The sequence below is a fragment of the Culex quinquefasciatus genome, chromosome 3, assembly GCF_015732765.1.
Source record: "Culex quinquefasciatus strain JHB chromosome 3, VPISU_Cqui_1.0_pri_paternal, whole genome shotgun sequence".
NCBI lineage: Eukaryota > Metazoa > Arthropoda > Insecta > Diptera > Culicidae > Culex > Culex quinquefasciatus.
Genome location: NC_051863.1, coordinates 167,822,624 through 167,955,809, shown reverse-complemented (window position 1 = coordinate 167,955,809; position 133,186 = coordinate 167,822,624). Strand labels below are relative to the sequence as shown.

General features: G+C 35.0%; 4 protein-coding genes across 8 annotated transcripts; 1 reads left to right on the top strand and 3 right to left on the bottom strand.

The window, feature by feature from the left end:
- Nucleotides 1-3,658: 3,658 nt before the first annotated feature.
- On the bottom strand, nt 3,659-5,879 carry LOC6042007 (von Willebrand factor D and EGF domain-containing protein). Its single transcript, XM_038261337.1, has 5 exons — nt 5,875-5,879; nt 4,682-5,616; nt 4,027-4,128; nt 3,747-3,970; nt 3,659-3,685 (listed from the first exon to the last, which is right to left on the bottom strand). The coding sequence occupies exons 1-5, from the start codon at nt 5,877-5,879 to the stop codon at nt 3,659-3,661; spliced, it is 1,293 nt and encodes a 430-aa protein (XP_038117265.1).
- A 13,100-nt stretch (nt 5,880-18,979) lies between these two features.
- LOC6042006 (angiogenic factor with G patch and FHA domains 1) lies at nt 18,980-26,039 on the bottom strand. Of its 2 annotated transcripts, none has more exons than XM_038263897.1 (5): nt 25,501-26,039; nt 25,305-25,439; nt 25,126-25,246; nt 19,767-20,291; nt 18,980-19,704 (listed from the first exon to the last, which is right to left on the bottom strand). In XM_038263897.1, the coding sequence occupies exons 1-5, from the start codon at nt 25,924-25,926 to the stop codon at nt 18,998-19,000; spliced, it is 1,914 nt and encodes a 637-aa protein (XP_038119825.1). In that variant the 5' UTR covers nt 25,927-26,039; the 3' UTR covers nt 18,980-18,997. The 2 variants fall into 2 exon arrangements, with proteins under 2 accessions (XP_038119825.1, XP_038119824.1); XM_038263896.1 differs by lacking the exon at nt 25,126-25,246 and adding an exon at nt 24,636-25,047.
- Nucleotides 26,040-28,098: 2,059 nt separating this feature from the next.
- On the top strand, nt 28,099-54,507 carry LOC6042005 (nuclear pore membrane glycoprotein 210). Its single transcript, XM_038259889.1, has 5 exons — nt 28,099-28,361; nt 30,237-31,344; nt 34,515-38,727; nt 38,795-38,920; nt 53,928-54,507. Exons 1-5 carry the CDS (start codon nt 28,210-28,212, stop codon nt 54,065-54,067), a joined length of 5,739 nt encoding a protein of 1,912 aa, XP_038115817.1. The 5' UTR covers nt 28,099-28,209; the 3' UTR covers nt 54,068-54,507.
- Nucleotides 54,508-58,109: 3,602 nt separating this feature from the next.
- LOC6042004 (ras-like GTP-binding protein RhoL) lies at nt 58,110-76,223 on the bottom strand. Of its 4 annotated transcripts, none has more exons than XM_038264137.1 (3): nt 76,069-76,223; nt 64,281-64,635; nt 58,110-58,813 (listed from the first exon to the last, which is right to left on the bottom strand). In XM_038264137.1, the coding sequence occupies exons 2-3, from the start codon at nt 64,403-64,405 to the stop codon at nt 58,366-58,368; spliced, it is 573 nt and encodes a 190-aa protein (XP_038120065.1). In that variant the 5' UTR covers nt 64,406-64,635; nt 76,069-76,223; the 3' UTR covers nt 58,110-58,365. The 4 variants fall into 4 exon arrangements, with proteins under 4 accessions (XP_038120065.1, XP_038120067.1, XP_038120068.1 ...); XM_038264139.1 differs by lacking the exon at nt 76,069-76,223 and adding an exon at nt 75,470-75,750; XM_038264140.1 differs by lacking the exon at nt 76,069-76,223 and adding an exon at nt 70,300-70,507.
- Nucleotides 76,224-133,186: the final 56,963 nt, after the last annotated feature.

Sequence of the window (133,186 nt, the reverse complement as noted above, 5' to 3'; positions counted from 1 at the left end):
TGGGAATCAAACCCAGAACCATTTAGCGCCTGAAATAAGGGGCAGCACTTCTAAACCCACAACCAGTCAAAGATGGCAAAAAACGTATGTCTCAGGAAAAGTTAACTTGAGAATAAAATGATAACATACTCGTGAGAGCTGGAAAATACGACGTAATTGAACTTGAACTCTGTGAGTTTCGAGGTCTCTCGTCAAGCCAAGTCTGACTTTTCGTCTCAGGCCCGAAGGACTTTTATGATGGTTGCACAGTGGGCGAGTTACGCGGACAAAATTCATATTTTAAATACAGTCCACGCTTGATTACCGCAAAGCCTCGAATATCCGAAGTTAAATTTTGCCAAGACCTTCGAATTATACTTTGAAATTCTTGAAAGTTGACCGTAAGTTGTTTTTTTTTTATTTGTTTCAATTTATGAGTTATTTTTGTTAGATTATTTCTTCTGTTCGTTTTCGTTTTCCGCTACATGATTCTCATTCCCAACTGTACCTTCTGCTTCCCACATTGTGCCGCAGGATTCGTCAAAACAATGCTAAACAAGCCGCATGTATGATGATACTTTCCACACAACTCGACAATGTTGTGTCTGCGTTCTTGTGGGGGGAAGTCAGCTCAGATACACTCTAAAATAAAACTGCGCTTGGGGGTATTTTTGGCTGCCTCCTCGTCGGCCGGATTCAGCGAACGCCGAGGCGATTGACTTTTGCCCTTAGTTTGGCGGTGGCCTTTTCGGTGTGTGAGGAGGTGGAGAGGGATCTCCTGGACACGTGGCAGCAACGGATAATGCGTGCTGGCAAGAGAGGCATTGTTTTATGAAGAGATGCGTCGTGTTTGGTTTCGGTTTCGAGAACGAGAGCTTGCGGGTTGTTTTGAGAAGAAACATGCGTGAGCAAATGTGAAGAGTTTCAAGTATAATTTTACCAACGGTTTTGTTGAATTAGGAATGAGCACTTGGATAAGCTGTTGTCGTCAATGCATATGTGTAAACATTAAAGTGCTTTTTATTATTATCTTTTGTGAAAATGGATTCTATCTTCTGCAAAGTTTAATATCGACGAAGAAATTTTCAGAAATGAATTTGTAGTTTGTTGTTTTATTTGTTACGATAGCCTGTTTATATAAACTGTGTACCAGGTCAAGGATAGTTATTTTGGATCTAAAGTAATCATCACAACTAGGGCGTCCAATTTTCCCGGGTTTTGAATTTCCCGGGAAACGGGAAAAATATTTTTGGAATCCCGGGAATTCCCGGGATCCCGGGAAATTTTTGAATCAGTAATAAAATCTATGTTTCATTATATTTGTTATGTTTTCAAGCTTAAAATCATTGAATTAGCTTAATAATATCAAATGGTTATAATCCTCACTTCAATCTAAACAAAGACGACAGTTTTAAAATAGCCTAAAAGAATTTTTTTGTCTTTGTGGTGTTTAGAATTTTATATCAACTACTATTTTTAATTCCAGTATGATTAATCATTTTTTTATTTGCGAATCAAATTACATAATTCTTGAGTTTTTTTTTTTTTTTGAGAAGGTCCAATAAGCTTTTGTTTTCCATATGTTTATAGGACCTATTCAAAAAAAAACTTTGGAATTCTTTCATATTTTTTTTTTCTTTTATATATATTTTATATGACATGACTAAAACAGCTAGAAAACAAACAACGACAATAAATAAAATGATACCAGTAAATGTAAAATTTTAGTTTTGAATTCATTGTTTTATATAAAACATATTTTACAAATTATGTTCAAGTTACTACCGCCAACCGAGGGAAAATCAGAATTACAGTCTAAATAGGTACAGGAGATTTTAGAGCAATACATTTGGAAGTACAAATTGTTTTGTTCTGTTACTGTTTCAACCGAAGTAGTCCAAAACGTCATGCAAATATTTTTTGCTTTAATAGCTGTATTTATTCGTTACATTTGTACGTATTTGCCCTAGATGCCGGTGTTTGATTATAAATAATTTGATATGAGATTTAATTTTTTTATTTAAAATCGAAAATATACGTAAATATATCCAGTTTTTCAAAAAAATAAAATAATAGAGAAAAAATGTAAAGCACTAGGCATTTTGCGGACCTGGTAATTCAAATTATAATATTTTTTCCTTAAATGCCAATTTAATGCTGAGATTTGCTGAATACAAATTTTAATTCATTTTATTGTTCTACTATTTTCACAACCAAATCTGAATTTCCAGACCAAAATATGATTTTTTTTTTCAATTTCGGGAATTCCCGGGACAAATTATAGAAAATCCCGGGATTCGGGAATTCCCGGTTTAGGAAAAATCCCGGGATTTTTGTCCCGGGAATTCCCGGGATGGACGCACTAATCACAACGTCCTTCATTTACATGAAGACTTCCATCATTGCCATGATTTTTCGTTCAAAGATATAAATTTTGCGTCGCTTGCAATATTTTGACGAAATTCCTTCTACAAGTTGTTTTTTTCTCTGAGTTTTTTTATCGATATATTATGATTAAGGGGTTACATACATGTAGAAAATCACAATATTTTAAATTACAAAATATTTGTTAAATCCACTCAAAGGATGATTATTAATCACTCCTGAAAGTTTCATGAAGATATTTCATGATTTAACTGAGTAAGAGACGATTTAAGCTCAAAATATTGCCATGCGCAAAGCGGGCTGTCAAACTTTGTTGACGTTTTTCTCTAAACCCCGAGTTGATTTACGGGTGCCACGATATCTCGAGATGGGAAGGACCAAATTGGCTGAAATTTGAAGTGAAGACTCTCAAGATGTATCCCGTGTGCATGACGAAGCCCAATTTTTAAAATTTGCTTTTAAGAAAAATACAAAAATCTAAAACTTTTGGTTTTTTCATGAAAAACACAAAAATATTTTTATCTTTTTTTAAAATAAACTTTTTGAAAATTGGGCTTTGTCATGCACACGGAATCGGTTTAACGAGTCTTGACCAAAATTTTTAGCCAATTTGGTCAAGACAGTGTTGAGATATCGTGGCACCCGTTTTTTGACATTGCTAACTTGAAATTGCTGTAACTCGGCAATGGTGCAACCAAAAGTCTTCAAATTTGATTTGTTAGTAGGTGAAAATGTATATTTTAATGCTCTGAAAAAAGAATTAAAAAAAGTTGAAGTGTGTGCTCATACTAACCTCCGACTTTTTTGCCGATATACATGTATGTAACCCCATTATGATAATTTCAGATATCATGATCGGGCTTCAATTGTATAGGACCCAAGTGAATAATAACCTTATCATTATATACTTTGAAGATCAATCAAAACGTTCTAACTTAATGTTTTATGAATAGTTAAATAACCATTTTAATTGTTTGTTTGTTTATTTATATTGACCATTGGAAATCTATCAAATGAACACTTCTGCCTTTCGATTTTTCTGTAATTTTATTCATTCTGCCATTTCATTTTTTCTGCCATTTGAAACATTCGGTTTTTCAAATTTCTGGCAAGTTTGCCGACAAATGACATTTTCTGGCTTTTTGACCTTTTCTGCCATTTGACTCATTCTGCCGTTTGTTTTTCTGCTTTCGTTTTCTGGCAAACAACATTCTGGCGAATGATTTGTGGCACTTGGCCCAACCCCTACACATGCAACAGCTTATATTACAGTTCAGTTTGATCGAAAGGGAAATCAGAGCTGCAATACATGTTCCACAAACTGCAAAGATGCACAAAGTGGTTCGCGGATGGCGGAAGTAGCTACTCTGCACAGTACAAACGGTGGAGTTCAACGGTACGAATCCTTCCAGGCAACTGCATACATTTGGAGCCGAACAGATTGCATTCTCGCAAGATTCTTCGCACATAGGAGTGCACCCTTCATCGAATTCAGTTTGATTGTACCCGTCATGACATTCACATACATTTGGTGCAGTGCAAATCCCATTCTTGCACGGTTGTGAGCACGTCGGACTACAGTATCTGGAATTGTTCTCGGAAGTAGCTAGAACGTAACCGGTGGAACAAAGACAAACATTAACACCGATGCAACTTCCAAACGTGCAATCCATCTCAGCTGCGTCACAAATTGGATGGCAGTAGGCGTTGTCGTCCACGCGTTGGTGTCCTTCCCAGCATTCGCACTGATTCGGTCGAACACAGCTGGAATTGACACAGGAAGGATCGCAGGCAGGTTCACACACGTTTCTCGCTTCAGAAGATTGGATAAATCCCTCGAAGCACTGGCACAACCCATTCGAAAGACAGCGAGCGTTGGTGCACGACGGATTACAACTTGGCGCGCAGCGTATCGATCCGGAATCGTACTCCAGTGCGAATCCTTCATCGCAAAGCAGAACGTTAGGTGCAATACAGCGACCGTTTTGTGATTCGATATACTTGGGATCACAAGTAGGACTACACCTCTTCGATATCATCTCGAATCCTCTGTGGCACTTGCAGGTATTCGGGGCTACGCAGTCACCGTTTTCACAACGAGGAGTGCACGATGGGATGCAAACATTTGATTCTTCTGCATTCTTCGTGAAACCATCCAAGCAAGAGCACTCGTTAGGACTCGAACACTCTCCGTTAATGCAAGCTGGGTCACAGTTCGGAATGCAGCGGCCATTTTGGAATATGTATCCATCGTTACATTTACAGTAATTTGGAGCTACGCAAGTCCCGTTGTCACAATTAGCGTAGCTTGAATCACATGTTGCTTCACACCGGTTCGCAACTTCCAGTGAACCCGCAAATCCATGGAAGCATTCACAGGTATTCGGACTAACGCATTTTCCATTGTTACAGGGTGGATCACAAGTTGGGATGCATTCGAAGTCAGATTCTTGAATCTTGTGATACCCGCTCAAGCAAGAACACTGTCCCGGACTCACGCAATTGCCATTGATGCACTCCGGGTCACAAACGGGAACACACTTGCCCGAAATCAATGTGTAGCCAGTTTTGCAAATGCAGGTATTTGGTGCCACACAGACTCCTCCAGTGCAATCGACATAGCTCGGATCAAACACGGGAGTACAGGCAAAAGGATCAACTTTAGATGGTTGATATCCGTTGAGACATTGACAGCGATTTCTTCCCACGCAGTATCCATTCTGACAAGGCTTGTCGCACCTTCCTGTGCAAACTGTTCCATTGCGGACACCAAATTCCAACAGTTTCGGATTGAAGAACTGTTCCTTTGAGCAGGCACAGTGTCCATCCCTGTCGCACAGTCCCCCGATGCAAGCATCTTTACAGCTTGGAACACAAGCCGCGTTGGAGTCTTTCCGGAATCCCTCGTCGCAGACACACTCATTCGGTGCAACACAGCGTCCGTTCTCGCAGCTTGAACACTTTGGTTTACACTCGTTCAACACGTTGACGTATCCCTCGTTGCAAGTACACTGATCCGGTCCGGTACAGCGCCCATTCGGGCATCCACTCTTACACACTGGGTAGCAGTCTCCACCGTAATCGAAGTATCCTTCACAGCAAACCAACCTGGATTCCGTTAGGTAGGCCAGCTCACAGCTTTTGGTGTAGTAGCCAAAGTGGACCTGCTTGTTATGCGAAATGAAGAAGCATTCATACGAGCAGGTACTGTACCTGGAAACGTACTCATCCCAAGAATTGATGTAAGGAGTCCTGTTTGAGGATAAGATGTATCAAGTGTTTGACAGTGTAAATTCTAAAAGTAATACTTCACGTTCATCCAACACTTGCGACCAGTAACCAGTGGATGCAGTAAACAAAGTAAAACAACTAGCGTTAGGATATACATTTCGCACTGGACTGTTTTGTTCGAAATCGTAAAGCCATATTATATAGTGGGCTGTGCTAATTATTTAGGTCACTTATCACATGCATCGAACTATTTAAGGGTTGCTCGAAGAACAAGGTTACGTCATGCTCAGGATAAGCCGTCTTAACTTCCGCATTGAGATGCTATGCGTCACCGGTCTATATGGGTCCCCGAGCAAAAATTTACAACCAAACAATTCACTAAAATTAAAATTGTCTATTAAGTATGCTAAACTGCCTTACCCAAAGCGTTCTCAGTCTCAGATGGTAGTTCCAGATGTCCCCTACAAGCTGCTGGTCGTTATGCTATTTTTTCACTGAAATGTCAATAACTCCCTTTACATTCAACCAATTGGGATGCTTCACCCTGCATTTTGTTGCATCTTGAATTTTGAAATTAAATTGAATTTAGCCTTTTTAAGATGTTTAACGTTTTTGAACCTTCAAACTTTGTGTCCCGATTTGCCCCACTTTTCGTTGACCTAGAGTGCTCATATTTTGGCCAGATAATAATCCCTGGCAGATTGCTGAGGTCGTGGACTCGTTCTTAACACCCTAACGCTCATGGTTACTCCAGAACACCACTTTAACTTCAAAACTGATTCAATCTGCACTGCTTTATATAGAGTGCCATTAGAATTTCATCCATTTTGTTCAATTCAGTGTCTAGTAATAATGTAAAACGTAAAAATCTTGATTTTGCTCAGGGCTGGAAGGGGTTATCTGAAGATCGGAGAAAGTGCATAAAAACACTCGTGCTCATTCTCATAACTTTTGATAGGGTTGTCAAATTTCCAATCTTTTCGGCTCATTCTTTTGAATACCTTTCTACCTTTTAACGCTTAAATACTAAATTTACACAAAAAAAAAATGATGGTAATATTCATCAGGAAATGGTGACAGATTTTGTGGCAAAATAAATGATAAATTTTACTCCAGAAAATGATGAATTTTCATCAGTTTTTGATGAATATTCATCAGGTTCACATTTTTACACATTTTTTATGTAATATTACACAAATAAAGAGGTAATAATCAACCTACCAAATTTTCAACAATCCAAAATTCAACTTTTTTTTCTGTGTAGCTAAAACCGTTTTTGCTACTTTAAAGTACTTAACTAAACATAATAATTGTCGATATCGACCAAGACGGATCGAAAGAGACCAATACGGACAAAATCGGTTCAGTCAGTGAAGAGAATCTGATACACTCATGGTTTGACACCAACTGTTGTCAAACGAACGGGGTCACTTTTTAGTTTGACACCTCTTTTACACGGAGTTCACACACACTACCGAACGATTGTTTTGATAGTGTGCGTGAGCGCCATGTAAAAAGTGACAGTTCGTCACTTTTTAGTTTGACTTTGACCAACCAACGCACAGTGGGCGAAATGGAACCCAAAATCGGACTTAATTGAACGCGGCTGGTTCCCTGGTATGAATAATAGTGTTTCTTATGTAAAAAAATTCGGGGAATCGATTGGTGATGGTTTCATCCACCGCACGAAACGGCAAAGGGTCCATTTTGCCCCAATTCCCCATTTTTTCACATTTTTTTCTTGAAAATCGGTCTGTATTTAGAGCGGAGGCTTTATGCGGCCTTCCAAAATGCACTTAACTTATGTGAAAACGTCCCAGGAATCCAGTAAAAATAAACACTTGCACCGCAAAAATATCTAGTGTCCATTTAACCCCAATTCCGCTATAAAAGCATTTTTAGCCGTTTTCAAATGTTAGGTCAGATTTTAAAAATCTGAAAATATTTTTATCGTAAAGATCAGATAATTTTACATAAGAATGACGATTTGCACTTGATAGTTTGACACATTTATGTTGATAAAAATAAAATGTATATGAAAGGCAGTTTATTCTGCGTTTGGGAAAATTGGCCCAAAAGTGATTTCAATCTTTTTATTTAGTTTAATTTCTATATCAACATAAATGTGTCAAACTTTCAAGTGCAAATCGTGATTCTTATGTAAAATTGTCTGATCTTTACGATCAAAATATTTTCAGATTTTTAAAATCTGACCTAACATTTGAAAACGGCCAAAAATGCTTTTATAGTGGAATTGGGGTTAAATGGACCCTAGATGATTTTTGCGGTGTAAGTGGTTATTTTTACTGGATTCCTGGAACGTTTTCACATAAGTTAAGTGCATTTTGGAAGGCCGCATAAAGCCTCCGCTCTAAATACAGACCGATTTTCAAGAAAAAATGTTAAAAAATGGGGAATTGGGGCAAAATGGGGAATTGGGGCAAAATGCCGTTTCGTGCGGTGGATGAAACCATCACCAATCGATTCCCCGGATTTTTTTACATAAGAAACACTATTATTCATACCAGGGAACCAGCCGCGTTCAATTAAGTCCGATTTTGGGTTCCATTTCGCCCACTGTGCAACGGGGTACAAACTAAAAAAGTGTCAAACGAAAAAGTGACCAACGACCGGGGGTTGAGTGTAATCGAATTATTATTTTTTGTTCACGCTCCTACACGCACCCACTCAGACATTTGCTCAGAACTAGATTCTGAGTCGATATGCCTAGGAGGTTATATCAAGAAGTTCATTTTAGACTGATTTTAAAGCCTTTCCTCAGTATCGTGAGGAAGGCAAAAATCACAAGGCATCGATTGGTAATACTCTCATTTGCGCAAATGACGGCAAGTGATCCTGTCAAACTTTGTGCGAACTGTCGAACTTTGTGAACGTTTTTCTCTAAACACCGAGTTGATTTACGGGTGCCACGATATCTCGAGATGGGCAGGACCAAATTGGCTGCAATTTGGGGTGAAGACTCTCAAGACATATTCCGTGTGCCTAATTTTGAAATTTTGATATTTTTTTTTTAAATACAAAAATCAAAAACTGACGATTTCTTTTACGGAAAACATAAACATATTTTTATCCTTTTTTAAACGGCCTTCGTCATGCACACAGGACTGGTTTAACGAGTCTTCACTCAAATTTTGAGCCGATTTGGTCAAAGCAGTGTTGAGATATCGTGGCACCCGTTTTTTGAAATTGCTTACTTAAAATAGTTATATCTCGGCAAAGGTTCCAAATGTCTTCATGTTTATTTTGTTAATAGATGAAAATGTATATTTTAATGCCCTGCAAAAAGATATAAAAAAAAAGTTCAAATGTGTGCTCTGACATTTTTGACGATTTACGTGTATGTAACCCCTTAAATGAAAATTTCTTGAAATGAGCAACAAGCCTTTTTCTTTTTAAAACTGCATAAATAACATAAATGATTTTTTTTGCCTCTTGGTTTTCAAGGGAAATTTTAATGCGGATAGGACAAAAACTTGAAATAACATTTGAATTATTCTTAGCCTAGTAAAAGTTCTCTTGATTTTTGACATTTTTGTCGCGATTTTCAATCTATATTTATAAAAAATTTCGACGGTTTGGTTCGAACGCGAATCAGTTCAATACGGAGCGTTGGATCGAGGTGCTTTTTGTTGCGTTAGGTTCGTATATGCCCAAGGAAGGTTCTTACGCAAACTAATTGACACTTTGACCACTCTGGAACCGATTCCGGATCATCGGCAAATTGTGTAGAGAAAGTTACGTAAAATCATATTTTGATCACAGGAGGCTTAAAAAGCAAAAAATATAAAAACGTCAACAAACGAAAAAAAGGTTTTTGTTTTATATATACTTTTTATGAGGCTATTTCTATCAATTCCTAACGTACAAATAAGCCATTTTACATAATAACATTTTCCAATCAAGTGTCCATACAATTGGAGGACTTTATTTTTTTTTATTGTTTTTTTTTTCACAAAATTTTATGCATCTTGCATTTTTTTTTTTGAATTTTTAAGAAAATATTTATTTTGAATACAGTCCAAATTTTATTATCCGAAGACCTCAAAAAAAAATCACTTCGGATGATCGAATCAGGATTTTTTTAAGTAAGGTCATCAGGGGTGACATTGGGTCTGGGGCTGAAATTTGTATGAACCCATCTCACCCCCCAGACCCAATGTCACCCCTCATGACGGTATCTTATTTCTGATTGTAGAGCTTATGTTTGACCGCAAAACTATTCTAAAGTAATTTATATAAGTCCAAGATGGCGGCCAAAATGTTAGCGATGAAATATTGAAAAAATGCATTGGGTAATATGGGGTCGAAGAATTCGAATTTGATGTAAGAAAAAAAGAAAGAAAAAAAAATAAAAACACAAAGCTTTTTTTTGTCTCTGATTCGTAATCCGGGACTTCGGATAATCGAATCAAACCTTCCAATAATCGAAACTTCGGATAATCGAGGTTTCGCTAGTTAGAATAGTCGACTTACCAAAAATCCCAGCGGGAATACAAGCAAAACTGGGCATAAGGCTGGGTAAAAAGAATAAGCATTACAGGAAGCAATAGATTTGTTTTAAATAGTCTTTATTTATTTATTTATTCAATTAAGTAAAGTAAGACTTCATGGCTTTCAAAATGTTACAGTGTTTAAAACTGAGTGAGGTCTGAGGTGGCATTCGTTCAAGCTTGAATTTTTCAAAAATTATTTAGAGTTTTTCCTCAAAGTTTGTATGGAAAATTAGTGCTGTTCGCTACTCCCACATATTGCATGCAATTGTTGCTTGCATGCAACAGACGACGAGCAGCCCTAATTCTCCATACAAACTTTGGAGAAAAGCCATTCGGCCCTGTCTAAATATTTTTGAAAAATTCAAAGTGCACGTATTTCTGGAGACTCCAAACTTCAAGCTTCCTCTCTAGTTGAGTCTGCGCAGTCAATTTTGTAAATTTTTGTTGGCAGTGTAATAAATGATAATTTTGAATATTGGCTTCGATGTAAAAAAAAATCCCCCTTTTTCGACTAATTATAAAGATTGCAAAGGGTGGAACTTTGAAAAATATTTGCAACGGTGTAACCGAATTCAAGCAATAAATTTAGATTCTTCTAAAAATACAAAAAAAACACCCAATATCGCTAAACCAAAAATGCAACTCCATCAAATCATCCATCAACACGCAATTCAACCCCGCCGGAAAAGCCACCCTTGCCGAAAATTTTCCCACGCTATCTGTGCGCCCAGGCTGCCACGACACACCATCTGCTGCTCCCCAGAAAACAAACAATTTTACGCACCCTCCCACACGGTGCACCCGGCGGTGGCCGTGTTTGGCCCGTCTGTTGGCCACAAAAACGAGCATCCTCCTCTTCCTTTTTGCCAGCCAGTCATCCTAGCAGTCCGTTACTTTTCAAGTTCAAGTTCAAACACATCATCCTCGTCAGCGTCATTTTCCTGGAAAAGTGTCTGTGAACTGCGAGCCAAAGCAGGCGGCGACGATGAAGTCTTGTTGTGTGTCTTTGGGAGAATTTTCCTGGGAGGAAAAACGAAAATGGGAGGGAGGGAAGCATAAAATAATGAAATCATTGCAAAGTTGTTTGCCAACTTTACGAGCAAAGTTTTCTCCGTGCCGCTGCTGGAATGAACTGTGCACGACGTTGTAAAACGGATCGTTTAACACGTGGTGTGTGTGAATGGAAACCTGTGGTGGACATATTGGCATGGAGGCAGTCTGATTCGAACTGTAATTGACCATTGTCCGGGGAAGTGCGCGTAACTCAAATTGAAAGAAAATGTAATTTGAAAATCCCCTACGTTACCATCAACCGGGGTAACATTGTGCCTTAAGAAACTGCTTTGAACCAAATTTGATGATTGAGATTTCCAAGTGTCCACGTGGTTTATGGATGGTCCCATGAGATTTCACACTCTCGTATATTTAACAGGTTAAGCATTTGCTCCTAACTCCAACCAATTTGCTGATTTTTGCTTTTCAAACAACCTATTTTGTAAAACTGTTGACAGAAATTTGCTTTCTCCCTTCCTACTGAGCTATTTAATGCTCGATATCAGTTGAAAACGCTTTTTATTAGCTGTAATTGAATGTCAATGTGCTGATATGGTAACAAAAGAGGCACGATGAGCAATTCTCTACCAAAACCGGAAATGGATTTTATTTGTATTTTTTTATTTGGCTCAAACTTTGTGGGGGCCTTCCCTATGACCAAAAATGCTATTTTGCGTCATTGGTTCACCCATACAAGTCTCCATACAATTTTGGCTGCTGTCCATACAAAAATGGTATGTAAATATTCAAACAGCTGTAACTATTGAGTGAATTTTTTGATCAATTTGGTGTCTTCGGCAAAGTTGTAGGTATTGTTGAGGACTTTTGAGAAAAAATAGGTACACGGAAAAAAAAATTTGCAGATTTTTTTATCAACTTTTTTTTTACTTAAACTCAATTTCCCAAAATACGTATTTTTTTTATTTTCGAGATTTTTTGATATGTTTTAGGGGACAAAAATCCGCAACTTTTGAGCCATAGAGAAACATGGTCAAAAAATCTGCCGCCGAGTTATGAATTTTTGAAAAAATAGTGATTTTTGGAAAAAATCGAAGTTTTATGCAAAAACAAGTTTGACATTACTTTTTAATGCAAAATTGAATTTGCAATCGAAAAGTACTTTACAGATTTTTTTGATAAAGGGCTCCGTTTTCAAGAAATAGCCACCGAAAGTTTGATTTTAGCGAAATATTTTCAGTTTTTCAATTTTTAAAAATAGTGACCATGAGTGACCATTTCTAAAAATATTTTTTTTAAAAGTTCAAAAAATTTGCTATAAAATTGTCTAAGAGACATTGAAGATTGGACCTCTGGTTGCTGAAATACAGCGGCTTAAAGAAAAAGAAACACGAAAATTGAAGTTTTCTAAGTCTCACCCAATCAGCCCACCATTTTCTAATGACGATATCTCAGCAATTAATGATCCGATTTTCAATGTTAATACATGAAACATTCGTGAAATTTTCCGATCTTTTCGAAAAAAATATTTTGAAATTTTTTTAATCAAGACTAGTATTTTAAATGGGCGTAATATTCAATATTTGGCCCTTTTAAAATGTTAGTCTTGATTTAAAAATTTTCAAAATATTTTTTTCGAAAAGATCGGGAAATTTCAAGCAGCAGCAGCAGGGAGAGAGAGAGCCCTAGCAACGCAAATTCTCTCTTCGGAGAAGGATTTCTTCTGCAAAATCTCCTTTATTTTCTAGAGAGAGAGAGAGAGAGAGAGAGAGAGAGAGAGAGAGAGAGAGAGAGAGAGAGAGAGAGAGAGAGAGAGAGAGAGAGAGAGAGAGAGAGAGAGAGAGAGAGAGAGAGAGAGAGAGAGAGAGAGAGAGAGAGAGAGAGAGAGAGAGAGAGAGAGAGAGAGAGAGAGAGAGAGAGAGAATCGGAGAGCAGCACCGAAGAGGGCAAATTGTGTGCGAATGCCGTAGAATGACACACCAAATGTCGTAGGATGGTAGATTCAAGAAAATTGCCAAATGCGCGTTCACACACACATACACACACACTCCCGTTTCATGGTACACGCTGATTGGGTTCGATGCGTCAAGTTTCCCTGCCACGGATGTTCGATTGATGTATCTAAATTCGTCACCTGAAAATGCCATCAAAGACTGCGACCAACTACAGATACATCCGGGGACGAGCAAAACCGCCAGCGGAGGCAAGGGGTACAACGAATCTACTACGAGCTCGTAAGGGAAGATTAACTTTGCCGCATAGGGTTATTTTTTTCACTGTTTGATTTTTTATAATTTTTGTATTTAAGATATCGTAAAACCCTTTCAATCAATTGTTGTACACATCATGGAGAATGTTTGGTGAAAATATGAACATTTTTGGGGGTCATCCATAGAAACTGGGTGGTCGATAAACGACGTACTTTTGGTATTTTGATATTAACTCGTATCCAATCCGTTCAAATATAGGCAATATGGGTATCAAACTTCATGATTTTGAATGGCCCATTCAGACAATATAATTTGATGTCAATTTTTGGACCATGGCCACTTCGGAACCGTTTCTGGGTACCCCCGGGGATCCTATGAAGTGGCCAATATCATATCAAAGCAAAACACATCAATATGGGTATCAAAATTCTTAATTTTGTCAATACATCTCAAAAATGGTCTTCCAAAATATTTTTCTGGTCACTGGCCACTCCGGCACTGGTTCCGGATTTCCCCCCGGGGAAATCTTCGGAGTGGCCAATATCATATCAGAGCAAAGCCCATCTATAAAGGTATCAAAATTCTTCATTTGGTCAATACATCTCAAAAATGGTCTTCCAAAATATTTTTCTGGCCATTGGCCACTCCGGAACCGGTTCCAGATTTCCCCCCGGATAAATCTTCGGAGTGGCCAATATCATATCAGAGCAAAGCCCATCAATAAAGGTATCAAAATTCTTCATTTGGTCAATACATCTCAAAAATGGTCTTCCAAAATATTTTTCTGGCCACTGGCCACTCCGGAACCGGTTCCGGATTTCCCCCCGGGGAAATCTTCGCAGTGGCCAATATCATATCAGAGCAAAGCCCATAAATATGGGTAACGGCCCCGGGATGCACAGCCGAGTCAGTCAGGAAGCTTCCCCCAATTCGTTCGAAGATTTCGTTTATGCAGCCTTCGAGGAAATGCCCGTGTCCGGATGAACTTGTTTGGTTTTTGATACTGAACATGAAAATTGACATTTCGACAGTGGTGGCCAAGACCTGGAGTGGCCGTTGATCTCATAGCAGGTTCCCCCAGGGCCCGGAGGGCCTTTTAAAGAACCATAGGAGTTGTGGCAATATGGGTATCAAAATTCATGGTTTTTGATATTGAACATGATAATGGCCATTTCGACAGTAGTGGCCACAACCTGGAGTGGCCGGTGCCCTCAAAGCAGGTTCCATTTGGGCCCGGGGTAACATACGAGTTGTGGCAATATGGTTATCAAAATTCATAGTTTTGATATTAAACCTGCAAATGACCATTTCGACAGTAGTGGCGGTGCCCTCATGGAATATTCACCTTGGGGGAACATTTATGACAATTTTGCCGACAAATCTATAAAACAAAATAAAATAATCTTATTCCAGAGTTCACTAGCAATCCAAAAACTCATTCAAATTGTTTGGTCCTATGTCTTTCGGTTATGTCTCTGACATACCATCTTGAACTTTTTTTCTCAATTATTTCTTCTCGTTACTCTCCACAGCGACAGCAACGAGCAGCAACATGCCTCCGGCAGCTTCCGGAGCAGGACGCGGCCGGCCGGGCACGACCACGCCGCGAGGAATTTCGCTTGTACCGGACCCGCCCCTTGCGGACCCTCCGGGTAAGAGAAGATTATTTTTTAGAATGTTTTTTAGGACGGATTTTTAAAAACGGAGTCTTAATTATTTATTGATTTTATGTTTCATTATTCAAACAAGTTACAATATCAGCGCTGTATACGAATAATAGTAATATTAATTTTTTTTTCAGCATCTGCCTTGCAATGTGGCAATTGCGGCAAAGTGTTAGCCACGATGTCCAGCTTCACAAAACACGTGAGAACGCAACACTAACAGCCGCCGTCTCTGGAAATCTGCACCATCTGCTCTGCAACATTTGCAGATAAAAAGAAGTTGCGGGACCATGTCAAGGTGGACCATCCGACAGTTAACAAATGCCGATACTGCAGCTATGTGTACCGATACTCTGGCAATCTGGCCAGGTACGAAGCTAGCTTGGGAGAGGAGCTGAGCTCCTCTCGCTTCGGTGGTAGACCACCGACTGAAGCCAGCCTTCAAATTTCCCGTGGTTTTGTAGGGAAGAGGGAAGGCTAGTTTCTGAAGACGCCACCTGGTGGCGCTTGCGAGAGGAGTTGAGCTCCTCTCGCTTCGGTGGTAGACCACCGACTGAAGCCAGCCTTCAAATTTCCCGTGGGTTTGTAGGGAAGAGGGAAGGCTAGTTTCTGAAGACGCCACCTGGTGGCGCTTGCGAGAAGAGCTGAGCTTCTCTCGCTTCGGTGGTAGACCACCGACTAAACTAATGCTGTGGAGCGAGTGGCGTTTATATTTATATAAAAACCGTCGGCCGCGCTGCTTCTGTGATTTTCCCCTCTGCTTGGGGAAGGCGTTTCATTTTTCGGTTTCATTTTGCTTCGCGAAATTTTGAATTGCTACTCTGTATAGAGCCCTAAGACGAAGTTCTTCGTCAAAAACTAACTTAATCCACCTGTGTGGTTGGTGCCTTCCTCACACCTTACTAAAAGATTCTCATAGATCTTTACAATTTAAGACTCGTAGGAAAGGGCTTTCGATTTCCTTATCAACGATGGGTCGGATGATGAATCCGGACATAGTTTACATACAAATAAGGGAGATCCGGATTCAAAAAAGTATATAAAAACCACATAAGTGGTCATAACTTGAGACAGGGTTGCCAGATCATCAATGTTTGGGACTCATTGGAAAGGTTTTCAATTATCTATCCAATGATAATTAACATGGTAATATTTGGTACGATTTCAGGTCATTTGTCTAACATCTGGTTATATGCGAAAACACATTTTATTACTTAACTTTTGAATTACTTATCGAAACTTAAATTATTTTGAAATCAACCAGTGCTGAGAAAATTGAGTGACAATTTCGATAACACACAGACACACAGAGAGACATTTGTTCAGATTTCGTTTCTGAGTCGATATGTATACATGAAGGTGGGTCTACAAGTATTATGTAAAAATGATATGTTCATTTTTAGAGCAGGATTATAGCCTTACTGCAGTGACGAAGACAAAACGGTCCTGTTAAAATATTATATTTTGTTATTAGAAAATTCATAGACTCAGCCCGTGGATATGGGACCATCCATAAACCACGTGGACACTTTAGGGGGTATGGCGATTGTCCACGCTCCATACAAAAAAGGGGGTTCGAGATTATCAAAAAAGTGTCCACGTGGTTTATGAATGGTCCCTATACCCCGCAAGGAATTAAGGAAATCAATCATTAAATTTTGTTCAGACCAAACCAAATTTATTAGTAATTATTATTTCGGTAAATATGGCCAAAACTAAGGGAAAATTTGACCAATTTCGTCTGAGACATAAGCCTGTTGAAAATATACTTTGAAGTTTTTTTTTCCAAAATATGGTCTTTCAATTTTTCCAAACTCATACAATTTGAAAGTTAATTTTAAGAACTTATAATATGTTGAAAAAAATATCGTTGTGAATAATAATATGAGCAAATTAAGAAGCTTGATTAGGACCCAGTTGTTATTTTTTTATTACATTTACATTTAGACATTTTAAAACATTTTTAAAATACAGGCCAGACTCGATTATCCGAAGACCTTGAAAAAATTTCACTTCGAATAATCGAATCACGAAAAAAAAAATTTTTGGTTCATGAGCTTTAGTATGACCCCTAAACTACTTTGAAGTTATTTAGAATTTTTGAATCCTAGATGGCGGCCAAAATGGCGGTGATGAAATATGAAAAAAATGCATTTTTTGATTTAATGGGCAATCAACCATTCAAATTTGACTAAAATGGGGTCACAGAACTCGAAATTGATGTTAAAAGTTAAAAAATAATAAAAAGCGAATCCTTCGGATGATCGAAACTTCGGATAATCGAGTCTCGACTGTATAAAAACGGTCGTTGGAAACGATCGTGGATAGTCCTAGGGATGCCCAATTGGTGCGAAAAATTATGGCTTTAAGCTTTGCTTTTCACCTGCCAATTTTTTAATCTGTTGAAAAAGTACTATATTTCGGTGAGACAAAGTGAGGGGAAGACTAGGGGTTAATCACTTCGAGTATACTGCATACGCGTATCATACGCACATAATATTCTCATTGTCTGCATACCGTATTGACGATATAGACCTCATATTCGTCGCATATGAGGTTATATCAGCCCAAATATCAGCGTGGATATCATACGCGCATAATACTCGCGCAGTATTCCTAGGTTGCATACCGTATCGACTCCAATATCGGCTTCATATTGGTGCAGTATCAGAAGTGAATTGCCCTTTGGGGGAAGAGGTGTTGACATTTTTAAGCCCGCATCTGACCAGCCGCCTATTTCGACGGCAGTTGAGCCGACGGTTTTTCCCAACGACCGAGTCCAATAAGGAACTGATCGTACAATATTTAAAACGAAAATAAATTTGACGTGAAGACTTCCATCATTGTCATGATTTTTCGTTCAAAGATATAAATTTTGCGTCGCTTTCAATGGCTTCACCTTAACGGCAAGATTGTCGGGCCGGGTTATGATTGCTCACGAGGGGAGAGGGTGGTCTGAGATTGTTGAAACCTCGGTCGAAACAGTGGTCCGTGTTTCGACAATGAGTATTTTCTATAAATAATTTAAAGCCGTCGCAAATCCGTAGTCAATTTTCCACAGCGAATCGGAATACGCTAATTGGAACGACTGAAAGCTGTCAAAAGCACGAAAGCACGAGCTCGGAAATCGTCGAACAAAGGGGTCAAAATGTAAAAATTACTTTGACTTATCAGTGCTTTTTACTTCGAATACGTTCGAATGAGCGGACATTCAAAGCAGCGAAGTTCGATTTAACGAATCCGCTCTGTAAATTTATCCATGGTTTATTTTTTTAATTTTAGCTAAAAAATGACGAACTGCTCGTCACAGTGTCCTAACGCAAACAATGATCGAGCTCGAGCTGTCACAGCCCCTACGAAATATGTTGGCTGACATAAAAAAAAACTTTTGCTAGAAAGTGACAAAACAGCGTTTGCTTGAAAGAGAAAGCAGATCTGATGCAAACAAACCCACAGCTGCCATGTAAACATACTTGGAATGTGTTGGGCAATATCTGACAAGAAAGTCTGATGAAAAATCATCACTTCTGCATCTTCTCGTGCTGGACATCTTGTAGAACCTTGGCCTTCACGGAATCCAAATCAAACACTCAGTTCGGGCAAGTCATTTTGTAACAGCGCCTTCGCATCTGATTAGGGAGCATGCATCGCATCGTCATGTCACTTAAGCAGAAAAAATCTCAAATTATCGTTTGAGTTCTGGACCAAAGGACAGCCACGGATAGCTACACTCCATTTCGTGGATACCTCAAAAAAAAATCAACGGGAAAATTACAGTAAAATTAGGGATCACGCTTCACTTAATCGAAGTCGATAGAATCACATGGATAACAGCTGCAACTCAATGGCGAAAATCATCGTCGTACTGAAGAAGAGATTGGCGAATTTTGTAAATGTCAAGACTGTTAAAGTCGGTACTAGGGATGCAATCCAGAGAATGATGTTATTTTTCGTTTTTTTTTCGGCAAAATAAAATCAAGAACAATAATGTTTTTCCGTTTATTCATTCCGAGTCACTCGCCTCAAACAGGTTCACAGTTTGCACCACAGGTTTACGTTTTTCCTGCTTTTTCTTCCAGATGGTCTTCTCTCGACCACCCCGAACCGGCTGCTCCCCTCCTCCCGGTTTCTTCAACGGCTTACTGCCCAACCCGCTGGTTCCAACGTTCGTCAACAGTCCGATCGGTTCCTTCAACCCGTCCTCGTTCTTCCCCAGCGTCTCTCCCTCGTTCCAGCCCAGCTTGGCCAACAGTTGAAAGCCCTTGTTCCCGCTGTCAATCTGCTGACTCAGCGAAGCCTTTTCCGTTTTGTTCTGCTCCTGCTCCTTCTCTTTCTGCTTCTCCTCCGGAACATCCGCACAGGCCTGGTACCGCTCCTGGGTGCGCAACCAGATGGCCTTCTTCCGTTCGTCAACCGTACTCGCCGGTGTCACTCCACCGCCCTGACTCCCCAGCCCACTGGTGCCCACGTTGGCCACCATCGGAATCGGTTCGCGCAGGCCGTCCTCGTTTCGACCCAACGTTTGACCCTCGGACCAGCCCAGTTTGGCTAGCATCCGGAAGCCCTTGTTCTCCGCCGGGATGTGCTGGTCGACGGAGGCCACCTGCGCCTTGGCGTGCTCGTTGGTGCTGCCCTTGGTTTTGCGCCGATGGGCGGCCCGGTCGGTGTAATCGGAGGTGGACCCGGGTTGAGCCGGTGGGTCAACGTACTCTGTGAAAAAGGAGAAGATTTGTGTTTATCTAGAGGAAAAAGGTTGTCTAGAAAGCACTTACTCTCATCCTCCAGGCCGTACCGCTTCTGCAGCAGCTTCAGCCCTTCCCGGTGGCTAACCGGGTTGACTATCTTGTCGCCGTCTTCCGCTCCTCCTCCTCCCGACGCAGCCGCCCCTCCAATCTCGTCACCCCGCATCAACAGCCCCGGTTCACACTTGGCACAGGTGCTGGCTCCGTCGTGCACGTGGCAGAGAAGGCGCGTCCCGTTCAGCTCCAGCACGTCCCCGTGGGCGAGGGGAACCGGATCACTTTCCTGCATGGTCGGTGCCATCCGGGCTCCGTTCAGGAGCGTTCCGTTGCGGGAACCGAGGTCGAGCACGCGGTAGGTGGCCTTCTTCTGGTCGTAGCTGAACTTGAGGTGGAACTTGGACACGTTAATGTCCGGAATGATGACGTCGTGGTCGCCTTCGCGGCCCAGGCTGCCACCCTTGCAGGTTACGATGAAGAGGGAGCCCCGGCGGAGGGCGGCCACGTTGGTTTCCTGGACGATTATCCGGAGCGAGGGCGGGTACTTGCGGGAAATGTCTGCAAAGAGGAAGGGAGAAGATTGTTCGGTGAAGAGCAATTCCCGACGAAATCGTGGCTCAAACTTTGTGGCGACCTTCCCTGTGACCAAAAAAGCCATTTTGTGACATTAGTTCACCCATACAAATCTCCATACAATTTTGACAGCTGTTCATACAAAAATGGTACGAACAATGTCAAAATCAGTAACTTTTGAAGGAGTTTTCTGATCGATTTGGTGCCTTCGGCAAAGTTGTAGGTGTTGATGAGTAAAACAGGACGGAAACACGGAAAAATAGGCGTTTTTCAATTAAACTTTTTTCACAAAAAAATCAAGTTCCCAAAATCTTTATATTATAATTTTTATTTTTTTTATATTTTTCAGGGGACAACAACTTGCAACTGCAACTGGTCTATTTTCAATGTTAAAAAAAGAAACATTTGTGAAATTTTACAAAAATGTTATGAAAACATTGGAATCAAAACTAACATTTGAAATTGGCGTATCCTAAAACATTTGACCCTGTTCTAATAATAGTCTTGATTCCAAAAAAAAAATGAAATATTTCTTTCGAAGAGATCGTCAAATTTTACAAAGTTTTCCCCAGAAAATGTTGCACATAATTTAAATTTCAAATTTTCTCAAAAATTTATCTTAGCTAAAATATAAAAATGTATCCTTTTAAGAATTTTAGAATTAAAAAAAAATAAGAGTTTGAGAATTTAAGGGGTTACATACATGTAAATCAAAAATGTGTAAAAATGTCAGGGGTTGATATGAGCACACATTTAAACTTTTTGAAAATCTTTTTGCAGGGCATTAACATATACATTTTCATCTATTAACAAAATAAATATGGAGACATTTGGACGTATCATTTGCCGAGGTATAGCTCTTAAAATAGCAGTTTCAAAAAACGGGTGCCACGATATCTCAACACTGCTTTGACCAAATTGGCTCAAATATGGTGAAGACTCGTTAAACCGGTCCTGTGGGCAAGACGAAGGCCGATTTTCAAAAACTTAATTTAAAAAATGAAAAAAAAAATGTTTTTTATATAAAGAATCGTCAGTTTTTTATTTTTGCATTTTTTAAAAAAGTCAGTCATGAAATATCTTCATATAACTTTCAGGAGTGATTGAACATAATCTTTTTAGTGAATGTAAAGAATTTTCTGAAATATAAAATTTTGAGATTTTTTTTTATAAATTATGTAAATTTTGTATTTTTTTTTAACTTTGCGAATTTAATGAATATTGTGAATTTTGTATATTTTGAGAATTTTTGTAAATATTGTAAATTTTGTGAATATTGTGAACTTAGTGAATTTTGTAAATTTTGTATGTTTTATATATTTTCTAAATTTTGTAAATTTTGGTAATTTTGTAAATTTTGTAAATTTTGTAAATTTTGTAAATTTTGTAAATTTTGTAAATTTTGTAAATTTTGTAAATTTTGTAAATTTTGTAAATTTTGTAAATTTTGTAAATTTTGTAAATTTTGTAAATTTTGTAAATTTTGTAAATTTTGTAAATTTTGTAAATTTTGTAAATTTTGTAAATTTTGTAAATTTTGTAAATTTTGTAAATTTTGTAAATTTTGTAAATTTTGTAAATTTTGTAAATTTTGTAAATTTTGTAAATTTTGTAAATTTTGTAAATTTTGTAAATTTTGTAAATTTTGTAAATTTTGTAAATTTTGTAAATTTTGTAAATTTTGTAAATTTTGTAAATTTTGTAAATTTTGTAAATTTTGTAAATTTTGTAAATTTTGTAAATTTTGTAAATTTTGTAAATTTTGTAAATTTTGTAAATTTTGTAAATTTTGTAAATTTTGTAAATTTTGTAAATTTTGTAAATTTTGTAAATTTTGTAAATTTTGTAAATTTTGTAAATTTTGTAAATTTTGTAAATTTTGTAAATTTTGTAAATTTTGTAAATTTTGTAAATTTTGTAAATTTTGTAAATTTTGTAAATTTTGTAAATTTTGTAAATTTTGTAAATTTTGTAAATTTTGTAAATTTTGTAAATTTTGTAAATTTTGTAAATTTTGTAAATTTTGTAAATTTTGTAAATTTTGTAAATTTTGTAAATTTTGTAAATTTTGTAAATTTTGTAAATTTTGTAAATTTTGTAAATTTTGTAAATTTTGTAAATTTTGTAAATTTTGTAAATTTTGTAAATTTTGTAAATTTTGTAAATTTTGTAAATTTTGTAAATTTTGTAAATTTTGTAAATTTTGTAAATTTTGTAAATTTTGTAAATTTTGTAAATTTTGTAAATTTTGTAAATTTTGTAAATTTTGTAAATTTTGTAAATTTTGTAAATTTTGTAAATTTTGTAAATTTTGTAAATTTTGTAAATTTTGTAAATTTTGTAAATTTTGTAAATTTTGTAAATTTTGTAAATTTTGTAAATTTTGTAAATTTTGTAAATTTTGTAAATTTTGTAAATTTTGTAAATTTTGTAAATTTTGTAAATTTTGTAAATTTTGTAAATTTTATAAATTTTGTAAATTTTGTAAATTTTGTAAATTTTATGAATTTTATGAATTTTATGAATTTTATGAATTTTATGAATTTTATGAATTTTATGAATTTTATGAATTTTATGAATTTTATGAATTTTATGAATTTTATGAATTTTATGAATTTTATGAATTTTATAAATTTTATGAATTTTATGAATTTTATGAACTTTAAGAATTTAATGAATTTTATGAATTTTGTGAATTTTATGAATTTTATGAATTTTATTAATTTTATGAATTTAAATAAGTTTATGAAGTTTATGAATTTCATAAGTTTTATGAATTTCATTTAAATAATTTGATTTTTTTTTATCTAATCTAATCTAATCTAACACAAACGCAGCCAGTCCGATGAAAGCATGCTGGAAAGTCTTGTGATTAGATTACGCCCCAAGCACTTTTCTTGTCATTATTAATAATTGTAGTACATCCGAGAACACCCGAAAATGTATTACAAAAATTAAAGCGGCCAGCCCTACTACGTTGTGTTTACCGCAGAGAGGATTCTGAGAACGTGACAGAATCTACAGGGAAGGAAGGATGCGTGGACATACCGTACCAAACGCTCCGGTTTTATGAATTTAATGAATTTGATGAATTTCATTAATTTTATGAATTTCATAAATTTTATGAATTTTAAGAATTTTATATATTCTAGGAATCATATGAATTCTAAGAATTTAAAAACAATCATGAATTTTATGAATTAAATTTCATGATATTTCTGATTTTAATTTTATGAATTTTATTAATTTAATTTCGTGAATTTTATGAATTACATTTCATGAGTTTGAGAAGATTTATAAATTTGATGTTTTTTTTTTTTTTTATTTTATTACAGTCGACTCTCTGGCTGTCGATCTTCTCGATGTCAATATTGCTCCATGTACAGATGAATTCTTCAGTCCCTTCAAACTGCATACTTCGATTGTCTTTATTCCTCGATATTTTCTCTTGCTTGAAGGATCTCTTCCTCGACGGTCCCTTGGATTCAATTTGCTTTAAACATCTATTTCGATTGTCAATAATTTAACTTTCTCATTGCTTGCGTAGAAATTTTTCTTGGAAAAACGAAGGCGTTTGACATTAGTTTGTTTTTGTTTGATGGACGTTGCCATGATTCTCTCCCATAGCTGGTTAGCAAGAAAAAACTAATTTCAATCGAGTCTTCATTTTGCTTCTCTTCCTCGACGGTCCCTTGGATATTGACAACCAGAGTGTCGACTGTAATATTATTATATGAATTTTATAAAATTTAAGAATCTTGTAAAGTTTAAAAACATTTTAAAATTTTATGAGGACTTTGTAAATAATTTAAACAAGTCCAAACATGCAAAATATGATTATCAATGCAGAAAAATGCATTTTAGATTTTTTTCATTCGATTCAACTTATATTTTCATAAAAATTTTGAAGTTTTTTGAAAAAAAAAAAAATGATTAGCTCCCTGATTCTTCAGACCAATTTTGAAGCGAAGGGGCGACATAAACTTCGAAAAATATTTGCAACGGCCTAAATTTTAAAAAAATAAGAATTTAATGAATTTAACTACATGAATTATACTGAATTTAATTTTTGAATTTTATCTGCTTTAAAATTTTTATGAATTTTAATTTCTTGAAAATTAATGAATATAATTTTATAAATTTAATGAATTTTACTAATTTTATAATTTAATTTGTAACTAAAAATCAAAAATCTCCCAAATTATTAATTGTTTCAGTACGGCAACTTCTAAAAAGTTTTTGCACTCGCGAAATAAAAGAAAATCTGGTATCTGGATCTGGAAGTTGGAAGAAACGTTCTTCTAGTATTATGTTCCTCCCCAAAGCTACCTGGATAGTTTGCCCCAAACATGGCCACATCTTCTTCCCCGTCGGAACCGCCTGCGCCGCTAGAGGAATCCAGCACGATCACTCGATCCCGACCGGCGGAACTTTCCTCACTGCTGCTGCTGCTACTCTCCTCCAGCTCGCCTTCCTCCGCCTCGGACACTTCCTTCTGCTTCTTCTTCTTCTTCCTCCCGCGATCTTTTCTGTCCTTCTTCCGCTTTCGGTCCTTCTTGCGATGCTTCCGACGACGCTGTTCCTCCTCCTCCGAAGACCCGCTCGACGACGTCGACCGACTAGAGCGACGTCCTCTCCTCTTCCTCCTCCGCCTGGGACTCCGGCTTCGTCGGCGCCTCCGACGATCCGGTTCCTCGTCCCGGGACTTGAAGGCGACGGCGTCTTTGCTCTGCTTGTTGCTCTGGAAGTATCGCATGGGGGACAAGAGAAGAAAGAAAAGGGCCCTCTTAGCGGTCGCCGGTCCCGGAGGTTCACCTACCTAGAGCGTTCGAACGCATTCGTCCGAGGTCCAGGCCGGTGAAGGCTGATACGAGGGAGTTTAGGGAGGTTTGGTCAGTGCTGTCGTAGTAGACGGCCGGGGACGCAATTTGATGGGAAACCTGTGAAGACAACGCAGACGTTACGAACTGAGGTGGGAAATCATCCGGCAGAACCCACCTTTTGTCGCACTTTCGGCTTCTTCTCTTCGAGCTGCTCCTCCGGCATGACCTGGGAGTAAAAGTCGTACTCTCCGGTCTGTTGGTTGTACTTGAGGTAGCATCCACGCTGGCCGTCGTAGTGAAGTCCGTAAATCTGGAACCAAAAAAACACCATTAAATCCGTCCTCCGTCAAATTTCCCTGCAAAACACCCACCGCATTGTAGTAATAACCAGTTTCCGGATCGTAATACATCCCGGAAGTGGGCTCGTAAATGTACCGATTCTGGTAGTCAAAATCCTCCGCCGTTTTCTTGATGTCGTCCACGAAGGCCTTCACGTCCAGCGGCTCCGCCGATCTAGCCTCCTGCTCGGCCTTCTCCAGTGCCTTCATCACGTCGTCATCGTCTTCCCCGTCCGGAACCTGCTCCGTAGGAGCCGCTTTCAACTTGCGTAACCTTACCAAACCGGCCACCTTCCGACGGAGCCGCCGGATGGTTTTGGCCTGCTGCCGGATGCGGCAGTGAAGTCCCCGCACGTAAGCGTGAATCTGCCCGGCGGTGATGTCGTACAGACTGGTGACTCGGAGCAGCTTGGTGCCGAGCCGGGACCGCGGCGCCGCTGGCGGCGGTTTGGATGGCATTCTTGGGCCGGGTGAGACCGTGGACGAAGACGTTTTTTTTTCAGGTGCACGTTTGTTTACGTTTTTGGGGGAATTTTCGGTTGCTAATCGAATTTGTTGTGACGTTTGGGAAGGAAGTGTTGCCAAAAGGATAGAACTTAGTTTCATCGTTTCATCGAGTTGCCTCATCGACATAACTAGTTGGAAATTATGATTAAAATTTAAATTTTTTTTTCTAAATTGAAATTGGGTCCTAAATCTGGAGCAACGTTTGAAAGGGGCGCATTTGCTCTTACGGCCTTTTCCATTTCATTCATAAGCTGTACATGCACTTCGGAAGGAACCGGTCAAGAAAAAAAATCAAATGGGCAGCAGCGGTGGCGAGAGCAAGCCAGAGAGGGTGAAGAAATGCCCCAAAATCGGTCCATCTCCTTTGTTCTGCTGTTCTTATATCGATTTACGGATCCGTTTCTTGACCCCTCTGCTTCCGAACTCCATACTAGCCAATAACACTGACTAACAAAAAATGACAGAAATGACTTCGCAGGCGCAACTTCAGGGGGAAACATGAAGTTTTGGGTCCCCAGAAACACCATGCACTTTGAATTTTTCAAAAATATTTACACGCAGAAAAATACATATTATGTACGATCAGCCTTACGAGGTTTGATTCGACAAATTTTTCGTTGAATATAATCAACGCCGATTATGGGTTGACACAAACCTTAATTTTCTCAACTCCACAAAAATCTTTTGATGTTTTGAAAAAGTTGCTTTGACGTTTACCGTTGATTCAACAAAAATCCTGATTTGCAATCTACAAAATACATGCAATGTGGGAGTAGTGAACAGCACAAATTCTCAACACAAACTTTGGAAAAAACCATTCTACCCTATTTAAATATTTTTGAAAAAATTCAAAGTGCACGTGGAGATCCCAAACTTTATGCTTCCCCTCGAGTTTAGTCAACAATTAAACAACCTTAAAAAAATAAAAAAATAAATGACAAGCCTGAATTTCAACATTTTAATGCAAAAAAGCATGGAAAATTCATTTTACAGCAATCATTATTTAAAAAAAATAAAAAAAGTTTTTTTTGCGGAACAAAAATTTCCAATACATTTTCAAATGAATTTAAACATGTTAAAAATGATTACACAGCGAAACAAAATAAAAAAAAATATTGAGAACCGGTTCCGGGCCAATCCGGATTTGGAAACTAGAAAAAAAACAATTTTTTCACAATTACAATGCGTCAGACATATTAGAAAAACGTGCTGTTGAAGCATTCTTTCAAAAAAAAAAAAAAAATTATTCGCTCTACAGCATTGCCTTGGCGTTCTCGATTGCGAGATTCCTACTCGAAACTAGGTGTTCGAAGGCTCGATTGTTGAGGCAATTGCAAACCTCTTTTTACACCTTTGCTTCCATCCACCCCGGGATTCGAACTGACGACCTTTGGATTGTTAGTCCAACTGCCTACCAGCGACTCCACCGAGACAGGATCCAGGGAGACGACTCCTACACCTGGACTGAGCTAACGACCCAACCTTTAGGTTAGTCCGGGGCCAACATTTACTTCCCTTCCGACGGAAGGCGTCTCGTCTCAAAAAATGCCACCGGGACCGTCTGGGATCGAACCGAGGATCGAACCCAGGCCGACTGGATGAGAAGCAACCACACTTACCCCAACACCATGGTCCCGAAGCATTCTTTGCTGCTTCATATTTTCTGACCATCAAAACATGACCAAGTAGAGGAACCTGTTCTGAATATTCCGGATCAGGAAACCAGTGTTTTTAGCCATATGATCACCCCTAATTCTGGCTCGATGCCGCCATCACGCGACCGCGTACTCCGTTTGTTTGCCAACAAAGCTGCAGCTGGTTGGTAAGACGAAGTAAGAGGGGGAGAGGTTTTGACATTTTTATGCCCGCATCTGGCCCGCCACCTATTTCGTCGGTCGTTGAGCCGACGGTCGTTTCCAACGACCGAGTCCAGCAAGGTACTGATCGTACAATACCTTAAAAAATTCTTAAGTTCTGAATTTCTTATTTTTTAATTCCACAATTTGAATTTGGTCGCTGAGGCACGCCACCCTTCTCTCTCTCCTTTTTCATCGATTTTCCAACCGTCACTTTTTGACGTCGGGCTTCTTTCGCGGCGTTTGCTTGTTTACATCGCGTCGTTCGCTCTCGCACTTTCATTCGTCGCTCGAGACTGTTGGCACGCGCTTCAACGCATTTTTTTTCCGGCGTTAAAATTTTATAAACCCAACTTCCTCCGCGAAATACCCGCGGGAGATGCGATTCTCCACGCTAGTCCTGGCGCTGCTAGCGCTAGGATCATCGGCCGCCGCCACCAAGCTGAATTATCCGCGTGTTTTGCTGCCAATTTTTGACCACATTTCCGTGAATTTCACCCTCGAGGTGGTGGAGAAGGGCTGCTACAAATGGTAAGCCGGTTTGCGTTTTAGATTTTTTTTGTTCCTAACCTAAATTGTTTGTTTTTGAAATATTTTTGAAGCGGTTTTCTGAAATTAAAAAAAACTTTCAATATCAAAGGGTTGAAAGACCTTTTGTTGGCCAGCTGTGATGTCATTGTTTACATCTTGTGACGAAATCGTTCTGTCAAGGTCTTCCAGTTTCCATAAGCATCGAGTCAAGGCCTGCTTTGGTCGAGTTCGTTGCAGTGATGTCACGGTTTTATTTTTGGACCCCCTGCGATGATGACGACGGGAACAGTCGTGAATTCACGTGATTTTTCGAGAAAATGAAATGTTCGCGGCCTTTTTCTTTATTTGATTAATAATTTGTTTTTGAACTTCCTGAGAAGTTAATTTGATTCAAATTTTTATTTGAAATTATTTAAAATTAAAGAAATTTTTGAAATTTTACCATTTTTTAAAGAAATATAACAATATTTAGTGCAAATACTCAAAAACTAAAAACTTTAAAAAATCAACAATTCGAAAATATTAAAAATAAATTTTTCAAAGTTTAAAATTTAAATAAACTCAAAATGCTAACAAATCTAATAATTTCAGTGTTCAAAACATTCATGAAATCTTATAATTTTAAATTTTTCAATTATTATTTTTTAATTCCTAGATTCTTTAATTACAAAATTCTGAAATTCTGAAGAACTTAAATTTTCTAAATCATAAATTCTGAAAAAAAATTCTCAAATTTATTAATTCTTAAATTTTTAAGTTCCGTAAACTGGGGTGACTTTGATAACCCGGGGTGACATTGATAGAAATTTGATTTGGCCACTAATTTTGATACATCCAATGTAACAGTCACATTTTTGCATATATGTTCGATAATAAGCTATACCTTAATGCTTACATACTTAAAATTCTCAAAAATGTTTAGATACTAATTTGACGGGCATTTGAAAAGCCTATCAAAGTCACCCCGGGCTATCAAAATCACCCCAGTTTACAGTTCTTAAATTCTTAAATTCTTAAATTCTTAAATTCTTAAATTCTTAAATTCTTAAATTCTTAAATTCTTAAATTCTTAAATTCTTAAATTCTTAAATTCTTAAATTCTTAAATTCTTAAATTCTTAAATTCCTAAAATTCTTAAATTCTTAAATACTTAAATTCTAAAATTCTAAAATTTTTAAATTTTTTAATTCTTAAATTCTTAAATTCTCAAATTCTTAAATTCTAAAATTCTAAAATTCTAAAATTCTAAAATTCTAAAATTCTAAAATTCTAAAATTCTAAAATTCTAAAATTCTAAAATTCTAAAATTCTAAAATTCTAAAATTCTAAAATTCTAAAATTCTAAAATTCTAAAATTCTAAAATTCTAAAATTCTAAAATTCTAAATTTCTAAAATTCTTAAATTCTAAAATTCTAAAATTCTAAAATTCTAAAATTCTAAAATTCTTAAATTCTTAAATTCTCAAATTCTCAAATTCTCAAATTCTTAAATCTTTAAATTCTTAAATTCCTAAATTCTTAAATTCTCAAATTCTTAAATTCTTAAATTCCTCAATTCTTAAATTCTTAAATTCTTAAATTCTTAAATTCTTAAATTCTTAAATTCTTAAATTCTTAAATTCTTAAATTCTTAAATTCTTAAATTCTTAAATTCCTAAATTGTTAAATTCTTAAATTCTTAAATTCTAAAATTCTAAAATTCTAAAATTCTAAAATTCTAAAATTCTTAAATTCTTAAATTCTTAAATTCTTAAATTCTTAAATTCTTAAATTCTTAAATTCTTTAATTCTTGAATAAAAAAAAATCTGAATTCATTTATTTTTATTTTTAAAATTAAAATTCAAAAAATTATTTTCCCATTTCAATTCGCCCAGGACCTCCTCCCGGCTCGACCTGATCCAGATCACCCCGGCGTACGACGACACCCAGGACGACTGCTCGTACCGGGTGGCGGTCACCGTCATCAACAAGGAAAAACGCCGCAGCACCGCCATCGTCCTGGCGGAAGACCTCGTCACGCGGGAGGTGCTCCGCTGTGACGTGATCCTGGACGTGATTGACCAGCTCGGTGTGCTGACGACGACCCGCGAGCTGTACCTGGAGGAGGCACCGGAAACGTTCGAACTGTGGGCGCTGGACGCGCAAGGAAATGCGTTCACCACGCTGGAGGGGATCGAGTTCAACTGGCAGGTGGCTTCGCACAGGGCCGTTGAGACGCGCCACGTCGGCGACGACTGGAGCCAGGTGCTGCGGTTTCTGACCTTTTCCGAGAGCAAGTTCCACGTGGTTCCGAGGGCGGTGGAGAGGTTGGAGCAGGCTGGGGCTAAAGCGTACATGATACTACTGGAGGGAATCAATACCGGGTCGGCCAAGGTCACGGCCAAGTTGCCGTACGTGGAGTACGCCCACGTGGCACCGGTTGAGGTCAACATCATGGTACTAGCAAATTTGATTCTGGTCCCCAGCGACGTTTACATCCTAACCGGCGACACCGTAAACTTCCAAGTCCTCCAACTGAAGCAGGGAAAGCTTCACGAAATAGCCCTGAACAACCAGTACTACCTGGAGATCGAGGACAACTCGCTGGCCACGATCAAAGGGAACGAAGCCAAAGGCTTGAAACTCGGCAAAACCAGCGTTTTGCTGCGCGATCGCAACGTCCCGCACGATCTCGCCTCCGACGATCAGTCGTTCAAAGCGCTGCTCCCGAAGGCGTTCATCACGATCGCGGACCCGAAGAAGCTCACGATCAACCTGCTGCCGCACTACAACTGGGTCACCGTCGAGGGTGAGTCGCACCAGATCGCGCTGGATCTGTTTACGGCGGACGACCATCAGATTACGCTGGGGCCGCGGTACCGCATTGAGTCCGGCTGGGACGAGAAGCTGTTTTATCCGATGGGAAGGACGGACAATGGAAGCAGGATCGACGGAGAGGCGGTTCAGGTTGGCAGCAGTCCCGTCAGCGGGCAGTTTGATAAGGTAAGAGGGTTCTCACCACTAGATGATCACGGCAATTGAGGTTTGGTTGGTGATAACTGCACTCGATTTAAAGATTTCAAAATTTGTCGGGCCACGATCGAGATTTTAAAAGACTAAATTTATATAAAAAAAAATCTAATATTTCAAAAATTTTAATTTCTCGTATTCAAAAACTCCAATGTTTCAAAATTTTAAAATGTCTGGCTTCCAAAATTCCAAAACTCTAATATTCCAAAATGTAGAAACATCCAAAATTTACAGACACAACTCAAATAATTTTAAATTCTGAAATTTTCGAGCTCCAAAACTACAAAATTTAAAATTCTAAAAACCAGGATTCAAAAAATCTCAAGTTCTTAAACTTTGCTAAAATTTAAAAAATTCTGAAATTCAAAAATATTATTTACTTAAATTTGTATTATTTGTATTATTTGTATTTGTATCTCGCAATAAGCAATAGATTCCAAAACTCTTATCTCTTGAATTCTGAAATTCTTAAATTTAAATGGTATTTAAATGACCGTAAATTATAGTATTGCCCGAATAAAAATTTGTTGTTGTTTGGGTTGTGATGAAAAATTATGTTACGTTACGCGAAATTTTCATATAAGCACTCATAAAAATTTGCTAAAAGACCGCATCTTCTCGTTTTTTTTTTTTAAATAATTTCTACAAGTCCAATAAAAATTATTTAAAATCACACCATTCTTGAAAAAAGCCTTTTAATCATAATTTTGAAAAAGAGCGAAAGAGTTTTACAAAAGAGCCGCTCTTTTAAATGAGCGAAAAAAAATGAGTGGCTCCAAAAAAAGAGCAGTTTTGCCCACCTCTTCTCTGAAATAAAACTCAAAGATTTGAAATTTTGAAGCATTCTGAATGCCAACAAACAAAAATTTAAAACTCTAAATGTCTACACTTCTTCAATTTTAAAATTCCCTCATCCAAAAGTTTAAAACTCTTAAATTTGTATCATAAAATTCTATAATTCTAAAACCAATAATTTAAAAAAATATCGATGGTAGACCGCAATAATCAAAATTGTATAATTCCAAAAATTTTATATCTAGAATTAGAAAAAAAAAAAACAAAATTCATTTCATTAAAAAATATAAAAAAAAAATTTATTCTGATATTTCAAAATTATAAAATCTATAAATTGAAATATTATAAATTCTAATGAAATTCTGAAATTCTGGGGTTATTTTTAAAAGGTTAAATAATAATTTTTTTCCTGAAATTTAATGTTTAAACATACTAAAATTCAAAACATAAAGAAGAATATTTCGTTTTGGTGTCATATTCTAAAATAAAAATCTTTGATTCTTTGAATCTAATTTAAAAAAATTCTTAGTGTAAAAAATCTGAAATCATTTTAAAATTCTAAACCGAATTTCTGAATTTTTGCACTTTTCAAACATCCAAAATTTAAGCATAACTGCCCACAATTCTAAAATTTTAAAATTCTGAAATCTTAAAAATAAAATGCTTCAAATTTTAAATTTCGGATATTCTACAATCTAAACAAGCGTAAAATTAAATAATTCTAGAATTGTAAAACTCTTAAATGCTACAATTTTTAAATACCAAAGTTCAGAAAATTCTGAAATCCTTCAATTTTTAGATTGTAAAAGAATAAAGTCCTAATTTTAATTCTAAAATTTTAGAATTCCAAAATCTTCTAAGATTTTTAAATTCTTTAATTGTTGGAGTCTAAAATTATGAATTTTAACAAACTAAAAATTCTAACTTTCCTTTTATTTTAAAATTCAGAGCTCTTTAATTCTAAAATTTTTAAATTAAAGAAAAAGAGAGTTGTCGATTGTACACTTTGTAGTTCAAAAAAAAAATCCAGATCCTAGATAAAAAAACTGAATCTTAATAATTAAAAAAAAACATTAGGAAATTCTAAAATATAAAAAAAAACATTTTATTTTTAAAATTTCCAAATGTTAGGTTCCGAAATTACCGAATTTCCAAATGTTATTTTTTATTATATAAAATCTGTTTTTTTTTTTTTTATTTAGGATTTGGAAATCATATTTTTTTGAATCAGAAAGTCGATAAATCTATTTTTCTTATATTTATAAATTTTAGAATTATAGAGCTTTGAATTTTAAAACAAAGAAAAAATAGAATTTGATTTTTTTAATTGAATAATTTTAGACTTTAACAATTTCGGAATTTCTGAATTTAAGAATCTTAGAATTTATTATTTCAGGATCCAAATCCTACATAAAAAACTGAATCCAAATAATTTAAAAAAAAACAACTTTAGGAAATTCTAAAATAAAGAAATGGCATTTTATTTTAGAATTTGCAAATGTTTGTTTCCGAAATTACCGAATTCGAATTTTTTTTATTATATAAAATTAGTTTTTTTTTATTTAGGATTTGGAAATCATATTTTTTTTAATTACAAAGTCGACAAATCTATTTTTCTTATATTTATAAATTTTAGAATTATAGAGCTTTGAATTTTAAAATGAGAGAAAATTAGAAGTTTGTTTAATTTCATAATTTTAGGCTTAAACAATTTAGGAATTTAAGAATTTATTATTTCAGGATTTTGGAATTCTAAAATTTTAGTTTTTAGGACTTTATACTTTTAAAATAAAAAAAAATGAAGGATTTCAGAGTTTTCTGGCAATTTAAAATGAAAATTTTAAAATTCTGAAACTTTTTAAGTTTACACTTCTAAAATTCTTAAATCAAAAAAATAAATAAAATGGTTGATGGTAGACCGTAATCTAGATATCAACAGTCTGGACCCGATGCCTGATTTTTTTTGGTTACATTCTTATTGGAATTCCATTTTTTTCATAAAATTATTTTTATTAGGTCCTTTTTGGTGCTGGGACCTGGTTAGGACCAAGTCGGCTTTTGTAATTACATTTTACTTAAAGCTAAGAGTAATTACAGAGGATCTTGTGTGTACATGTTAGTGGGAGGGGAGCCGATTACCCGCGGCCTACTCGGGGTGGAATTCCATATAAACTGTAACGGGAATCGCAGGCACCGGATCCTGACTATTAAGAAAACTCAATCGTGGGTCAAGAAATTAGAAGATCGAAATATCTGTCCATCGAGTGCATTGTAGCATATACCACGTTAGTTACCTTCCAGCGGCAAACCACCGCAACCATAACATTCCCATTTTTCACTCGTTCCAGCTTACCACCAAAGCCGAACTCATCGTCTACAGCCGCCTGTCGATCAACCCACCGGAAGTAATCGTCCCGTACGATCCCGCCCTGCGCCGTCAAAAGCTGCAATTCACCGCCGCCGGCGGAGACGGCTCTTACCTGTGGTCGTCCCAAGACGCCACCCTGATCCATGTAACCCAAACCGGTCTCGCCGAAACCCGCCTGGACAACGTCCCCAAGGCAACGGACGCAACCAAATCGACCCAAGTCCGCGTGGCTCTCGCCCGCAACAACAAGATCTCCGTGGCCGCTCAGGTGCTGTTCCTGCCCCCGATCAAGCTGGAGATTGTGCAGTACAACTTCGAGACCGTACTCAAAGATTACGTGCAGGTGCACGTGGCTTTGTGGGCCCAGCACAACGGAACGCTGCGTCCGTTCACGTTCTGCGAGAGTCTGAACTTTGAGCTGGAGTTTAGCAACCAGATCTTTGTGCTGGATTCGGGCAAGGTTGTGGAGGGGAATGTGCTGGCGGATCGGGCTTGTCGGTTGATGTATTTGAAGGCGAACGCCGTCGGGCAGACCACGCTGAAGGTTTCGTACCGGTACTTTGACAGGGTGTTGGCCGACCAGGTTAGTTTGAACGTGTTTGAAAAGCTGGCGATCGTGAATCCGGTTGAGAACGAGGTCGTGCTGCCGATTGGGGCGTCGCGGAACATGATTTACGAGAATGGGCCGGAGCGGATCTACAACTCGGAGGCGGAGCTGCAGAAGCGGTTCGTCGTGGACGGGAAGGGGGTTGAAGTCGGGGAGATCGGGAGTGGGTTTTCCAAGGACAAGCATATTTTGAGCGTGCTGTGCAAGAAGTTGGGCGAGTACGAGCTGAAGCTGCAGGTGTTTAACACGTTGAACGCTGGGAATGCGATTCCGTACGTGGCGGAGTTTGTGACGAAGGTTTACTGCGTGAAGCCGAGATTTGTGAATTTGTACACGACGGACAAGGTCAAGACCAGTTGTCCGCTGGAGCGACGGCACTCGCAGATGCACGTCAAGTCGGACAGCGATCAGATGGTGGTGGATATTGAAGTGTTGGACGTGCAGAATCGACGACTTGCGAACATTTCTTCGCTGCTGCTCGAGTGGCAGTTTACGTTGGCTGATCGAGAGCAAGAACTTGATCAGGTTTCGTACGAGCAGAAGGTCGAGGTTGACCTGCTCGAGGGCGTCGAGATTCCGAAGCGGGACTTCCTCCAAACTACGCTACCAGCGCTGGAAGCCAACTTCAAGATCAAATCCACCGTCAGTCAGTACCGCGCAGAAGTGCTTAAAAAGTACTCGATCAAGCCGGAATCGCCGCAGTTCGGCATTCAGAAAACCTCCGAAGGTCCGCTGGTCAAGCCAACGATCGAGAACGAGCTAAACTTTCTCTCGGTCAACAAAACCCTGCTTCCGTACGAACACCTGACGATGTTCCTGTCGCGATCGAACGTGCAGCGGATCAAGATCGCGCAAGGCAGCGGCTTCTATGACATCCGCAGCTCGGACGCGGGCGTCGTGGCCGTGGAGTACGACGAGGCGACGCGACAGCTGGTGATCACGCCGAAGCGCGTTGGCGAGGTGAAGCTGGAGATCGCCGATCAGTGTCTGAGTACGGAGTCGAGCTTTCTGTACGTTTCGGTCGTGACGGTGGGGAGGATCACGCTGCACGCGCCCGATTGGGTGGAGAAGACGAGGACGATCGAGGCGATCGCGAGGGTTTACGACAGCAATGAGCGGCTGCTGGAGTTGGGCAGTTTGGACGTGTACGAACTCAGCCAGGAGGTGTTCAATCCGAGTATTTTGAGCGTGGCTGTTGGAAGTCAGAGCGGACTTGGCCAAGGAGAGATTCGTTACGTCGTAACGGGTATGGAATTGGGTGAGACGAAGATCGTAGTCAACTCTGGAACCGGAGAACGTCAGATCTCCAGCGCACCTGCTTCAATCCAAGTCTTCCCGCCGCTGACTCTGTTCCCTCGTAACGCGACCATCTTGGTCGGAAGCACGCTTCAAATCTACTCCAAGGGCGGTCCCACCCCGGACACCAACATCGTCTACTCCGTCCAGAACCAGGACATCATCTCGATCGAGTCGGGCTTGGTGTCCGGGCTGAAGATCGGCCACTCCAAAGTAACTGGGCGTTGCGTCGCCATCAATCCAACAACCGGAGCCCAAATAATCCTCTCTGAAGACAGCGTCAACGTTCACGTGATTCCGCTGAACGCGATCGATATCAAGGCACCGCTGGGACGCATCCGGACGGGAGCGGTCATGCCGGCGCACGTCTGGGGAGTCCCCAACATCAGCCCACTGATTTTGGGAACGCTGGAATCGGTCCGGATCTACTGGAGCACCGACCACGAGGACATCCTGGACGTCAAAGGAGTCTTCCACGACGCAGGCGTTGAATACCGGGAACGCGACTCGATCGGCGTCCGCGTGCGAGCGCTAGCTCCAGGAAAGGCAACTCTCTACGTAACAGTCGTAACCGCCACCGGAACAAAACTGACCGCGAAGACTGAAGTGACCGTGTTCCGCGTGTTGGAGCTGGAATCCCCGAAGGTCATGCGCTACGACTCGATCCTCATTCCACCCAGGACGACCCTTCAACTCAAAGCAAACCTGGACGACGCCGTGTTCCAGCTGGAGGAAGGTTCCACCACGCTCGTGAAGGTCTCCAAAGAAGGTCTCGTCAAAAGCGCCGACGCAGTCGGCAGAGCTCAAATCGTCGCTACCTCCCACGATCAATCGCTCACGATCCCCGTTGAGGTCAAGAACGTCCATTACGTGCTAACCTCTCTCGAACCATCCAACATAAAGCTCAAACACCCCGAAAGTGTAATCCCGCAGGGATTGAACCTCAAGCTCAAAGTTTCCCTCCACGACAACCTCGGCAACGAGTTCTCGCACGGCATCGAGGACGTCAGCCTGCTCAAGTACAAACTGTCCAAGCGTGGTAACGTGCTCATCACGACCGGCACCAACTTCTCCGTCGGCCTGGAGCTCATCCGGGAGACTTCGGACATGCTGCTGATTTCGCTGCGCGACAAAACCGGCGTCAAGTTCGCCGAGGACTACGTGAAACTTGTGGTCGCTGAAACGAGCGCGATCTTCCCCGATCGCACCGTGTTCTCCGTCGGGGACATTGTCTGCTTCGAGTCGCCGCTGCTGGGCTCGATCGCGGACTGGACCAGCTCGGACGAGGGACTCGTTCGGATCGAGCCGCCCAGTGGGATCGCGCGGGTGTTGGCTTCGCGGAAGGGAACTTCCGGTGGGGACGAGAAGGTCTACATTAGTCACGGGGGACGACGGTCGGCGGCGGGCGGTTTGCGGATTGGGATTGACGTTCTGGACGCGGACAGCGTCGAGTTCTTCAAGTCGTACGACATTTTCAACGGACAGCAGTATCGAGGACATTTGGTGATCAAGAACCACCAGCAAGTGGACAAGTTTGTGAACGTGATCGCGGAGAACGTCTCGACATGTGCCGAGAAGATCGAACGATCGTTCGGTGGACTGTTCAGCTGCAAGCTGACCGCGAAGCAGAATCCTTCCTCAGGAATTCTGAAGCACTTCAAGACCGTCCCAAGCTTCGACGCCTCGATCGGAGCGTACACCTGCGACATCAACCTGGTGACGAGTCTGGAAGAAGTGACCGCCCTGGTCAAGTCCAGCGAACTCAACGTAGAACTGGAAGTGCGCCTAGCAGGTAGCGGGCTGTCCGACACAACCACCCTCAAAATAGTCCCAGCTGTGCTCGTCGATCCGGAAGCAATCGCGATCGATCAAATCGCCTCCCAAACGATCACGATCACCGGAACCGACAAGGTCCTGCAGCAGACGGAGATCGCCTCCTCAAACCCCTCCCTCCTAGAAATCACAATCGTCCAAAAGACCCCCAACTCGCTCCAGTACAAGCCGCGCCTGCTCGGATCGTACTCGATCGACTCGCCCGAACAACTCTTCGTCAGTGTCAACTCGCCGTTGACGCTGCAGAAGCTGCGCATCCCGATCCAGTCGCCGCACGCGATGCGCAAGTGTGCCGCCCAGCCGCTCTACAACGTGCCCAACCTGTTCCTCAGCTACGTCAGCAACTTTGGGCTGGTCATTTCGGCGCTGATCGTGCTGGCGGCGAGCGTGTGGGTGTTTGTGTTTTGCTTCCCGCAGCGAAACGCCGGCCAGAAGGCGGTGGATCCGAACGCCACGTGTGAGTTGCGCTTTGAACATCTATGGAAGAAAACATCATCTAATGACTGCTTTTTGTTTGGTTTCAGTGATCTTCTCGCCGTTCCAGAGTGATAACCAGAACCGGACGGCGCCGGCGTACCACCAAAGTGCCGGCGGTCGCAGTCCGTTCGCAGCTAGTCCAGTGTCGCCGTCGGCGTCCTATTACAGTGGGGGTAAGTCAATGTGATGTCCATTTTAAAATCGTTGGTTTCTCCATAACGTTGGAACTGAACATAAAAACGTGCTATGGAAAGGGATTTTCCGATCGAGTTGGTATGTTCGACAAAGTAGTCGTATCTTAACCAAACGCAAGGGACAAGGATAAAGGATTTGGAAAACGGGAATTGTTGATACTTAACTTTTATAAGAGGATGAGGGATATTCTCCTAGGTGTCCTCAAGTAAGTGAAGAAGTAATATATTTTTTCCCGAAATTAATTCTTTTGAAGGATTTTTTTTGATCGATTTGGTGTTTTCGGCAAAGTTGTAGGTATGGATAAGGACAACACTAAAAAAAATTATACACGGTTAATTTTTTGTTTGATTTTGAACTTGATGTGCAAAAAAATATATCTTTATTTATTTTTATTTTTGGATATGTTTTAAGGGACATCTAATGCCCAATTTTCAGAAATTTCCAGAATGTGCAAAAAATCTTTGACCGAGTTATGAATTATCGAATCAGTACTGTTAAAAAAATCGGAATATTGGATGCAAAAATTTTTCAACTTTTATTTTTCGATGTAAAATTGAATTTGCAAACAAAAATTACTTTAGTGAAATTTTGCTAAAGTTCACAGTTTTCAAGTTATATCGATTTTTAAGTAAGTTGTTGTTTTAATAGTCGCAGTTATTTTTTTTTATGTTCAAAAAGCCAAAAAAAAAAATCTCCACATTTTGCTTTTTATAACTTGGTTGATACGGCCCTTAGTTGCTAAGATTTTGCCATGCAAAGGTTTAAAAACAGGAAAATTGATGTTTTCTAAGTCTCATCCAAACAAACCACAATTTTCTAATGTCGATTTCTCAGCAACTAATGGTCTGGTTTTCAATATGTAAATATGAAACATTCGTGCAATTCGTAGAATATTTTCAATATTTTTTAAATCAAGACTAACTTTTCAAATGGTCCAGATTTAAAAAAATAAAAATATTGTTTTCGAAAAGATCGGAAAATTTAACGAATGTTGGCATTTAATGTAAAAAAACGTTACTTAACCCACCTTAAGGTGGTTGGTGCCTTCCTCGCATTTATGTTGTATTTTAGGTGGTATTTACAAATTAATTTAAGAGATTTTTTTATTTATTTTATTTTTTTTCATTTGTTTTTTTAATTATTGATTTTACTTGAACAGAAATTTTTAATTCTTTTTTTTTACCAACTCTTCAAAATAAAGGTGAAAAGTCTCATGAGTTATATATTTCAGTAAAAAGTTCGTGTAAATCTTTGTTGAGACAAAATGATGCAGCAACATAATTAATACAGATTTTTCCAAAAGAGACGCAGACACTGCTTAAGCAATGTGGCATCCGGGCGATACGCATGCAAGGGGGTGTGGCTGCCAATCCCCCGCGTGCAAAAATCACCCTTTTTTGTAGCTACAAAAAAAATTTTTCTTGGCATAACTTTAAAAGTACTTCACTAAACAGAATAAAATTTAATAGAGTCTTAGGGGACTCCAAAACGAACAGAATAAGGCGGATCCGGCCAAAATCGGTTCAGCCAGTTCTGAGATAATCGTGTGGAAAAAAAATCATGTCTACACACATCCCCACAGACATTTTTTCAGAATTTGATTCTGAGTCGATAGGTATACGTGAAGGTATATCTAGGAGTCGTATTTAAGAAGTTCATTTTTCGAGTGATTTTATAGCCTTGCCTCAGTGAGGTGAGAAAGGCAAAAAATCCTTAAAACAAAATCAAAACATACAAAAAAAATAAAAATAGTTTTAATTTGCAAATTAAGTTTTAATGACAAACAGTGAAATTAAAAAAATCACCAAAATGTTTTTACCTTGTATCATTTTTTTTCAGTGTCCTTTTCCATACCTACAACTTTGTCGAGGACACCAAATCGATCGAAAAAATCCTTCAAAAGATACAGGTTTTTGGATTTTCATGTATAATTTTTGTATGGATAGCTGCCAACCGTCAAATTAAACAGAAATATTTACAAAAAGCTGTTGGTTGGTGTACTTGGTTTTAATAAATTTCAATGTACACTTAAGATTATCCGGTATAATTTTTTTTTTCGCTAATTTATTTTTATTAGGTCCTTTTCGGTACCAAGACCTGGTTAGGACCGGGGATCAAATAAAAAAAAATATACACTACGGTAGGAGTCAATTCGCACCGAACTTGCGGGACATGGTACCGATCACCCTTTCCTGGTCCGAGCGGGTCTTGCAACTCCTCAGCCGCGCGGTAAACTCGTAGAACATCTTCCACAGCTCCTCCGTGCTGTAAAGCACCTCGTCTTCTTTCACCTTGGGTTGGCCACCGGCACCAGGGCCAGTGTTTCCTTGACTGCTTCCTGCATCAGCTGCGGATTGTGGGTCTGTTTTCTTCAGCTTATCCGGGATCATTGCACTGAGCTTCTTGAGGTTCGTGGGGTCTTTCTGGGAGCCCTCGCAGAACGACCCGGTGGGATCGTTCGCTTCTTCGATCGTGCGTGTAGAATTGCACTTTGTACTGAAGCAGCAGCAGCTCTCGAACGGTGCTAAATTCCTCCACGGAAAAACACGTCATCTTTATTCCGCTCCGGGTCAGCTTGTATTCCGGTTTCACTATGCCACAGGGCCATTAAATCCAGAAATCTGTTAAAGCCCAAGTTCGTTACCACCAGAGTTGGTTGCTTTTGTTTTCCGGCAGATTTTCTGGGTTCTGGAACCGCCGGGACGTCTCCTCCTCCTGCTGCACCGGCATTGTTGTTTTTGTCGCCCGCTAGCGCGCTGAATTTATTGCTGTTGAGCAGGGTCTTCTCAACTTTTTCTCCTTCGATGACGATTCCAGTGACTTCGCTCTTCCGCTTCTTATTCCCGCGGACGGGCCTAAAATCTTTCTCCTCGGAGGATTCCTCCACCTCCATCCGTCAACAACTTCCAAGCACGCGAGATGACAGCACGAGCAAAACACGTCTTAACTTGTCGCTGGCTGGCGACTGAGTGTGATCCAGTATCATTCAGGCCCTACCGCTTAGTGCATCTCCAGCGCGGGTAGCCAACATCGAAGCAAATCAAATTTGCACCCGACGTCAACCCCACCGCGGTACCTGTCACGGTAGCAAATTTGCTCTCAGTTCTTCGGTATTTCACTTTGCTACCCGTTATTCTGCTGGTTTGCTACTACGGCAAATAGAATGATGCATGGAAAACTGCATCATGTCCGGAAAAAAAATTAAATTGTTTTTTTATGTATAAAAAAAAAAAACAAAAAAATTACAAAATAAAAAAAAAATAAAAAAATAAAAATTAAAACAAAAATAAAAATTTAACAAAAGTTACAAAAATAAAAAAATTAAAAAAAATTTAAAAAATTAAAAAAAATTAAAAAAATTAAAAAAATTGAAAAAATTAAAAAAAAAGTTCAAAAAAAATTAAAAAAAATATAAAGTAAAAAAAATCTTAAAAAAATTAAAAAGAAATTTTTTTTAAATTAAAAAATAAATAAAAAAAATAGAAAAAAATTAAAAATTTAAAAAATATTAAAATTTAAAAAAAATTAAAAACATTAAAAAAAAAATAAAAAAATAAAAAAAAGTAAAAAATTTTAAAAATTACAAAATAAAAAAAATTAAAATAAAAAAAAACAAAAATATTTAAAGAAAATTAAAAAAAATCAAAATTAAAAACATTTTTAAAAAATTAAAAATAAATAAAAAACGTTACTTAATCCGTGCCTTCCTCACATTTAGAGGGTAATGCTATCCAAAACAGATACAAAAGGGCGGACCTTTCAATGTTCTATCAAGTTGGTTCATTATTCATACCATCAGATTTGGTAGTCAGATCTTCATAATTCAGGGCACTTATGTGCTTATAACTTTTGGGGGGTTGTCAGATCTTCATTCCTTTGAACTCGTTGGAAAGGTCTTTCAAATACCTTTCTAACAATGTATATTATGACGGGGTTTCTTACAAAAACCACCCTCTTTACTATCTTCCGGACTTTAGTTAGAATCGTTTTTTTAGCATAACTTTTGAAGTACTTTACTAAACTTTATAATTTTTAATAGCGACTTATGGGACTCCTAGACGGATCGAATGAGACCAATACGGTCCAAATCGGTTCAGCCAGTGCCGAGATATTCCAGTGCATTTTTTTTTGATCAACATCCCACCACACACACAGACATTTGCTCAGAATGTGATTCTGAGTCGATAAGTATACATGAAGGTGGGTCTTGGAGGTCCAATTAAGAATTTCGTTTTTTGAGTGATTTTATAGCCTTTCCTCAGTAAGGCGAGGGAGGCAAAAATGAAAAAAATATTAAAAATTTAAAATTAAAAAAAAAACATAATTAAAAAAAATCTAAAAATAATTAAAAAATTAAAAAAAAAAAAAAATAAAACATTTAAAAATTAAAAAAGTAACTTATTAAAAGCCAACAAAAATTTAAAAAAAAATCTAAATAGGGTATATGGCCCTATTTTGGACCTACTATGCAAAGCGTCAAAATATTTCGCATTGTTCTCAGGAACGGTCTAACTAATTTGGCTGGTTTCAGGATTGTTTTGTGCCTTAATTTATGCTTAACAAAGTGTACTATTGAAATTTGGAAATAATTTAACCATTTCATTGTAATTAGCATTTCAAGTAAAACATTTTTTGGATGCTTTTTGGACTTATTGAATGTATTTTGGAGACATCGCTGAACCTATTTTGGACCTACACTCTGATTGGTTGAAATTTTGACAACCTCGAATTGCGGCGTGCGGCGCCAACACGCACACTTACAGAAACTCGGTTTGATAAACCAAAGGGCCTATCCACGATTATAATTTGGAAAATATTTATTTCAGAAATTAAATAATTATGATAAAACATTGGATTTGAATTTGAAAACGTGTTTTAATTATATTGAATGGAAACTCGCGCATCTTTAGCAGGTCTCTGTCCTATTTACAATTTGCGTATTCTTACGACCTAATTGTTCAAGCATTAGAACATAAAAGACAACCCGTTATTAGTCGCAATAAAAACACCTTAACTTAAAATTAAATGAATGACAGAGATACATTCACAATACATAACAAGTTACAATGAAAAAAGGTTCTTAATTTTACGCAGAGCTTAAGTTCAAATATTATTAAACAATCAAGAAATTTTAAAGGGAGATAATAGCTTGTAACTTGGTGTGAAACTTTCTCATCTGTCATGTTAAACTTTACAGTTGCTTGACGAAAAGATTAACTACATGTTGCACCTTTAAAAACAATGTAATATTTGAAAAAAAATCTTTGTTTGAATACACGCAGAAAAAAGTTTTGTAGAATCAGCCTGTACGAGGTTTGAATCAACAAAATTTTTGTTGAATATAATCAACGCCGATTTTGCGTTAAATCAAACCTTGATTTTCTCGATTCCACAAAAGTCTTTTGTTGTTTTGAAAAAGCTGCTTTGACGTTTAGCGTTGATTCAACAAAAAATATGATTTTCAAATCAACAAAACGTTTTGTTGATTCAAATATGCCTTATTTTTCTACGTGTACCAGGGTGCCTTTGATAGTCATAGTTTGTTTTGTTAAAAGCAGATTTGAGGTGTTCAAACATTATATTTACTTCGAACTTACCATCACTTAGATTGTTGATATAATTTTTAAGAAAATCGTTTATGTCAATTTTTAGTTAACTAAGTTTATAAGCTTTTTAACCTTATACATATAAGTTTTAGGTGAAATTGTTGAAAATTCAGAACTTTGCCTGAAATTCGTTGAAACTAGTTTTGTTTATTAAATTATAGTTTTATATTACATGTTTAACTGATTTCAAAGAACGAATCAAAAGTCTTCACATTTTATATGAAATTTGTTTTACTGAAAATGCCTTTAAATTAGGAGATTTTTTTAAATTATGTTTCAAAACATATAATATTTAATAAGACTTATTATTCACAAACTTATTTTACCTTTTCCTAGTACAAGATTGTCTGAAGAATCCGAAAATGCATTCCGTTTTATGATTCAAAATTATGTTCATTGAGAAAATCATGACACTTTGAGAAGATTAAAATAATGTTATTTATCAACATTTTATTAATTATAGTTAACTAACTTTTTAAACCATTAAAAATCTCATGAAAAGTTCTTCATGCGGTATTTTGAGCACTTCTCTACCACGGTCAGTATGATTCCATACCATTCCGTACGTATTTAATTTGTACTCTTCATTTTGCGGAAAAATCTCAAACCTATCAAAGTCATTCAGATTTACGGTAATCAGATATATCTCAAATCATAAAATTCATAAAGTTAACATCGCACCTCTTTTGCAATTTTTTTTTCGATGATTTTTATTTTTCGATTGTGTTTTTAACATGATTGATACGGTAATTTTTTTTCCATATGAATATTTTTCTGATTAGTTTGCAATACGTCGTAACAGCCATCACGATCTCCGACACTTATTTGATTTTTTTCTCTGAATCAAACCAAATTTTGTTTGTTTTCCAGTAAAGAGCATTTAAAAGACGTGCAGATGACAATTCAAAGCATTTTTTAAAAAAATTGATTTGTTTATAACTAGCGCTTAGGATCTTTTCAAAACTAACTCAAGATTTTTTAAATTTAATTCATACGACTTTTTCAAAAACCACTCGTAAGCAATGTTGACAGCACCTGTCACGGTGACAGCTGACGATTAAATGAACTAGACCCTTTAGGTTTTTCAATCGTTTCCCCTTCAATTCCAACAGGGTAGCCAGTTTGCATTTTTTGAAGCAACAATTAAAAATATATGCAGCTAAATTTGTGATAATGATGTTACGACAAAAATAAGTCAACATCAGTATAAATTTTGGGATACTTTGCAATCGGTCTTTACAATCATCTAAATCTCTAGCATCAATTTGCATTTTTATCGTTTAAAAAACATATTTTCATTGTTTCTGTTAATCATTTGCTTTTTAAAGCTTAGATTTCATTCAAATAATTACAGTAAAGAACTTCAATTCAAAATATTAAATTAAAAAATTTCAATCAATTTCAATGAAATATCGAAATCAATTGATAAACAAAACTGGCAACACCTTGTTATGCACGTGTTGGTGATAGCCTTGAACCGACGGCAAAGTAGGTCCAAAAACTGATCCAACGCGACTGATTTGAAAAAATATTTTGAATTGAGTTTTTTTCGATAATAGAATAGTTATTTCAATGGTTTAGTGATGAAAAACATAAAAGAATTGAATAAACAACAGTTACATGGCTCGGAAACCGGACGAAATTGCTTGGTGTCAGTGCAAAACAGAAAAAATCATCAAGGTGTCGCGAGCCAAATCTGATAAGCAACGAGGCTGGAATTTTTGGACCTAATCTATGTGTTAGGAAAATGGTAGGAAATACGAATGGCATTGTAAAAAGTGGCTGAAAAAGCGGAAATAATCAAAAATGTTAACATTTTTGGAAGAGGTAAGCTACAAAACGATCCTGCTTACACTTTCTGTTGGTTGGATTCAGTGTTTTCGTACTTTAAAAGCCTGATCTACCTCGATTAATAAAAATAGGTCCAAAATAGGTACTAGGTCCAAAATAGGGTCATATACCCTATTAAAAAAAAATTGAGAAATTAAAAAAAATTACGTTTTGATTAAAATGTCTGAGATCCGGCTTTTTTGTATTTTTGAATTTTTGTTTTTTTGTATTTTAGAATTTTAGAATATTTAAATTTTCGAATTTTTGACTTTTTAATTTTTTCAATTTTTGAATTTTTGAATTTTTGAATCATACACAAGAGAAGACATACACAAATCTCTGTATTGTTGATTTTTTGTATTTTTGTAGTTGTGTATTTTTGAATTTTTAAATTTTGGAATGTTGAAATTTTTGAGTTTTTGAATTTTTGAATTTTTGAATTTTGGAATTCTGGAATTTTGAAATTTTGAAATTTTGGAATTTTGGATTTTTTTAATTTTTGAATTTTTGAATTTTTTGAATCTTTGAATTTTTGAATTTTTAAATTTTTGAATTTTTGAATTTTTGAATTTTTGAATTTTTGAATTTTTGAATTTTTGAATTCTTGAATTTTTGATTTTTTGAATTTTTGAATTTTTGAATTTTTGAATTTTTGAATTTTTGATTTTTTGAATTTTTGAATTTTTGAATTTTTGAATTTTTGAATTTTTGAATTTTTAAATTTTTGAATTTTTGATTTTTTTATTTTTTTTAATTTTTGAATTTTTAAATTTTTGAATTTTTCAATTTTTAAAATTTTGAATTTTTGAATTTTTGAATTTTTAAATTTTTATATTTTTGAATTTTTCTGGAGTTTTTTTTAAAAGGTCCAATAAACCAAATTTCCAGTTTTTGCTTTTTGGGTGTTTTTGAAACCGCCTTGAGTCAGGGGTATTAAAAAACACCCAAAAAGCAAAATCTGAAAAATTGGTTCATTGAACCTTTTTTTTAAAACTCCAGTTTTAAATTTTTGAAATCATGAAATTTTTAAATTTGGAATTTTTAAATTTTTGACTTTTTGAATTTTCGAATTTTTGAATTTTAAATTTTTAACTTTTTAAATTTTTGAATTTTCAAATTTCTTGATTTTTAATTTTTTGAATTTTTTGAATTTTTGAATCATAGGTACACAAGTGCAGATATACAAAAATCTCCGAAACACGCATTCAAAACTTTGCCCCCGGCTTGCCGGTACTTGTCGGGTATCAGAAAATGAGTACCCGACAGGTACCGACACATATTTTTCTTCTACAAATGAACTTAAGATCAAATTTGATACCTGCTTTGCTAAACGCGGGGGAAAACTCGAAAGCAAATTTGGTGGGAATCAAATCGGGTAGCAAATGGTTGAAATTTCGACATTTTCTAAAAATGGGAAATTAAAAATCTTGAAATTTTCAAGATTTGGCTGTAATTTACAAATTCAATTTTTTGAAGAAGTTTTAGGCTTTGCAAAATCAACATTTTCTCACCCCTAGAGCCGTAACCAGTTCACCAAAAATCCGTTACCTTCAGAACATTGTCCATCACTTGTCGGACAAAGCCAAAGACATTATCCCCACCGTGAAAGGGCCCTTAATCCCCAGCAGGTCCTTGACGTATGGCACCCAGCCGCGGGGCTTCGACTATCAATTTCCACTGGCATTTTTTTTTTTCATACTTTTCCTGAAGCTTTTGGACGATCATTGACGAGTGTGCCAGAAAGCTAGTTTGGCGGAACGTGACTTTCATGTTTGGCGCGTGAGTCAGTAAGAAAAAGTTCCCGATCCATAGGGGAGAGTGGGGAGACTTGATCCCCGGGGAGACTTGATCCCAAGCCTGTATCTCGTCAGCATGTGGGTAAAATAATTAGCTTTGTTCTAGAAAATTGTGCGAAATTGACTAAAACTCATTAAAGAAAACAAAGAAAAAAATTAAAAAATGTCTAGATTGAGTTACACACATTTTTCTAAGAAGTGCTGCAAAAAACTTCCAAGAGATCTTTTTTCTTTGTTTTAATAAGTATAGAAAACACTAAAAAATTATTCAAAAAAATATTTTTTATGCATGAATTTTTTGATAAACATATCAACTCCAAAACCCTTACGCATTTGACGTTAAATTTATCGTCATACTATTTTAACAATCAGTTGCTTAAAAAAGTGCGTTTAGGGAGACTTGATCCCTGCATTTTTACAGTCACTGGAATCAGCCTCAAGATTAATTAATTGAGCTGGGTTTTCATACATAGTTTCCTTTAGTATAGTTGTACATAACTTACTGCAGTTTGAACCATTTTTCAAAAGTTTTGTAAACAAAATTACCAGCTTTTGTAAACATGCTCAATTTTGGTCTAAAAGAAAATTTTAAGTTTTTAATTATTTTGCATGCATAACTTGTTATATTTTGAACAAAAACGTACAGGTTTAATGTGAAATTGCTGTAACTTATAGAAAATTAAAAGTTTGGATGAATAAGAAACATTTTGCTTAAGATTTCTTAAAAATGTTGAAAGGGGGATCAAATTACCCCCAACATTTTGAAAATGCCGGTTTAAAATATTTTTTTAAAACGCTTGGCATGATTCGAAGAGTTTATCTGGTGAAATACCCTTATCAGCCAAACATAGTTGAATGTTTAAGCTTTCAATTCATGCAAAAAGTTTATAGTTTTGTGAGAAATTGACAGAGTTATGTGCGATACAAAAAAAGGGGATCAAGTCTCCCCACTCTCCCCTATTCAATGCGCATTTTTTTTTTTGACGAACCAGCGCTGGGTGCTCTGGATTGGACCGTGTGTGAATTTTGGGTTTGGTCGGCCGGATTGATGGAAAAGCTCTGTTATCGACTCTGCTGCCGACAATGAAGCTGTTTGCTTCATCGACTTCACTCTAGCCTGCGCTGCTGCTTGCCGGTTCCAAACGAGTAACTCTCACGAAAAATAGTGAACTCTCATTCGGACGAACACAACAGCGCACAAACCACACCAGGGTGATTGATTGAAATTTGATGAGTGGTATAGTTAGCGAAAGCTCAGCAATTAGGTTCGAATTAATAGATCGGAGTTAGTTTGCAGATTCATTAGTTTTCCTGGAATAGCTTGAATTCGCTTCGATTTTGTTCCATACATTTGCCTATTTAAAACAAAAAAAAAGAACTTCCTCGTTTTCCCATTATTTCGATGACCCGAGCCGGAACCATTAACCGTTTCAATCTCAACCTCACTCAATTCGTGCCGCCACGTTGTTTTCACCCCTCCCAAAGGAAACGGTCGATTTGGCACTAATCACAGCCTGCCATGCTTTTTCAACCGTGCCCCGCCTGCCTATCGACGAGCTCTGTCAGTCAATTTTCCATCTAACAAAAAAAAAAAAAAATCCACAACAAAAACATCCGAGAATCAAAAATCGCCCCAACCCCAGAGGCTGTACGGGGTGTTGTTTGCAATGGCAGGTCCTTCGGGAGGTTGTGAAGGTTGCGTCCTGAAATCGGGGGAGGGATGTAAATTTGCCACCCATCTGTCAATCATCAATCACGTGCGATGAATGTCGAATGAGTGCTTGCAGGAGAGAGGTTGTTCGGCGAAGAGGAGGGGTGACGGGGTTGACAGTTATTTCACAGTTGGGTGTTTTTCTGCGTTTATTTTTTTATTTTTAAAGGATCGAAAACATGAACAATACTACGATGGAAATGATTGTTTAAAATAATAAAAGTTTAACAAATCTGGAGAAACATTTGAAAAGGGCGCATTAGCATTTCGACAGCCAGAACTGTTTTGTAAATTCCGAGCCAGCAGGAAACTATTTAACAAAACTTGCAGCTTTAAAAGGTTGCTGGGAAAGCCAGCTATCGTTTCACAATCTGAGTTTTGTGAACAAGTTACATGTTGTCTCGGAATCTTCAAAGAAGTTCCAGCTGTCAAAATGGTTTTGCGCCCTTTTCTCGTGTTGCTACATTTTATTTCGTGTTTAATTTTTTGATATGAAACACGAAAAACCATAAAACATAAAACATAAAACATAAAACATAAAACATAAAACATAAAACATAAAACATAAAACATAAAACATAAAACATAAAACATAAAACATAAAACATAAAACATAAAACATAAAACATAAAACATAAAACATAAAACATAAAACATAAAACATAAAACATAAAACATAAAACATAAAACATAAAACATAAAACATAAAACATAAAACATAAAACATAAAACATAAAACATAAAACATAAAACATAAAACATAAAACATAAAACATAAAACATAAAACATAAAACATAAAACATAAAACATAAAACATAAAACATAAAACATAAAACATAAAACATAAAACATAAAACATAAAACATAAAACATAAAACATAAAACATAAAACATAAAACATAAAACATAAAACATAAAACATAAAACATAAAACATAAAACATAAAACATAAAACATAAAACATAAAACATAAAACATAAAACATAAAACATAAAACATAAAACATAAAACATAAAACATAAAACATAAAACATAAAACATAAAACATAAAACATAAAACATAAAACATAAAACATAAAACATAAAACATAAAACATAAAACATAAAACATAAAACATAAAACATAAAACATAAAACATAAAACATAAAACATAAAACATAAAACATAAAACATAAAACATAAAACATAAAACATAAAACATAAAACATAAAACATAAAACATAAAACATAAAACATAAAACATAAAACATAAAACATAAAACATAAAACATAAAACATAAAACATAAAACATAAAACATAAAACATAAAACATAAAACATAAAACATAAAACATAAAACATAAAACATAAAACATAAAACATAAAACATAAAACATAAAACATAAAACATAAAACATAAAACATAAAACATAAAACATAAAACATAAAACATAAAACATAAAACATAAGACATAAAATCTAATAAAATGACGATTTAGAGTCAAAATAGTCAACGTAAATTGACTCAAAACATAAATTGTGAATGAAAAAACGAAAAATTTAGTTTTGAGTTTATTTATATTAGGCTGGTACAAATATTTTTAAAAGTTTTGTCACCCCCCTTCAAAATTGGCCCGAAAATCAGGGGCAAAAAAATATTTTACAATAAACTTCAAAATTTCAATGAAAATTCAAGTGCAACCAGCTTAAAACAAATTAAAATACATTCTTCTGCGTTTAAAATCATTTTTAGCATGTTTGGGTTTATTAAAAAATCATATTTTTTTTTTGAAAATTGTCGATGCAAAATCTTTTTTTTCGATACAATTTTTATTTTTGTCAGATCTAGGATTTTTTGAAAACTAGAGATTGCAAAACAACTGAACTAGTGTAAAATGCATTTTAAAACACTTTTTTCATTTAAATTTGAAGACTATGGCTTGTTATTTAAATTTTTTTTTTGCCCCCTTGACCTCGGCCAGGGCCGAGGGACAAAAACTTTTTTAAATATTTGCATCGGCCTTAGTTGTCGACGGATGTGCGACAAAAGGTCAAAAGCCAAAAGGTCGAAAGACTTATGGTCGAATGGACAAAAGGTCGAAAGTGGACAAAAGGCCGAATGTGAAAAAATTGAAGGAAAAATAGTAGTTTATGCAACAAGTTGCAAAAAGAGGATTTTTTCAGCACGAGTCGTACATTTATCCAACGAGGTTCACCGAGTTGGATAAATACGAAGAGTGCTGAAAAAATCAAGTTTTGCAACGAGTTCCATACAACATTTTTTGCAATTCCAAAAAACACACATGAGTGAAATTTTAAGTAAAATTGTCATGTATTTTGTCAATAAATCGTTTAAATAAAAAAAAAATATTGAAAAGTGTTACTTTTCGAAACAAGTGCTGAAAAGTTCAACATTTCAGCACCAATTTGAGTGCTGAAAAGCAGAACTTTTCAGCATTTATTTTGAAAAGTGTTGCTATTCGATTCTGTTATTTTTGGTACAGAAAAGTATGCTATTTCGTCGTTCAAGAATGACAGGAAAAGTAAGTAGTTTCACGACGGAATTGCAAAAAATATATTTATAAAATTCTAATAAATTCTTAAAAAAAAATTGTTACAAACAAATCTGATTTTTTTCTGCGAGTTTATCCTTAGTTTACCAAACCATTTTTTTAAGGAGATATCCAATCTTTCAAACATAAACAGTTCATCGAAAATAAATTTGACTTTTAACATATCTTTCAAGTTTTATTTTATTAAAAAAAAATCTTTTCTTCTTTGTCGTAATATTTTTGTGAGATTTTCCCTTCTTTCAAACATGAGCAGTTCTTTAATAAAAGTTCGACTTCTTAAATATGTTGAAAGTTTTTTTTTTTTAATTTTTAAAAACATTCAATTCTTGATTGTCAAAATATTTTTGTGAGTTTTTCCATTCTTTCAAATTTGAGCAGTTCTTCCAAAATAAAGGTCGTCTTCTAAAATATTTTTTAAGTTTTTATTTTAAAAATAACATTTTCTTATCTGTCGTAATATTTTTGTGGGTTTTTCCATTTTTTTTATTTGAAGAGCAGTGCTGTGACAAAAATTTCGACTTCTAAAATATTTTGGAAGCTTGTTTTTTATTTAAAATAAACAACCTATTCTTGATTGTCAAAATATTTTTGTGAGTTTTTCCATTGTCTTAAACATGAGCAATTCTTTTAAAAAAAGGTCGACTTCTATAATATTTTTGATTTTTTTTTAAATTAATTTTTTTTAAGTTTTTATTTTATTAAAAAAAACATATTCTTGACTGTCGTAATGATTTTGTGATTTTTTTCATTCTTTCAAATATAAGCGGTTCTTTTAAAAAATACGACTTCTAAAATATTATGTAAGTTTTTGTTTTACTATTAAAAATCGTTGCAATATTTTATAGACTTTTACATTCTTTCAAATTTTAACAGTTTCGAAAAATGAAAAAAAAAATTCTTCTCAAATATTGTTACAAGTTTTCCATCATTTTTCAATCTATCTTTCATGAACACAATAGATCCTAAGGAAATTCTTCCCCCCTTTCAGAAAGTCTCCAACAATCCGGGGGCAAGTTTTTATTCAGAAGACCTAAAACGAAAAAACGAAACTATTGGCACTACGCCCCCCGGGGCATGGCCTTCCTCTAACGTGGGATTTCTGCTCCAGCGCCTCTGACGAGACAGGAGAAACCGGGACCGACGTTTTACTTCACCATCCGATAGAAGCTCAGTGGATAAGGCGGGAATCGAACCCGCGTCTCAGAAGACCTCTAAATATTTAAATTAAACAAAATTGTTCAAATCACCTTTCCAAAGCTGCTTTTCAATATTTGTGTATTTAGGCTAACATCAAAAGTTTTATTTTATATATTTTTTCAAATTCGACCTTTTGTCCTTTCCATGTTTTGTCCATTCGACCTGTTGGCATTCGACCTTTTGTCACACATTCGTTGTTGACTCTTTCGACTCTAAATCGTCTGTTAGGACTTCCAAACCTCTACAAGATATCTAACAAAACAATTGTTTTTATTTTTCATTTCCTTGCAGGCCCACTCAGCCCCAACGCATCGTCCGACTTCAACAGCAGTGGCGGCAGTGCCGCCGGTTCCTCCTCACCCGGGTCGCCCATCTACGGCGACACGACGCTGCTGTCGCCCCAGAAGCGCATCCACCGGCGCCAGCTGTAAGAAAAAAAAACTAGGTAGTCACTAGGACGAGATGAGTAGACGTGTGAGTGTGTGAAAGTGCGTGAACGCGAGATTGCAATTTTCTTACTTGGTTGGAACGATATTAATTATTCTTATGGTTACGTGACGACGTCGCGGGAGAAAAGTTTTCAGCTTTTTAAGAGATAGGATGCCCAAACAGGAAGGGCTAATACTTTATTTTTCTTACTTCATTTACTCAGCGAGAGGATAAGACAAGAGAAAGGACTTAACACAAGCAGAACAAGTTCACTTTTCTTGCTACAATTCCTTTTCAGTTTCTTTTTTGTTCGTTCAAAGCAAAGTGACTCAAGAATACAACGTTGATTTGCTGGCCAGCATAATAACTCGTGCAAGGCTGAGATTTCCCCAAAAATAAATAAGAAAGAAACAAAAATCCGACAGTGGCGGCTCATTTCGCATTCAAATTATTTTCATTTCATTATACGCCTTAGCTCTGTGCCGTCTCTTGGGAAAAGCAAAACAAAAGAAAAAGTGCTGGGGTCCTTCCCTTTTTCTTTCCTCCGTGTGTATGTAAATTACACTCTTTACTTAATTCATATTTCGGATTTCGGCGTGGCACTTTTTTCCTACTTTTATGACCGATCTCCTCCGGAGATGCTTTCTCTTGTTTTGCGACCAAGTGGTGACGAAAGATGCAAGTTTTTTCGGCATCGAGCGTTTTACGACCGGTTTTTCGCAGAAATCCAATTCCGCCGCCCAGATTCATCAATCTTTGTTTTATGTTGGGTTCGCTTTCTTCTTTTTTTCTCGTTGTTGGGCGCTAGTTTTCATCGCCGCGTGCAATTTGCTTCCACGCGATGTAGATTTCGGGTTTGCGATAAGTTTTTTGTTTTCTTTTTTCTGGGTGCAAAATGTCCGCGTTGCGATTCGGTTGTGTGTGTGTGATGATTTGTGAAGAGTAAGTTAAAACGGAAGCGCAGTGCTCGAGAGGAATTCCATGTTAAACATTTTTGTTGAAAATTTTTATGGGAAAGATAAAATTATTCGCCATTCAAATTGTGTGCCTCTAACTTTTCGAAATTAATTAAAAAGATTTGCAGAAGCAAACAATTCCTAAAATTCCTCAAAATTCCTAAAATTTCTCAAAATTCCTTAGTATTGCTCAAAATTCCTTACATGCCTAAAATTAAAAAAAAAAAAATTTCTGAAATTTCTAAATAAAAATTAAAACATCTGAAATCAAAAAAACTAAAATAAAAAAAAAATAACCTATAATTCTTTTAAAAAAAACAAAATTCCTCACATTCCTAAAATTTTCTAAATTTCTAAAATATTTAAAATACCTAAAATTTATAAAATTCCAAAAAATTCTAGAATATTTAAAATTCTTATTTTTTTTAAATCTCTAAAAAGTCATACAATTTTTAAATTACCGAAAATTACTCAAACGTCTTTAAATTTGTAAAATTCCTAAAAAAATCTTAATTCCTAAAATTACTAACGTTCCTAAAATTCCTAAAAATTCTAAGTACCTACAATACCTCAAAATTCCTAAACAATCTTAAATTCCGAGCATTCCTAAAATTCCTCCAAATTCTTAAATTAATCAAAATTCCTAAAATTCCTGTAACTCCTCAAAATTTACTAAATTTCTAAATAATCTGAAATTGCAAAAATAAACCCTAAAATGTCTATGAAAATTAATAATTAAATAACTTAAAATTCCTAACATTCCTAAAATTCCTCCATTCATAGAATTCCTCAAAGGTTCTTAAATTCCAAAAAATCCTAAAAGTTCTAAAATTCCTCAAATTCCTAAAAAAGTTAAAATTTATACAACTCCTAATATTCCTAAGATTATCAAAAATTTATAAAAATTCCTAAATTTCATAAAATTTCTAAAATACCTAAAATTTTCAAAGTTTATATAATTTCTAAATTTGCTAAAAGTTCTAAAATTTCTAAAATTTCTAAAATTCCTCAAAATCCCTAAAAAAATAACAAAAAATTCTTAAAATTACTAAAATTTCTAAAATTCTTCAAAATTCATCAGATTTCTAAAAAAAATCAATAACCAATCTTAAATTCTGAACATTCCTAAAATTCACCCAAATTATTAAAATAATCAAAATTCCTAAAATTCCTGTAACTCCTCAAAATTTACAAAATTTCTAAATAATCTGTAATTGCTAAAATAAACCCTAAAATGTCTATGAAAATTAATAATTAAATAACTTATAATTCCTAACATTTCTCCATTCATAGAATTCCTCCAAAGTTCTTAAATTCCAAAAATTCCTAAAATTTCTAAAATTTCTCAAATTTCTAAAAGAGTTAAAATTTATACAACTCCTAATATTCCTAAAATTATCCAAAATTTCTAAAAATTCCTAAATTTCATAAAAATTCTAAAACACCTAAAATCTTCAATGTTGATACATTTTCTAAATTTCCTAAAATTTCAAAAGTGTCTACAATTTTTAAAATTTCACAAAACCCAAAAAAAAAATTCCTAAAATTTCTGAAATTTTTTAAATATTCTCAGATTTCTGAAATTTTTCAACATTTTTTTTAAATTCCTTAAATTCTCAAAATGTCTTCCTAAATTTATCCAAAATTTCTATAAATTTCTATATTTCATAAAATTTCTAAAATACCCAAAATATTCAAAGTTTATGAAATTTCTAAATTTCGTAAAATTTAAAAAAAATCTAAAATTTTTATTATTTCTGAAAATTTTATTAATTTCGAAAAAAATAAAATTGCAAAAAAAAATTAAAATTCCTAAAATTCTTCGAAATTTGTCAGATTTTTTTATAATTCCTTGAATTCTCATAATTTCTAAAATACCTAAAATTCCAAAAATAAAAAAATAAAATAACCTAAAATTAATAAAATTCCTCAAATTTTTAATATACTTAAAAATTCAACAAATCCTATCATTCCCAAAAATATCCAAAATTCTTATAATTCATAAAATTTCTAAAATACTTAAAATCTGCAAAGTTCCTAAAATTAAAAAAAATCCTAAAATTCAAAAAATATCCTTAAATTCCTAAAATTCCTCAAAATTTTTAAATTCCTGAAAAATTCCTAAAATTACTAACATTTCTAAAATACCTCCAAATTTATTCAATTTTAAAATTCCTCTAATTTTTAAAATAACTTAAATTTTAAAAAAAATCCTTAAATTTCTTTAAGGACAAATCAATAAATAACTTAAAATTTCGATACTTTCTCAAAATTCCTTAAATTTCAAAAAATTAATGACATTCCTAGAATTACTAACATACCTAGAATTCCTCAAAATTTCTTATAAAAATATAACACCTAAAATTTATAAAATTCCCAAAAATTCCTCAAAATTTCAAAAAATCCTAAAATTGCTAAAATAATTTAAATAACTCAAATTCTTAAAATTCCTAAAAAAAATATAATTCCAAAAAAAAAACTCCCAACAATCTTGGAATTCTCAAAATTCCTAAAATTACTAAAAATTTCAAAAAATTTTCAATTTTCTAAAATACCAGCAATTTCTCAAATTTCCAAAAATCCTAAAATTTCTAAAATACCCAAAAATTCACAAAATTCCTAAAAATTCAAAAATATCTAAAATTCACCAAATTCCTCTGTATTCCAAAAAAAAGCCTGAAAAAAACCAGAAATTACTAAAAGATAGATTATTTTTTTTTGTGGTCATATTTCAGCTCAACAGTCTAACATAAGACAAAAATGAAATTCGTTATTTTTTCTTGGTTCTGATTTGTTTTAATGAAAACTTCGGACAATCGAGTTTAAGAGGGTGACAAGAAAAATGGAAAGTCTAGGAAAAAAGCAAATTCGGTTGAGGTTCAGGTTTGAACTATCTCAGCTTAATGGTTGCGGCTTTTGATTCATAAGCAAAAGGTTAAAGGATCAAATCCGGGTCGGTTACCTAGAAATTTTGAATTTTGAAATAAAAAAAATCACAACACAAGACCAGGTAAAATAGACATTTACAACAATTTTTGTTAAAATGTGTCAATTAAATGCTAGCATGGAATTTCTCACAATTTGCGGCTTGAATCGGGTGGAAAAGACGACAGCTTTATTTAAGATTTTTCCTCGCGATTTTGATCGATTAACAAGTGTGTTCGTTTGTACTTCCTAAGAAAAAAAAAAAAAAGAAAAGTAGCTTCGGCTAAACTAGTAGTTTAAAAAAAGCAGTCGGGTGAGGTAGCGTTAAACAAGTATTGTTTGTAAATAAATTTACTAAGTCAAACTAAAAGTCTCTGCATTAAATTGCCAGAAAGAAAGCCCTTCCCACCACCCCTTCCTCACATCAGCGGGCAAAACGTACAGCACTCGTCCTCCTGCTGTTCCGGAATGCCCTGGAAGCAGGCCCGGACCGCTTCCTCGATGGCCAGCTGAACGTTGACGTTATTTTTCGCCGAACTCTCCACGAACGAGTTGGCGTTAATCTTCCGCGCCAACCGTTGACCCTCCTCGGTGGTCACTTCGTTGTCCGCCTCCCGTCGCAGGTCGATTTTCGTCGCGATCAACACGATCGGAACCGGCTGTCCGGCCGTGATCTCCGGCACCCACTTGGTGGTGACGTTTTCGAACGAAATCCGGTTGTTGATGCTGTAGCAGAGCAGGAAGCAGTGAGCGCGCTTGTAAAACTGCTGCCGGATGCGGTCGTAGTCCTCCTGGCCGGCCGTGTCGTGCAGCTGGATCGTGTGCTTGCGCCCGTCCAGGACCATCTCGATGGATTCCTTGTCGTAGCTGGAATGGCGAGAGGGGATTTTTAGAGGTTTTATAACTGTGTTATAACCAAGATGTGAAAATTAATAACTTGAATATTTCGAAAAAAAAAACAAGTTTTTGACATATAAAAATTGCCAACAACTACCAAAAAACTAACTTAATTTACCTATGTGGTTGATGCTTTCTCATTTTTTACCAACAATGGATAATATTAGTGGTTTGGACACATATTTCAGCTATTTTTTTAGATCCAGAAAAATAAGTACACAGATTTAACTTAAGTTGTCATAACTCGAGACAGGGTTGCCAGATTTTCAATGTTGTGGACTCGTTGGAAAGGGGTTTCGATTACCTAACCAACGATGGGTCGGATGATGGATCCGGACATCGTTTAGGGTAGGGTAGTCATCAATGAGACACTTTTGGTTTTCAACCTTCAAAAATTTTTCTCATTTTTTCATCAGCATGTTTTAATGAGCTTTTTGTTGCATTTTCTTTCTTTTAATGTTTTCAAACATTGACCAAAATATGAGATTGATCCGACATCTACAGCCAGAGTTATTCAACTGTCTCATTGTAGACGCACTTGGCAGGAACAATGAGACAGCTGGGGAACAATGAGACACACTACGAAAATCAAGATTTTTCTTGTAAAACATCATGTTTTTGTATTGTTCCATTGCAGGTAACTTGCCTTGAACATTTTAGAGCAATTTTGCCAACAGAGCAATTCTCTGAGATTTCGGTCATTCGATTTTTTTTTTGTATTTTTTAATCCGGCTGAAACTTTATTGGTGCCTTCGGTATGCCCAAAGAAGCCATTTTGCATCATTAGTTTGTCCATATAATTTTCCATACAAATTTGGGCGTAATATTGAATGTTTGGCCCGTTTGAAATGTTAGTCTTGATTTTAAATTTTTGAAAATATTTTTTTCGAAAAGATCGGAAAATTTCACGAATGTTTTATGTTTTAACATTGTAAATCGGACCTATTGTTGCTCACGGGTCCCCCACAGACCGTTATTATAAATAAAAAATTTCCACCCAAACCAATGACTGGACATGGTTCCTGGGACCATTCTGCACCTCTGGGCCGAGTTTCAAAATATTTGCCGGCAGAAATTTCGAATACGGTCAGTTTTAGTGTTTCGAGTAGAAATTAAGGGGAAATCACATGTAAAATGCGTCGGAAAAGATCAAAGTTTCAATGTTTTAATTCCAAAACATTACTGGTCATGGTTTTAAATTGTATTAACATGTAGCAGAATGATATAAAAACGATTTACAGCACTGACTTAGCCGGATTAAGCCGAAGTTAAGTGACTTAAGTATATTATTTACAAGTTTACACCTTAATATTAAAAAAAAACTCCTACATCAAGGAATTTAAAGGATAAGGATAACTAGATAGCACAAAAATAACTTAAAATGGGGTGACTTTAAGCCAAGGGGTGACATTGTACCAATAAATGCATTAGGATTGCTTTGATAAGCTTGAATTTTTATGTTAATTTATTTATTTGTAGACGGATTAATTTGGTCTATTTATGTTCCCACAAAGCAATTTGATGATATTGCTACGCAAATCTGCTTATTCTGTTTGAATAAAGCCTGTTGATTTAAAATTTAATTAATTAAAATAAATTTAAAATCTCCTGGAATCCTCCAAATTTGAAAATTATGCTCACATTTTTCAGTTCTGAATCAATTTCTTCTGAAATCAAATAAAACAATCAAAATATTAGGAAACAAACTTTTGACGTGGCAAGCTTGTGACATAGCAATTAGAATAAACTTGTTCTTTTTTGTTTTAAATCGTTTACAAATTTCAAACTTACGAATGAAATCCGGAGACAACTCCAGCTACCATTTAGCTCTTAGCAAAAGTTGAATGGCACAACTTCCCACAGGATTAATATTTCAAACCAACCAATTATTTTTCAACATTGCAGTTATCGTCATAAAATAAAAAATAAATAAAATAAAATAACTTTTCGTAATTGGATAAAATAATGTTGATACACTCATAGTTAGGATTCAATAAAACATATTATTGATCATCAAGAACGTTCACTAATAATGTATTCATCAAAACATATCCCGCCCGGGTCCCGCCCGTGTGGATCAATCGGACCGCGCACTGGACTCACAATCCAGAGGTCGCCGGTTCGAATCCGCGGCGGGCGCTCTAAAATTCTTTGTGTAAATATGGGTATTCGGCGCCGTCGCTCCGTGCCATACTTTCATACACTTAAGAGCCCAGGGCGGCGAAGTCCTTGTAGATAAAAGGAAGACACTAGTGGTTGGTACTAGCAATGGTGGCCGACAGCTATAAAGTCAACTTCGTTTTTTCAAAACATATCCTACTTCTGGCCAATGTGAAAACACAATCAATCTTTTAACAAGCTTGGCATATCTTATGAAAACATGAAAATAGTACAGTTAAATATCAAATCAAATCAAATTGTTCGCTCTACAACAGCGATTCTCAACCTTCTTCTAGGCCGGTACCCCCTGCCATGTTAATCAAGTAGGCCCGGTATCCCCGTTGAGAATCGCTGCTCTACAACATTACCAGCCAAACTGGGGTGAGAGGCAACCACGTTTAACACTCTAACACCGAACCCGATATAGTCAAGTATGTACATGTAATGTAAGTTTTCAATGTGACTTGTGTCCTAAAACTCTTGTCGGAGTCAAACGGTAAGGCTTATGAAACTAAAGCTTTATCTATTTTATCTATTTTTTTAGTGTTTCGTACTTATTGAACTTTTTATGGCAGAGGACAACATAATCTAAGAACAAAATATTTGCAACGATTATACTTTGCAATTCAAGCTTATCGAGCTTGGTGTTAAGCTATCTGGCTATTATAAAATCGTATAATTTGGTACAATGTCACCCCTTGGCTCAAAGTCACCCCATTTTAAGTTATTTTGTGCTATCTAGTTATCCTTATCCTTTAAATTCCTTGATGTAGGAGTTTTTTTTAATATTAAGGTGTAAACTTGTAAATAATATACTTAAGTCACTTAACTTCGGCTTAATCCGGCTAAGTCAGTGCTGTAAATCGTTTTTATATCATTCTGCTACATGTTAATACAATTTAAAACCATGACCAGTAATGTTTTGGAATTAAAACATTGAAACTTTGATCTTTTCCGACGCATTTTACATGTGATTTCCCCTTAATTTCTACTCGAAACACTAAAACTGACCGTATTCGAAATTTCTGCCGGCAAATATTTTGAAACTCGGCCCAGAGGTGCAGAATGGTCCCAGGAACCATGTCCAGTCATTGGTTTGGGTGGAAATTTTTTATTTATAATAACGGTCTGTGGGGGACCCGTGTTGCTGAGATATCGACATTAGAAAATGGTGGGTTATTTGGGTGAGATTTAGAAAACATCAATTTTCCTGTTTTTTGACCTTTGCATGGCAATATCTCAGCAACTAAGGGTCGTATCAACAAAGTCCGAAAAAGCAAAATATAGAGAATTTTCTTAGCTTTTCAAAAAATTTTTTTTCAATAGTGGGCAAACTTGGGCACTATTTTTAAAAAATGAAAAACTGCGACTATTTTCAAAAAAGTCACCTAAATATGGATTTAACTTGAAAACGGTGCCCTTTATCAAAATTTTACTGAAGTACTTTTTGATTGCAAATTTGATTTTACATCGAAAAATGAAGTTGAAAAAATTTTGCGACCAATATTTCGATTTTTTGAAAAAATCAGTATTGATTAAAAAATTCATAACTCGGTCAATGATTTCTTGTACAACCTGGAAATTTCTGAAAAGTTGGCATTTTATGTCCTCTAAAACATATCAAACAATAAAAAAAATTAAAAATTGTGTTTTTTTTTGCAAATAAAATTTTAGTGACAAAAAGTTAAATAAAAAAAATCACCAATTTTTTTTTACCGTGTATCATTTTTTTCCAGTGTAGTTCGTATCCATACCTACAACTTTGCCCAAGACACCAAATCGATCAAAAAAATCCTTCAAAAGATACAGATTTTTGAATTTTCATACATCATTTTTGTATGGACAGCTGCGAAATTTGTTAGAAAAATTATATGTACAAACTAATGATGCAAAATGGCTTCTTTGGGCATACCGAGGGCACCAAAAAAGTTTCAGTCGGATTAAAAAAGTACAAAAAGTAAAATTGAAGAAAAAAGACCGATTTCGTAGAGAATTGCTCAGTTGTTATTAGATTTTTGTAAAAAGATAACTAAAATATAATTTCCCGGTATTGGGAATTTCGCAATATGATTTACAGTTATCAGGAAAATCCATATGTATGTTCACAAAAAAACTAGATTATGAGGATTGCTATGCTCGAGAGAGATATGGGAATTGAACTCAACTCTTAGAAATAATAAAAAAATATTTGAAAATAAAACATTTTATTTCATTTCTGGGGTGTTACTAAATATTTTTTAAGGTAAATTTTGGGGTCCAAAATTTTTTTGGCTTCTCTCAATAATAGTTTTTGTAATTTTTGACAAGTCAAAATTTACAGTTTGTGAATGAGAAGATTAGAGAAGCATTGGTTTATTCCAACTTGAATATCGAACATTAAACATTCATTGTTCAAAACAATTTTGAATTTTTCAAATGTTTTTTTTTTCTGATTAGTTTATATAATTTTGCTTCGATATTTAAAAGTTGAAAATTTCCCGGGAGTCTCGACCAAATTTCGCGGGAATCGAGAGGTCCAAAAATGGTCGATTACCCGGGAATTCCCGCTCGTCACCCTCTAGCTGGAATTAAATAATCAGTCAAAAAATGATTGGATAGGTAATTCAATCATAAAATATAAATGCAGTTTCAATCAGTGAATGATGCTGAATATGCCAAATAAAAGATTTGTAGACAACAACACGCTTGAAATTGTGATTTTATTGATTTTTCATCAAAAACCCTTCAGAGGGTTCACTATAGGAAAGGGGTCCACTAATGGATAACCTACCTTAAACAGTTTTGAGTTGAATAATCGATTTTTGGAAAATTAAAACTAACAACTGTTGCACACAACATTATTAAAAAACTAGGCTTTCTTCTAACAAATCAATTGACATCGAATCAGGATACCAAATGAGTAGGTACACATCGGTGTTAGTAGTAGAAAGTAGAAAACCACAATCTTTCCCATCAATATCTATGTGATGAAGCTGATGTACGTTGGTTATCACCCTGCCCTTATGTGAAATGTCCTGGCCGAGTGATCTATCGACCTCATTCCTTGCGACGTTTGGTCTTCTTATTTCAAATGAATTGAATGCAATCAAATTTCAACACACACATTCTCATCGTCCGGGTTATTGAATGTCCCTTTTGAATTGGGGTATTTCGGCAATTGCTGTACATTTTTACCGAATAAGAATTTTGTATTTTGTTGAAGCTGTACGCTTTTTCCTAAATTGAGCTTAATTTGTAACTCCCAAAACTTCCCGAAAGCAAAGTGCATCCTACTCACATCGTCGGCTGGTACACAATGCTGAACGTTTCGTCCGTGTAGGCATGCAGGAGACACGTTTTCCCCACGGTTCCGTCCCCGACCACGACGATGTTTAAAATGTCGTTCGACATCGACATGGACATGGTTTCTGGGTCCGTTTTTTTTATTCCTTGCTTTCTTTCTATCTGAATTTCTCCGCAATCACCCAGTGAGAGATCGGGTCGATGACGTTCCCTTCGGAGCGCAAGATTGGATCTTTGTGAGTTTGCTGATGTGGGTTGTGTCTCCAAGGGGAAAATAGGCGAAGAAAGCGAGAGGTTTGTTCCGATGTGGTTTTCCGGGGTCCGGGAGTCCTTTGGCTTTGGTTGTAATGCTAGAAGAATAATGGGAAACGGTGGTTTTAGAAGGTGTTGTTTGCGGTGAAGAGGGCAAAGAGAACGGGAAATTTAACTATTTTCCTTTTGCAATGGTTTAAAATTATTGAAAAGTTGGCAAACGTTAAGTTTCTTAGCTGGATAAATAGTACTTTTTTTCTTGGTTGACCAAATGTTTTTTCTTCATTTTTTGCGAAATCATTTCTCCTTGTGCGTTCAATTGATTTAGTTCAGCATGTATGATTTTATTTAATTATTGACCTAGTTTTAGACCAAATAGTAAAAAAAATCATTAAACCTCTGACAAAAGGATTTACAATGAACAACCATTTTACAATCACATTGTTCCATCATTGACCCTGATGATTCAAATATTTAAGGGGAAGAAAAGAACAAATTTGCCAGATGAATCTGTTATTGAGGCACACCAAACAAAACTAAAGCACCATGCGTCTCCTTGAGAGCTTTGTTTTATGTTCAGTTTCATGGAGGCTAAAAGCGCTATAGGCTCCGATCAAACTGTTTTTTTTTAAAGATGTGCAGCAAAATATGGTAATATTTCTAGCGAATTTTAAATAAACTGGTATGAATTTGGTAAAAATTTTCAAGATGTATTTAATGCAACAAGGGAGCAAAAGATTAGTTACGGCAATTTTCAACGTTTTCGCAAATCGACTTTTGCATTGTGTTTTTTCATTTGATGAAACATTGTTTTCGATTCCTTGGTCATTGAAAAAAAAAAATGATTTCTCGGCACAATTCTCCATACAAGGTTAGGGGCTGTTTATTGAAAAGTGCGTTGCAAATATTCAAAGTTCTGAATCTTGAGAAGAAATACTCTAATCGATTTTTCGGAAAAATAAGTACACGGAAAAAAAGCATTTTTTTGAATAATCTTTTTATCACAAAACAAAAAACGATTTGGATTAGCTTTACCCCTTTGCGTTGTTTTTTTTATTTATTGATATGTTTTATTGGAAGAAAGTTCAAACCTCGAAGCTAAAGGGTATGACGGGCGTTTTGTTTTACACCAAGTTTATAATTAAAAAAGTGATTTTACAAAAATGTGAAAAATTACACTTAGGCTGGTACAAATATTTTTAAAAGTTTTTGTCACCCCCTCAAAATTGGCCCGAAAAATCAGGAGGCAAAAAAAAAAAATTTACAATAAACTTCAAAATTTCAATGAAAATTCAAGGGCAACTAGCTGAAATCAAATTAAAATACATTCTCCTGCGTTTAAAATCATTTTTAGCATGTTTGGGTTTATTAAAAAATCTTAAGATTTTTTGAAAATTTTCGATGCAAAATCTTTTTTTTTCTATAAAATTTTTGTTTTTGTCAGATCTTAGATTTTTTGAAAACTAATGATTGCAAAACAACTGAACTAGTGTAAAATGCATTTTAAAACACTTTTTTCATTTAAATGTGAAGATTATGGCTTGTTATTTAAATTTTTATATTTTTTTATTTTTTTGCCCCCCCCTTGACCTCGGTTAGGGCCGAGGGACAAAAACTTTTTTAAATATTTGCATCGGCCTTATTTACACATTTTTGCCCATCTCTGAAAAAATAAAGTTGAACTTGTTTGAAATTTTCTCAACTTTTAGATATCTTTTTCGGTTTATGCCATACATTTGAAAAATGCATAAATCTATTATTTGGCCTTTCTGAAATGTGTGTCGTGATTTTAAAATATTTTTTTTCGAAAGGTTTTTTTTCAATAAGGTTAATGTTATTTAAAGTTTTAAAGCTGCTCATTACCTACAACTTTACCGAAGGCCCCAAATCGATCAGTTTTTTTTTCAAAACTTATTGATTTATTTCACATAAAATTTTGTTCTTGTTCATGTTTTTTTTTATGAAATACAATTAGTTATTCATCAACTTCTTATACAATTTTCAAATAACAAAAATGACAAATGTATTAAATTTTTTGAATTTTAATTTATATTTTCATATAAAATTGACAACAAAGATAAACAATATAATGTTTTTATAAATATTTTTTATTGCATCATAATGTATAAGTAAAAAAGTAAATCTTTCCCAGTTCCTGAAGGGAACACCCTTGAAGAGTATCGGGGCCGGCATTTACAAAGCGGATTCAGTGGCAGTTTCATTCTAAACTTAATGTTAACATGTTAAGGTTAATGTTAACATTCCATAGGTTGCCTCCCTAAGGTGTCGTGATAATTTTTCAACTATTTTTCAACAGTTAATAACTTGGACGAGTTCATAAACTAGGGTCAAACAGATTTCAAATTAAAAAGACAATGAAAGATAGAATTTTATCAACCCCAAGTTTCGATACCACTGGGTTTTTTAAATACATTTTTCCAAGGCTTTGTTTAATGAATTAAACAGATTTTCATGGGTTTGAAGTTAAATTAGGGTATTTGTCCCTATTTTGGGCCTAGTACCTATTTTGGGTCTTCCAAACTTAATTCAACGAAATTGAGCATTTCACCAAATCTGGCAGGAATTTGCCACTTGAGAATGATACATGCAGTCATTATCTTCATTTTGGTGGGCAAGAATAATTTACCTCCTTGATTAGAAATAAAGCAATAAAAATAGCACTCTTCACATTTTTCTTGGCAAGTCGCTAGTTGCCCATTAGGTTGAAATTTTTTACCACTTTTGCTTACCGCTTGTTGACACTCAGCGTCACGGCTTTCATCGCTCAGTACACGAATAAGAGCCGTGCCCCGAATCTCCAACCACCGGCAATGTGTTTTTTTGTGGGTTGCACAATCCCGTTGCAAAAACAATCATTAAACTGCCACCAAATCAATAAAATAACTGGTTAAAGTAACTTCGTCCATTTCGGAGAGAATGGCTCTATATTAAGCCCATTTGACACTTCTACAAATTGCGACAGTGTGTGTGTACACTTTTCACAAGTACAGTCTTTCTTGCAGAATACGGGCTTGTTGTTTGGCTACGCAACAAATGTTTAATTATGTTTAAAACTAATGTTGATTTGTGTCTTAAAACATCACTATGATTGAGCATGTTTGTCGACCGAATTTGTGCGACTGTACTGTACGAGCTGGGGCTGAACCGTACGTCAAAAAAAGTTCGCCACGTGCTTTGAGATTTCAATCAATCAGAAGGTTTATGCCATACATTTGAAAAATGCATAAATCTATTATTTGGCCTTTCTGAAATGTGTGTCGTGATTTTAAAATATTTTTTTTCGAAAGGTTTTTTTTCAATAAGGTTAATGTTATTTAAAGTTTTAAAGCTGCTCATTACCTACAACTTTACCGAAGGCCCCAAATCGATCAGTTTTTTTTTCAAAACTTATTGATTTATTTCACATAAAATTTTGTTCTTGTTCATGTTTTTTTTTATGAAATACAATTAGTTATTCATCAACTTCTTATACAATTTTCAAATAACAAAAATGACAAATGTATTAAATTTTTTGAATTTTAATTTATATTTTCATATAAAATTGACAACAAAGATAAACAATATAATGTTTTTATAAATATTTTTTTTATTGCATCATAATGTATAAGTAAAAAAAAGTAAATCTTTCCCAGTTCCTGAAGGGAACACCCTTGAAGAGTATCGGGGCCGGCATTTACAAAGCGGATTCAGTGGCAGTTTCATTCTAAACTTAATGTTAACATGTTAAGGTTAATGTTAACATTCCATAGGTTGCCTCCCTAAGGTGTCGTGATAATTTTTCAACTATTTTTCAACAGTTAATAACTTGGACGAGTTCATAAACTAGGGTCAAACAGATTTCAAATTAAAAAGACAATGAAAGATAGAATTTTATCAACCCCAAGTTTCGATACCACTGGGTTTTTTAAATACATTTTTCCAAGGCTTTGTTTAATGAATTAAACAGATTTTCATGGGTTTGAAGTTAAATTAGGGTATTTGTCCCTATTTTGGGCCTAGTACCTATTTTGGGTCTTCCAAACTTAATTCAACGAAATTGAGCATTTCACCAAATCTGGCAGGAATTTGCCACTTGAGAATGATACATGCAGTCATTATCTTCATTTTGGTGGGCAAGAATAATTTACCTCCTTGATTAGAAATAAAGCAATAAAAATAGCACTCTTCACATTTTTCTTGGCAAGTCGCTAGTTGCCCATTAGGTTGAAATTTTTTACCACTTTTGCTTACCGCTTGTTGACACTCAGCGTCACGGCTTTCATCGCTCAGTACACGAATAAGAGCCGTGCCCCGAATCTCCAACCACCGGCAATGTGTTTTTTTGTGGGTTGCACAATCCCGTTGCAAAAACAATCACTAAACTGCCATCAAATCAATAATATAACTGATTAAAGTAACTTCGTCCATTTCGGAGAGAATGGCTCTATATTAAGCCCATTTGACACTTCTACAAATTGCGACAGTGTGTGTGTACACTTTTCACAAGTCAGTCACAAGTACAGTCTTTCTTGCAGAATACGGGCTTGTTGTTTGGCTACGCAACAAATGTTTAATTATGTTTAAAACTAATGTTGATTTGTGTCTTAAAACATCACTATGATTGAGCATGTTTGTCGACCGAATTTGTGCGACTGTACTGTACGAGCTGGGGCTGAACCGTACGTCAAAAAAAGTTCGCCACGTGCTTTGAGATTTCAATCAATCAGAAGGTTTATGCCATACATTTGAAAAATGCATAAATCTATTATTTGGCCTTTCTGAAATGTGTGTCGTGATTTTAAAATATTTTTTTTCGAAAGGTTTTTTTTCAATAAGGTTAATGTTATTTAAAGTTTTAAAGCTGCTCATTACCTACAACTTTACCGAAGGCCCCAAATCGATCAGTTTTTTTTCAAAACTTATTGATTTGTTTCACATAAAATTTTGTTCTTGTTCATGTTTTTTTTTATGAAATACAATTAGTTATTCATCAACTTCTTATACAATTTTCAAATAACAAAAATGACAAATGTATTAAATTTTTTGAATTTTAATTTATATTTTCATATAAAATTGACAACAAAGATAAACAATATAATGTTTTTATAAATATTTTTTTATTGCATCATAATGTATAAGTAAAAAAAAGTAAATCTTTCCCAGTTCCTGAAGGGAACACCCTTGAAGAGTATCGGGGCCGGCATTTACAAAGCGGATTCAGTGGCAGTTTCATTCTAAACTTAATGTTAACATGTTAAGGTTAATGTTAACATTCCATAGGTTGCCTCCCTAAGGTGTCGTGATAATTTTTCAACTATTTTTCAACAGTTAATAACTTGGACGAGTTCATAAACTAGGGTCAAACAGATTTCAAATTAAAAAGACAATGAAAGATAGAATTTTATCAACCCCAAGTTTCGATACCACTGGGTTTTTTAAATACATTTTTCCAAGGCTTTGTTTAATGAATTAAACAGATTTTCATGGGTTTGAAGTTAAATTAGGGTATTTGTCCCTATTTTGGGCCTAGTACCTATTTTGGGTCTTCCAAACTTAATTCAACGAAATTGAGCATTTCACCAAATCTGGCAGGAATTTGCCACTTGAGAATGATACATGCAGTCATTATCTTCATTTTGGTGGGCAAGAATAATTTACCTCCTTGATTAGAAATAAAGCAATAAAAATAGCACTCTTCACATTTTTCTTGGCAAGTCGCTAGTTGCCCATTAGGTCGAAGATTTTTTACCACTTTTGCTTACCGCTTGTTGACACTCAGCGTCACGGCTTTCATCGCTCAGCACACGAATGAGAGCCGTCCCCCGAATCTCCAACCACCGGCAATGTGTTTTTTTTGTGGGTTGCACAATCCCGTTGCAAAAACAATCATTAAACTGCCACCAAATCAATAAAATAACTGGTTAAAGTAACTTCGTCCATTTCGGAGAGAATGGCTCTATATTCAGCCCATTTGACACTTCTACAAATTGCGACAGTGTGTGTGTACACTTTTCACAAGTCAGTCACAAGTACAGTCTTTCTTGCAGAATACGGGCTTGTTGTTTGGCTATGCAACAAATGTTTAATTATGTTTAAAACTAATGTTGATTTGTGTCTTAAACCATCACTATGATTGAGCATGTTTGTCGACCGAATTTGTGCGGCTGTACTGTACGAGCTGGGGCTGAACCGTACGTCAAAAAAAGTTCGCCACGTGCTTCGAGATTTCAACCAATCAGAAGGTAGGCCGAAAATATACACAAAGAAGGTCGTATGCTAGAAGCAATATCCCCAAAATAGGGACAAAAAATGTTTTAGCTTCTCTCGGGCTTATACAGAAATATAAGGTATTTTCGGCAAAAATGTGTTGAAGTAAGAGCATTAGCATTAAAAAACCAACCTGTTCATGGAATACAAGCAAGGCTGCCTATAGCAGCCTCTGAGAATACATCAAATTAAAAGTGCGCTCGGCTTAGTAGGCCCAAAATAGGGACAAATACCCTATTTGTGTTTTAGCTGATATTTTCAAACTTTGAAAATTATTGGTAACACTTTTTTTCTAGCAATATTCTAATTTTTTTCAGCTTTATTGTTGGCAATTCTGCATCCTCATTTCTTTAGATTATTTGTATTATTTTATTTTTTTCTTCAAAAAATAACCGGATTAATAAAAATTCGGTTTAAGTTTTTTTTTGTTATTTTTTAGCCCACAATTATCGTTTTAGCCCTCCTCGCCTGACTGAGGAAAAGCTATAAAAAATAAACTTCCTAGGAAGTTAATCCTAATGCCACCTTTACGTATACATATCGACTCAGATTCAAATTCTGAGCAAATGTCTGTGTTGATATGGGTAGGTATGTGGACAAAAAATTGTCACTCGATTTTCTTAGAGAGCCTATATGGAGAGGCGAAATGTGACTCTCAGGGTTCCAATCGAACTGCCAAATCGGGGTTCCAATCGAACAGCAAGACCACGCAAGAACAAGATCAGAATCAATTTAAAACAGTTTTAGGCAGATAAATTAGTTTAATAACATTCACAAACATTGTAAAACTGTTGTTTTTTATTAAAATGATAGTTTTGGTTAAGTTTGTGCTAGTTCGGTACAAGAAACGTGCCAGCACCAAAAAACACAACAAGTTTTTCAATCTTAAATTTGAATGACTTTGATTGTTTAAAATTTCTCCCAGAACATTTTATTTCCCTATGTAGGTCCCTAGATTTCTTCCGGTCTGGATGAACGGATTTTTATCGTTTTTGTCTAGAGCGTCCAATTTTCCGTCCCGGGAAAAAATTTCCCGGGAATTCCCGGGATTTCCCGGAAAAAAATATTTCCCGTTTCCCGGGAAATTTGTAAATTTCCCGGGAATTCCCGAAATACAAGCAGAAGTATACATTTTCCTACATTGTTGGCAGCAATGTTTTGAAATTATACAAAAAATAAAAATTGGAGAACCTGATTTGATTTTATTTATTTCCATCTACTGTTCATATTGAACTAATCAGCTTGTCTGTATATTTCATGTCAAGGTTTAATTTAGATTATATTTATTTCTGAAGCATTCACCACTAGGAATATTAATTTGCTTATATGTTGGACAACAAAACTCATGCTGTTGTGGAATGAATATAAACTATTTTATTTATGACAACCTTTTTTAATGTTTTTTTTTGTAATATCATTTGAAAATAAGATATTTACATCTTCCAGCCAAGATCAACATTGAGATTTTTTTGACTTTTTTTTACCTTGAACATGTTGGATGGAAATTGAACTGATATAATCAAATTTTTGAAAAGGTTTGTGTGAGAAGAATTTGTCTCTAAGTATTCGAGAAATTACATAATGAAGTTATAAATGTATGAAGCACGTGATCTACCAAAATAAATACTCAAAGTTATTTTAATCTTATTGATTTATAAGGCTGAAAACCATATAACTAAAATCATGTCAAAAAACCATGAAAAACCATTAAAAACAGCTTCGTATCAAATTTGCAAGTTAAGAAATAGTGTTTCAAGTTAAAAAGCGCTAGAAATTAGATTTTTAAGGTAAATTCAATGGTTATTTATTTATCACAAGTTGCATTTTTTTGGTTTTTCTATTTTAACTTTATGGTCACTGAGACAAATTTAAAAGCAATTTTATAGTTGTGGAGCATAGATTTTCACTATCAAAACACTTTGTTTTTCAAAAATTCTTCTTAACAAAAATAATAACAATATTTTCTTCCATTTGAGACGATTTGAAAGATTCAAAAATAAGAAATTTCTTATATTTTCTCAAAGTTGTATGATTTTTTACAAGCAGTCAAGCCATTAATTGATCATCACACTCATTTTGACCATTAAAGTTGCTGTTCTATACAATTTCGTTGCAAAAGATTAATCAGAAACAGGATAAGAATAATTTTCGTTAAATTTCAAATTTCCCTGGAATTCCCGGGATTTCCCGGGAAATTTGTTGAAAATTTCCCGTTTCCCGGGAATTTTGTAATCCTGGGAAATTGGACGCTCTATTTTTGTCTCATTCTCATTCTCATAAATCTTTATTTAAAGTCTACAAGTTAAATAGTTCAAAAGGCATTCTGAAAAAAAATCTACAAACTGACATGGCGGGCGCCGTTGGTGGCCAATGACTGTTACCTATTCGCAACTGATCTAGTTTTGGCAATCATGGTGTTTTATCTTTTCAGCGCATTCATACATGTTGTTGATAAGGGAAACACCACTAGATCGTCGGAGCCTATGATTAGTAGTGCTGAAAGGATATTACGGTTCTGTTCAGCAACGGAGAAGGACAACCATGGGTGGTCTCTCATGCTCATGCTCATTCTCATTCTCATAAATCTTTATTTAAAGTCTACGAGTTAAGTTGTTCAAAAGGTATTCTGAAAAAAATAAAACGATTTAGGCTATATATTTTCAGAAAGATATTGAAAATTCCTTTAAAACGAGTACAGAAAATTGAAGATCTGACAATCCTATCCAAAGTTATAAGCTCTTATGTGTTATTAATGCACTTTTTGAATGTTGGTAAACTATCTGAGAACAGTTCTCCGTTATAAAAATTTCGATGTTTTGCCTTCCTCACTGAGGTAAGGCTATAATCCTGCTCTAAAAATGAACTTCGTATAAAAACGTCGTAGACCCACCTTCATGTATACATATCGACTCAGAATCTAAAACTGAACAAATGTCTGTGTGTATGTGTGTGTGTATGTGTGTGTGTATGTATGTATGTGACCAACAAACTAGCTCATGTTTCTCGGCACTAGCTGAACCGATTTGACCCGAACTTGTTGCATTCGACTTGGTTTAGGGTCCCATAGATCGAGTTTTATACAGATTGAAGTTCCGATAAGTAGTTCATAAGTTATGTATAAAAATGTGTTTTCACATATATTTGGATCTCACTTAAATGTATGTAAACTATGTCCGGGTCCATTATCCGACCCATCGTTGGTTAGGTTATCAAAATACCTTTCCAACGAGTCCAAAACATTGAAGATCTGGCAACCCTGTCTCGAGATATGGCCACTTAAGTGATATTGATATACTTTTCTGAAGCCGGATCTCACTTAAATGTATGTAAACTATGTCCGGGTCCATCATCCGACCCATCGTTGGTTAGATTGTCAAAAGACCTTTCCAACGAGTCTAAAACATTGAAGATCTGGCAACCCTGTCTCGAGATATGGCCCCTTAAGTGATATTGATGTACTTTTTTTGTAGCCGGATCTCACTTAAATGTATGTAAACTATGTCCGGCTCCACTATCCGACCCAACGTTGGTTAGGTTATCAAAAGACCTTTCCAACAAGTGCAAAACATTGAAGATCTGGCAACCCTGTCTCGAGATATGGCATCTTAAGTGATATCGATGTACTTTTTTGAAGCCGGATCTCACTTAAATGTATGTAAACTATGTCCGGATCCATCATTCGACCCGACGTTGGTTAGGTTATCAAAAAACCTTTCCAACGAGCCCAAAACATTGAAGATCTGACAACCCTGTCTCGAGATATGGCCACTTAAGTGATATCGATGTACTTTTTGGAAGCCGGATCTAAAAAATAGATGAAACTTGTGTACAGCCATTGTTGTGAGGAAGGCTCCAACCACATAGGTGGGTTAAGTTAGTTTTTAAAATTGTTTTTGCGGCAGGTGTATCATTTTTTGACTCATAGTCTTCCCACTGACAGTACTGTATTGCTGTCTAACAAATAAGCAAGATCTATTTCCAGGTGTGAAAGCTTCAATGTTATCTGAAATAAATCTTAACATGAAATTTTCAGACGGTAATAACAAAATTCATGCCATTTCAATAACAAATACTGTTAAAATAACAGAAAGTATTATTGAATCTTCTTGAAAAATCCATTTTTGTATAAGAGTTTGATAACAAAAATGTCGTTGTTCAATATGAACAGTAAATTGAATTAAATTTCGGGAATTTCCGGAAAGTTTACAAATTTCCCGAGCAACAGGAAATATTTTTTTCGAGAAAACCCGAGAATTCCCGGAAAAAATCGAAAAATTGGACGCTCTAGTTGGGCACCCCTGCTTTAGACAGTTTTTTTTTATTCCAAGGAGCTTCGCGTCCACCATCCAATTCTAAACCTCTTTGTGAATCACTGATCTACAATACAACCACTTTTGTCATTTTCTCGCAATATGGTAAAAATTGCTGTTCCCATCGATTTCCACTAAACATAAACTGGTCGTTACACTTTCAAAGCATCGTCTTACTGAAGCAAATCCAGATTGTCAAACTTCAAAGCTCCGTTCAGTAATGGCACACATTCATGTCCGGAAATTGCACCGAATTCGGCTATGCTTTCTCACAGGGTCTAGGACCTAGACTCTAGGTCCACGAAACGCCTCTGTGCTAGAACTCTGCATAGCGCTGCTTAACCATATTACTCACTTTAGTCCCAGTCAGTTTTGCTTTCTGTTTGCACTAAACCACACACATCGTACACCACTTGGACACATCCATCGCCGCTGCGAAGCGTTCCGCAGACTTCCAGACTCTGACGGTGTGTGTCCTTTTGTTGTATCAACTGAAGGAAAAGCCGCTTTTCTCGGTTCGTTAGCTACACCCGACACAGAGCGCTCTGCCTTCACAGAACGTCCTGAACTCGACTCGAGAACTATAGGAAGACGACGGACGTTTAACAAGCTTCTCCTGCAGTTCCTGGATTGTGGTATAACTAATATTAGCACACACAGACCCAGATCTAGACCCAGTTTACTGAGGAGAAAACGCACACAAAACGCTTCACTTCATTCATCGAACGGCGTAACGGCATCTGTGTTTGTTGGGATGTACGTGTGTGTGCCACAGGCCACACAATCAACTGTAATCGAACGGTCTGATAAGCTCCGATAGCAGCAGCAGCAGCAGCAGAGTTTGTTGTGTGCCTTTTATCCACATGTAGAGCGTTGTGTAGTCTTAATCACCACTCTCTCTCTCTCTTCATTCTAACTAAGAGCATCACACAAAACCAACCAAGGTAAACTCACCTGAGCCAAGTACAGCCAGGCACAGCAGCCGACCTTAACCAAACTCTAATGAGTTGAATGATTTGTTGGTACAACTTTGCTCAATACCGCAGGTTGAAGAGTGGAAGAACACTGAATGACTGACGGAGTGGAGTCGTCGTTGCACATACCGCCAAGGAATTTTCACTCATTTATCAGCAGAATTTCTGTGTGATGTAAATGTGTGTGTGTGTTTGTGGTTACACAGTTTATCTTATCGTAACAGACGCATCGCAATCCATTATCAGCCCGGTACTTGAAAGAAGATGGTTGTGTACCTCGGCTGTTGTTGATTCACAATTGGATGCTTTTGTGTAATCAATTGAATGGTGAGTTGATTTGAATTGGCAGTAAATCATGTGCTGGAATTCTTGGAAATTGTCAAAGACGAAGTTTTGAATCAATTTGGTAATGAAGTCACTTCCTAAAATTAACATTTGAATGTTTCAACTAGCTTAGCATTGCATAGCATTCCGGGTTCTTGAATCATTTTAATCTCCTAATTTTGCATTTTTGTTTGGTATGCCAAAAGGAGCCATTTTTCATCATCTTTTCGTCCATACAACTCTTCATACAAATTTGAGGGGTACACTGTCGGATTTTTCGATAATCGTCTTATCCAGATCTTGACTAAAACTTTGATAAAGCAAGTTTCTTAAAACAGTGGTTCTCAACCTTAATTGATCCATTCCCCTCTTGGTTAAATTTCAGGGACATCATCCAAGAATTAAAAAAATGGTGGTATTATTCAGAACAATTTCACGGATTTTTCTATTATTTTCGATAAACTTTTTTGAGTTTTCGTTTTTGTCAGCTATATTTTTGACACACCTGCAAAGAAGAAATGTAAAGAAATAAAAAATGCTGTTGTATCTTATCACAGACATTTAACATTGAAAATCAGACCATTAGTTGCTGAGATATAGGCATTAGAAAATAGTGGGTTGTTTGGGTGAGAAAAGGTCAATTGTCCTGTTTTTAAACCATTGCATGGCAAAATCTCAGCAACTAAGGGTCGTATTTACAAAGTTATAAAAAGAAAGAAATAGAAATTTTTCTCAGCTGTAACAATATTTTTTTCAGAATTGGGCAAACATGGGCTATAACTTGAAAACGGTGCACGTTATCAAAATTTCACCAAAGTACTTTTTGATTGCAAATTCGATTTTACATCGAAAATTGTTGCCATCAATATTTTGTAAAAACGGAAATTTTGAGTATTTTTTCGAAAATACGTAGCTTGTGAAAATTTGGAATATTTTCAAAAAAAAGTTGTTATTACATTCGAAATGTATGAAAAAATCCTGATCCTGATACCCATATTGTAAAAACTGAAATTTTGAGTTTTTTAAATACACGTTGTTTTCTGAAAATTTTGAAAATTTTCAAAATATGTTGTTATTACATTCGAAATTTATCAAAAAATCCAGATCATTTGATACCCCTATTGTAAAAACTGAAATTCTGAGTATTTTTTTTTCGAAAATACGTTGTTTTGTGAAAATTTCGAGTGCTTTAAAAAATATTATTTTACATTCGAAATGTATGAAAAAATTCCAATCATTTGATACCCATATTGCAATAACAATAATTTTGAGTTTTTTTTTTCAAAAAACATTGCATTTACAAAATTCAGGAAAAATACGTATTTTGTGAAAATTATACTTTTAATGGATAGCTGACATCATTCCGATTCCAAAACACTATATTTTTTTTGAATTTTGCATGATTTTTCATACGATTAAGTGTGAGCAAATATCTACGAAATCGGCCGATTTCGACCATTTTTATTTTTTGTATTTTTTTATTTGACTTAAACTTTGTTGGGCCTTCCTTATGACCAAATAAGCTATTTTGCGTCATTGGTTCACCCATACAAGTCTCCATACAATTTTGGCTGCTGTCCATACAAAAATGGTATGTAAATATTCAAACAGCTGTAACTTTTGAGTGAATTTTCTGATCAATTTGGTGTCTTCGGCAAAGTTGTAGGTGTTGTTGAGGACTTTTGAGAAACAATAGGTACACGGAAAAAAAAAATGCAGATTTTTTTTATCAACTTTTTTTCACTAAAACTCAAGTACGTATTTTTTTTATTTTCGAGATTTTTTGATATGTTTTAGGGGACAAAAATCCGTAAGTTTTGAGCCATAGAGAATCATGGTTAAAAAATTTGCCACCGAGTTATGAATTTTTGAAAAAAACAGTGGTTTTTGGAAAAAAACGAAGTTTTATGCAAAAACAAGTTTGACATTTTTAATGCAAAATTGAATTAGCAATCGAAAAGTACTTTACAGATTTTTTGATATAGGGCTCCGTTTTCAAGTTATAGCCACCAAAAGTTTGATTTTAGCGAAATATTTGCAGTTTTTCAATTTTTAAAAATAGTGACCATAAGTGACCGTTCCAATTTTTTTTTGAGAGGTGCAGAAAATTTGCTATAAAATTGTCTAAGAGACATTGAAGATTGGACCTCGGGTTGCTGAGATAGAGCCGCTTTAAGAAAAAGAAACACGAAAATTTAAGTTTTCTTAATCTCACCAAAATAACCCACCATTTTCTAATGACGATATCTCAGCAACTAATGGTCCGATTATCAATGTAAAAACAAGGGCCAAGCATTGAATATTACTCCCATTTAAAATGCTAGTCTTGATTTAAAAAAAATCAAAATATTTTTTTCGAAAAGATCGGAAAATTTCACGAATGTTTCATGTTTTAACATTGAAAATCGGACCATTATTTGCTGAGATATGGTCATTAGAAAATGGTGGGTTATTTTGGTGAGATTAAAGGTAAGAACAAGATTGTCCGTCAGGCCTTGACGCAAACGCAAAATTCTGCGCCTGTCATCATAGCCTGTCAGTCATCGACCATTCAACAAAGCAACCCATGTAGATTGTTCGACTGACAGTTGATGGAAATATCGAACTGGCACAGCGTTCTGCGTTCACCACTGCGTCGAACGGACAATCTTGTTCTTAGCTTAAGAAAACTTCAATTTTCGTGTTTCTTTTTTCTCTTTTTTAGAAATGGTCACTCGCTAAAATCAAACTTTCGGTGGCTATATCTTGAAAACGGACCTATTTTTTTCTCAAAAGTCCTCAACAATACCTACAACTTTGCCGAAGACACCAAATTGATCAGAAAATTCACTCAAAAGTTACAGCTGTTTGAATATTTACATACCATTTCTGTATGGACAGCAGCCAAAATTGTATGGGGACTTGTATGGATGAACCAATCACACAAAATAGTTTATTTGGTCATAGGGAAGGCTCCCACAAAGTTTGAGCCAAATCAAAAAATACAAATAAAATCCATTTCCGGTTTTGGTAGAGAATTGCTCCTGTGCTTCAGTTAAGCACTGGACCGAGGCATGAACGAATCAAAACCGAGACGTGCAAAACCGAGGCATGTCTGTACTTCGTTGTTTCCTACATATTCAATTTATTTGGACTCATTTAAAAATTATACAATATTCAAATCAAACCATATATTATAAAATATCTTTATACACCGTATTTTAAACCATTCCTTTAATTTTGAAAAAAAAAAATATCGTTCAAGTCCTCAGTTAGAATCGATTTATATTCAGAAGCTGAAATTATTATCAGCGTAGAAATCGCAATTTTTCCACATGTTTGTTTGTTTTATCTGTTTAATTTCAGTTGTAGATTTATTTATTTTTTATTCGGATGAAACACTGTCTATACGTTCCTTATGTAAGGTACATGGAAAAAATACGAATTTTTATTTGGGCATTTCATCACAAATAGTTAAAACTAATGATTTTTGTAAAAAACGAAAATGTTTTCAAACAAACTTTAAAAAATAATTTGTAGATGCGTAACCAAATTTGAAACCGAAAAAGAACTTTTTTTTATATCATCGTTATCAAGCAAGGTCGTTGCGAATGTTTTTTTAATATACATTCAGGCTGGTACAAATTTTATTCAAAGTTTTTTTTCCTTCAAAAATTACTCGAAAAATCAGAGGTGATTTTTTTAAACTTAAAAAAAATCAACGGAAATTTTTAGTGCAATCAGTTGAAATTTAGCATTTTTGGGTTGATTTAAAAATCTTTTGAATTTTTGAAAATTTTCGATGTCTTTTATTTCAAAAAGGTTTTTTCTGCAAAAAAATCGTCAAATTTTACATTTTTTGAAAACTTATGATTGAAAAACAATTGAACGAGTGTAAAATGCATTTTAAAACACTTTTTCCATGTAAATGTCGAAACTATGGCATGTTATTGCCATATTTCTGAGTCGATAGATATACTTGAAGGTGAATTCTATATCACCCTAGTGTATGGAACCCGTATCCAAAAACCTGAACCTTCTCCTTCTCGTGTAGTTTAACTTTGATTGTGTATTTACAAACTAATCAAAATTGATTTACCGATGCTCCGAATCGGAATCCAACTAATGCCAACTCGAACAGATTTGAGTCCAAATCGACGGACGAGAATTCAATTTGAAGGTTGAATCTGCACTGCTCTCCGGACTCCGGACTGATGTCCAGAGTGGAGATTTTAATCAACGGTGGTTGGTGGGATTTGAATTAGTTTTTCCCCAAAATCCGGAAGCACTTTCTATGTCGAGCTGGACTGGCCTGGCCACGAGATGACGGAACAGTTCCATAAAACTGGCCCTCGTCATTGCTAATGGAAACACTAGCAAAGGGGAGTGGTGTGGTACTCCTCTTCGAAAACTTTTCAACGCAAAAGCTTCAATTTGAGGGAATCCAAACAAAAAAAAAGTCGAATCAATGTTATCCTTTCTCATATAAATTCTGGTACTAAATCCCCAACTGGATTCTCCCAACACGAGTTTTTTTTTCTAGTAGGGGAAATTTCACCCTGAATTTCGTACAACACTATAAAACTCGGACGGAAAATGGCCACGGCATCAGCGCGGCAAAATCAGTTTTCACTGTCCGGAATCGAGGGAGCGGGAACGTGGACGGATACAAGATAAGTCCACGCTGCGAGATGTTTCAGCACACCACGGCGAATGGCCGGCCGGACGGACGCGGTTGGTCGACCGGACGTCCTTCTCCGGATTGCGTGCGCTACTACAGTGCATGTGTGCAGCTGTTCGGGCAGGGATGGTGAGTTTACTTTTTCCTATGGCTTTTAATGTTTTAGTATTTATAAAAAAACGATTGTACTCAAAATATTTTTTTTTTCTCACACAAAAATCGAATGTGACTAAATATTACACCTATTGATTTGACTTTTTTTTACATCTTTTGTCTGCCCTTTAGCGAATGAAGAACACATTCTTGATTGACCATGTTTTAAATAGTGATTTATGGAAAATATTAAAAATTCTTCTTGTCATTTTATGATGAATTGAAATTGTATTCGATAAATAATTTTGGTAAAGTGCACACTCCAACCAATCTTTTTAAAAGTACTGTCCGTTTTCGTCGAGGTAAAAAAATACTTTCGAATAAATCTGTTTTATTTTTTTCTGCAATATACGGTATTCTCTGAAGCGCCATTATTTGCACGCGAAATTCTCTTTATTTTTTTAGACTTTGAAAAAATTTGACAAATAGTTTGCCAAGCATTGCAAAGCAAATCCTTTTAATCCTTTCAGGCCTGTTTTTTCCATACCCACAATAAATATAAATAAAACAAGAGTGGCTGGAGCATAATATTATAAACCGAGATAACCCATCGGAGATTTTGACGTAGAAAGTTGTGTATCACCGACCTGAATTAGAATCTTTAAATATGAAAATATTCTATAGGTCAAAATAGCGTTTTTGAACATTTTAAGGTTTCTGATTTTTGGTACGCAATGTATCCCAAATTTGTGAAGAAATCTCTTACCTTGGATACGCTTTTTAGGGTTTGTAAATCAGGTTTGATTGTTGAAAGATATTACATTTTAAAGACATCCGTCTTTTTTGCGAACTTCAGCCAAAATATGGTTGCCTTTAAAGTGGAGCATCATTTGACAATCAAAACGGATTTACCAACCCTTAAAAGCATTTTAAAGGTGGGAGATTTATCTAAACATTTGCCATAAAAATATTTTTTAAACATCAATCCACCTATAAGGCTACATCAATTAAAAATCCGTACCAATAATCATAAACCTTAAAATGAAAAAAAAAAACGCAATTTTCACCGGTAGAATATTTTTATATTTATAGAATCAGATTCAGGTCGGTAAAACACAATTTTCTACGAAAAAATCTCCAATGAGGTATCTCGGTTAATAATGTTTTGTTCCGGCCACGCCATGAAATTCTCTGGCTTTTCAGACATCGATTAATTTTAATATTTTTATTGTTTGGATGAAGACTAGGCCGTCCCAAAAAAAAATGAAAAGTTGTCAAATCTTCGGTGCTCACCCCTAGAATGATAGATTAGGATGTTAGGAACAATGTTTTCATACAACAAAAAAATCCCAAAAATTGTTTACAACTCGCGCGTGGAGCTTGAATGAAAAAAGTGCATTTTTCGAGTATTTTTCAGAAATGCGTGTAACAATCATACTAAAGTCATTCAAATTTGGTCGCCTTGGGCTTCAAGTTATAGTTTAATGTCCCCTGAACAAATTCCTGTACAGACATAGTCCATAAAAGCTTGTGTTTGGGCATGGCAGGGCGTTTTAGGGAGAAAAATTTGTATTTTTTAGCCAAAAATTTCAAAAATCACTCCACAAAACAAGCCTAAAAATTTTGCAGCCAAAACTAATGCATTAAGCTTATAGGAAATTTTACGGAGCAAAATGAGCGAGCAAAATTAAAATATTCAAAATATATGCCTTCCCGTTTGTAATCATAGTAGCCAATGTTTTATGCTAAAAACGCTTATATACCAAGAATTTTGAAAATTCGTCACTTTTTGTTCACTAAAATGCACATATCTCGGCTTTGCGTGGACATAAATTGAATGTTAAAAAAAGCAAAATGATCTCCGTAAAATTTCCTATAAGCTTAATGCATTAGTTTTGGCTGCAAATTTTTTTGGCTTGTTTTGTGGAGTGATTTTTGAAATTTTTTGGCTAAAAAATACAAATTTTTCTCCCTAAAACGCCCTGCCATGCCCAAACACAAACTTTTATGGACTATGTCTGTAACGGAATTTGTTCACGGGACATTAAACTATAACTTGAAGCCCAAGGCGACCAAATTTGAATGACTTTAGTATGATTGTTACGCGCATTTCTGAAAAATACTCGAAAAATGCACTTTTTTTCATTCAAGCCCCGCGCGCGAGTTGTAAACCATTTTTGGGATTTTTTTGTTGTATGAAAACATTGTTCCTGACATCCTAATCTATCATTCTAGGGGTGAGCGCCGAAGATTTGACAACTTTTCATTTTTTTTTGGGACGGCCTAATGAAGACATTTTGCATCATTTGTTCATTCATTCAAGTCTCCATACAATTAAAAAAATATTTAAAAATCTGTATTTTGAAAACGTATATGCTGATCAATTTAGTGCCTTCGGCAAAGTTATAGATATTGGTTAAGACTTAATAGAAATAATAGTTACACTCTTAAAAAAAATACATTTTTTTAATTCGAATTTTCACACAAAAAATTCAACCATTTTGAAAATCTTCTTTTTGGATATGTTTTTCGAAAAAAAACAAACATATTTTTTGAAAACATGTGGAAAAGAAGTCTAAAAATATTTTATTTTTTAGTTGTAAAATCAAATTTGCAATAAAAAAACATTTTGTAGAAAAAAGCTTAGAAAATAAGCAGAATTTTTGTGTGTAACAAAACCAAATTTCGGGACAATTCAGGAACCACTGCCCCACCATAAACAGTAAAATCACTACAAACTTTCAAGGCCGGCAAACGAAAGTGCCAAAAACTGTACCCGTTCTCGCGTAAAAGCGCAACTCTGTGTTCGGCAGAGGCAAAACGAGGGGAGGGGGTCTGTTCCAGAGCTTGGAATGCGCTGCCTTCCGGAAAGTTGTTCGACCATATATTCGAAAATTTAACAACCGTTATCTCGTTTAGAAGGAAATAGTTACGGGCACATAATAAAAAAGAGATTTGCACAAAATTGGCCGACCACCATCAGTCACTCTACCCTGCCGGGAGGGGCTCCACAGGACTAGAGGCTCGTGTGTCCGAAATTGAAACGCGAAAGTGCTCCTGCCCAAATCTCCTCAACTGAAAGTCGGCTTAGTGGTGATTTTGATTTTTTTTGGGTTCCACTTCCGTTTTCACACAAACTCGTAAAACAAACTGCTAACATGGTGGATGATGTCAGCTTAGATTGGCGGTCCGGAACCAAAAAAATAAAAATGGAAGTGCTTTAAAGGCTGAAGTTGAGCAAGTGGCACGCATTTTTCACGAGCCAAACGCTGGCTGTGCGGGGGAAACGACAGGATCGGGCCGAAAAACCACAGGGAAATTAAAAAATTAAAATTGCTTTAATTCCTGATTTTAATTTAATCCGGGATCCCCGGCTGGGGACGGCTGCGGCAGTGTTGCCATCACATTGTGTGCATCAGCGAGTTGTGCGAGAGAAGGAGGGACTAAATCAACAATAGGAGGCTGCAAAAAGATTTAAACTAACAAGAAAATCGCTCTTGGTGTGCCGTTTTGGGACGATAGGCTGAAATGAGAGTTATTTCACAAAATATTGATTCCCGAATTTGTCAATTGGGTGTAGCCAAATGTTAAAAAAGTTTGAAGTCCCCTGATTTTTCGGGTTAACTTTGAAGGGAGGAGAGACAAAAACTTTAAATTAAATTTGTATCATCCTAAGATAAGCTTATTTACTTCAAAACTAGGTTAATTTATATGATGGAATAAAAAAACACAACCATATTGAATTCCAAAAGCAGATGAAAATTCCACTAAAGAAACCACCGTCAACCGCCTGGGGGCTCGTTTCGTTTAAAATGATTTTCATTAAAATCGTCCTGTTCTCAATGTTTTTGTTGGGGGCCAGCAAGATCAGCAGGCAGCAGCCTTGGGTGATTTGCATGTTCTCTTTCTTGACAGTTTGCTGCTTTTTAATCGGTTTGTTTTAGCCGTTTTGACAATGTCAAATTTTGTGGAGCAGTTTTTTAATTGTAACAAAAATTTAAGGGGTAGAAAATCACAAAATTTCATATTACAGAAAATTTATTAAATCCACTTCAAAGACATTTTTTAATCATTCCTGAAAGTTTAATGAAGATATTTCATGTTAAAACTGTTTCAGAGACGATTTAAGCTGAGCAATTCTCTGAGATTTCGTTCATTCGATTTTTATTTGTATTTTTTAATCCGGCTGAAACTTGTTTGGTTCCTTCGGTATGCCCAAGAATCCATTTTGCATCTTTAGTTTATCCATATAATTTTCCATACAAAATTGGCAGCTGTCCACAAAAAAATGATAAATGAAAATTCAAAAATCTGTATCTTTTGAAGGATTTTTTGATCGACTTGGTGTCTTCGACAAAGTGGCAGGTATGGATAAGGACTACACTGAAAAAAATGATACACGATAAAACAATTGTTTGGTTATTTTCAATTTCAATTTTTGTCACTTAAACTAGATTTGCAAAAAAATGGTGACAGATCTTGTGCCAAAAAATGATTAATTTTACCACAAAAAATGATGAATTTTCATCAGTTTTCGATGAATATTCATCAGGTTCACATTTTTACACATTTTTTAATGTAATAATACTCAAAAAAAGAGATAATATTCAACCTACCAAATTTTCAACATTCCAAAATTCAACTTTTTTTTTCTGTGAACTGAAAACAATCTAAAATATTATTTTCTGCATTTTTAGCATGGTTGGGCAGGTTTAAAATTATTTTGAAATCTTTTTCACTTGCTAACTTTCTTCAAGCAGTGTACGCACTTCGGGAGAAACCGGTCATGAAAAATAAAATCAAATGGGCAGCAGTGGCAGTGAAAGCAAGTCAAGGAGGGTGAAGAAATGCTCCAAAAAATCGTTTCTCGTCATTTGTTCTGCTGTTTGTAAAGCCATTTCTTGACCTCTTTTCTTGGGAGGTGCGTATTGGCCCTCAACCGCAAAAGAGGCATCTTTTGTATGGTGGACATGAAGGTTGTTAAAATTTTAGAGTTGCAGAGAACTACATTTTGAGCAACTATTCCCAAGAGTACAAAGCCCTATCTTCAAACGGGAAGTTTTTAGAGACAGTTTTGTGATTTTGGTTACGGTGTTTATGAAACAATGATTTTTTTTGAATTTATCATCTTAGGCTTATGTTGGAGCGAGTTGGTGTCTTCTAGACATTTGTAGAACTTATCAAAACACACATTTATCTTCAAAGAGAGTAAAAATCGGACCTTTTAAACTAAAGTAATAGCCAACATACGACGAAAAAGACGCCACTTGAAAAGGTGGTGAAGTTTGACCTCGCACTTGAAAGCATCTGAATGTACACATTCTAAAAAATTTGCTGAAAATATCTCGGAGGTATTTTTTGTTTAACTCATTTATTCTCAATTTGAAAATTATCCTTTTTAAAACGTTTTTGGCCCATAACTTTTGATATAATTGACCAAAACTTGTTTTTCAAGAACAAACATGTTCATTTTGATAAGCTCTACCATTGTCTAGAAGGGCCCAAAAATGTACAAAATGATCTAACGTCATGATTCGAAATCCGGACACTTAGTACCATATTATTTTTGTTATAGCTGGCAAAAAATCATGTAATAAGTTGGAAATGTAGAAATATCATCAGGATTTAGTATAAATAGTCAGTTTTAAGAGAATGCTTGCAAAATATGGCTTTTCTAACAATTTTTCATCAGAATTTGAAATTAAAAATGACTTGTTGTGCTTCGAATCCCGGACACTGTTAAAAGCTGATTCGAAATCCGGACACTTTTGCTTCGAATTCCGGACACTCGATTTTGCTTATGAATCGCACAAATTTGGACTGAAATGTTAGTGAATGGCATTCTTTAAGTCTCAAATAAGCTGTTAACATCAAAACAATCGATAGTTTATATAAAAATTTGCTAGAATTTAAGGAAATCAAAAACATAAATTTCTGCTTTGCCTTCCCTGTGTTTCGGACGCCTATGAAATATTTCCGTTGAAATGTTTCGTATTTTTGGTAAACTTATAATTTTATTTTATTTAATTGTTTTGGCATTAACTACAGCGTCCAAACAAACTTTAAATGAAAGTTGATGTTAGAATTCATCAAATAACACAGTTTTGACATTCATAATGCGAACTTATATCCAAATAATAGATAAAACAAGTTGAAGTGTCCGGGTTTCGAAGCGTCCGGGAATTCGAATCATGACGTTAGTGGTTGTAAAAGAAGAAAACAAGTTTTAGCTGAAATATTTCAGCCAAAACGTGTTTCTTCTTTTATAACCACTAAATCATTTTGTACATTTTTGGGCCCTTCTAGACAATTGTAGAGCTTATCAAACTGAACATTTTTGTTCTTGAAAAACAAGTTTTGGTCAGTTCTATCAAAAGTTATGGGCCAAAAAAGTTTGAAAATGTTTGTTCGAAATGAAAAATTAGCCTACCCTTAGTACATTAAATTTTCCATTAAAATGACAAGATCCAATTTGTTTTTCAATCGATTAATGGAAAATGGCAGAGTTTTTAAAACTTTTTTCAAAGTTTTTTTTTTGATGAAAAATACGTTTTTTCGGAATTTTGAGTAAGCCATCAAATCGGGCGTCTAATTTTACATAAAAATCACATTGAAACTAAATTTTGATCTCATTCTGCTGCAAATTATTGAATAACACCCCTTTTTTGCATATGTAAAAATTGAAGGGGTCGTACCGCCCCTCCGTCACGAGATATAAAAAAAAACGGACCTCGGGTTTGTGATCAGGGACAAAAGTTACCCCTTAGAACAAAGTTTTACGTGAATCGAAGAGGGGTCGTGGCAACTTTTCTCGATTGGTAGAGGATTACCCATTATTTAAAATTAAAGAATTACAGAAAACGAGCTTTGCTGTCTTTAAAATCCAAGCTTATTACGATAAATGTTCAAATGATGCTTGTATTGTTTAAATAAATAAATAGGTTAACTTACTTTTCATCGACACAGTTTCCATCTTCTCATTTGCCAATCAACCCAATATGCACTGTTCATTATACAGAGCAACCGCTATTCACAATTTCCAGCCATTCAGTAAACTGTTTTAATCGGATTGTGACTCACAATTTGTGAAAACCCTTATTCAAATGCACTCGAAATGCCAAAATGCACGCGCACATTCATTCGTTTTCAATCAGAGTGAAGCCATTTTCGGGCGCGCCACAAAAGGGGGGAGGTGCGATTAATTAAAAGATTAAAACTCACTAAAAACAAAAAAAAAAAGTTTTCCTCTCCAATTCACACAGCAGTACATTTTAGCAGTGGCACCTACACTCGGATGGATGTTTTTTTTTTGGGAAATTATTAGTTCGAGGATTGTTTATGAATTATAACTTTTTTAGATTAAACTTTTTGAACAAAAAAAAAATATTTTGGCGACAATTTTTCGCCGTGCCTCTCATCCCATTTGCAGCAACAATACGACAGTGTTGGTGTATGGTTTGATGTGTGCGTACATAATTATGCCTGTTTATGGGGTAATTTTGAGCAAATGAATAAACGTGAGAAGTGAAGTAGTGCAATTTCGTTGAGCTGCAATTCGCGGAACAGCGCAGCTGTTATGTGGGGATAAAAAATTATAAATTATGTTTCGAAAAAAAAGCAAAACTCAAAGCCACTTTATCATCGTTTTACCAACTGACCAGCTTGTTATCGCGCTATTAATTAATATAAAGTGCCGCACACAATGAAATCGGAAATGTGCAGTTTTATTGCATCTTTCGACTGTATAGTTGAACAGATTTCAACTGCGAGCAAAAAAAAAAAAATCATTATTGTGAATTGCTCAAAAATGCTTGATATTAATTTTGCGAAATATTTGCTGCGAACCTCGCACACACACACGTATGCAAAATGGCTTACCACTTTGATAAAGTACGGTGAGTGGCATTTGCATCACGCTCGCCAGCCAGCAAGTTGCAGCTGGAAACGATTTGGATGCAAATGCACTCACCCTAATTTATATTCCAAACACCCTTCCCTACTAACATTCCCGCAACCCCCCCCCCCTCGCCACTCCCCCGTTCCGAGCCCCACAAGACATAATTTATTGTTGACGGATTGTGCTTCAATTTTAAGTAGATTCTGGACTGGAGGTATTTTTTTCTCTCACACTTTCCACGGTTGAGTTGGTCCGGGTTTTCCATCAGCTTAAAAACCATCATCGTCCTATGTGTGTCGGTGGAAAAATAGAAGATTGTTAGAAAAAGCACCTCAACACAGCCGTGCACACACAAGCACTTTTTTCAAATGTAGCAACAAGCTGAGGGGGGAAAAAGTGTGATGCTTCTTTGTGCGATGCTGTTGCACTTTGGTTTTGGAATGATGGTAAGCTGGCAAGGGAGGATCCTGCACGGAGGTCACGGAAATTTTTTTACATGAACTTCTTTGGGCGTTTACTGATTTCAGAGTGCAACATTTATTTAATTTCAGGTTTTATGACATTTGATACTTCCAAACATTCAATATTACGCCCTTTTGAAATGTTAATCTCGATTTAAAATTTTTGAAAATATTGTTGACGAAAAGATCGAAAAATTTCACGAATGTACCATATTTAAAATTGTAAATCGGATCATCAGTTGCTGAGATGTCGACGTTAGAAAATGGTGAGTTGTTTGGGTGAGACTTAGAAAACATCAATTTTCCTGTTTTTAAAGCATTGCATGGCAACATATCAGCAACTAAGGGTCGTATCAACAAAGTTTATAAAAGCAAAATATAGAGAATTTTCAGCTTTTAAAAATATATTTATTTCAAAAGTAGACAAACATGTGCACTAATTTAAAAAAAAGGAAAACTGCGACTATTTACAAAAAAGTTATCTAAAAATGTTATAACTTGAAAACGGTGCACTTTATGAAAATTTCACTAAATTACTATTTGATTGCAAATTTGATTTTGCATCGAAAAATGAAGTTGAAAAATTGTTGCGACCAATATTTCAAATTTTTGAAAAAATCTGTAACTCGGTCAAAGATTTTTGCCCATTCTGGAAATTTCTGAAAAGTTGGCATTTTATGTCCTCAAAAATATATCAGAAAATAAAAAAAATAGTGTTTTTTTGCAAATCAAGTTTCGAATTCGCATTCGCATTCGCATGGAGATGGTGATCTTAGCGGGTTGCGCACTGGATTTCGTCATGTATGTGTGATGATTGTCCAGCCCAGGTTGCATGTCTGCCTGTGTGGATCAATCGGACCGCGCACTGGACTCACAATCCAGAGGTCGCCGGTTCGAATCCCGAGGCGGACGCAAATAAATTATAAGTGTAAATATAGGTTTTTGGCGACCTCTCCCCGTGCCATACCTTCACACTTAGAAGACCCGGGAGGCGGAGTCTTGTCGCAAAAAGAACGATACACGCCTGTGGATCCGTTGACGAAACCGCAAGGTTTAAGAGGGCCACATAATAAGGTGTTACGTCGATTCCGTTTCCGGTTGCATAGAAATTGATCAAAGGGAATTAAAACCAATTCTACCCGAAGAGGACAGGCAGCACCATGAAAGCCATCCATTCCCGGCCGCTCCCATCTTCACCATTCACCGGGGTAGGCAAATCAAGTTTTAGTGACAAAAAGTGAAATAAAAAATCACAAAAAAAAAATACCGTGTGTCATTTTTTTTAGTGTAGTCCATATCTAAAGCTACAACTTTGGCAAAGACAACAAATCGATCAAAAAAAAAATCCTTCAAAAGAAACAGATTTTTAAATTTTAATACATCATTTTTTTAATGATGCTAAATGGCTTCTTTGGGCTTACCAAAGGCACCAAAAAAGTTTCAGCTGGATTTAAAAAAAAGAAAGACAAAAAAAATCGAATGACCGAAATCTGAGACAGTTGCTCTTATTAATTGTTAAATTATAAACTTTTAATCAAAAGTGAATGAATCTGAAAGAATTAAATGAAATTTATTGTTGATCGAGTGGTTCCATAAACTTTAACTTTAAATATTTTTGTAACGTTGAAATTAAAATATCTCGGATTGCAAGAAAAATACATCTGGGAACGTTTGTAGTAAAGTCTAGACTCGATTATACGAAACCTCGATTATCCGAAGTTTCTATCATCCGAAATTCGATTATCCGATGGTTTGTATTTAACATCACATTCTAGTTATAAGACCACATTTTAGTCAAATTTGAATGGTTGATTGAGTATCAAATTGAAAAAAATATTTTTTCCATATTTCATCATCGCCATTTTGGCCGCCATATTTGGTTTTTAAATCCTAAATCACTTTTGAGTAGTTTGGGGTTCATACTCAAGCAAAACTATCAAAAATAAGATAACGATTTTTTTTTCGTGTTTCGATTAGGTACAAATTTTATTTGGTGTTTTTGTTGATTTATTTTTGGAAAACTTTGTAACCATTCTTTTTGACACTTAACTATATATGTATAGTGGAATTAATGTTTTTCGATTTTTATTTAAAAAACATTTTTGAAACCAAATCGAAAAAAATTGGATGATTAGGATGCTGCCAAACCGAAATTAACATGAACATGATATTTACGATCGGGTTACATTTATTGAACATGTTCGGGCTCGCGAAATAAGAAAAATCTGCTGTTTTTAGCAAAAATGTTGGGAAAAACGTTCCGAACATTTTGAGCTGGCCAGTTTTCAAACAAATCTAGATCTACAAGGTGCTTTTAACAGAAATCAGAATTATTGTGTTTGTTTATTTTGCGACGCATTTTCGTGTGTCGCATTATTTTTTGATACAGTCCTTAATAAACATATCTGAGATTTAAAATAATAACTTTTGTTCTAACTTCAGCACTCACATGTTCAGTTCACATCAGTAGAAATTTTTTTTTAGATGTCAAAAAAAGTTTGCATGAAGACTAAATTTCTCAAAGTAATATCCCGAGCAGACGGAAATAACGTGGGAATAACATTTTTTGTTATTTGAAAATACTTGGCCAATAACATTTTATGTTATTTATAACAAGATTTGTTATTCGCCGTTATGATTTTTTTGTTATTGGATTGTTATTGTAATAACAGACTAATAACATTTTGCGTTATTCTTCGAACAAATCTTTGTTATTCTTTTTTGTTATTTTAACAACTAATCCGATCATCCCAATAACAGTTGAAGGTATTCTTCCATAACAAAAAATGTTATTCCCAAGTTGTTTTGACTTTCAACCAATATCTAACAAATTTGGTTATGATAACATAAACTGTTATAAGACTGTTATGCAAAAATGGATTTTGCGAGAATATTCCATAACATTTTTTGTTATTTTAACAGTATTTGTTATTGAAATGGCATGAATTTTGTTATTACCGTCTGCCCGGGATATGAGAAACGGAAATAGATGTTATTTTTTTTTTGAATTGGCTCAATCTTTATGAGGGCCTTCCCTATGGCCAAAGAAGCTCAATTTTTTAAAATACATATTTTTTGATTTTCGAGATTTTTTGATATGTTTTAGGGGACAAAAACCCGCAACTTTTGAGCTATAAAGGAGTGTGGTCAAAAAATCTGCCGCTAAGTTATGATTTTTTGAAAAAATAGTGAATAGTGAAAAGCACTTTACAGATTTTTTATAAAGGGCTCGGTTTTCAAGATATAGCCACCGAATGTTTGATTTCAACGAAATATTTGCAGTTTTTCGATTTTTAAAAATAATGACCATGAGTGACCAAATCTAAAATTTTTTTTTAATGGTTCTGTAAATTTGCTATGAAATTGTCTAATGGCCTATCTACAATCACTTAGCTTAGAACATCAAAGTAAAGTAGTTACTTAGGAAAGTCTGCAACTTACGTTCATCATCCACAATCAACTTAGAAAACTTGCTGGGCTGATATAGGTTGCTATGCAGTTGTTTGTTTACCTTTGATATGGAAACGTCAACTTACCGTAGATTTTGAAATTTTCCAAACCAAACGTCAGTTTCTAATTTGATTACTTTTCTATTGTAGAAACTCAGATTCATTTCCATTGATTCAAATTCCTAAGCTAAGTGAAATTTTCTAAGCTAAGTGATTGTAGATAGGCCATAAGAGACATTAAAAATTTGACCTCTGGTTGCTGAGACACAGCAGCTTAAAGATAAAGAAAATTGAAGTTTCCTAAGTCTCACCCAAACAACCTACCATATCTAAATAATCTCGATAACAAAAAAAAGTATTTTAAGAAATTGAGTTTTTCCAACAAAAAAAAAAAAAATAATAAAAAAATCGGCAATTTTTTTCCGGGTACCTATTTTTTTCTCAATAGTCCTCAATAATACCAACAACTTTGCCGAAGACAAAAAATTGATAAGAAAATTCACTCAAAATTTACAGCTGTTTAAATATTTACGTACCATTTTTGTATGGCCAGCTGCCAAAATTGTATGAAAACTTGTATGGGTGAACCAATGACACAAAATTGCTTCTTTGGTCATAGGGAAGGCCCCCACAAAGTTTGGGCCAAATAAAAAAATACAAAAAATAAAAATGGTTGAAATCGGCCAATTTCGTAGAGAATTGCTCATATGCGATAATTGTTTCGAAATTAGTTGCAACTTATTTTGGAAAGCCTGAAAATGTGATGGAAGACTTATATTGTCAAATTGTGAAACGTTTCGTTCGTTTTTGCATTTCTAGTAAAAGAAAGATAAGAATTTGCTTTTAAAATACCATCTACCATCTATAAATTGAATGGAACAAAATCAGTTTCATAAAAAATACATTATTCTTAAAAATCTCATAAAGTAAGTAGAGTACCGTCCAGATGGGCGAATCGGGACGAATGTTTGAATAGGGACAGCAGCTTTTAGAACACTTGAAAGCTTGATGCACTATTTTTTCGTTCTGTGTATGTTCTATACGAAACTAATCAACAATATCCAAAAATTGGTCTCGTGGCGCAGGGGTAGCGGCTTCGGCTGCCGATCCCGATGATGCTATGAGACGCGGGTTCGATTCCCGCCTTATCCACTGAGCTTCTATCGGATGGTGAAGTAAAACGTCGGTCCCGGTTTCTCCTGTCTCGTCAGAGGCGCTGGAGCAGAAATCCCACGTTAGAGGAAGGCCATGCCCCGGGGGGCGTAGTGCCAATAGTTTCGTTTTTTCCAAAAATTGTACAGCAACAAGGCTAAAATAGCTGTCCTAATTCGCCCATGTGTCCTCTTTTGCTCGATAAAAAATAAGATGTTGAGAACGCAATTAAAATGGAATTATAAATCGTTGAAACATAAAAACTCTTTACGATTTTGATGTCAGAATGTCAGAAGCTTTATCATCTCTGGTTTGGGTGATGTTGACCACTTTTAGGTGATATTTTTAATCAAAATATGGCCTAACCATAATCAGAACACTAAAAAAAATTTAAGTAGGGTAGACATTTGTAATATTCTTAAATTCGCGCTTTGTGGGTCATGCTTCAACCTCTTTGAAAATATTTTGTTTAAAAATGATCAAAACCACGTAGCCCAGTGGTAACGCTTCCGCCTCGTAAGCGGTAGATCGGGGTTCAAATCCCGGCTCGAACCAACACAACTGGCGATCTTTTCCATTCTGGATTCGATTGCTTAGTAAAGGGAAGGTAGTGTATCGTCACAAACTGGACCTTATCACGACACCTTAGGAAGACAACCTATGGAATGTTAACATTAACCTTAACACGTTAACATTAAGTTGATTAATAAACTGTCACTGAATCCGCTTTGTAAATGCCGGCCCCGATACTCTTCACGGATGTTCCCCTCCTGCATTAAAAATGTTTACAATAAATTATTTTGGCCATTTTTGGTCAAAATTTCAAAATATTTAAAATGTTGACATGAATTGGTGCACTGGTTACTGCGATCTTCATTTGAAAATATGACACTTTATTTTAAACTAAGAAAACTAAAAAAACTAAATCTCAGCAGTAAAAAGTTTACTCTACACAAAATCAATTCCCGTAATCGTGAATCATTTTCATGAATTTAAGAAGATTTCGAGATCTGACTTTTTTCCGTGTGTATGGCCTTGGCGTTCTCTATTGCAAGATTCTTATACGAAACTAGGAGTCCGAAGGCTTGGGAGCGACCTTAAATATTGTATTGTGTTTATGTTGTTTATTGTTGAACATAAAATAATATTTTTCCGAATTTTTAATAAGTGTTCGGAATTATGTTAAATTTGTCCAGCCTTGGTTTAAATTTCCGAGATACTGAAAAAAAAAACTAAATGACATCAACATTACACAAAATCCAACTGCAAACATAGGTTGAAAATACTTTTTCTTGTGAAAGAAAAAAGACTTGATTTACGTTTCCACCACAAAAACCTCTCCCATGTATGGGACACCATGGAGGACTTGGGTTGGATCATGATTCTAGATTCTCGGTCCACCCATCCTTGCGGACTAGCGTGTAATTGTGTTTGAATCAGATTACAAGATTGTCCGTTCTAGATCGGGTGGTGCTTTTTCCTCGTGCTGCCGTCAGCAGATCCAGACCTGAAATTGGGTTAAAGTGGGATGAGAACAAGTGCTGAGAAGTGGGTAGCATTGGGTAACGTTTCCAATCGAACTGATTGAAATTACCTTCGGTGTGCTAATGAATCGAGTTTCGGCTAATTGAGTTGATCAAGATTTGTTGGTAATGAAAATTGGTTTGACTAGAATGTTAAGGTACTTTTTTCTAATTCTTAGAAATACTTTTCATCGGTGCATTTGTTTTGAATGGCTGTGAAACATCAAAATATGAATTAAATTAATGTATTTTTCTCTTGATTAATTTTATCGCAAGTACAACAATCCAAAATTCTCTTTCAATGCTGCACCATTGCCAGAATCTGTCATTATCCGGCGGTGCCAGCTCAGCTGCATTTTGGCCCAATTAAGGCCACACAATAAAGCTGTTCCGTTCCGTTGCTGCCACAGGCTCACATACCCACACAAATACGCCACGTGTCCGGTCCACTCGCGGCCCCATCTCTATCATCGCTGCCACGTGGAATAATTTATTCGCCCAGACCAGGCCAATTTGATTTTACATAACTTGCCCCTCTCGGTGAAATATGAATTTCATAAATTTTAGGGGGTCCCACAGAAATGCGTGTGTGCATGTTCTCGTGAGAAAAGCCTAAATATTATCTATTGTGCCTATTGTGTCTATTGTGGTGGAATGGACAATTGGATGAAACACAAAATTGTGTGAATTTTACATGTTCTGCGAGCATGCTGCAACTGACAATCATTAGGGGGTTGGCGAATGAAGCCAGTTTGATACCTGCAGGTATAAATTCATGAATTTAGCTTAAATTATTTGTTCCCATCATCGACATTTCCATGAACATGAAGAAATGCCTCATTTTCAAACATACTCTAGTTGTACTGGTCAGATTAAAGGAGAAATAAATTATTAACAATACACTTCTACGAAGCAACTGCAGAGTGTAACTCGAGGCGAAGGTGTTTAACATCACCCGCATGAAGGATTCAGCTGTGTACCTGTGAAATCAATTAATCCCACAAATCCCCAAGAATTTTTTTTGTGTTTATTCCAGTGGAGCTAAGCCATCTGAGCTCCGCAGGCCATTTTGGCAACTTTTTGTAGTATCGCGGGCGGAATGAAAAAAATGAATTAAATAACTGAAATAAGTAAAATCTGAATATTTTTAAAGTTAAAAAACTTTCTTTTTGATTTATTTTGGAGTTCACCTGTAATTTATTGTTTTCCAATTTAAAAAAATCTTCTGTGATCTTTTGAAAACATTTTTTACATTCCAAAACATTCTTTGCCAGTAAAGTTTTTCGTGCATTAGTGAAATTTTTATCGAATTCGATACTTTTATCCTTTTTGATAAATACTTCCTCAAATTTTAAAATTTTTTGAAAGTAGTTTTGAAAACATATTAGGATTGAACTTTTTATTAAGCTTGAAACATTGTGCTACTTGCTCCAATATTTCATTCATTTGAATACATTCTGAAACAAACCATTCTGAATTGTTTTTCTTCCTAAAAAATATTTTTGTTTATTTTTTTCAATTATATATTACCAGTGTTGCAAATGAGTGATAGAAAAGCTATCAATTGATAATCTCTGCACCAAAAACATCCGAGAGTATAGCGGCCGTCACTATAGCTTGTGAGATCTCTGATTCTCAGCTCACTCCTCCCCTCGACTATGCGCTCTCACCGCTGAGTCTCTCAATCTCTCCGAAAACTGTTTTGTGGCGGCTTTTGTAGTTAAACGCTGTCGCGGTAGGATGTTCGTGGAAGCGGGAATGAGAGAGAGAAAAGGAACATATCAATCACGAGTGTGTAAACACGAAAACGTGTTCGGCTTTTGGCCCTGAGAGATGTTTGTAGTTCGTCAATTATGTGCTATCTTGTGACAACGACCATTTAGTACTTTTCGAGAAAATCGATTTTTAAAGTTTGTTGGTAAATAATTTCAAAACTATGAATGATAGAGCCTAACTTTTTGAAGCAATCGGTTCGTATACTATCGCTTAACAAACGCTCCAAGTTTCAACTAATTTGGTTACACCAGTTAAAAGATACAGTAAATTATGTAATCAAAAATCTGAAAAGCACGTGTCACAAGTGTGTTTCGAAAGTAAAATTGTACTACGTGTCACAAGTGTGCACAGAATTCCCATACAAACTAAAATAAGCTCAAATCAATGGTTAAATAGACTTAATCAGTATATTTTTATAAACAAAAGGTTGCATTGCCTTTAGAAAGTATGTGTGTACATAAATTTGTGAAAAACAAGAAAAATTTTCCACATTTTCCAACAACATGTATGACGTGTCACAAGTGTGCACAATCATTTTGATGATAAATTGTGTATTGCGATGTCCGGGGAACGAAAGCGAGTTTCCAAAATCGGGTTAGAGCATCTTGTAGTGTTTGTTAAGTATAGTAAAACGTCATTATTAACTCATTTTCGACCAAAATGGTCTATGTCACAAGATAGCACACAGCTGACGAGTTGCTGAGAGATGATATTTTGATATTTTAACAACCCTGTATATTACTTTTTTGATTGAATAATTTTAAACAATATTTATAATATTTCGTTTCCTAAAGCATAACAACCTGGCTGAAAGAGAAAAACTTTTTTTTATAGGATGAATAATATTTATAATTATTATACATGTAGTGAGATAGTGCATAAAAAATATTGATCTTACTACTAAACGAGTTAAAATTTAATTAGATATTTTATAGTTTAGTGACAAGTTTTTCTTTGCATAATTTTGAGTCAAAGATATACCTAACAGAGTTGAGCAGTTCCCTACGGAATCGGTCTTTTTTCTTTAATTTTAATTTTTGTACTTTTTAATCCGGCTGAAACTTTTTTGGTGCCTTCGGTATGCCCAAAGAAGCCATTTTGCATCATTAGTTTGTTCATATAATTTTTCATACAAATTTGACAGCTGTCCATACAAAAATGATATGTGAAAAATATTCAATTTAACTTTTAGATGTAAAATCTAATTTGCAATCAAAAAGTACTTGAGAAAATTTTTGATAAAGTGCACGGTTTTCAAGTTATAGCCATTTTTAGGTGTTTTTTTTTTCAAAATAGTCAAAGTTATTCATTTTTTTTAAATTAGTGCCCATGTTTGCCCACTTTTGAAAAAAACAAATTTTTTTTTGAGATGCTGAGAAAATTCTCTATATTTTGCTTTTTTGAACTTTGTTGATACGACCCTTAGTAGCTGAGATATTGCCATGCAAAGGTTTAAAAACAGGAAAATTGATGTTTTCTAAGTCTCACCCAAACAACCCTCCATTTTATAATGACGATATCTCAGCAGCTAATGGTCCGATTTACAATCTTAAAATATGAAACATTCGTGAAATTTTCCGATCTTTTCGAAAAAAAATATTTTCAAAAATTTAAAATCAAGACTAACATTTCAAACGGGCCAAACATTCAATATTACGCCCTTTTGAAATGTAAGTCTTGATTTTAAATTTTTGAAAATATTTTTTCGAAAAGATCGGAAAATTTCACGAATGTTTCATGTTTTAACATTGTTAATCCGATCATTAGTTGCTGTGATATCGACAATAGAAAATGGTGGGTTGTTTTGGTGAGATTTAGAAAACATAAATTTTCCTGTTTTTTTACCTTTGCATGGCAATATCTCAGCAACTAAGGGTCGTATCAACAAAGTCCGAAAAAGCAAAATATAGAAGATTTTCTCAGCTTTTCAAAAATATTTTTTTCAAAGGTGAGCAAACATGGACACTATTTTTAAAAAATGAAAAACTGTGACTATTTTCAAAAAAGTTACCTAAAAATTGTTATAACTTGAAAACAGTGCACTTTATCAAAAATTCACTAAAGTACTTTTTTATTGCAAATTCGATTTTACATCGAAAAATGAAGTTTAAAAATTTTTGCGACCAATATTTCGATTTTTTGAAAAAATCAGTATTGATTCAAAAAATCATAACTCGGAAATTTCTGAAAAGTTGGCATTTTATGTCCTCTAAAACATATCAAAAAATAAAAAAATTAAAAATAGTGTTTTTTTGCAAATCAAGTTTTAGTGACAAAAAGTTAAATTAAAAATCACCAAATTTTTTTTTAACGTGTATCATTTTTTCAGTGTAGTCCATATCCATACCTACAACTTTGCCGAAGACACCAAATCGATCAAAAAATTCCTTCAAAAGATACAGATTTTTGAATTTTCACATATCATTTTTGTATGGACAGCTGCCAAATTCGTATGGAAAATTATATGGACAAACTAATGATGCAAAATGACTACTTTGGGCATACCGAAGGCACCAAAAAAGTTTCAGCCGGATTAAAAAATACAAAAAAAACGAATGATCGAAATCTCAGAGAATTGCTCATTATGATTAAATCGATAAAGTTGATAAATGCTAAGTTTAATTCTGGAGTTTTTTTTTTGAAATGGTCCAATAAACCATTTTTTTCAGTTTTTGCTTTTTGGGTGTTTTTGAAACTGCCTTGAGTCAGGGGTATTAAAAAACACCCAAAAAGCATCGATTCTCATCTGCTCCTTTCGAGAAATTATGGAAGGAAGGAAGGAAGGAACACCCCCTAAAATTTGACCCTTTCCCTTGACGAGATAGGCTCTACATTAGGATGTAACAAAAATGACTTTTTGAGCGGGCATTGAGCTTGATTGGGCGTAACAGGAGCTGGCGCTCTGCCCTTCAATTTTAAATGGGATTTAACCCGTAAAAAAGTTTTTTTTTAAATGTCACTTTTTGAGGCGTTTTGGCCACCAATGCGTTTACCAAAAACATCACTGGCGTGTAGGCCAGGTCTTTGCGCATCTTTTTGTACATATAACATTAAAGTTTGGAGCATCCTGGAGCTCGGTACAGACCTTCAAAGTTTGGCATTTTTTCGAAAAATCGGTCCCAGCAAAATCAAATGGCGTCTCGGGCGTCGCGAGGTGCGACGCTTATCTTTTTTGCCGGGGCCGATTTTTCGAAAAAATGCCAAACTTTGAAGGTCTGTACCGAGCTCCAGGATGCTCCAAACTTCAATGTTATATATACCAAAAGATGCGCAAGGATCTGGCCTACACGCCAGTGATGTTTTTGGTAAACGTATTGGTGGGCAAAATGCCTCAAAAAGTGACATTTTTGAAAAAATCTTTTTTTACGGGTTAAATCCCATTTAAAATTGAAGGGCGGAGCGCCAGCTCCTGTTACGCCCAATCAAGCTCATATTTGGGATTTAGGCTCAGTATGCCCACCGGAACAAACCCCTGAATGCCCGCCAAAAAGTCATTTTTGTTACATCCTACTCTACATGTTTGTAGAACATTGTTCACTCTTAAGAAGAATCCTGTAAAGTTAGAAAAAGTTACATGTCACAAAAAAATTCAAAATGGCAGAATATTTGAAACTATTTTTGGATTTTTTTGATGAAAATTACGTTTCACGGAATTCTGAGTTCGCCATCAAATCAAATCGTTCAATTTTACATCAAAGTCACTATGAAACCAAGTTCCATATCATCACCTGGCCCTTTTATTTAAAAACAAATTATTTAAAAACGCATCTTTTTTCGAATGTTCAAAAATGGAAAGGGTCGTACCGCCCCTTATCAATGTCCATGGATTGAAAGAAAGCGCAATCTGACCATACTCCGGAACTGGTTACGGTTGGCCGTTTGGGAACATTTCTGGATTGTGGACATCCCGAATAGACGGTAATAACTAAATTCATGCCATTTCAATAACAAATACTGTTAAAATAACAGAAAGTGTTATGGAAAATTCTTGCAATATCCATTTTTGCATAAAAGTTCAATAACAGTTCATGTTATCATAACAAAATTTGTTATTGGAATGATATTGGTTGAAGGCCAAAACAACTTTGGAATAACGTTTTTTGTTATGGAAGAATACCTCCAACTTTTAATATAACAAAAAATAATAACAAAGATTTGTTCGAAGAATAACTAGAAATGTTATTAGTCTGTTATTGCAATAACATTCTAATAAAAAAATCATAACGACGAATAACAAAATGTTATTGGTCAAGTATTTTCAAACATCAAAAAACGTTATTCCCAAGTTATTTCCGTCTGCTCGGGATATCAGACTTCGTGAAATCAATCTATGGTCATCCCATTGTTCTGGGATCAAACCTGGTCACTTCGGAACCGGTTACCGGTGGCCATTGGGGGACCTTTTCTGATTACGCAAGAAACCCTTACATGCGACACTCCGAAATGGTTCATGTGCTCAAATCTTTGAGTTTTATTCTGTTTACAATAACATAAACTTCTGAGCAATTCTCTACAAAACCAGCCGATTTCGACCATTTTTATTTTTTGTATTTTTTAATTTTGCTCAAACTTTGTGGGGGCCTTCCCTATGACCAAAGAAGCCATTTTGCATCATTAGTTTGTCCATATAAATTTCCATACAAATTTGGCAGCTGTTCATACAAAAATGGTACGTAAATATTCGAAAATCTGTAACTTTTGAAGGAATTTTTTGATCAATTTGGTGTCTTCGGCAAAGTTGTAGGTATTGTTAAGGACTATTTAGAAAAAAATAGGCACACGGAAAAAAAAAATTTCCCGATTTTTTTATTAACTTTTTTTTCACAAAAACTCAAATTCCCAAAATACGTATTTTTTGATTTTCGAGATTTTTTGAAATGTTTTAGGGGACAAAAATCCGCAACTTTTGAGCTATAGAGAAACATGGTCAAAAAATCTGCCGCCGAGCTATGATTTTTTGAAAAACTAATGATAATCATACATAATAATTTTTTGAAAAACTGGTGATTTTTGGAAAAAATCGAAATTTCATACATAAAATTTTTTTGACCTCATTTTTTAATGCAAAATTGAATTTGCAATCGAAAAGTACTTTACAGATTTTTTAATAAAGGGCTCCGTTTTCAAGATATAGCCACCGAAAGTTTGATTTTAGCGAAATATTTGCAGTTTTTCAATTTTTAAAAATAGTGACCATGAGTGACCATTTCTGAAAATATTTTTTTTTGAAAAGTTCACAAAATTTGCTATAAAATTGTCTAAAAGACATTGAAGATTGGACCTCTGGTTGCTGAGATACAGCGGCTTAAAGAAAAAGAAACAAGAAAATTGAAGTTTTCTAAGTCTCACCCAAACAGCCCACCATTTTCTAATGACGATATCTCAGCAATTAATGGTCCGATTTTCAAAGTTAATACATGAAACATTTGTGAAATTTTCCGATCTCTTTGAAAAAAATATTTTGAAAAAAATTAAATCAAGACTAACATTTTAAAAGGGCCAAACTTTGAATATTATGCCTTTTAAAAATGATATTGATTTAATTTTTTTCAAAATATTTTTTTCGAAAAGATCGGAAAATTTCACGAATGTTTCATGTTTTAACATTGAAAATCGGACCATTAATTGCTGAGATATCGTCATTAGAAAATGGTGGGCTGTTTGGGTGAGACTTAGAAAACTTCAATTTTCGTGTTTCTTTTTCTTTAAGCCGCTGTATCTCAACAACCAGAGGTCCAATCTTCAATGTCTCTTAGACAATTTTATAGCAAATTTTTTGAATTTAAAAAAAAAATATTTTTAGAAATGGTCACTCATGGTCACTATTTTTAAAAATCGAAAAACGGAGCCCTTTATCAAAAAATCTGTAAAGTACTTTTCGATTGCAAATTCAATTTTGCATTAAAAAATGAGGTCAAAAAAATTTTATGTATGAAATTTCGATTTTTTCCAAAAATCACCAGTTTTTCAAAAAATCATAACTCGGCGGCAGATTTTTTGACCATGTTTCTCTATAGCTCAAAAGATGTGGATTTTGTCCCTAAAACATATCAAAAATCTCGAAAATCAAAAATACGTATTTTGGGAATTTGAGTTTTTGTGAAAAAAGTTAATAAAAAATCGGGAAATTTTTTTCCGTGTGCCTATTTTTTCTAAATAGTCCTTAACAATACCTACAACTTTGCCGAAGACACCAAATTGATCAAAAAATTCCTTCAATAGTTACAGATTTTCGAATATATACGTACCATTTTTGTATGAACAGCTGCCAAATTTGTATGGAAATTTATATGGACAAACTAATGATGCAAAATGGCTTCTTTGGTCATAGGGAAGGCCCCCACAAAGTTTGAGCCAAATCAAAAAATACAAATAAAATCCATTTCCGGTTTTGGTAGAGAATTGCTCTTCTGTAAAGCTAAACATTTAATCTCTTTTTCAAACCAGCGTTCACCTCTATTCCTCACCGCTGCAGACCTTTCCACAGAACCAGTGTTGCAAATGAGTGATAAAAAAGCTATCAATAGATTATCTCTGCTCCAAAAATATCTGAGAGTATAGTGGCCGTCACTATAGCTTGTGAGATCTCTTCTTATGCCTCGTGATTCCCAGCGATGTCATTCTCTCTCTATCACTCTTTCCCTTTTCCTCGACTATGCCCTCTCACCGCATAGTCTCTCAATCTCTCCGAAAACTGCAATGAGATTAGGAGCCGACCACGCATGACGTCCCGTTAAACTGCGTTCGCGAAATTGGTTTTGTGGCGGCTTTTGTGGTTAAACGCTGTTGTGGTAGGATGAACGTGGAAGCGGGAATGAGAGAGAAAAGGAAAATGTCAATCGCGAGTGGGTAAACTAGGGACCTACATAGGGAAATGAAATGTTTTGGGAGAAATTTTAAACATCCAAAGTCATTCAAATTTAAGGTTGAAAAACTTATAGTTTTTCTTTCGTGCTGGCACTTTTCTTACACCGAACAAGCACAAACATAACAAAAACTACCAGATTATTATCAACAACAGTTTTACAATACTTGTAATTGTTAATAGTCTCGTTTTTTTGCCAAAACTATTTTTAATTGATTCCAACCTTGTTCTTGCATGATCTTGCATATAGGCTCTCTAGGGTAAACACGAAAACGTGTTCGGCTATGTTCGGCGCTGAGAGTTTCAATGAAGAGAGAAGAGCAGTTATATTTGAGGCATGAATATTCAGGCGGGATAATTGTAGTTGCTGAGAGCTGATATTTTGATATTTTAACAACCCTGCACAGAACAAAACATTGCAAAAATTAATATCCAATCCCAGGTCGGGGACTTGCTGCCAGCATGTCATTCGCCGTGCATAACCCGCAGGTGTCAGTCCATTTGTGTTGTGTGCGAGTGTGTGCGTCCACGTGTTGTCCATCCCGACAGCCCCCACACTCCGTTGTTATCTCCGTCGCGGACTGACAGCCCGGTTACAGTGGGCCCAGTCGGACCCATTGGAACACCCATGGTCCCAGACCGGAGGGCGCGGCGGCAGCTTTCAATTAATTTAAAATTCAAAGCCCCTTCTTTCACTCGAACCGGCTCAGCAGTGTCGACGCACACATACAAGGCGCACATACACACCCACGTGCTCACGTTCGCATTTTAATACAGTTCAAAGGAATAAATATGCGCGCACGTAAATCTACATGAAATTAATTTAAAACGTGATCCTGGCGCGAGTTGAGGTGTGTGTGTGTGTGTGCCAGGGTTTGGCACACGTACAGCCGGGAGTGAACGCACACACACATACAAACAAGCCAGTTTTGTGTTTTGATAACACGCGCAATAGGCGCGCTCAATGTATGACGGGTGGTGGTGCGCGGAACGTTCGAAAGGTAATTTATTTGGGCCCGAAAGCGAGGACGATCGAGAAAGAGAGAGGGAGAGAGAGATTCCAACTGGATTAATCATGTTTTTGCGGGACGTAAGTCAGTTTTGAAATTCAATCAATTAGGTTTCGAGCATTCATCAGCGGGGAATCAAAATTTGAATATCGTTCGATTTGCTTGTTGTTGACTTGTGTATGGGTGTTTGTGTGGCTCAGTGATGGATTATGAGGCCTTTCAAGGTCGATTATGGTGGTTGCTGTTGGATGAAAATGAGATTATTTAAAATGTTGCAGCTATGGTTTTGATTTATATTAAATTTGTTTAGTTGTAGGCAATTGATTGCAATGTCAGAAGAATCATTTGCCCTAGAATTAGTAAATAAATTGGATTTAACCAGTAAGAAGACATTCTTTTTCAAAATTGTTAATTTTTCAGGCACTAGCAATAGTTCCCAAAAAAGGGTATGACCACGAATCGTGTGCTTCACTTTGCATCGCATCTACCCGGGCAGATGGCAATGACAAAATTCATGCCATTTCAATAACAAATACTGTTAAAATAACACAAATCTTCTTGAAAAAAACGTTTTTGCGTAAGGGTTGGAATAACATTTTTGTTATGGAAAAATACCTCCAACTGTTATTGGGATGGTTGGATTAGCTGTTAGAATAACAGAAAATAATAACAAAGATTTGTTCGAAGAAAAACTAACATTTTTATTAGTGTGTTATTTCGATAACAACCTGAGCAGACCGAAATAACTTGGGAATAACATTTTTTGATATTTGAAAATACTAGGCCAATGACATTTTATGTTATTTATAACATAATTTGTAATTCGTCGCTATGTTTTTTTGTTGTTGGATTGTTATTGTAATTGCAGACTTATAACAATTTTAGTTATTTTTCGAACAAATCTTTGTTATTATTTTTTTTGTTATTTTAATCCGATCATCTCAATAACAGTTGAAGGTATTCTTCCATAAAAAATGTTATTCCAAAGTTGTTTTGGCTTTCAACCAATATCTGACCAATAACAAATTTTGTTATGATAACATAAACTGTTATTAAACCCTTATGCAAAAATAGATTTTTCAAGAAGATTCCATCACGCTTTCTGTTATTTTAACAGTATTTGTCATTGAAATGGCATGAATATTGTTATTACCGCCTGCCCGGGAATCCAATAACAAAAAAAAAAATCATAACGACGAATAACAAATCTTGTTATCAATAACATAAAATGTTATTGACCTAGTAATTTAAAATACAAAAAAAATATTCCTACGATATTTCCGTCTGCTCGGGGTAGAAAAGAAGGCATCTTTTTTTAAATTTCATGATTTTTAGAAATCATAGAAAACATGGTCCTACACTGTTTTGAAAGGGGTTTAAGTTGTATAATGTTAACATTAAATTTAAAAAGTTTATAAACAAATTCATGCGTTTAGCTAAAGTAAGTTTTGGATTGAAAATTTGAATACATTTACCGTAGGATCAGAATTATCAATTAATACTTATTTTTCATATTTTGAAACTATAATTCAACTAAAACCATCGAGAGATATTGGCATTTCATGCAAAGTAGTAAATACGCAGCAATTCCATTTGAAAAGAGCCTAAACCGAAAAAAAAGTTCTCCGATCTGGCCCAACATTTTTCTCGGTGTTCCTTGGCCAAAATAATTAGACCCATATTTTTTTTGTTTGGCCATTAGGGTGACCTACGCCGTGTTAGGGTGGTCTGAAAAATGGCAATTTTCTCCTATTTCGCAAAAACCTCTTTTTTCGAAAAATCATATCTCCGCGCCATTTCATCCGATTTAGCTGTCTTAGACGCAAAAGAAAGGTGATGAGTTTGACTATTTGGGAAAAATAGTTAGAAGTTTCAAATTTGAAAAAGTCGTATGAAAACTTAAAATGGCCTTTTGACCGTGTGTGGACCAATGAGCCTAAAAATATTTATATCGGATTCCTCGGAAAATTTCACTGAACATATCAAAAAAATGGCGATGTCGAACCGTTTTTTTCGGAGATATGATATTTTGAAAATAAAAACTGAGTTTTACGAAGCGCCACGCACAAAAACGGGAAAATGACGAAATCGCCAAAAAATCAACTTTTTTCACTAAAACTGCGATAACTTTAAAATTTTAGCGATGATCTATAGATGTTATAGTACCAAAAGTTGCGTCTTTCAATTACAAAAATTTTGACACCCAAACATCTATAGGTCATCTCTAAAATTTTAAGTTATCGCAGTTTTAATAAAAAAAAGTTGATTTTTTTCGTCATTTTCCCCAGTTTGCACGTGGCGCGTCGAAAAACTCAGTTTTTATTTTCAAAATATCATATCTCCGAAAAGTACGGTTCGACATCGCCATTTTTTTATATGTTTAGTGAAATTTTCCGAGGAATCCGATATACATATTTTTAGACATAGGCTCATTGGTCCACACACGGTCAAAACGCCATTTTAAGCTTTCATACGACTTTTTCAAATTTGAAACTTCTAACTATTTTTCCCAAATAGCCAAACTCATCACCCTTCTTTTGCGTCTAAGACAGCTAAAATTGGATGAAATGGCGCGGAGATATGATTTTTCGAAAAAAGAGGTTTTTGCATAAATTGCAATTTTTCAGACCACCCTAACACGGCGTACACACAAAAAAATATTTCCGAATGTTACATCATTTATGATGTAACACTTTTGCACGTCATTAAACATTGAAATTTTAATGCAATTTGATGTAAATTTTCAACAAATTATATGTCGTCGCCATCGTGCTAACTTGTCGTACGTGCATTTTGGGCCAAATTGAGTTAAGAGGCAGTATTTGTAGATTCTGCTCGGTTTGTTCTAGAGGTCGTTTCGAGTTGCTCCTATTTGGATGAAACTTTCAGCGTTTGTTTGTCTATGCATGAGATGAACTCATGCCAAATATGATCCCTCTACGACAAAGGGAAGTGGGGTAAAACGGGCATTGAAGTTTGAGGTCCAAAACACATTAAAAATCTTAAAATTGCTCGCATTTCCGTAAAACTTCATCAATTCCAACTCTCTTAGATGCATTCGAAAGGTCTTTTGAAGCCCTTCAAAATGTGCTATAGACATCCAGGATTGGTTTGACTTTTTCTCATAGCTTTTGCAAATTACTGTTAAAAATTGATTTTTTTAAAACCTTAATAACTTTTGGCAACAGCCTCCAACATCCATAATCCCATAGGTCAAAAGTTAGGAAATTTCATGGACTATAAGCCTACGGTATTAACTTTTTGGCCAATCGCAGTTTTTCTCATAGTTTTTTGATTTTTCTAGAACAAACATTTTACAACGTTAGTTTTTGCTCTGTAGGCCTCCATAGCGGCACTTTTTGGTCTCAATTTTGACATATTCGGAATCCTCAGAAAATTTTACATTAGATTGAGGTGTTGGAATTTTGAATTTGGTTGGAAAAAATGCCATTTAGAATTAATTAAAATATTATTTAGAATTTTGTCGGATTAGGGGAAAACAAGTTTTCGCCTACTTGATACAGCATTTGACGTATTGATCATAGGGTAAATAAGATCTATTTCTTTTTTCAAAAATGTTTTATTTAATTATTTTTTAAATCCAAATTACAACTCCAATACTTCTAACTTACGTGAAATTGACCGAGGATTCCGATTATGACAAAATTGAGATCAAAAAGTGTCGTCTTCTTGGCCTACAGGGCAAAAACTAACGTTGTAAAATGTTTGTTCTAGAAAAATCGAAAAACTATGAGAAAAACTGCGATTGGCCAAAAAGTTAATACCGTAGGCTTATAGTCCATGAAATTCCCTAACTTTTGACCTATGGAAGTATGGTTGTTGGAGGCTGTTGCCAAAAGTTATTAAGGTTTTTAAAAAATCAATTTTTAACAGTAATTTGCAAAAGCTATGAGAAAAAGTCAACCCAATCCTGGATGTCTATAGCACATTTTGAAGGGCTTCAAAAGACCTTTCGAATGCATCTAAGAGAGTTGGAATTGATGAAGTTTTACGGAAATGCGAGCAATTTTAAGATTTTTAATGTGTTTTGGACCTCAAACTTCAATGCCCGTTTTACCCCACTTCCCTTTGTCGTAGAGGGATCATATTTGGCATGAGTTCATCTCATGCATAGACAAACAAACGCTGAAAGTTTCATCCAAATCGGAGCACCTCGATACGACCTGTTTCACATCGGTGAAAAACTCGCTCTTAAGAACGCCATTTTGTGCAGCTCACAATGCCTCACCTTTTGACCTTCACAAATCCCCAAAATTCGATTTCAATCCTGAGATATTCAACAAAAACCGAAAAAACTCCGTGCATTTTTGTCACTTTACATATGAAAGTAGTTTCAATCTTGTCGTGCTATCTTGTCACTCCATGAAAATTGATGTAAGTGCGACAAAAGGCCAAAGGGATTTCTGACCAGGAAAGTCAGGATGCGTTTGTCGCACGTACAAGCTAGACTACCGTAAACATTTGTAATTATAACTCGGGACTCCAGCAACCAACTTCAACCAAACTTTGGGACAATGCACAGAATGGTCAGCCAAACAAAACGTGTTTGTTATTGTTTACATTGCGTGCTCTCGTTTTTGAATTATCAAGGTCAAACATTAAAACGCGTTTTTCTCGGAACGTCAAAATGGCGGGTGCGACAAGATAGCACGACGACGTCGATGTAAAAACATGATTTTACGTGTGATTCAACCGTTTACGTCGAATCTCAAGTATACATCAACTGAGTTTACATGTGTTTCATTTTTTCCGTGTCGAGTAAATTCACATATTTTTTTCTGTGTAGGTCACCCTAATGGCCAAACAAAAAACTACGGGTCTAATTATTTTGGCCAAGGAAACCCCAGAAAAATTTTCGAACAAATCTTTGTTATTATTTTTGTTATTTTAACAACTAATCCGATCATCCCAATAACATTTGTAGTTATTCTTCCATAACAAAAAATGTTGTTCTCAAGTTGTGTATGCTTTCAATTATTATCAGACCAATAACAAATTTTGTAATGATAACAAAAACTGTTATTAAACTCTTATGAAGAAATGATTTTTTCAAGAAGAATCCATAACACTTTTTGTTATTTTAACAGAATTTGTTATTGAAATGGCATGAATTTTGTTATTACCGTCTGCCCGGGTAGGCTCTTTTCAAATGGAATTGCTGTAAAATTAGTCCGATTTTTCTTTTCGTTACTGCGCACAGTGGATCCTCTCCGAACAAAGGTGTGACAAAATAAAAAAATGTCAGGTATTCTACTAAATATGTCTTATTAGGGTAATTTTGGGCAGCTGAATTCAAAAAATACATTTATTTTTTCATAAAATGAAATCTATGTATATTAGGGTGGTTCATGAACTATTTTTTTTAAATATGTATTTTAATTACTGAGATTGTTTTTTTTTATAACAATAGTAGCTTGGAATTTTGATTTTGTGTGTGTGTAAATCATAACAAATAAAATGTTAGGGTGGTACCATATCACAATGATCCATAACCGAAATTTTGTTAAACAAAATTCGTAGATACCACACTTTTATTTAACAGCTTTGTCATCATTCGAAAAGTTGATCAGGGTCAGTATAGTAGTAACGTTAGGGTGGTCCAGTTAATAGGGTGTTCCAAAATTTTTGTATTTGAGGAAAAGTGGTATTTGACTTCTATGAGATTATCATAACATTTTAACTGTACACATTTTAGTAGTATCTGTAGTTGTAGTTTAGGTAGAAAAAGATCAGAAGATATTTCTAGAGTTTTTAAAAGTCCTATAAAAATATGAAACACAATAAATTAACGAACCTTTAAAAAAACTCAAGATTTTGGTTGATGTCAACGAAAAATTCATTTCAAGTTTTTATCTCCTTCCCCTTTTGAATTTTATCCAAATACTAGGGTGCAAAACAAAGATCGTCCCCTACACAATTAATGAATAATTTTTTGTTGCATTAAAGTTATTAATTATAGTAATTTGTGATACATTTTGATTAAAAAAGTTGAGGATAAGGTTTTGAATTTTATTTTTTTTATTTCCCATGCACGACTAGATCCAAGGTCTGCTCTGCTTTTTTTTATATGTAAGGTAAAACTGCTTTTTTGAAGACTTTTTGGGACAGTTGAAAAAAAATAATCTTGCATGGTTAGGATTCTCACAAGAAAAACTATCGTACCAAACAAAAGTATGTACCGTTGTCAGGGCTGATATTAGGGCTGGGGTGAGATTGAGTCATACAAATTTTAGCAATTTTGTATCTCATCCACCAGACCCAATGTCATCCCTGATGACGGTATTCATTAAAATGTAATTGCTCATTAACTAATATGTTTATCACTGCCCGCATCACTTTGTTCCAATAATTCTCCACGCAGATACACATCGTAGCTTGTGTGCTATCTTGTGACACGTCCTATCTTTACAGCAGACGGGTCACAAGATAGCACACAAGCACATGTGAAATTTTACGATAGAAAGTATTTTCGCCGTTGAAGTTTTCAGTCATTCCAAGAGGAATATTTAACCAAGTCATAAAAAAGACGAGAGAGGAGAGGGGGGGGGGGGGGAGTATTTTTGTACAATAAGATATCCAACATCCAGTATTATTTTAGAACATTTGTTGAATTCTTGAATATGAAGAAAAATCATAAAGCGATTGCCATATCTGACTTTTTGATCCGATTTGTGAATAGAGTAGAGTAGATCCATTTTGACTTTTTTTAGAAACATGCAAATTTTGATATTTCGAGCAAGTATGAGCAAAATTTGCTATACACAGTCTGAAAGTACATAAAATTTCATGACAGAAACTGCATTCGGGACTTTGGTCACACCCGTACAAAATTGTTCCTGAAAGGTTGAAATTCGAAAAATTATTGAAAATGGTTATTTCTTTCTTCCGCTTTGATAGCAAAAAAGGGGGGAGGGGTCAATCAAAATTCCAAGAACAGTAAAATTAACAACTTTTAAATACCTTTCGAATGCAGCCAAAAGAATCTAATTTGGTTTAAAATTGGCTGAGTTATACAAGTTGCAAGAAAAACAAATATTTGCGAATTTTGAAGTTTCAGCTACTAGAAATAACAAAAATGTCTGCACTCTCAAAGCTGCCAAAAATTCAAATTCCATCCAATCTTGCTCAAAATTTTGGAAAGTGTTTTTGAAGGTATGAGAAAAAATAAAAAAATAGTAACACTACTGAAATTAAACTTTTATTTTTTGATTTTTGTCACACCTGGATCCACTGTGCTGCGGTATGACCCCTTACATTTTTGAACATTCGAAAAAAAAACGTTTTTTTATCAATATTTTTTAGGCTGGCAATGATTTGGAAATTTAGTGTCAAAGGACTTTGTTTGGACCTTGGACTGGGCCGACGGAACGCGAGAGATCCCGGAGGAAAGAAAGACGACCGCGGTTACTACTAACTAAAACTATTTGTTTATTCCGTCCGTTCCGTTCGAGTCATGAAACAATAATACACGTGATTTGTCTACTGTGCGCGAACTGTCAACATGCGCAGGGTTGCCAAATCGCCAGACGGGAGAGTGGCTTTAAATCACCGGAACAGACTTTATGTTAAGTCGGATACCCAGTTTTATTTTCCAAAGATAAATCCGAAAAAAATTAAAAATGCAATGCATTTCTGTGCCCTAATATGACCTTGCCAGATTGATTTTTAATGTTTCCAAAAAATCAAATCAATCAAACGAGTTTTAAATATTGGATAGAAGAAATGAGAAAAAATGGATCAATATGTTATTTTATTTTAAAAATTCTCTGCTTATGAGTTATTTAAAAGGATTTTTTTATCGTTTGTTTTTTTATGATATTAATTACAATCCAAATAATGACAATTACCTTTTCTATTTTTTTATTATTTCTTTATTCAAATTCATGCCACCCCCCTGAAAACATTTTGAATTGCATTTTCCTGCCTGTAAAATCATATTTTGCATGTCTGGGATCGATCAAAAAAATTTCGATTTTTTGTTAATGTCGGTGTAAAGTACCGCAAAAAGCAAAAAAAAAATTTTGACGAAAAAATATGTCGTCTCTATTTAAAAAATTAATGATTACAAAACAAGTGGGCAGGTGTAAGATGCATTTTAAAACCCTTTTTTATACAAATGTTAATAATTCCTGTAATTTCAATTTTTATATATTCTCCCCCCCCCCCTCCTCGGCTTTGGCCAGAGTCGAGAGACGTAAACATCAAAAATATTTGCTGTTAACAAAAGTTTTGTCAAATATTCGAAAATCCTTATCTTGAGAGGATATTTTCTGATTGATTTCGTGTCTTCAGCAAAGTTGTAGGATATGATTGAGATTATTAAAAAATGGTTACACTCTAAAAATCCTTTTTTATTTTTCATCGACGGAAAAAAAGGTTATGGAATATGATTTGAAATTATTTTATTTTTAAAAAGCTTTTTAAACATTAAATTGAATTTGCTATCGAAATGTAGTTTTGTTAAATTTTGAAAAAAGTGCGCTGTTTGCAACGAAGCCATTTAAAGAAAAAAAAATGGTTTTATCTTTTTCATAATTAAAAAATAAACGAATCGAGAAATCAGGAAATTCCTAATTTATTTAATTTTACATTGTTGATCCTACTTTTGGTTGCTGCCTTGAAATTTTTGAAAAATATGGTGACTACAATCCTTTCCATTCTTCAAATATCTGATAGCAGTGAGAATAAAGGCAACGAAATTCGCTCGCGTTTATCCAAAAAATGATTAACAAAAATATAATTCAAAATGTTACCGATTCTGTAAACATTTTTCAGTGAAAAACAAGGGTTAATTTCACTTAATTTGTCCAAAAAATATTTTTAGGTGAAATTAATGATGAAATTTTGGTTTTTTAAGCCATACCTTAAAATGCTTAAAATATGGCATTTTCGGCCCCTAGGATGTCAAACAAATAAAAAAAAATCGGAAATAATGAGTTATTTTTTTTTCATTGACAAAAAGTTAATTTTAAATTCAGAATATTTTTGCGAGCAATAGCCTGGATAATCTACAGGACATAATTTTGTTTAGTAAATTATCTTGTGATTAATGACTGTTTGTCTATGAGTGTACTTTCCTAATAAAAACAGCAATGTATCTAACGGAATGACTCTCAAAATATCGTTCAGTACTCTCTACGAAACCACGATTACCATAACAAATTTCACCGGTCCTTCAAAAATAGAGACATTAGCCACTCGAACTGCGGTGTCACTTTCAGGTCGCATCAGATCAGCTTCGGAAAAGCTTCTTTTCTCTCATCAAAAGCTTCCGTCTGTTTGTGTGCTGCTGCCCGCACGAATCCTTATGCTAATACCGAAAAACCAATCACTTTCCGTTGAGCTTGCTAATCTCACCCCATTCGAAAGTGGGAGGTGCGGCGAGGTCCTTCCACATTAATGCAACCCCCCCCCCCTCACTTCCTCGAGGTGGCGTCAGTCGACAGACGCACTTTTCCGTTGTGCGCTGCTCATTTAATCGCATCAAACGTGCTCCATTAGAGGGTAAAAATCAATCCAACACTTAATACCTCAATATCACGGAAGGAGAAGGCACTGCGATCCTATTGGGGTGCGTTTGAGCTTGCTGCTAGGGAAATGGATACTGTTGCGTGAGACTTTTCTCGCACCGCACCGATTTTTGTGCTAGCGTGTGAAAGAGTCCGTGGGTGGCGCGAGGGGGTGGGTTTATCCAACGATCGGGCCATTTAATGCAAAGTGTGATTTTCACCGGTTGCCCACGATAAGCAATTTATTTTCAAACCAAGCAGGAATGCAATCTTCCGGTGAGTGTGAGCCAGCGAAAACACCGCTGTGCGAGGACAGTGCTAGCAAAGATTTTTGTACATTTTTTTTAATGATTTTAAAAAATCAAGAATGATGCTTTGCTACGATTTTGGCAGGACCCGAATTCTATTAGTATTTGATAGAAATTGCTTAGTTATAATATCTTTAATGAATCCCTAGTGTTTTAAAACAACTTTAAAATCCGGTAATGCCGGAAGGATGCTGTTCTATTTCCATCTACCTGACAAAACTCACTACATTAAAATTCTATTGGTTTGAAACCTTTACCGATACCGATAACCATCGGAATCTTTTAAAGTTCGAAACCCTATTTTATATCAACAAATAATTTTATTATGTTTTTCACAGAAGCTAGCTTGCTTATTTCGATTTTAGTAACTGTTATTGAACGTCAAAATACTGATATAGACGTTGTTTTGCTATCTTGTCACATGTCGCGTTTTGACGTTTCGAAAAAACGAGTTTTACTATTTAACCTTGATTTAACAAAAAAACAAAAATGAAGAAGAAAAAAGTTGAAAGGTGAGCTTCACAAAATTCTGACCTCAGGTTGGCCCAAAATGCATGTTGTCGCACGACAACGACGATATGTCAACGTTTAGTTCGAGTAGTTGCTTTCTACAACATATACAAAATGCGGCTGGACATTGAATTGACCAGGATATTGTTAAAATTTTCATGAGCCCTTCATTTATTCCCGCTTGTAGAACATAGTTTATATTTCTGGGTACTCTTTAGTTTGGTTGTTTTTTTTACTAATATCCTCAATAATTAAAGTCAAAACAAGGCTGTTATGTTAGTAAGTCTATGTAGTCTCCTGCTCCCCTTCAAATTTGGCTTAAACTCAAAGGGTAAAAAAAATCAAGAATTCAATGAAAACAGATGTGCAATGTACCGAAATTTATTTCTATTGCATTTTCTAACGTAGATAACAATTACAAGCTTGGTTGAGCAAGAAAAAAACATACTTTTTGAATTTTGAAAAACATATTTTGATGTGCAAAAGTTTTTTTTGCTGAAGTTTTTTCTGCAACTTTAAGTTGTGCAGTTAAAATTTTCAAAAAATGTAAAAACAATTAACAGATTCAAAAACTCATTGGAAAACATGAAACAAAACATTAAAGCAAAAGATAATGATTTCGAATAATAGAATGAGAACAATTAAAATATATACAAAATAAAAAATAAATTGAATTTAAATGCTAAAAAAGAGATAACAACCATATTAGAATAGTATTGAGCAATTCTATCAGATTTCGTTCATTCGATTTTTTTTGTATTTCTTAATCTGGCTGAAACTTTTTTGATGCCTTCGGTATGCCCAAAGAAGCCATTTTGCATCATTAGCTAGTCCATATAATTTTCCATACAAATTTGGCAGCTGCTCATACAAAGATGATATGTGAAAATTCAAAAATCTGTATCTTTTGAAGGAATTTTCTGATCGATTTGTAGTTTTGGGCAACGTTGTAGGTTTAGATAAGGAATACACTGAAAAAAATGATACGCGGTAAAAAAATGATGATTTTTTCTTTAATTTTTTGTTACAAAAACTTGATTTGCAAAAAAAAACACTTTTTTATTTTTTGATATGTTTTAGGGGACAGAACATGCCAACTTTTTAAGAAATTTGCAGGTTGTGCTAGAAATCTTTGACCGAGTTATGAATTTTTGAATCAATACTGATTTTTTGAAAAAATCGAAATATTGGTCACAAAAATGTTTCAACTTCATTTTTCGATGTAAAATCAAATTTGCAATCAAAAAGTACTTCAATGAAATTTTGATAAAGTGCACCGTTTGCAAGTTAAAGCAATTTTTAGGTAACTTTTTTGAAAATAGTCACTGTTTTTAATTTTTTTAAATTAGTGCGAAAATTTGACAAATGTTTCATATTTTAACATTGTAAATCGGACCATTAGTTGCTGAGGTATCGACAATAGAAAATGGTGGAATTTTTGGGTGAGACTTAGAAAACATCAATTTTCCTGTTTTTAAACCTTTGCATGGCAGTATCTCTAAGGGACGTATCAACAAGTTCAAAAAAGCAAAATATAGAGAATTTTATCAGCCTTTCAAAAATATTTTTTTCAGAGGTGGGCGAACATGTGCTCTAATTGAAAAAAATGAATGACTGCGACTATTTTCAAAAAGTCACCTAAATATGGATTCAACTTGAAAACGGTGCACTTTATCAAAATTTTACTAAAGTACTTTTTGATTGCAAATTTGATTTTACATCAAAAAATGAAGTTAAAAAATTTTGGCGACCAATATTTCGATTTTTCTTAATATCAGTATTGATTCAAAAATTCATAACTCTTAGAAAGATTTTTTGCATAACCTGGAAATTTTTGATAAGTTGGCATTTGATGTTCCCTAAAACATATCAAAAAATAATAAAAACTAAAAATAGTGTTTTTTTTGCAAATCAAGTTTTAGTGACAAAAAGTGACATTTTTTTTCAGTGTGGTCCTTATGCATACCTACAGCTTTCACGAAGATACCAAATCAATCATAAACTTCCTTCAAAAGATACAGATTTTTGAATTTTCATACATCATTTTTTATGGATAGCTGCCAAATTTGTATGGAAAATTATATGAACGAACTAATGATGCAAAATGGTTACTTTGGGCATAACGAAGGCACCAAAAAAGTTTTAGCCAGATTATAAAAAAACATAACATAATATAATTAGTTGTCACTCAAAATTTAACCAATAATTCATTAATTTTGATATGTGATGTGATAAATCAATATGAAATCATATGACCACCATTTTGTTACATGATGATTTTTTTACGAATGAGTTTTACAAAAAAGATTTGATTTTCGATTCTTGTTGATTTTGATGGCTCATGAGTGCCATCAAATTTGATTTTTATCAGAAAATATTGATTTTAGATTTGTATTTTTTTGTAGGATTTAGGTGAAACGACTCCTATACATTAAATTACTCAATAGCTAAATTTGAATGCACAGATGTGCGTAGCAGTATTTTTGTAGGGTGACTTGGGCAAGTTATTCACTGAATAAAATAATCGAATCAGCTGAAGCTATTGGAATGAGGCCAAATGATGTAGGGTAGAGTAGTCATCAATGAGACGCGGGGAACAATGATAAAATGGCTCTCACAAGTCGTAGTTTCAACCAATCAGGCTCATATTTGGGGGAAAGGTGTATCTACTAGATACACGTCTGCTTTAAGTGTGGCTTTGGTTATGGACGCTCCCTTCAAAAGTTATTCATGAATGTTTGATTCTGGGGTGTAAAAGTAAATTATGGACAAAAAAATACTTTTTCGCTCGTAGGCTGTCATTTACACCAGAACTAATATATCTTCAAATTTCTTTCGACATTCCATAGGGATTGAGTTGGGCTACAATGTCCTTTCATTAGGTTTGACCAAAATTTAGAATATAACCAGAATCCAGGGCTGTCTCATTGTTCCCCACTCATTTTAGGCCCATGGGTAACAATGAGACACTTTGATTTTTCTTCATTAAGCATTTCAAAATCCATGTAAATCTTTCAAAACATGAATTGAAAGTGATTTTTGGCATATTTTTAATGTTTTTACTTCATTTAACCACACATACAAAGTTATTTGGTATAAATATATGGATTTTACAAAATTAAAATACTTTTTAGTTTAACTTTTGTTAATCAAAGTTTCATGTTGACAAAATTGCTCTAAAATGTTCAAGGCAAGTCAGCTGTAATAGAACAATACAAAAACATGATGTTTTTCTAGAAAAGTATTGATTTTCGTAGAGTGTCTCATTGTTCCCCAGCTGTCTCATTGTTCCTACCAAGTGCGTATACAATGAGACAGTTGAATAACTCTGGCTGTAGATGTCGGATCGATCTCATATTTTGGTCAATGTTAGAACACACTAAAAGAAAGAAAATGCAACAAAAAACTCATTAAAACATGCTGATGAAAAAATTAGAAATATCGTTGAAAATTGAAAACCAAAAGTGTCTCATTGATGACTACCCTACCCTAATGTTTAAAGCATTCAATAGGAACTTACAAATCTTTTGAAGGTTGAATGTTGATAATTTTAACAAAAATGATTTTGAGAACAGTATTTCTTTAAATTTAAATATTATTATCGTTATTCTTATGATTCTTGAAGTTTAATAACCATGCAACTTTATATTAGAAAATCTTGTTCCGAAAATTTTCGAATTACCAAAAAAATTTGTGATCTTGCAACCCTAAAAATTACTTTGTATAAAACATAATATAATCAAAAGGAAGTTTGTTCATCAATTCATTGAACAGCAACTATCTCAATTCAATCACCTGGCAGTGTCCCGACTCTTTCTCCCAGCGGATCAATTGCGGTCAACAACGCGCTGCACTTATGCGTCGTGGCGGAAATCTACGACACTACTCGATACGTTCCCCGGAGAAATTCCGCCACTTTGTTCCACCAGGAAACGGTTCAACGGCTGTGGGATGCTGCGTATCGCATCCTGGCCATCTCTTGCCGGACCATCCGAAGGATGATGATAAAAGTATCATTTTAATTCCGGTTCGTTAGGCGTCACGGCGTTCTATGCGGGGCCAAGTCCGCAATCTGGTCGATTCCAGGGAGAACCGCTTCGCCCCTCACCTTCCTGGAGCACAGAACCGGAACATTTGCATTTGCATCCGAAAACATTCCCGGGGAGGGAGCGAGCGGCGCTATACGGCTAGATTGTATGGCAACCGGGCAACCCAAGATTGTGCGTGTTCGATAAGCAAATTATCCCTGCTCTGGTTTATGACGCTGAAACCGGAACCGGCCAGTGGTGGCAGGTTTTTTTTTGAGATTTGAGAAAATGTGAAAACACTGAATTTTTATCTTGATTATTTATTTAGATTTTTCATAACAATTTTCAATTCAGATTTTTTTAAACAATTCTGACAACACTGTAATTCATAACATGGCAACCAGGAGGAAGAGTGCAGGCAGTTGCAAGTGTATCGTTTTGGTCGATCGTTTGGACAGGCCTCGGAGGCGCATAGTTTCACGCTGAGGACGTTGATTTTAAGTGAGGTTGACAGGGAGGGTGGTCCTATAGTGCTTGGATCAGTCCTTGGTCCTTCGAGCTCGAAGTCACCATAGTGGGGCCAGAACGGATGGGTCGACTTTCCCGTTGACGTCAGCTAGTGGCGTAAAATGATAGACAAAATGCCGGGGCTTTTTGAAACTGACGATGATCTTCGATGGGAACGTGCCTAAAGTTATGTAAATTTCACCCCACATTGGACGAGCCGTAGCCCGTGAGGACATAAACACAACACTTCATGAGCCCGTTATGAGCTTTAGACAGGGCAGTTGGTTCCCCAAAAAGAAATAGTACAGAGAACGAAGAAAAAAACTATTATTCGTGGGAACAATGCGTCCAACAATAAAGGCAGAAAACATTTTTACCCAATTGCAAAATGTTGCTGTGCAATAGTAATATCTTAGACCAGCATTTTCCCCCACTACCATTGCTGCAAGATATAGAACATGACACACAAATCAGCAGTGCAAATAAAAGCATCTTCCAAATGTTGTACCCGAGAGCACTCTGAGAATATAATACCGGGAAAACAGCACCAAATCAGCACTGAGAATGCTGCTGCTGCTGCTACTACTGGCTGCTATTCACTTAGTTTTTCCCGCGGGACAAGTCAAAGAGATTGAAGCGAGGAAAACAACGCGCTGGAGAAAACAAGGATCCTAGCCTTGTTTTCCTGTGTGCAATCTCAACAAAAGCCAGAATTCTGTTTTTGTTTGCACAGTGGCGGTGGGACTTGTTCCAGGGAGCTCGCAATACCTTTATAGCTAGGCAATGAGCGATGAGATGGAATGAACTAGTTAGGGAGATATTATGAGCTCGTCTTTTGAATTTATCGTATCGAAACCTAAAATAAGTATTAACAAATTAACAAATTAACAAATTAACAAATTAACAAATTAACAAATTAACAAATTAACAAATTAACAAATTAACAAATTAACAAATTAACAAATTAACAAATTAACAAATTAACAAATTAACAAATTAACAAATTAACAAATTAACAAATTAACAAATTAACAAATTAACAAATTAACAAATTAACAAATTAACAAATTAACAAATTAACAAATTAACAAATTAACAAATTAACAAATTAACAAATTAACAAATTAACAAATTAACAAATTAACAAATTAACAAATTAACAAATTAACAAATTAACAAATTAACAAATTAACAAATTAACAAATTAACAAATTAACAAATTAACAAATTAACAAATTAACAAATTAACAAATTAACAAATTAACAAATTAACAAATTAACAAATTAACCAATTAACAAATTAACGAATTAACAAATTAACAAATTAACAAATTAACAAATTAACAAATTAACAAATTAACAAATTAACAAATTAACAAATTAACAAATTAACAAATTAACAAATTAACAAATTAACAAATTAACAAATTAACAAATTAACAAATTAACAAATTAACAAATTAACAAATTAACAAATTAACAAATTAACAAATTAACAAATTAACAAATTAACAAATTAACAAATTAACAAATTAACAAATTAACAAATTAACAAATTAACAAATTAACAAATTAACAAATTAACAAATTAACAAATTAACAAATTAACAAATTAACAAATTAACAAATTAACAAATTAACAAATTAACAAATTAACAAATTAACAAATTAACAAATTAACAAATTAACAAATTAACAAATTAACAAATTAACAAATTAACAAATTAACAAATTAACAAATTAACAAATTAACAAATTAACAAATTAACAAATTAACAAATTAACAAATTAACAAATTAACAACTTAACAAATTAACAAATTAACAAATTAACAAATTAACAAATTAACAAATTAACAAATTAACAAATTAACAAATTAACAAATTAACAAATTAACAAATTAACAAATTAACAAATTAACAAATTAACAAATTAACAAATTAACAAATTAACAAATTAACAAATTAACAAATTAACAAATTAACAAATTAACAAATTAACAAATTAACAAATTAACAAATTAACAAATTAACAAATTAACAAATTAACAAATTAACAAATTAACAAATTAACAAATTAACAAATTAACAAATTAACAAATTAACAAATTAACAAATTAACAAATTAACAAATTAACAAATTAACAAATTAACAAATTAACAAATTAACAAATTAACAAATTAACAAATTAACATATTTACATATTTTAAGGTGATGTAACCATTTTTTTCGTTCATAAATTTTGAGGAAATAGCCTAAGATGTTTCAAAAAGACTGACTTAAAATGCAGGAAGGTATGTCTCTCCTAAAAAAAAAATCATTTACTAAAACTGTTTTTTTTTTTTAAAGTAGTCTAAACGTCAAAATTTATAAAACCTGTTAGTGGGAATCGATTTGCTAGACAATTTTACATAAAAATCTCCATATTGACCATTGTCTGATTATCCCAATCCTTGGGAAGATACAGTGGTTTAGTATAATAAAATGTCGAAAAAATAGGTTTTTTGGAGGTTTTTGGCAATTTCTTTATGACAGACTTGATTTTTCAGTCTCGAAAATATTTTAACCGGAAAGCTCGTCCAATTTACCATATCTTCACAAGTATCTTCCCAAGGATTGGATCGGGGTTAAAAAATTTTGACGTTTAGACCACTTAAAAAAACAGTTCTAGTAAATGATTTTTGTAGTTTTTTAGGAGAGCCATGCCCTCCTGCATTTTCGTCAGTCTTTTTGAAACATCTTACACAGAAAAAAATATTCCTGTGAATTTACATTATTTATCATGTACCAAAAGGTATCATGATAAATGATGTATATTTACATTAGGTTCATTGGAAATTTACATTAGTTTTGAACATTTACATTAGTTTTGGAATTTACATTATTTCAAATCAACTAATTCTGATTGGCCAATGGGAATGAGAAGCTCGACTTGGATTGCAGTAGGAAAAGGGTGTGGCCTATATTCTATTTTAAAATCATTGAAACGGGCAGCAAAAGGAAATTCGGATTTTAAAAAGTTCTTTCACAGGTAGGGGACGCTTTCTCGTCGACGGCCAAGTAGAATAACGCTGGACTGGAATCGAACGGACGACGGGTAGGATGTTCGGTGTTACTGCTGCTACCCGCTGCCGACTGAGCCATCTTCGCATTTTATAAACGAGCGGCTAAAGTATCAACTTGTTCAGGGCGAGGCTCAGGCAGTGGGCCAGCGAAGTATGAGAGCGATAGAAAGAGAACCAAATATTACTATTTTTAGTTCGGGTAGTTTCGAAGTCAATGTTTGGCAGAAATACATTGGATATATGATTTACATCAAATAGGAATTTACAGGAAGCCGAACACGGGTAGAAATTCATCAGATTTGAGTTTCCATGCTCAACGTTTCCATTAGATTCATGATTTACATTAGATTTAGATTTACATTGGAGTAATTTCCATGACTTTTTACTCTTTACATCATTACATTGAGTGAGTTTACATAAGAAACAGTAATTACGTGCTGTGTAAATTTACATATTTTTTTCTGTCTAATCTAATCTAATCGAACACAAGCGCAGCCAGTCCGAAGAAAGCATCCTGGAAGAACTTGTGGTAAGATTACGCCTCAAGTCCTTTCTTGTCAATATTAATGATTACAGTACATCCGAGTTACCCCGAAAATGTAAAGCAAAAATTAAAGCGGCCAGGCCTACTGCGTTGCATTAACCGCAGAGACAGATTCTGTGAACGGATCACATTTCACAGAATCATCAGGGAGGAAGGATGCGTGGACATACCGTACCAAACGCTCCGAATCAGTTGTGGTGTGGTGTGTTAGTGTAAATTTGGCAGATAATAATATTTAGAGGCGGGGGAGGGGGTTGGGAGGGGGAGGAAATGAGGATAGGAGAAAGGGAAGGTGGGAAAGGGATAATATGGATATATCATTTGGTCAATAGAATATTATATAAAATAAGGGAAAAAAACTTCTATCAAATAATGATAGATAAAATGGATAGATCTCACAAACTCCTGGGTCCAACTCGATATAACCGGAAAGTGTTGTTCCACAACGCCTTGATTGTTGCTCTTGGAAAACAGGCTGTTATCTCCACAATCCTCCTCATCAGCTGAAAAAAGACTTCTAATCCACCGGAACCGAAAAACCGCCAGAAAAGTTTCACTGCAGCAGAAGTCCATCGTAAAAGCAACTGCACCGGAACAGCAGGAACCAGGAACCAATCCACATTGAAAGCGATCCACCAGAACTGAACTCCACTCGTAAATGAGCTACACCGGAACTTTACTCCAACGGAAAACTTAAAAAAAAACCTTGAGGATAATCCACTTCTTTGAAAAGAGAAAAAAAAACGCCAGCGAAAAAAACTTTCCGTCCGAACACGCGCGTAGGTTGCTTCGATCTAAATTTACATATTTTTTTCTGTGTAGGCTATCTCCTCAAAAAAAAAAAATGAACGAAAACAAATCGTCACATCCGCTTAAAATTTTACTTTAAAACATAAAAATTAGAAAATCTCATAGAAGACCGTGTATTATTATTTTAGTGATTTTTTTTTTGAAAAGCCCGTCCAATTTCCTACAAGTTTGTCTTTGACCACTTTTTGATACGATGCAACGGGTTCGAGATACAGACATTTTGAAATTACTAAATACAAAATAATTTAAATAGCTTACGCCCTTCTCAAATGTTATTTTCGAGTACATTTGGCTCATATGCACAAAAATGGCTTATATAGGCCTAGGATAACACGTCTACAAAGTTTCATTGAAATCGGGTACAAAAGTACCAGAAAAATTGCTGATTTGAGCTGGAATTGCTCAATAACAAATTAACAAAAATGCATTATTTTTTAATTAATTTTTTTTTAAATTTTCAAATATACAAATGTTGTAACTTTGAAATTTAATCTTTTTTGAATTATCACAAAATTCTAATTTTGTGCCAAAAAAATCACCGAAACACGATGTTTGATGATGCGCAAGAAGTGGCAGGCTGCATTTCGAGCTGATGGTTGCAACAATGGCACAGAGTGGCGAAATGAGTGATTATTTTTAATTTTGCTAATGTTACTGACTTCTGGGATAGTAGCACAACAATGGCCACCCCTCTCGCGTAAAGCTTGTTCTTCTAGTTCACTGGATCATTCCGTTGCTTTGAATCATCCTGCATTCTTCTGAGTTCAGCGCATCCTAAGGGTTGCGGTTTCGAGGAGAGCTTTGCTGCAAAACATGTTTGCGCGCTGTTTAGTGTTAGTAGTCAACAGTCGTTTGATGTGGAATTTTTTTCTAAGAATTGTAATGAGCTAATGTCGTGTCGGTTAGTGGAGAGTATGAAAGGTGGTGAGCATATTCTTAGAACATACTAGACTCGATTTTTTTTTTGCAATGATTTGTCGTAATTTAAAAAAAAAAAAACGCTCTCAAACTCATGAAAGCTGGTGGTCTAATAATAATTGCTTAAAATAAAGTGAACGTTTACCAAAATTAAAATTGCATGCATTCGTTTTTTTTACGGTATGTCCACGCCTCCTCCATTTATAATGCCAAGAGAGAACTTGATGCATAATCTAACCACAATCTCTTTCAAGATGATTTCTTTGGACTGGCAGCTATAGAGTTCGATCAGATTAGATTTGGAAACATCTCTAAACTGTCAAATCAACACCTTCTTGGCACAAAATGAAGACATAAACAAAATAATACCATTGAAATCTCCAAATTTGCATAATAATTGCATTTTTTCGTGCTGTCTTGCCTCAACAAGCTCTCACGAAACATCTCTGCACGAAGAATTTAGTATATTGAATTTGTCCGTCCTAGTTAGAATAAACATTTGAGCAAGACCAAACCGCCCACCCTCCCCCACCAAGCATTTGCAATCTAAATTCGTCCGAAACGTTTCGCACTTTTAGCTCGATATGGATGATGCTTGTGCAACCTCCAGCCGAATGGGTACCGACTGTTTGTGGAACACGTTTTTGATGCTTGCAAATTGATTATTCCAAACAACATTGGAGAAGACAGCATCGACAGAGGGAGGAAAAAAGTGAAACAAGAGGAGAAAGGGGGCTGACAGGGCCAGAGCTTGTGTTGTGTTTCGATTTTTTTTTATTTCAAAATTTGCCTCTTCGAAGTTTGCGCTCAGACGCATCTGTGTTATTGTATATTCCAAATATGTTTACTTTTAATCAAACCTGAGCCATGTTTTCCTGGCTGTCCGACAGGTGCCCAGGCACGCAACCGATTCGATTCATGTGTATTGACTGGTTCGAGGAATGTTTTGTACTTGTTTTGAGCAGTATATGATGGACATGTTTAGGGTTTATGATTTTATAAAAGGAACTAGATGTTTGGGGAAAGTTAGCATCTACAGTCATGCCTTGGTTTAGCACCGCTTATGGGGGATGCAAAACCGAGGCGTGCATAACTGAAGCACAGAGCTTATGGGATTTTGGCTGTATGGGAGACATTGGCTATAATCGAATGAAAAATCTTGCCAACATCAAAAAATTATAGTGTTATAGTTACATGAAAATTGTCACAAAAATACGTATTCTTTCTGTATTTTGAAAATGCAATTTTTTACTCTTACAAATTTGTTTTGAAAAAACTCAACATTTTCACAAAATTACGTATGTTTTTTCAAAAATTTGTTAAAGTTTCGTCAAAATTTTGAGTTTTTTTTTCATAAAAATTAAACTTTATTCGAAATGTATGAATAAATCTCAAACATTTGATACGCATATTGAAAATAACTGGAAATTTTAGTTTTTTTCGAAAATACGTAATTTTGTGTTTTTTATTATTTTCAAAGAATATTGTTATTACATTCGAAATGTATAGAAAAATTCCGATCATTTGATTCCCATATATTGTGAAAAATGAAAATTTGAGTATTTTTTTTTCAAAAAAAATTTCAAAAAAAATGTGTTATATCGAATGTTATGAATGAATGAAATGTTTGAAAAAAATTCCAAAGTTAAAAACTTAAATTTTGAGAATTTTTTTAATTAGGGTAGAGTAGTCATCAATGAGACACGGGGAACAATGATAAAATGGCTCTCACAAGTCGTAGTTTCAACCAATCAGGCTCATATTTGGGGGAAAGGTGTGTCTACTGGATACACGTCTGTCATATTAGTGGCTTTGGTTATGGACGCTCCCTTGAAAAGTAATTCATAAATGTTTGATTATGGGGTGTAAAAGTAAATTATGGACAAAAAATACTTTTTCGCTCGTAGGCTGCCATTTACACTAAAACTAATATTTCTTCAAATGTCTTTCGACGTTCCATAGGGATTAAGTTGGGCTACAATGTCCTTTCATTAGATTTGGCCAAAATTTAGAATATACCCAGAATCCAGGGCTGTCTCATTGTTCCCCACTCATTTCAGCCCATGGGTAACAATGAGACACTTTGATTTTTCTTCAATAAACTTTTCAAAATCGATGGAAATCTTTCAAAACATGAATTGAAAGTGATTTTTGGCATATTTATAGAGTTTCAACTTCATTTAACCAAAAATACAAAGTTATTTGGTATTAATATATGGATTTTACAAAATTTAAATACTTTTTAGTGTAACTTTTGTTATTAAAAGTTTCATGTTGGCAAAATTGCTCTAAAATGTTCAAGGCAAGTCACCTGCAATGGAATAATACAAAAACATGATGTTTTGCTAGAAAAATGTTGATTTTCGTAGAGTGTCTCATTGTTCCCCAGCTGTCTCATTGTTCCTGCCAAGTGCGTCTACAATGAGACAGTTGAATAACTCTGGCTGTAGATGTCGGATCGATCTTATATTTTGGTCAATGTTAGAACACATTAAAAGAAAGATAATGCAACTTAAAGCTCGTTAAAACATGCTAATGAAAAAATTAGAAAAATTGTTGAAAGTTGAAAACCAAAAGTGTCTCATTGATGACTACCCTACCCTACGTAGTTTTGTTAAAAAAAATATCGCATTCGAAATGTATGGAAAATCCCGATCATTTGATACTTATATTGCAATAAAAATAATTTTGAGATTTTTTTGAGAAATATAGGAAAAATACGTTTTTTTGTTAAAAATTTCATGTAATTATTTGTGCAATCAATAGCTGACTTCATCCCGATCCCAAAACACTTTATTTTTTGATGTACGTATGACATTTCATACGATTACAGCCAATGTCTTCCAAACCCGAGGCGTGCAAAACCGGGGCATGACTGTATGTTCAAATCTTTCTCAGAGAGATCCATGTCAGTAAATCAATTTAAAACTATATGGTGGAGATGAGCACGATTTGGAGCATGTTTTGAATCTGTTTTGAGGACATTCTGAACAGCTTTGAGTTTTGAGCTATCAGAATTTTCAATAAACCTCTTCCGATAATTTTGTACCCATTTTTATTATTTTTTTCGTAAGAGGTCGTTTTGATCTACTGTTGTTCTTTGGCCCATTTGAAATGTTCGTTTTGATTCCAATATTTTCAAAATATGTTTATCGAAAAGATATTCAAAAATCGCAAATATTTCACTTTTTAACATTTAAAAATTAGTTGACGTGATATGTGAATATGTGATGTACTTTTTGATTGCAAAGTAAAAACAAAAATAGATTGACGTTGATATCAATTCTTTAAAAACATATTTTTTTTTCATATTTCTCTGTGACTTAAAAGTTGCGGTTTTTTTTCTTTGAAATATATTGACAAAAAAATTAAACTAGGGATTTTGAGAAATTGTTTTTTTTGTGAAAAAGTCAATTTAACGGTGCACATCAACCAGAGCTTTTGCACCCAGATTTTTGTAACAGTCATTTTAGTATCTCCAAAATTACTATCGAAATATTTTGTTATTTATCCCCTAATGTACTTCCACAAAGTATTTTACAACAAAGTTTGACTATTCTTCCCGCCCGTTTGGATCAATCGGACCGCGCTCTGGACTCACAATCCAGGTTGCTGGTTCGAATCTCGTGGCGAGCGCTCTAAAAATTCTTTGTGTAAATATGGGTATCCGGTGCCGTCGCTCCGTTCCTCCGGGCGGCGAAGTCCTTGTAGTCAAAAGGAAGACACTAGTGGTTGATACTAGCATTGGTGGCCGACAGCTATAAAGTCAACTTCGTTTTTTGACTATTTTTGCAATCACGTTGTTGCAGGATTGAGTCCGTAAGTTTGAAAATTTCGAAATATGAAGACAAAAACTTCCTTCGTTGTTGTGCAGCCTCAAAAATCACCAAAAAATGATTTGTTTACCTATTTTTTTCTGCACAGATTTAAAATCTTTTTTTAATCGACTAATTCAACCATCTTATATTTTTAATGCTTTCATTAAATTTATTGATTTATTGAAAATGTAGTTAGTTTCAATGTATGAATGCTCAAAACCATTCACAAAATACCACAAAATACCTTTGATTACAAACAAAGCGAAATTTTGTATGCTTTTCACCTTAAAAAAAAAAAGTCAAAATCAAATTATTCGCTCTACAACATTGCCTTGGCGTACTCGATTGCGAGATTTCTACTCGAAACTTTGTGTCCGAAGGCTTGATTGTTGAGGCAATTGCAAACCTCTTTTTACACCTAAGCTTCCATCCACCCCAGAATTTGAACTGAGTCCAACTGCCTACCAGCGACTCCACCGAGACAGGACCCAGGGAGACGACTCCTACATCTGGACTGAGCTAACGACTTTACCTCTAGGTTAGACTGGGGCCAATATTTACTTCCCCATCCGACGGAAGGCGTGATCAGACAAATCTCGTCTCGAAAAATGCCATCGGGACCTTCTGGGATCGAACTCAGGCCGACTGGGTGAGAGGCAATCACGCTTACCCCTAAACCACAGGTCACCTTATTTAAGTTTTTTTGAAAATACAAAAAAAAAAAAACACAAAATAACGTTCATAATTGCAATATAGGTGTCAAAGCGAAATTTGTTAAGTATTTTCAAATTATTGGAGTATTTGTTGGAAAATACTAAAGTATACACAAAATACCTTATTTTTTGATACTAAAATAAGTACCAACATTTTCATAATTTATAATATGGGTATACAACGAAATAAAATTCTGTATGCTTTTTCAGTCGCTAGAGTTTTTTTTTGTTAAAATTAAGAGTTTTACAAATAAAAATATCGCATTTTTCGATAATACTCACATTTTTGAAATTTGCAATATGGATCAAACGAAGCGGAAATTCGTTTGCTTTTTCATCTTATTTCAGTTGTTTTTGAAAATATTTTTAAAAAATCACAAAATACCGTTTGTTTGATTATACTATAAATTTCAAAAGTTGCAATATGGGTGTTAAACGATGTTAAATGTTGTATTCGTATTCATCTGTTTGAATTTGTTTTGTTGGAATTTAAAACCTTTATATTTTTTTGAAATTTTTGTACCATGAAAAAAACGATATTTTGTGAAAATTTTAGTATAAACAAACTATTAAAAAGTGCAGAGCTTCCGTGGCCATGAGGTTACGGGTTTCGCTTTGTAAGCGGAAGGTGCTGGGTTTCCAATTCAGAGGTCGTTAGTTCGATTCTTGTACCGGGATGATGAAGTTTTTTAAAAAAGCATGCAAAATTTCGCTTTATTTCAAAATATGAAAATTTGATTACTATCGAAAAAAAATCGAATTGTTGTGAACAATTTGTAGGAATTTACACTTTGGAACTAACTACTTTAAAAAAATATTCTTGGTGAAAGCATTGAAGACTTTTCATATTATGGTAGAATTAAGTCGATTTTGGAAAGATTTAAAAAATGAATAATCGTCCATTGTCGAATTATGAAAATGACGATAACGATTGAATTATCTATATCGATATCGTTAACAACCTGATTTTATTTGTATTTTTTGATTTGGCTCAAACTTTGTGGGGGCCTTCTCTATGACCAAATAAGCTATTTTGTGTCATTGGTTCACCTTTACAATTCTCCATACAATTTTGGCTGGTATCCATACAAAAATGGTATGTAAATATTCAAACAGCTAAAACTTTTGAGTGAATTTTCTGATCAATTTGGTGTCTTGGGTAAAGTTGTAGGTATTGTTGAGGACTATTGAGAAAAAAATAGGTACACGGAAAAAAAATTGCAGAATTTTAAATTAACATTTTTTGGCTTCCTCTCCGAGGAATGCCTTATAAAATCACTTGAAAATTGGCCAAAAAATGTCACTGCGATTTCTCGGAAATGGCTGAACGGATTTGGACACTTCCGGTTGCATTCGATCCCTCTTAGCTTCCGATAAGTCGCTATTGAAAATCTTCCCGTAGCCCTTTCCTGTCAAAAGATATTTACGAAAAACGATTTGCAAAACTAAAATCGAAAAACAAAAACGATGAAAAATTTTCAAAATTGCTTCATTTTTGCACAACTAGGTAGTCTGGAATGTCCTCCATCCACGGCTGAAACGGGACAAAAATCCATTGAAATTTGCCAAAGTTACAGCCACTTTAAGAAAACTGTTTGCATTCAGCCGCCTCCAAATCGACTAAAACGTGGCCAAAATTAACCAAAATTTCGGCATGTTGCACATTTTTGTAAAGCTTTTTCAAAACCCAATCCAATGAGATACATATCTCGACGAACTATTAGGCTTAGTCGCTAATATCTGCACTAAACTGCTATTTTTGACGATACCAATGCATTATCACATGCTGGTTCGCCCATCCGGCTAAAAAACCCCAGAACTATTATACTTCACTCGAAAGCATTTTTCATCGTGCTTCGAATGTCATTTTAGGAAATAAAATTCCCTTTGTGAATCGCGTCCAGCATGCAAAGATTCCGCCGACCTCAAATCAGGTCCAGAATGGCCCCAAAAGTCGAGCGGCCGGAAGATTGCTCGAAAAACCAAGTCGAGCACCTTCCGGCCGGAAGATTGCTCGACAACGCGCAGAGCGAAAAAAAAAACAAACCAGCTCAGAAAGCGGGAGAGAAGGAGATTCGAACCCACGGGCATACACCAGCCAAAAATAAAACTCTGGTGCGCGCCCCAGCTCACTACACCGACTCGACTCGCTGGGAAGAGAGCAACAAGAACACGACCAACTGGTCACCGTTGGTTTATGGTAGATTATTTTATTTTGGGGGAAAACGGTCTTCTGACGTCCCTAAATCAGGACCAGAATAGCCTCAAAAACGTTTTCGCCATGCCAAGACAAGTCAAGTCATTTCGGGAAATGACAATATGTAATGTGTTCTTAGATACCTATCCATGAGCCAACGATCGACTCCGTTAGCGATACACTTTTTACCCTTTCTTAAATTTTCGCTTTAGCTGTAGAAGGTGAGAGCGGAATGCAAGGCGAGAGATGGAGAGAGTTTACGGAAATTTTGACTCGTTCGAGCACTGCATAGGGAAGTGGCGTTATATCGTGCTGCCATCTGGTTTTTTTAAGTGCAAAAGTGCTGAGTCATCGTCTAAAAATAGACGGCGTCCTATCTCGCCCAGCAAAATGAAGTCGATAAAGTAGTCGGTTTCGATAAGAAAAAGTGAAAAACGTGGTCTGAAAATAGTGACGCCATCCCCCTATGCCGTCACGGTGTAAAAACTCGCGTGCATTGCTTACATGGATTTTCGTCGACGAACATAGGCGTATTTTACTTCTACTCGGATTGAATAGCATTCGATTTAGTAAGTCTCTAGACTATATAGGGGAAATATGCCCATTTTAATCACTCTAAGCCGTTCGACCAATTCTCATCACTTTTGCCGTCTCCGCTATAAAATCAACATTTTCAGATGTATCAACAATGGAGAGTTGCTTGCTCACTTTTGTTTGAGCTATTTATTGCTTTGGAACAGTCGAAAACACTTTATGAAAGCTGTAATTCATGATCAAAGTGCTGATAGGCCGATAATAGAAATAGGCTGAGAAAGGGTATAGTTCCCCTACTAAGTATTCTGCTTTCAGTCAAAAAGGATCGCAAAGTTATTATTTTAAATTGTTTTAAAAATCCATTTTAAATCCTTTGCGGTCGTACAAAGGGTCATTGTACCCAGAA

What these genes read in the sequence shown, in the direction of transcription:
- LOC6042007 (XM_038261337.1), bottom strand. An exon ending in GAACCGGTGTGAAGCAACAT is followed by an intron (nt 4,129 to 4,681) that starts GTGATTCAAGCT and finishes TGTCAATTCCAG; the next exon opens with CTGTGTTCGACCGAATCAGT. An exon ending in GCAGCTGAGATGGATTGCAC is followed by an intron (nt 3,971 to 4,026) that starts GTTTGGAAGTTG and finishes GTTACGTTCTAG; the next exon opens with CTACTTCCGAGAACAATTCC.
- LOC6042006 (XM_038263896.1), bottom strand. Translation starts at nt 25,926, where the DNA reads ATGCCATCCAAACCGCCGCCAGCGGCGCCGCGGTCCCGGCTCGGCACC. An exon ending in CTGGTTATTACTACAATGCG is followed by an intron (nt 25,440 to 25,500) that starts GTGGGTGTTTTG and finishes TTTTGGTTCCAG; the next exon opens with ATTTACGGACTTCACTACGA. An exon ending in GTTTGGGGCAAACTATCCAG is followed by an intron (nt 20,292 to 24,635) that starts GTAGCTTTGGGG and finishes TCCTCTTTGCAG; the next exon opens with ACATTTCCCGCAAGTACCCG.
- LOC6042005 (XM_038259889.1), top strand. Translation starts at nt 28,210, where the DNA reads ATGCGATTCTCCACGCTAGTCCTGGCGCTGCTAGCGCTAGGATCATCG. An exon ending in GAGAAGGGCTGCTACAAATG is followed by an intron (nt 28,362 to 30,236) that starts GTAAGCCGGTTT and finishes CAATTCGCCCAG; the next exon opens with GACCTCCTCCCGGCTCGACC. An exon ending in GGCGTCCTATTACAGTGGGG is followed by an intron (nt 38,921 to 53,927) that starts GTAAGTCAATGT and finishes ATTTCCTTGCAG; the next exon opens with GCCCACTCAGCCCCAACGCA.
- LOC6042004 (XM_038264137.1), bottom strand. Translation starts at nt 64,405, where the DNA reads ATGTCCATGTCGATGTCGAACGACATTTTAAACATCGTCGTGGTCGGG. An exon ending in ATTGTGTACCAGCCGACGAT is followed by an intron (nt 58,814 to 64,280) that starts GTGAGTAGGATG and finishes TCGCCATTCCAG; the next exon opens with CTACGACAAGGAATCCATCG.